Genomic DNA, 144179 nt, shown 5'->3' on the forward strand with positions numbered 1-144179 from the left:
TGCTAAGGATGAACTTGGATGGGACTGGAGGATAGAGGACAGGTGGCTCAAAGGGACACAGTTGAGACATAAGGAAAAGGAAATATAGAATGTAAGCTTTGTATCGTTGTTGAATCTATTGTACTTCTTAGCTGCGCTTAATGGGATTGCATAAAAGAATGTTCTTGTTCATGGGAAGTGTATACATGAATTATAGTGTATGCTCAAGGATGTGTGCAGCTAACTCTCATATGTTCAGAAGACAGAGCAATAGATGATGGATGATAGATAGGGAGGGAGGGAGGGAGAGAGGGAGGGAAAGAAACAGCGATGTGACAGCATGTTAAAGTTGGTGGATTGAGCTATTGGGGGAGGGGGGTCAGGGTATGATGGAATTCTGCGTATGGGGCTAGTATTGTTTTTGCAACTGTTCTTATAACTTTGAATTTATTTCAAAATAAAAAAATTCCATTGTATGTATATACCAAAAATCACCCTTCCATTCTTCAGTAGATGTACCCTTAGGCCACATCCATCCATTGCAAATCACGAATACAGTTACTATACATACCAGGGTGCAAATGTCCATTGGTGTCACTGTTTCAGTTCTTCCAATATATAACTAATAACAGGGTTGCAGGATCATATAGTAACCCTATACTTGGACTCCTGTGGAACTACCACACTGTCCTTACCAACAGTGAATAGGTACATCCTGCTCTCCACATTTCCTCCAGCAAAATGTCATTATTTTTGATGCAGTCTTGTGTGGGCAGGAACCTTATCAGTGTTGACTGTGTTGCAGACTTGTGATTGGATGTTTCTGTGGAGATGTTTCCTCAAGCACTTGTATCATCCTGTTTATTATTTAAACAGTTTTATTCACACACCATACAATCTGTCTTAAGTAAACGATCAATGGTTCCTGGTATAGTCACATGGTTATGCATTCACCACCACAATCTATAGAAGGGCATTTCCATTTCTTCCACAAAGAAAGAAAAGGAGGGAAAAATGAAGAATAAAAAATAAAAAATAAAGAGATAAAATTAAAAGGAGAAACAATAACACCAAGAATCCAATACCTATTCCTTATATCCCCCAAGTATTACATTTACCTTTTGTATATTGCCTTTGTTATATTTTATAGAAGTATGCTATGATTTTACTGTTAACTATAAAATATAATTTGCATTGATTGTATTTTTCCATATGCTATCTGTGATGGTTTGGATGCATTATGTCCCCCAAAATGCCATTATCTTTGATGCAGTCTTGTGTGGGCAGGAAACTTATTGGTGTTGATTGTGCTGCAGACTTGTGATTGGATGTTTCCACTCAACTGCAGGTGAGAACTTTCATTGGATAATTTCCATGGAGGTGTGGCCCTGCCCATTCAGCATGGTCCTTGTTTAGTTTACTGGAGCACTATATAAGCTCAGACAGAAGCGAGCAAGCTTGCTACAGCCAAGAGGGACACTTTGAAGAATGTACACAAGCTGAGACAGGAACCGCAGTTTACAGAGACATTTTGGAGACAGCCTTTGAAAGCAGATTCTTGCTCTGGAAAAGCTAAGAGAGGACAAACACCCCAAGAGCAACTGAGAGTGACATTGTGGAGAGAAGCTGCAGCCTAGAGAGGAACATCCTGGGAGAAAGCCATTTTGAAACCAGAACTCTGGGGCAGTCACCAGTCACATGCCTTTCCAGCTAAGCTAACAGAAGTTTTCCAGTTGCCATTGGCCATCCTCCAGTGAAGGTACCTGATTGTTGATGACTTACATTGGACACTTTATGGCCTGAAGACTGTAACTGTGTAACCAAATAAACCCCCTTTATAAAAGCTGATCCATTTCTGGTATTTTGCATAAGAGGCAGCATTAGCAAACTGGAACACCATCCCATTTTAACACCTTGCAATGCTGACATTCATTTGTTCCCCTTCATGTACAAACATTCTTATATTTGTACATTTAATCACCGTCATTGTCCACTCTAGGTTTTGCTAAGTTATACAGTCTAAGTCCTTATCTTTTATCATTCTTTCTGGTATCATACATCCCCCTTGGCCTTCCTCTTCCAACCCTACTCACACTGTGCTTTGTTCAGAGTACTTACAATATTGTGCTACCATCTACTATTTTTCTTATGAACTTTATGTCTTATTTTATTATTTTTTCTATCTCTTTTTACACTTACAGATACTCTTCATTTTTATACTCTTCTCCAAACCTCCCTCTCCTGTCTTTTCCTATCTGCTTGTAGTGCTCCCTTTAGTACTTCTTGTAGAGCATGTCTCTTGTTCACAAACTCTCTTGATGTCTGTCTGAAAATATTTTAAACTCCCCCTCATGTATGAAGTACCATTTTTATGGAAATAGAATTCTTGACTGGCTCTTGACTAGTGGTTTTTCTCTTTCAATATCTTAAATATACCATACCACTCCCTTCTCACCTCTATGGTTTCAGCTGAGAAATCAGCACAGTTTTATATTCCTTATTTTGATGAATTGCTTTTCGCTTGCTGCTTTCAGAATTGTTTCTTTGTCTTTGAAATTTGACAATCTCATTAGTAAGTGTCCTGCAGTAGATCTATTCAGGTCTATTCTGTTTGGGGTACACTGTGCTTCTTGGATCTGTAATTTCATGTCTTTCATAAGAGATGGGAAATTTTCAGTGATTGTATCCTCCATTATTCTTTCTGCTCCTTTTTCCGTTTCCTTCTGGAACACCCATGACACATATATTCATGCACTTCATGTTGTCATCCAATTCCCTGAGACCCTGCTCATATTTTTCAATTATTTTCCCTATCTGTTTTTTTTATTTTCTTGAGCTATGTTCACATACCATGCAATCATACAAAACAAAATGTACATTCAATTGTTCACAGTACCACCATATAGTTGTGCATTCATAACCAAAATCAATCCCTGACTCCTTCATTACCACACACAAAAATAACAAAAAGAAAAATTAAAGTGAAAAAGAGCAATTAAAGTAAAAAAGAACACAGGGAGGTCTTTTTGTTTGTTTTCTTCTTTCCCCCATTTTTCTACTCATCCATCCATAAACTAGACAAAGGGGAGTGTGGTACATATGGCTTTCTCAATCACATTGCCACCCCTCATAACCTACATTTTTATACAATCATCTTCAAGTTTCATGGGTTCTGGGTTGTAGTTTGATAGTTTCAGGTATTCACTGCTAGCTACTCCAATTCACTAGAATCTAAAAAGGATTATCTATAATGTGCATAACAGTGCCCACCAGAGTGACCTCTCAGCTCCTTTTGGAATCTCTCTGCCACTGAAGCTTATTTCATTTCCTTTCACATCCCCCTTCTGGTCAAGAAGATGTTCTCCATCCCATGATGCAAGGTCTAGATTCTTCCCCAGGAGTCATATTCCATGTTGCCAGGGAGATTCACTCCCCTGGGTGTCTGATCCCACATAGGGGAGAGGGCAGTGATTTCACCTGCCAAGTTGCCTTAGCGAGAGAGAGAGGGCCACATCTGAGCAACAAAGAGGCATTTGGGAGGAGGCTCTTAGGCACAATTATAGGGAGGCCTAGCCTCTCCTTTGTAGCAACAGTCTTCCCAAGGGCAAGTCCTGTGGCAGAGCGCTCAACCCATCAAACCACCAGTCCCCTATTTCTGTGAGCACATCAGCAACCATCAAGGTGGGGAAGCCCAATACCCCTGCATTCTCCAACAGCCCTTCAAGGGGGTTCTCGTATTTTTTTTCATTGTTTTTTTTAATTAACTCTTTTTTTAAATCAATTATATAAAAAAATTAAAAAACATACAATAAAAAAAAAAACATTTCAAACAAACCATAACAAGGGAGTAAGAAAAAGAAAACGAACCTAAATTAACTACTTTACTTCCAACATATTCCTAATCTACCCCAAGAAAATAACCTAATATAGCAACATTTCTGTGAACTTGTTCCTACCATACCCATCAGAAATTAACAGACCGTAGACATTCCTGGGCATTCCCAGAATGTTAAATTTACCCATAATAGCTTATCTGTTCTTATTGGTTTATCATTCCCCTTCCTTAATTGCACTCTACCACCAGTTCCCCTACATTCTACAGTATAAACAATTTGTTTTACATTTTTCAATGTTCATATTAGTGGTAGCATATAATATTTCTTTTTGTGCCTGGCTTATTTCCCTCAGAATTATGAGTTCAAGGTTCATCCATGTTGTCATATGTTTCACAACATCGTTCCTTCTTACAGCCACATAGTATTCCATCATGTGTATATACCACATTTTATTTATCCACTCATCTGTTGAAGGACATTTGAGTTGTTTCCATCTCTTGGCAATTGTGAATAATGCTGGTATGAACATTGACATGCAGATATCTGTTCGTGTCACTGCTTTCAGGTCTTCCGGGTATATACCGAGAAGTGCAATCGCTGGTTCAAAGGGTAACTCTGTATCTAGTTTAATATGGAAGTTCCAGACTGACTTCCAGAGTGGCTGAACCATTATACAGTCCCACAAACAATGAATAAGAGTTCCAATTTCTCCACATCTTCTCCAGCATTTGTAGTTTCCTGTTTGTTGAATGACAGCCATTAAAATTGGTGTGAGATGGTATCTCATTGTGGTCTTAATATGAATCTCTCTAATAGCTAGTGAAGCTGAACATTTTTTCAAGTGTTTTTTGGCCATTTGTATTTCCTCTTCAGAGAACTTTCTTTTCATAACTTTTGCTCATTTTATAATTGGGCTGCTTGTACTATTGTCATTGAGTTGTACGTTTTCTTTATATATGCAAGATATCAGTCTTTTGTCAGATACATGGTTTCCAAAAATTTTTCCCATTGAGTTGGCTGCCTCTTTACCTTTTTGACAAATTCCTTTGAGGTACAGAAACTTCTAAGCTTGAGGAGTTCCCATTTATTTATTTTTTCTTTTGTTGCTTGTGCTTTGGGTGTAAAGTCTAGGAAGTGGCTGCCTAATACAAGGTCTTGAAGATGTTTCCCTACATTATCTTCTAGGAGTTTTATGGTACTGTCTTTTATATTGAGGTCTTTGATCCACTTTCAGTTAATTTTTGTGTAGGGTGTGAGGTAGGGGTCCTCTTTCATTCTTTTGGATATGAATATCCAACTCTCCCAGCTCCATTTGTTGAAAAGACTGTTATGTCCCAGAGCACTAGCTTTCAGGATCTTATCAAAGTTCAGTTGGCCATAGATCTGGGGGTCTATCTCCAGACTCTCAATTCAATCCCATTGATCAATATGTCTATCTTTGAGCCAGTACTATGCCGTTTTGAAAACTGTGGCTTTATAATAAGTTTCAAAGTTGGGAAGTGTAAGTCCTCCCACTTCGTTTTTCTTTTTTAGTGTGTCTTTAGCAATTCGAGGCATCCTCCCTTTCCAAATAAATTTGATAACTAGCTTTTCCAAGTCTGCAAAGTAGTTTGTTGGAATTTGGATTAGGATTGCATTGAATCTGTATATGAGTTTGGATAGAACTGACATCTTAATGATATTTAGCCTTCCTATCCATGAACATGGAACATTTTTCCATCTTTTAAGGTCCCCTTCTATTTCTTTTAGTAGAGTTATGTAGTTTTCTTTGTATAGGTCTTTTACATCTTTGGTTAAGTTTATTCCTAGGTACTTGGTTTTTTTAGTTGATGTTGAAAGTGATATCTTTTTCTTGAGTGTCTCTTCAATTTGTTCATTTCTACCATATAGAAACATTATTGACTTATGTGCATTAATCTTGTATCCTGCTACTTTGCTAAATTTGTTTATTAGCTCTAGTAGCTGTATCATCAATTTCTCAGGGTATTCCAGATATAAGATCATATCATCTGCAAACAATGAGAGTTTTACTTCTTCCTTTCCAATTTGGATGCCTTTTATTTCTTTGTCTTGCTGGATTGCCCTGGCTAGCACTTCCAGCACAATGTTGAATAACAGTGGTGACAGGTGGCATCCTTGTCTTGTTCCTGATCTACAGGGAAGGCTATCAGTCTCTCAACATTGAGTACTATGCTGGCTGTGGGTTTCTCATATAAGCCCTTTATCATATTGAGGAAGTTTCCTTCAATTCCTATTTCTTGAAGTGTTTATCAAAAAGGGATGTTGGATTTTGTGAATGCTTTTCCAGCATCTATTGAGATAATCATTTGATTTTTCTCTTTTGATTTGTTAATGTGTTGTAATACTTTGAGTTTCTTATGTTGAACCATTCTTGCATGCCTGGAATGAACCCAACTTGGTCATGGTGTATGATTTTTTTAATGTGTCTTTGGATTCAATTTGCAAGTATTTTGTTGAGAATTTTTGCATCTCTATTCATTAGGGAGATGTGCCTGTAGTTTTCCTTTTTTGTAGCATCTTTGCCTGGTTTTGGTATTAGATTGATATTAGCTTCATAAAATGAGTTAGGTAGTATTACATTTTGTTCAATGTTTTGAAAGAGTTTAAGTAAGATTGGTGTCAGTTCTTTTTGGAAAGTTTGTTAGAATTCCCCTGTGAAGCCATCTGGCCCTGGGCATTTATTTGTGGGAAGCTTTTTGATGACTGATTGGATCTCTTTGCTTGTGATTGGTTGGTTGAGGTATTCTGTTTCTTTTCTAGTCAGTCTAGGTTGTTCATATGTTTCCAGGAAATTGTCCATTTCCTCTACATTATCCAGTTTGTTGCCATACAGTTCATAGTATCCCCTTATAATTTTTTTAATTTCTTCAGGATCTGCAGTAATGTCACCTTTCTCATTCATTATTTTGTTTACATGGGTCTTCTCTCTTTTTGATTTTGTCAGTCTAGCTAGTGGCTTGCCAATCTTGTTGATCTTCCCAAAGAACCAACTTTTGGTGTTATTTGTCCTCTCTATTGTTTTTTTTTTGTTGTTGTTGTTCTCTATGTCATTTATTTCTGCTTTAATCCTTGTAATTTCTTTTCTTCTACTTGGTTTAGGATTGGTTTGCTGTTCATTTTCTCACTTCTACAGTTGATCCATTATTCCTTTGGTTTTGGCTCTTTCTTCCTGTTTAATATATGCATTTAGTGCTGTAAATTTCCTCCTCAGTACCACTTTTGCTGCATCCCATAGGTTTTGGTATGTTGTGTTTTCATTTTCATTTGTCTCTATATATTTAGCAATTTCCTTGCTATTTCTTCTTTAACCACTGATTGTTTAGGAGTGTGTTGTTTAACCTCCAGGTATTTGTGAATTTTCTAAGTCTCTGATCGTTATTGATTTCTAATTGTATTCCACTGTGGTCAGAGAATGTGCTTTGAATAATTTTAATTTTTTTAAATTTATAGAAGCTTGTTTTATGTCCCAGCATATGATCTATCCTGGAGAAAGTTCCATGAACACTGGAGAAGAATGTGTATCCTGGTGAATTGGGGTGTAATATTCTATATATGTCTGTTAAATCAAATTCATTTATCAGATTGTTTAGGTTTTCAGTTTCCTTATTGGTCTTCTGTCTGATTTATCTATAGGAGACAGTGATGTGTTGAAGTCTCCCACAATTATTGTGGAAACATCAATTGCTTCCTTTAGTTTTGCCAGTGTTTCTCTCATGTATTTTGTGGCACCTTGATTGGGTGCATAAAGATTTATGATTATTTCTTCTTGTTGAATTGCCCCTTTTATTCATATGCAGTGGCCTTCTTTGTCTCTCATAACATTCTTGCATATAAAGTCTATTTTATCTGAGATTAATACTGCTACTCCTTTCTTTTGGCTGTAGCTTGCATGAAATATTTTTTTCCATCCCTTCACTTCCAGTTTCTTTGTGTCCGTGTGTCTAAGATGAGTCTCTTGTATGCAACATATTGATGGTTCATTTTTTTTTGATCTGTTCTGCCAATCTATATCTTTTAACTGGGGAGTTTAATCCACTTACATTCAATGTTATTACTGTGAAAGCATTTCCTGAATCAGCCATCTTATCCTTTGGTTTATGTTTGTCACATATGTATTTTTCCCTCTCTGTCTTAATGTTCTTTAATGTACCCATATTGAATCTCTTTAGTACTGAACCTTTCTCCATTTCTCTCTCCCTCCTTTCTTTGTTTCTCTGTCAGTAGGGCTCCTTTCAGTATCTCAAGTAGGGCAGGTCTCTTGTTAGCAAATTCTCTTAGCATTTGTCTGTGAAAAATTTAAGGTCTTCCTCAAATTTGAAGGAGAGATTTGCTGGATAAAGAATTCTTTGTTGGCAATATTTCTCTCTCAGAATTTGCAATATGTCATGCCACTCCCTTCTTGCCTCCATGGTGGCTGCTGAGTAGTCACTACTTAGTCTTATGCTGTTTCCTTTGTATGTGGTGAATTACTTTTCTCTTGCTGCTTTCAGAACTTGCTCCTTCTCTTCTGTATTTGACAGTGTGATCAGAATATATCTTGGAGTGGGTTTATTTGGATTTATTCTATTTGGAGTTCACTGGGCATTTATGATTTGTGTATTTATGGTGTTTAGAAGATTTGGGATGTTTTCCCAACAATTTCTTTGAATACTCTTCCTAGATCTTTACCCTTCTCTTCCCCTTCTGGAACACCAATGAGTCTTATATTTGGATGTTTTATATTATCTATCATATCCCTGATGTCCATTTTGATCTTCAATTTTTTCCCCATTCTTTCTTTTGTTCTTTCATTTTCCATTATGTCGTCCTCCAGGTCACTGACTCATGTTCAGCTTCCTCTAGTCTTGTACTATGAGTATCCGGAATCTTTTTTATCTGGTCAACAGTTTCTTTTATTTCCATATGATCATCTTTTTTTTTTTTATTTACTCTTGCAATTTCTTCTTTATGCTCTTCCAGGGTCTTCTTCATGTCCTTTATATCCTGTGCCATGGTCTTGTTATTCATCTTTAGTTCTTTGATTAATTGCTCCAAGTACCGTGTCTCCTCTGCTCTTTTGATTTGGGTGCTTGGGCTTGAGTTATCCATATCATCTGCTTTTTTCATATGTTTCAAAATTTTCTGTTGTTTTTGGCCTGTTGGCATTTGCTTAACTTTATAGGGTTCTTTTAGGATTTGTAGACTGATTAAAACCCTTATCTCTAATTTGTCAGATCTACAGCTTCATAGAGTACACTTTAATTAACCAGCAGGTGGCATCTGCAAGCCAACTATTCCCCTCAAGCCAGTTCTCCCTCACTTTGCCTTTGTGGTGAGTGGGGATGTGAGTCTTGTGGGGTCAAATTGGTGCACTAAGTGTGCATGTGTAGTTGGTGTTGCCTGCCCTGTATATGGGGCATGTGTCTGAGCAGTTAGGGAGGAGTTTGGCTTTAAAAATTGAATCTCCCTGGTGTTCCTGGAGACTTAAAGCTGTTGCAATAGTCCAATCCTTCAGTTCACTCTTGCCACAGTTTGTCTCTGCCACTGACCCACAAGTCCTTAGTATTGGCATATGGTCCCTGGGACTTGCGAGTGGGTCCCTCTTCGAAGCCATGCTCTCCTAGGTCCTCTGCTCCCTATCTGTTCTTTTGTGTGTAGGAATTCAGATGTTCTGTCCTCTGGTTCACTAATCCTTTCTCTTGCCTCTTCAAATCTGCTGTTGTAAGTCTCCATTGTGTTTTTCATCTTTTCTATTGTGCCTTTAATTCCCATATGTCCTGCCACTTGTTTTTTCAAACTTTTGTATTCTTCCTTATGTTCACCCAATGTCTTCTTTATATCCTTCATCACTTTTGCCATATCTTCTCTCAACTGATTGATTTGATTTTTGAATTGGCTTAGCATGTTTGTTTGAATATGTTTGATTACCTGTTTCACTCCTGTATCTGATTTGAAGTGTTAGTTTGTTCGTTTGACTGTGCCATGTCCTCACTTATCTTAGTGTGACTAGTAATTTTTTGGGGGGCTAGGCATCTGGTTTCCTTGATGATTTTATTCTGGAGGCTGTTTTCACTCTTTTGCCTAGAGTTTTCTTGTTGGTAGGTGTTGTTCTCTATCTGTTCTTTGGCATTCATTTCAACTTATTCTATACCTCTAGCATAGCTCCAGTTTAACTGATCATAATTTTTAGTTAATACTATTCTATTTCTTACCCTATCTATACAGAACCTTTGTTTTAGGAGGGTCTACCCAGATATGCTCTACCCCAACCAGATTTTCCCAAACCAGAGGTCCAGGACTCATGAGGAGGATGTAACCAGTATCAAGTATTCCCAAGGATGAGACCCAACAGCTCCTCAGACTTTCCTGTGAGACCTCTAGCCTCTGTGCTTTTCCTGTCCTGCCCAGAAGTTGGCACTCGTCAGCCCGCAGCTCCCCACTGGCATAAAGAGGTGTGTTGCCTTTAATCCTCTGGAGAACATGTCACTGCCAGAAGCTTGGTTGAGACAGAGGCTGAAGTAGAGTACAAGTTTAACCTGTTTCTGTTTTCCAGGAACTGGGATCTGAATTGTCTTAAGGAGGTCCACCATTTGAGCTGGGACCCACCCCTTTTTCTTGGGAAAGATATGCCCTTCAGGGAATTATCTCCTTCACTTGACTGCTTGCTTTCTCTCTCAGACCAATCATATCTCAACTGTCGCCTAGGCTAGTGCTTAAAATTGAAATGCTTGAGACTTTCTATAATGGACAAGTTTAAAAAAAAATCCCCATTTCAGAGCCAGTCCCTAGCCCCCAAGTTTAACCAGTCAAGAGCCAGAGTTGGTACCTGGCATTATGTGCTCCCTTTCTTGGGGCACAGCCCTTTTCCAGTATTCTGAGCTCAGCTATCTCCAAAAGCCTCTGTTTTCATTTATTTATTTTAGTATTTCTTCCATAAGCCCCACCTCCTCTCTGCTGCATTTCTTTCCTGTTTGCTCTGGGGTTATCTGTGCTCATAGCTTGTATTCAGTAGTCCAAATGTGTTAATTAAAACTGCAATTGGAGCTTGGTTGAGATACCATCCCTTGCTCCTAGTATAGACTGCTTCTTTTGTCCACAGGGAAGTCTTCCAACTCAGCCTGCCATTCCACTGGGGGACAGGCATCCACCTTCTTAGTTTGGGGACTTTTCTTACAGTCCTATGCTGTGATCTCAGCCCTTCTACCAATTCCAGACTGGTGAACAATGTGTGTCCAGTCACAGATGTCACTCAAATCATTGTTCCAGACAGTTCATGGCTATTTATTAGTTGCTTTAGAGGACTAACTAAATTCCATACCTCCCTACACCATCATCTTTCCTTGCCTCTGATTTTATATTTTTTATTAGTTCTTCCAATGTCTGTGTTTCCTATGAAATTTTATTTTTTCCCTGAATGAACCATCTCTTCCTGTTTCTGTGAATGGCTTTTGATATCTTTTGTTGATATCTGGACATTTGGCTATATTGATGTCCAACTCTGGAAGACATTTTCTCCCACTTGTCTAGGGTTTTAAAAATGTTTTTAAATTATTAATTCTAAAATAGGATTGCCTGAAAGTCTTTACATTGAGCATGTGTTTATTTTTTTTTCTGAACAGCTCAGTATTTGATTTTTTAACAATTTATTTTAGTTACATATACATCCTAAAATTTCCAGCTTTAACCAAATTCGGAGAAATAATTCAGTATTGTTAATTACATTCACAATGCTTTGCAGCTATCACCTCATCTATTACCTTTCCATCACCCCTAAAAGAAATTATGTACCAATTTACCTTTAACTCTTCATTCCCTAGTCCTCCCTAGCCCCTGGTAGCCTGTGTTCTGTTTACTGAATGTTTGAATTTGCTTATGCCAAGGGTTTCATTTCAGTGAGATGATATAATATTTGCTCTTTTGTGTACAGATTATTTCACTCAACATGAGGGCTTCAAGGTTAATCCATGTTTTCACATGTATGAGATCTCATTACTTTTCATAGATGTTTTTGATTTCTGTGTCAATTGAGATTACCGTGTGTTTTTTTTCCTTTGTTTTTTCTTAATGTGGCAAATTGCATTAATTTATTTTCTTATGCTGAATCATACTTGTGATAAACTCCACTTGATCATGGTAAATAATTCTTCAACTGTGCTGTTGGATTCAGTTTGCAAGTACTTTGTTAAGGATTTTTTCATCTACATGCATAAAATATATTGGTCTATAATTTTCTTTTCTAGTGGTATTTTTATCTGGGTTTGGTATGATGGTGATGTTGGCCTCATTGAAAGAGTTAGGCGGTGTTCCCTCCTCATCAATTTTTGGGAAGACTCTGAGGAGGATTGATGTTAATTATTCTTGCAATATTTGGTAGAACTCACCTGTGAAGGCATCTGGTCCTGGGCTTTTCTTTGTTGGAAGTTTGTGTTTTCTAATTCAATCTCTTTCCTTGACATTTGGTCTATTGAGATTTTCTATTTCTTTTAGTCACTGTAGGCTCTTCATGTGTTTCTAGGAATGTGTCCATTTCATCTAGGTCGTCTAGTTTGTTAGGCATATTGTTGTTCACAGTACCCACTTATGATCCTTTTTGTTTCTGTGGGGTCAGTAGTAATGTCCCTGCTCTCACTTATGATTTTATTTATTTGCAACTTCTCTCTTTTTTCTTTGTCAAACTAAAGTTCTGTCAATTTTATTGATAATTTCAAAAAACCAACTTTTGGTTTGGTTAATGCCCTTTATTGTTCTTTATTCTCTATTTCATTTATTTCTGCTCTAATCTTTGTTATTACTTTATTTCTTCTTGCTTTGAGTTTCATTTGTTGCTATTTTTCTATTTCCTCCAGGTGTACAATTTAGATATTTGATTTTAGCTTTTTCTTTTGTGTCAATGTAAGCATTTAAGGCTACAAATTTCTCTCTTAGCTCTGCATTCATGTATCCCATAAGTTTTGATATGTTGCATTCTTGTTTTCATTCATCTCAATATATTTTCTGACTCATTGATTGTTTAAGAGTGTGTTCTTTAACTTCAGTATATTTGTGGATTTTCCTGTTCTCCTGTTATTCATTTCCCACTTTGTTCCATTGTGGTCAGAGAAGATGCATTTTATAATATCAAGGCTTTTTTTAATTTTTGATACTTGTTTTGCAACCCAACATGTGGTCTATGCTGGAGAATGATCCATATGCATTTGAGAAGAATTTGTACTTTGCTTTTTGGGGGTACTGTGTTCTGTATATATCTGTATATATATTTTTATGAAATATATACGCAGAAAAGTGATAACATTCCAAGTGCAATTTAACAAGTAGTTGAAGAGCAAATTTCAAAGAATGCTAAGGGTTACCATTTCAAAACTTCAGTTATTTCCTGATTGTGAAGTATAACATAAATTTAAAAATGTGATGACTTTCCAAGTACAATTTAACAAGTAGCTATAGATCAAATTTTGAAGCATGTTATATGTTACAGTTCCACTATGTCAGTTATTTCCTTCTAGCTATTCTAGTATCCTAGAATCATATATATATATATATATATATATATATATATATATATATATATATGGAATCTAATATAGAATATATATATAGAATATAGATAGAATATAGATATAGAATATAAAATACAGATATACAATATATATAGAATATATATAGACTATATATAGAATATATAGAGAGAATATATATAGAATATAAATATATCTTTTTATATATAGAATATACATAGAATATATATAGACTATGTAGAATATATATAGAATCTAATATGGGATCTAATATATATGTGTGTGTGTGTGTGTATATATATATATATATTCAGCATTTGTAATCCTTTGTTAAATCCTGACTTATCAGTTGCTACCCCTCTCTCCAGTTTGATCACTTTCTCAGTCTTCTCAAATATGTGGCCACTGACAACCTTAACTTGTTCATATTGAAATGGGGTGCCAAAATTATAGGGAAGGGGGATGCATCTGGTTGATGTTCTTTGAGAGGCTGTTGCCTCTGGGTTTTGGGACTTATCTGGCATAGGACACTCTGGGGATTTAAGTTTCTGAAAAATAAACTTAATGGGGGAAACTTATAGAGTCTCAGGGACCTAAGTATTCTTTAGTATTTTGGGGACTACTGTTGATTAGGGCTTGGAATACTGTGGGCATCTGGAATATCTAGCTGGAGCTTGCATAAGAGTAACCTCCAGGTTAGACTATCAGTTCTCTTTGGAATCTTTTAGACACTGAAACCTCATTTTGTTACCTTTCTTTTCCCCCTTTGGTCAAAAAGGTATTCTCAATCCCTTGATGCCAGGGCCAGGCACATTCCTAGGAGTTGTGTTCCACATCACCAGGGATATTCACTCCCCTGGGAGTCATGTCCCATGTGGGGAGGAGAGTGGTGAATTTATTTGCAGAGTTGGGCTTAGGGAGAGAAAGGCCACATCTAACCAACAAAAGAGGTTCTCTGGAGGTGACTCCTAGGCAAAATTATGTTAGGCTTAGCCTCCCCTTTACAGCCGTACATTTCACTAAAGCAAGCCTCAAGATCAAGGGTTTGACTTATTAAGTAGCAGGTTCCTAATTTCATATGACATATATTCTGTCCAATGTATAGTGTCTCACATTATCTTCCCTTACTTGTGCAATCATCACTCTCAATTTTAAATGATCACAATCCAAAATGCTCCAAAGCTCTTATCAGCCCCTAGTTTTTCATCTCTAGTAGTATGGTACTGGTATTCCTATTAAATTTGGTTTATAATATGAAGTAGGTAGTTTTTCCCATATACCATTCTGTTGTTAACTCTTTGTATTACTGTCATACCTTAGAAATAGATCATGCAAGCACTTATTTATATTTGTAGTGCTAATCTGTGGGATACATAACTTTAAACAACCCATTTCAATCATGTTTGCCTTCAATGAGGCACTGATACTTATAATCCCATTAATGAACTATCATCAGCTCTGTCCATTCCCATACCTTTAAGTTCTAGGTGCAGTTCTTTTATCATCTTATCCAAGTTCTCTCTTTCCTTATTGATTTTCTATCTATTGATGTGTGTGGTATGTTGAAGTCTCCAACTATATTGTAGATGTGTTTTTCTCCCTTCAGTTTTACCAGTGTATGCCTCATGTATATTGGGGCACCTAAGTTAGGTGCATAAGTATTTATGATCATTATTTCTTCTTGGTGGACTGATCATTTTATTAATATTTAGTGCCTTTTTGTCTCTAACATTCAGTGTTAGTATTGTAAGTGCGGTAATTTTGTCCTTTGGTATTTATATGTCATAAATTTTTGTCTGTTTTTCCCTTTATTGCAGTCTCCTTTTTTGTGTAGTTGATATTTTGGTATGTATCTCACTGATCATTTTCTCATTTCCATTTCTGTACATTTTTAAAATCCTTTTATGTGGTGTCCCTGGGGTTGTATTACATGACCTAAGTCTGTATCCTATGAATTTGAAAAGATACCAACTTAACTTCTATAGCATACATGTTCTCTGATCCCATATCCCTCTGTTTCTCCTCTTTTTCTTGTTTTTGTCTCACTTTACATCTTTATATTTCATATCCATTATCAGGGAATATGACTTTTCTTATTCAACTGTATTCTAACTCTGATAGGTATTAAAGAGTAAAGTTGTATATTAAGGATACAGTGGTATTGGGTTTTGTATCACCCAGTTAGTTACCTTTACTGAAGATCTTCACTTCTTCACACTGCTCCAAGCCACTGTCTCCTGTCTTTTCCTTTTAACCTGAAGAGCACCCATTGCTAATTCTTGTATGGCAGATCTCTTAGTGAGGAACTCTCGCAGTTTATGTTTATCTGTGAATGTTTAAACTCTTCCTCATTTTTGCCAAATAAATACATTTTTGCCAAATAAAGACAGTTTTGCTAAACAAAGAATTTGGGGATGGCATTTTTTCTCTTTCAGTACTTTAAATACATCATACCATTGCCTTCACTTCTCCATGGTTTCTGATGAGAAATAGGAAATTAATCTTAATAAAGATCACCTGTATGTGACAAATTGCTTTTCTCTTGCTGCTTTTGGAATTCTCTTTTTATCTTTGGCATTTGACATTGTGATTATATGTGTTTCAGAGTAGGTATATTAGGGTTTTTCCTGTTTTGAGTATTTTCTGCTTCTTGGACATGTATATTTATGTCTTGCACAAGAGTTGGGAAATTGGGGGCATTATTTTTTCAAATATTCTTTCTGCACCTTTTGTTTGTCTTCTCCCTCTGAGACTCCGACAATGTATATGTTGATATGCTTCGTGCTATCACTCAAGTTCCTGAAACACTGCTCAATTTTTTCTATTCTTTTCTCTATCTGTTCATCTGACTGTATGATTTTGATTGTCCTGTCTTATAATGCACTGATCCCTTTTTCTGCCAGATCCAATCTTCTGTTGTATGCCTCTTGTGCATTTTTAATCTCCATTATTGTGCTTTACATCCCCATAATTTCTGTTATGTTTCTTTTTAAGCTTTCTTTAAGCTTGCTCACATATTGTGATTAATGTCCTTTAATACTCTATCCATATGTAGTTTATTTCTATCCATATTTTCCCTCATCTCCTTGAATTGATTTAAGAGAGTTATTTGAACTCCTTTGATTAGTTGTTCCAAAATCTGTGTCTCCTCTGAAGTTTTAATTTGCTCCTTGACTGAGCCCTATCTTTCTCTTTCTTAGTATGGCTTGTCATTGCTTGCTGATGTCTGGGCATCTGATTATTTTGATGTGCTGACTCTGATGGTCAGTTTCTCCCTCTTCCCTACTGTTTTAGTTTGGCTCTGTGTTAAAGCTGTTCTTTGACACTTGCTCCAGGTCATGATGAACTTTAGAGGTCAGATTTTCTCAGGATTTCTGCACCTGTTTCTTGCTCTGGACATGTGATGCAACTTTTAAGATTGCCTTTGTATGTGCAATTGTTTCACCTCTGGGAGAAATCTTCCTTTCCTCTGTTTTGATATGCTCTATTTGTGCAGAATTTTCTCCCTAGCTCCTCTGATTTGTTCAAATGCTTTCCCTCCTTCCTCCCTCTGTATGCACTTTTCATTATGTGTTTAAGTTCTTGGGCCTGTCATACCTTACAGCAGCTCACTTTTCCCTATATTCCATGATGTTTTTCTTTCTCTGGTAACTTCCCTGTTAAGGTATCCTACCCCAGGAAGCTACATGTTGCCAGTGTTCTAAAAGACTTTTTTATCATTTAGGTGCTTCAGCAATCAGAGATGGGTTGTGTGGGCACACCTCTTGCCATCATTGTGCCATGGTCTCTTTTATTTCCTGGGGGACTTTTTGTATGCATTCACTCACCAGCTACTTGGTTTCTGCCCAGGTCTCTGTGGTCTTGGGTCCCTGTGATTGGATATCAGTGGTGTTCTAACTCACTGCTGTGGGTAGTTCAGTGGTCTGCATTCATGGCAGGAAGTACTTAGGCTGTGCTGCCACTGTATGAAACATAAACTGTCCAAGACTGAATGAGGGAGAGGGATCCATAGTGGAAGGTTCAAGTCATAGTCCTCCTACATTCTCCTACATTATTTTTGGTGTTTTCTTTTTCTTTTTCTTTGATTCAGCAATTGTGAAGTCCTTCTCCAGTCTCTATAGTCCTCCAGAGTACCAAGCAAGGGCGATTTGTCCTTTTATTAGATATTATGATGGGAGAGTTTTCCAGGAGATACCTTACTTTGCCACACTGATGATGTCACTCATGTCAAATGTTTTATTGTAGATTGGTTGTGCTTTAAGGCTCTTGATGTCTTGTCCACCTCATATTAAACCTTTATAGCTGCTCCTGTTACTGGTTCAAATTTCCTCTTCTTTCTGCAGCTTTCTCTTGCCCTGGTCATGAGCAGCAACTTTTAAGATTACCCTAGTATGTGCAAAAGTTTCACCTTCAGGAGAGTGTTTTTTTCCTCTGTTCTTCCTCTGGGGATCCTGGGCTGGTTCCCTTTGTTTTTATGATAATTTTCCTCCCAAAAAACTAATATTATCTCAACTGCTCTCCCACACTCAAGGTCAATTGTTTACTACAGCTTTCAGTCCTTGGTCCACCCTGCCTTACAGAAGTTCAGTTGTCCTCCTTTTCATGTTGCTTTTCTGCCTCTGGCAACTTCCATTTTAGGGGGTCCTACTCCACAGAGCCAGATGTCAGTGTACAAAAAGTTCAGTTTTTCATTTTGGTGCACTGGCAATTTGGAATCTGCCTGGGAGTGTGTCCTGCTTGCCAAAAGTTCCACTGTGGGTCACTCTTGTTTCCTCTGGACTGCTTTATATGTACATGTTTTCTAACTGCCAAAGTCCTGCCTTAGGTCTATGTTGCCTTGTGTCCCTGTCCTTAAATGTGCATGGGATTCCATGCCACCGATGTGTGAGGCTTTGTGGTAGGTGACCACAGCAGGAGGTGCCTCACCTGGGGTAAGACCATTTTGCTACTCTTATTTTGCCTGGGACTGAACATTGGGGAGGGGTCCAGACTGGCATGTCTGAGCCACGGATTTCCTATATTTTTGTGGTGGATTTTTTCTTTGATTTAGCATTTTGATGCCTTTCTCCAGTCTCTTATCATTTTCCAGAGTTCCAAGCAAGTGAGATCTGCCATTTGTATAGCTGTCTCTAAGGGTAAACTTCTCCAGGGATGTCTTATATTGCCATCTTGATGATGTCAGTCTCTGATTCCTCCCTTTTTCCTTTAAAGGTTTTTGGTAGACTATTGTTTGCACCAATTATTTTTCACTGCTTCAGTCAGCTGAGAAGTTCAAACACCTGTAATTGTCATCCACCAACAACCTATGATTAAAAGCTTTTAGCACTGGGGGAACTCCTAGTCAAGTCAAATACACACTTGCAAATAGAATTTTCTAGGTAACAAGACAGGTGAAATAACGACAAGTGTTTGGATATGAGTCTTTGATAAAACCCGAGCTTTGTTCTGCTTCCTCCAGTGAATACCAGGCTGCAAAGGGAATATGGGTTATTGTTTTTCAAGACCAGTGCAGAGCTGGAGAGCAGAGGATGAGACTAGGGCAAGTCAAAATTCATCAAAACTATCTCTTCCTACTGAAATTCCACCATTTTTATTTAATAAATGTTTTCTGGGTTGCTGCAAACCTTGGGCTAATATCCTGAGTTCTGAAAATGATGATTCTGAAAACTTTTGCCAGTTTTCTGATTGCTTTCATGGAGAGAATTTCAAGAGGTTCTTTTTTTAATGCAATTTTATTGAGATATATTCACATACCATACAGTCATCCAAAGTTTACAATCCGTGGTTCACAGCATCATAATATAATTGCGCATTCATCAACAAAATCAATTTTTGAACATTTTCATTACATCAAAAAATAAAATTAAGAACAAAAACAAAACTAAAAAAGAATACCCAAAATATCCCTTATACCCATACCCCTATTATTTTTTTACTTTTTGCCCCATTTTCTACTCATTTCTCCATACACTGGATAAAGGAAGTATGAGCCACAATGTTTACACGATCACATGGTCACACCATATAAGCTATATAGTCATACAATTATCAAGAATCAGGTCTACTGGATTGCAATCCAACAGTTTCAAGTATTTCCTTCTAGTTATTCTAATGCAGTAAAAACAAAAAGGGATATCTATATAATGCATACGAATAACCTCCAGAATAACCTTGTGACACCATTTGAAATCTCTCAGACACTGGAACCTTATCTTGTTTCATTTGTCTTCCCTGTTTTGTTCAAGAAGTCTTTCTCAATCAAACAATGCCAGCTCCAGGTTCATCCCTGGGAGTCATGTCACATGTTGCCAGAGAGATTTACACCCCTGGGAGTCATGTCACATGTAGTAGGAAGTGCAGTGAGTCCACCTTCTGAGTTGGCTTAGAGAGGGAGGCCACATATGAGCAACAAAAGAGGATCTTTGTGGGTGACTTTTAGACACAATTATAAGTAGGCCTAGCCTCTCCTTTGCAGCAATAAGTTTCATAAGTACAAGCCCCAAGATTGCTAGCTCAGCCTTCTAAATTGGTAGCACATAATGCTTGCAAGAATATCAGTAATTCACCAAGTGGAGAAGCTTAATATTTCCCCACTATTCTCCAGTCCCTCAAGGGGGCTGTGTAAATAATTATTATTTGCTGCCTCTGTTACTCTGGGATTTATCAGGGTTTAAAACTAACCAGTATAATCCAACCAGATATCACTCCCTATTCAAAGTTCATGTAATTTTGGTGTTTGAATAAACTGACCATAAAAGTTAAACTATATAGTTTTGTAGAAAAAATATAGATTTTGCACCAAATAACCATCTATTCCTTTGGTCTCACACAGAAGTTGAAATTTTAAAACACAGTCAATATCATCCTTTACCTTTTAGTCTGATTTACTCAATTCCTAACACAGTCTAATTCATTCATATCTCTAATTGAAGTGTGATCTCTATTTCAGCTTCTTCAACAGTTGCTGTATGGGGTAAAGTTGACATTCATAGCTGCAGAGCTCTGGCTCTGAGTCTCAGGTGTCACACAGCTACCTGAAGTTCCAGGGCCTAACCATTTATGCACAAAGATCTTGGCATCTCAGAATTTAGAAATAACCATTACAACTCAAGAAGAGATGTGTCTGCTGTAAGAGCTTACAGTCTAAGATCCTTTACATTAAGCCTTCCCCTGATAAACTATCCTGTCAGGTTAAATTCTCAGAGTTTGCACATTATAGTTAGTCAACATTAGTGAGGCATTACAATGTCTGTCTTTTCTTTTCTGCCTTATTTCATGCAACATACTGTTCTCAAGGTCCATTCATCCAGTTGCATGCCTCACGACTTCTTTCTTGGAGCCACTCAGTATTGCATTGAATGCATACCTCACATTTCACCATTCCATTCACAGTTGATGTACCCTTAAGCCACCTCCATCCATTGCAAATCCTGAATACTGCTACCATAAACACCACTGTGCAAATGTCCATTCATTACCCTGATCTCATTTCTTCCAAGTATATACCCCATAATGGGGTTGCTAAATTTGCTTGTAATTGTGTGTAAGAGTCTCACCCTGAGTACCTCTTTGTTGCTCGGATGTGGCCCTCTCTATCTAGTTAAGCCAAATCAGCAGGTGAACTCACTGCCCTCCCCACTACATGGGACCTGACTCCCAATGGTGTAAATCATGGGATTGAGAACATCTTATTGACCAAAAGGGGGGTGCAAAATGAAACAAAATAAAGTTTCAGTGGCTGAGAGATTTCAAATGGAGTTGAGAGTTCACCCTAGTGGACATTCTTAAGCACTATATAGATTAACCCTTTTTAGGTTTTAATGTATTGGAATAGCTAGAAATAAATACCTGAAATTATCAAACTGCAACCCAGTAGCCTTGACTCTTGAAGATGATTGTATAACAATGTAGCTTACAAAGGGTGACAGTGTGATTGTGAAAACCTGTGGATCACACCCCCTTTATCCAGTGTATGGATGGATGAGTAGAAAAGTGGGGACAAAAACTAAATGAAAAATAGAGTGGGATGGGGAGATGATTTGGGTGTTCTTTTTTACTTTTATTTTTTATTATTTTTATTCTGTCTGGTGTGAGAAAAATGTCCAAAAAATAGATTGCAGTGATGAATGCACAACTATATGATGATACTGTGAACAGTTGATTGTACACCATAGATGATTGTATGGTATGTGAATATATGTCAAGAAAATTAAATTTAAAATTAAAAAAATGTAAAAAATACCATATGGCAACACCATATTTAGCTTCCTGTGGAACCAGCACACTGCTCTCCAGATACTTCTACTTTCCTACCAACAGTGAATAGGTACATTCCTCTCTCCACATTTCTCCAGCACTTGTATCCCTCTGTTTATTTTTAAACAGTTTCATCAACAAGCCATACAATCCATCCTAAACACTCAATGTTCCTGGTATAACCACATAGTTATGCATTCACTACCAAAATCGATATGAGGACATTTCCATGTTTTCTGCAAATCAAGAGGAAGGGGAAAAAATAAATGAAGTATAAAAAAAGATAAAATAAAATAAAACAAAATGCAATTAAAAGGTCAGGCAACAATGACAACACCAAGAATCCTGTACTCCTCCCTTATATCCCCCTAGTATTGACATGTGGCTTTGGTATATTGTCTTTGTTACAATTAATGGAAGTGTATTACAATGTTACTCTTAACTATAGACTCTAGTTTGCATTAACTGTATTTTCCAACACATTTTCAAAACCTTGCCATATTGACATTCATTTGTTCTCCCTCATGTAAAAACATTCTTATATTTTTACAATTACTCACCATCACTGACCACTCTGAGTTTTGTTGAGTTATACAGTCCCTGTGTTTATCTTCTGTCTTTCCTTCTGGTGTCATACACAACCCTAGCCTTTCTTGTTCAACTGTACTCACACTCATCTTTGTTCAGGGTACTGACAATATTGTGCTACCACCACATAGTACTGTGTTATCCATTTCTGGATTTATACAACCTTTTTGAACATTCTGTACTCCTTCAGCATCAAATGCCTGACCTCTACCCACTTTCCATCTCCTGATAACCTTGTTATTATCTTTAACTCTCAAAATTCATTCATTAATGTTAGTTCATATTAGTGAGACCATACAGTATTCATCTTTTGTTTCTGACTAATTTCATTGAACATAATGGCCTCAAGGCCATGTCTTCATTTTACCTTGTGTGAGCCATAATTTTTTGTTGTCTAGGCTTCTGGTTTCCTTGATTTTTACCCCAATCAGATTCTCCCAGACCAGATGGGCTCGGGTGTCAGGAGGAGGGTGAAATCAGTATCAAGTTTCCTGGAGGATGAGACCCAACAGGTTGTCAGACTTTCCTGTGATACCTCTAACACTCTATGCTTTGCCTATTCTGCCCAGCAGGTGCTGCTTGTCAGCCCACATTTGCCCACCAGCATAAAGAGCTGGGTGCCTTTAATTCTCAGCAGACCCTGTCCCTTCCAGGGGCATGGTTAAGGCAAGCTTAAGTTGTTTCTGTTTTTTTTTTTTTTTCCAGCCCCAGTTTCTGAATTCTCTGAAGTAAGGCCACCACTTCGGCTGGGCCCTCCCTCCTTTGCTTGGGAGATATGCCATTTAGGGAATTATCTCCTCTATTTGGCTCCTAACTTTGTCTCTCAGACCCATGTTAACTCCACCCTTGCCTGGGTCAGTGCTGACAATTGGAAATGCCTGAGGCTTTCTCTGATGAGCTACTTAGAATGGTTTAAAAAGAGAGAGAAAAAAATCCCCTTTTCATAGCCAGTCCCAGTCCCCCAGGTTTGCCAGTCAAGAGCTGGAGTTGGTACCCAGGTCTATGTGTCTCTTTTCTTTGGGCACAGCCCTTTCCCAGGGCTCAGCCAACTCTAAAAGCATCTGTTTTTATTTAGTTATCTTTTTTCCATCAGCCCCACCTCCTCTCTGCTGAGACATCAGGGTTACTTTTCAGCTTTCACTGGGTTTATCTGTGTGCATAGTTTGTATTCAGTAGTCCAAATTTGTTAATTAAAACTGCAGTTGGAGCTTTGTTGAGCTGCTTTCCCTCACTCCCACCAGAGACACCTTTTTTCCCCACAGGGGAATGTTCCAGCTCAGACTGCTTTGCCAGTGGGGGGAGGGGTGCCAACTCCACAGTTTGTGGGCTTTACTTACAGTTTATGCTGTGGTCTCAGCTCTTTCACCCATTCCAGACTGGCATGCAAAATGTGTCCAGTCACTGATGTCCCCCAAACACTTGCTCCAGACTATTCACTAGTTATTCCTGGCTGTTCACTAGCTGCTCTACAGGACTAACTAAATTTCACAACTCCCTATATAACCATCTTTCCCCACCTCCTCCACCACTGTGTTTTGATTATAGTTGCTTATTTTAGTTTTTTAATTCAATTTTATTGAGATATATTCACATACCATGCAGTCATACAAAGTGTGCATTCAATTGTTCGCAGTACCATTATATAGATGTGCATTCATCACCAAAATTAATTTTTGAACATTTTCATTACCACACACACATAAATAATAAGAATAAAAATTAAAGTGAAAAAGAACAATTAAAGTAAAAAACAACACTGGATGTCTTTTTTTTGCCCCCATTTTTCTACTCATCCATCCATAAACTAGACAAAGGGGAGTGTGGTCCACATGGCTTTCCCAATCACATTTTCACCCCTCATAAGCTACATTTTCATACACTCATAGTCAAGATTCAAGGGTTCTGGGTTGTAGTTTGATAGTTTCGGGAATTTACTGCTAGCTATTCCAATTCATTAGAATCTAAAAAGGGTTGTCTACATTGTGCATGACAGTGCCCACCAGAGTGACCTCTCAGCTCCCTTTGGAATCTCTCTGCCACTAAGCTTATTTCATTTCCTTTCACATCTCCCTTTGGGTCAAGAAGATGTTCTGAATCCAATGATGCTGGGTCTAGATTCCTCCTGGGAGTCATATTCCACGTTGTCAGGGAGATTTACTCCCCTGGGTGTCAGATCCCATGTAGGGGGGAGGGCAGTGATTTCACCTGCCAAATTGGCTTAGCTAGAGAGAGAAGGCCACATCTGAGCAACAAAGGCACTCAGGAGGAGGCTGTTAGGCACAATTATAGGCAGGCTTAGCCTCTCCTTTGCAGCAACAATCTTCCCAAGGGCAAGTCCCATGGTAGAGGGCTCAGCCCAACAAACCACCAGTCCCCTGTGTCTGTGAGTACATCAGCAACCGTCGAGGTGGGAAGCCCAACACCCCTGCATTCTCCACCAGCTCCTCAGGGGGGCTCTGCATATTTTTTGTTTTTTTAATTAACTCTTTTTTTAATTAACTATTAACTATATCAAAAATTTTTTTAAATACAGTAAAAAACATTTCAAACAAACCATAACAAGGGAGTAAGAAAAAGACAACTAACCTAAAATAACTACTTTACTTCAAACATGTTCCTACTCTACTCCAAGAAAATAACCTAATATGGCAACACTTCTGTGAACTTGTTCCTACTATACCCACCAGAACTTAACAAACCATAGTCATTCCTGGGCATTCCCAGAATGTTAAATTTACCCATGATAGCTTATCTGTTCTTATTGGGTTATCATTCCCCCTTCATTAATTGCTCTGTATTGCTAGTTCCCCTACATTCTACATTATAAACCATTTATTTTACATTTTTCAATGTTCACATTAGTGGTAACATATAATATTTCTCTTCTTTGCCTGGCTTATTTTGCTCAGCATTATGTCTTCAAGGTTCTTCCATGTTGTCATATGTTTCATGACATTGTTCCTTCTTACTGAGTGGTTTTTTTAAGACCAAGAATTGTGAGTCCTCCAACTTCATCCTTCTTTTTCAAAGTGGTGTTGGTTATATGAGGCCCCTTACACTTCCAAATACATGTGATGAATGATTTTTTTATTTCTTCAAAGAAAGCTGTTGGAATTTTTATTGGGATTGTGTTGAATCCATAAGTAGCTTTGGGTAGAATAGACATCTTGAAAATATTTTGTCTTCCAGTCCATGAACATGGAATATCCTTCTACTTATTCAGGTCTCCCTTGATTTCTTTTAGCAATATTTTGGAGTTTTTGTGTACAAGATCTGCACATCCTTGCTTAAATTTTGTATACATTCAATTATTTTAGTTGGCATTGTAAACAGAATTTTATTGTGCAGGATCTGCACATCCTTGATTAAATTTTGTATATATTCAATTATTTTAGTTGGTATTGTAAATGGAATTTTATTTTTTATTTCTTCTTTCAATTGTTCATTGCTTGTGTAGAGACACTGAGTTTTGGGTGTGGATCTTGTGCTCTGCAACTTTGTTGAATTCATTTGTTAACTCTAGGAGCTTTGTTGTGGATATTTCAGACTTTCTATACATAAGATCACACCATATGGCAAAAGGGAAAGTTTTACTTCTTCCTTTCCAAATCAGATGCTTTTAGTTTTCTTTTCTTGCCTAATTGCACTGGCAAGAACTTCCAATGCAATGTTGAATAACAGAGGTGACAGTAGGCATCTTTGTCATGTTTCTGATTTTAGAGTATTTGAGTATTCACCATTTTGTACAATGTCAGCTTTGGGTTTTCATATATGCCTTTTATCATGTTGAGGAATTTTCCTTCTATTCCCAGTGTTCTAAGTGTTTTAAGCAAGAAACATAGCTGTATTTTTTTCAGATGCCTTTTCTGCTTCAATTGAAATAACCATTTGGTTTGTTTTCCTTCATTCTGTTAACATGGTGTATTACATTAATTTTGTTATGTTGAACTACCCTTGCATACCAGCAATAAATCCCACTTGATCATAGTGTATAAATTCTCTTAGTGTGCTGTTGGATTAAGTGTACTAGTATTTTGTTGAAGATTCTTACATCTATATACATAAGAGATATTGCTCTGCAATTTTCTTTTCTTTTGGTATGTTTATCTGGCTTTGGTATGAGGGTGTTGGTGGCCTCCTAGAATGAATTAGGGAGTGTTCCATTCTCTTTCAATTTTTGAAATGTTTTGAGAATTGGTGTTAATTCTTCTTGGAATTTTTGGTGAAATTACCCTGCGAAGACATCTGGTCCTGGGTTTTTCTTGGTTGGGAGGTTTTTAATGATGGATTCAATCTGTTTACTAGTAATTGGTTTGTTGAGACCTTCAATTTTCTCTTGAGTTAATGCAGGTAGTTTGTGTGTTTCTAAGAATTTTTCCATTTCATCTAAGTTACATAATTTATTGGAAGAATCTTTTTTAAAACCAGCTTTTGGTTATGTTGATTCTATTTTTTTTGATCCCTACATCACTTATCTGAAACTGAATCTTTGTTATTTCCTTCTTTTGGCTTAGTTTGGGTTTAGTTTGATCTTTTTTTGGTCCTCCCAGTTTTGGCTAAGTCTCTGATTTGAAGTCTCCCTCCTTTAAAATGTAATCATTTAGAACTATAAATCTGCCTGTCAGAATTGCCTTTGCTGTATCTCATAAGATTTGCTATGTTGTATTATCATTTTCATTGGCCTCAAGATATTTTGTAATTCCCCCTGGGATTTCCATTTTACTCCATTGGTTGTTGAAGACTATGCTGTTTAAACTCCACATATTTGTGAATTTTCCATTTCTCCCTCTGTTATTGAATTCCAGCTTCATTCTGCTGTGGTTGGAGAAGATGCATTGTATGACTTCAATATTTGAAATTATTGAGACTTGTTTTTTGACCAAAGATATGGTGGATCCTGGATAATGATCACTTATATGCTTATTACAATGTTGTTGGTTGACCTGCTCTATATGTCTGTTAGGTCTAATTGGTTTAGAGTACCATTCAAGTCCTGTATTTCCTTATTTACCTTTGGCAAAAAAGTTCTATCCATTATTGAAAGTGGTGTATGAAAGTCTACTATTGATGTAAAACTGTCAATTTTTCCCCTTAAAATTTCTCAGCATTTGCTTCATATATTTTGGAGTTCTACTCTTAGGTGCATACATATTAAAATTGTTATATCTTCCTGTTGAATTGACTCTATCAGTATATAATGACTGTCTTTAATCTTTGTGACAGCCTGGGTTGTAAAGTTTATTTTATCTGATATTAGCATAGCCACCCCATCTCTCCTTTGGTTATTACTTACACGGTATTTTTTTCCCATCCATTCACTTAAAACCTACTCGTATCTTTGAATTTAAGGTGAGTCTCTTGCACATAGCATATAGTTGGGTCAAGCTTTCTTATCCATTCTGCCAAGCTCTGCTTTTTGAGTGGAGAGTTTGATTTATTTACATTTTTTTTTTTGTTTTCTAATGCAATTTTACTGAGATATATTCACATATATCTAAGAGTACATCCAAAGTATACAATCAGTGGCTCACAGTATCATCACGTAGTTCTGCATTCATCACCACAATCAAGTTTAGACCATTTTCATTACTCTAAAATAAAGAAAAAATGAAAATGAAAATGAAAAAGAACACCCAAAACACCCCATACCCCTTATCTCCCCCTATTATTTATATATATATTTGTCTTTATTTTATTACTTATCTGCCCATACACTGGATAAAGGGAGTGTCAGTCACAAGGTTTTCATGTTCACATGGTCACACAATAAAAGCTGTACAGTTATAAAATCAACAAGAATCAAGTCTATTGGATTACAATTCAACAGATTCAGGTTTCTCTTTCTAGCTCTTCTAGTAAACTAGAAACTAAAAAGGAATATCTATAAATACATATGAATAACATCCAGAATGACCTCTTGACACTACTTGAAATCTCTTAGACACTGAAGCTTTATTTTGTTTCATTTACTTTCCTCCTTTTGGACAAGAAAGCATTATCAACCCCACGAATCCAGGGCCAGACTCATCCCTTGGCATCATGTCCCACATTGCCAAGATGACTTACACCCCTCGGAGTCATGTCCCATGTAGAGGGGAGGGCAGTGAGTTTAACTGCAGTGTTGGCTTCTTGGAAAGAGATGCCACATCTGAGGCTGACTCTTAGGTATAATTATAAGTAGGCTTACCTTCTCATTTCAAGGAATAAGTTTCATAAGGACAAGCCCCAAGATCGAGGGTTTGACTTATTAAATTGGGAGTCCCTAATGCTTGCAAGAATATCAGGAATTCCACAGGTGGAGAAGTTTTAATAGTTCCACTTTAAAGGGGACTTTGAATATATTTTTTCATTTTCTACCCAAAACACTCTGGGATATACTGGGGTGTTACATTAAACAGTACAGATATGGCAATCCCATTACTAGGTATATAATTGGAGGAACTGAAGGCTAGGAAATGAATGGACATTTGTACACCAATGTTTAGAGTGGCATTCATGATTGCCAAGAGATGCAAACAGCCCAAATTTCCATCAACAGATGAGTGGATAAGCAAACTGTGCTATATACATACAATGGAATATTATGCAGCTGTAAGACAGAATAAAGTCATAACACATGCAACAATGTGGATGTAACTTGAGGACATTATGTTGAGTCAAATTAGCCAGAAACAAAAGGACAAATACAATATTGTCTCACTAATATGACTATAATAACTATAATAAGCAAGCTCTGAGAGTTCAAATTAAGAACACAGGTTATCAGGAGCTAAAAAGAGGGTAGAGATTGGGCCTTTGATGTTGAAGAGGTACAGAATGTTCAACAGGATTGACTGTAAAAATCCAGAAATGGATAACACAATAATATCTGGTGGTAGCACAATATTGTAAGTATAGTGAGCAAAGCTGAATGTGCATAAGGTTGAAAGAGGAAGGCTGGGGCATGTATGACACCAGAAGGAAAGAAGATAAAAACTGGGACTGTGCAATTTAGTAAACCTAGAGTGGTCAAGGACTGTGATTAAACGTAAAAAATTAAGAAGGTTTTTACATGCGGGAGAACAAGTGAATGTCAACATTGTGAAGTTTTGAAAATTGGCTGGTATATGGGAAAAAATACAATCAGTGCAAACTAGGGTCTACAGTTAACAGTAAGGTTGCAATATTCTTCCATTAATTGTAATAAAGGTAATATACCAAAGCTAAATGTCATCAGAGGGGGATATGTGGGAGGGATATGGGATTCTTCTTGTTTTTGATTCTCTTATTTTAAGGTTTTTTAAGTCTTTACTCTTTTTTTCCTCTTCTTTTTTGCAGAAGAAATGGAAATGTTATCTCACAGATTGTGTTGGAGAAAGCATAAGTATGTGATTACACTGGGAGTTATTGACTTCACTTTGGATAGATTGCATGGTGTGTGAATAAAACTGTTTAAAAAATAAACAGAAGGATACAAGTGCTGGAGAAGATGTGGAGAAAGAGAGATATATACCTATTGACAGTTGGTGGGGAGGCAGAACATTACAGCCACTCTGTAGGGTGGTGTGGTGGTTCCACAGGAATATAAGTATAGGTTTGCCATATGATATTGCAACCCCATTATATGGTATATACTTGGAAGAACTGAAAGCAAGGACACGAATGAGCATTTGCACACTGGTGTTTATGGTGGAAGTATTCACAATTTCCAATGAATTGAGGTGGCCTAATAGTACATCGATGGGTGAATGGAAGGGCAAATTGTGGTGTATACATACAATTGAATATTTGATTGTTACAAAAAGGAGTGAAGTTGTGGGGCATGCAACTAGGTGAATGAAACTTGATGTCATTATATTGAGTGAAATAAGCCAGAAATGAAATGACGAATATTTTAAGGCCTCACTAATATAAAATAACAATAATGAGACAATTCTGAGACTTGAATTCGACTGCGTAGGTTATCAGAGGATAGAACATGGGCAGAAATTGGGCAATCAATGATGCAGGAGTACAGAATGTTCAATAAGGCTTATTATAAAGTTTCCTAGATTGTAAGCTCTCACAGCAGTTACATCTAAACCTGAGTTTTAAGTGTTATTTAGGAGATGTTAATTTGCTACAAAATTTACATTATCTGTAGCATACTATCTAGTTTAACCTGTATGGTCAGTTTATTTAAACAACATAATTACATGGGACCTAGAATAGGGAATGAGATCTTGTTGTTCTGTACAGGTGAATGTAATACCCTGATACATATCACAGTATTTGGGGCAGGAAATAAAAAATATATATATGTGAAGCCCCTTGAGGGACTGTGGGAAAATGTGGAAAATATTAAACTTTCACCTGGGAAATTCCTAATATTTTCACAGGTGATGGGGACTCCCAGTTTGAAGAGTCAAGCCCTTGATCTTGGGGCTTGCCCTATGAACCTTATTGCTGCAAAGGAGAAGCGAAGCCTGCTTATAATTATGCCTAAGAATCACCCCCAAAGAACCTTTATTATTGCTCAGATGTGGCCTATTTCTCTCAGACAACTCTGCAAATAAACTCACTACCCACCCCACCCCCCTTCATGGAACATGACTTCTAGGGGTATAAGTCTCCCTGGCAGCATGGAACATGACTCCCAGAGATGATCCTGGCCTTGGCACCATGGGAATGAGAATGCCTTCTTAACCAAAGAGGGAAAAGAAATGAAACAAAGTCAAGTTTCAGTGGTTAAGAGATTTCAAATAGAGGTGAGAAGTCATTCTGGAGATTACACTTATTCATTATATAGATATTCTTTTTTAGTTTCTAGTCTATTAGAATAGCTAGAAGGTCATACCTGAATCTGTTGAACTATAATCCAGTAGACTTGATTCTTGATGATGATCATAAAACGATATATCTTGTACTGTATGACCATGTGATTGTGAAAACCTTGTGACTGACACTCAACCTTTATCCAGTGTATGGGCAAATAAGTAATAAACTAAAGACAAAATACATATAAATAATAAGGTGGATAAGGGTATGGGATGTTTTGGGTGCTCTTTTTTTGTCTTTATTTTTTTATTTTTTTGGAGTAATGAAAATGTCCTAAAATTGATTGTGGCGATGAATGCACAACTGTATGATGATACCCTGAGCCATTGATTGTATACTTTTGATGGATTATATGGTGTGTAAGTATATCTTACTAAAATTGCATTAAGAAAACCTAGAGTGGACAATGATGGTGATTAAATGTAAAAACATAAGAAAGTTTTTACATGAGGGAGAACAAGTGAATGTCAACATTGCAAGTTGTTGAAAATGGGATGGTATATAGGAAGAAATATTGTCAATGCAAACTATGGTCTATGGTTATCAGTAAATTGCAATATTCTTCCAAAAACTGTAACAAATGCAATATAACAAAATTAAATGTCATTAGAGTGGGATATAAGGGAGGAGTATGGGATTCTTGCTGTTGGTCATGGCATTTCTCCTTTTTTTTATTCTTTATTTTTTTTCCTCTTCTTCTTTCTTTGCAGAAGAAATGGAAATGTTCCCATATAGATTGTGGTGGTGAATGTGTAACTATGTGATTATACTAGGAGCTATGATTGTTCAATTAGGATGGATTGTATGGTGTGTGAACAAAACTGTTTAAAAAATAGACAGAAAGATACAATTGCTGGAGAAGATGTGGAGAGAAATACATATCTATTAACTCTTGGTAGTGAAGTAGAATGGTTATGCCTCTCTGGAGGGAAGAGTAGTGGTTCCACAAGAAGCTAAGGATAGAGTTGCCATATGATCCTGCAACCTGGTTATTTGGCATATATTTGGAAAAACTGAAACCTGGGATATGAATAACCTTTTGCACACTTGTGTTTAGGGTGGTAATATTGACAACTTGCAATTAACGGAAGTGGTTTAAGGGTACACCAATGGGTGAAAAGAAGGGTGAACTGTGGTGTTCACATACAATGGAATACTGAATGGCTGCAAGAAGGAATGAAGTAATAAGGCATGCAACTAGGTGAATGAACCTTGAGGACATTATATTGAGTGAAATAAGCCAGAAACAAAAGGACAAATATTGTGAGGCCTAACTAATATAAACTATAATGAGCAAATGCTGAGAATTGACTTTGAGCGCATACTAATCAGAGGATACAACATGGGCAGAAATTGGGCAATCAATAATGTAGGAGTACAAAATGTTCAATAAGGCTTATTGTAAAGGTTCCTAGATTGTAAGCTCTTACAGCAGTCACCTCTATACCTGAGTTTTAAGTGTTATTTAAGAGATGTTTATTTGGTACAAAATTTGTATTCTCTGTAGCATACCATCCAATTTAACATGTATGGTCAGTTTATTTAAACAACATAATCACATGGAACCTAGAATAGAGAATGAGATCTTGCTATTCTGTACAGTTTAATGTAATACCCTGATACATTCCAGAGAATTTGGGGCAGAAAGTAAAAATGTATTTGCAAAACTCCTTGAGGGACTGGGGGAAAATGTGGAAATATTAAATTTCCTCAGCTGGGGAATTCCTGATAATCTCTCTAGCCTTAGAAACTCCCAATTTAATAACTCAATCCCTCCATCTTGTGGCTTGCCCTTATGAAACCTATTCCTGCAAAGGAGAAACTGAACCTATTTATAATTATGCCTAAGTCAACCCCAGAGAACCTGTTTTGTTGCTCAGATGTGGCCTCTTTCTCCCAGCCAACTCTGCAAATAAACTCACTTCCCCCCGCCCCCCGCCACCCATGAGCGACCTGACTCTCTGGGGTGTATGTCTCCCTGGCAACATGGGACATGATTCCCAGAGATGAAACTGGCCCTCTCATCATGGGACAGAGCATGCTAAAAAAGGGAAAAGGAATGAAACAAAATAAAGCTTCAGTGCCTAAGAGATTTCAAACAGAGTCAAGAGGTCATTCTGGAAGTTATCCTTATGCATGCATAGAAATTCCTTTTTAGTTTCTAGTGTATTAGAATAGCTAGAAGGTAATAACTTAATCTGTTGAACTATAATCAAGTAGACATGATTCTTGATGATGATGGTATAACTATATACCTTTTATCCTCTGACCATGTGATTGTGAAAACCTTGTGACTGACACTCCCTTTATACAATATATATATATGGGCAGATGAGTAATAAGCTAAAGACAGAAATATATATATATATATATATATATATATATATATATATGATAGGGGAGATAGTATGGGATGTTTAGGGTGTTTTCATTTTTATTTTTATTTTTTTATTTTGGAGTAATAAAAATATTCTAAAATTGATTGTGGTGATGAATGCCCACCTATACGATGATACTGTGATGGATTACAGTATACTTGTGATGGATTATATGGTTTGTGAGTATATATCAATATAAATGCATTAGAAAACAAAAACAAAAAAACAACTAACAGATTCAGGTAGATGCATCACACACACATTTATGAATCTCTCTCTTTGTGTGTATGCATACACAATCATATTTTTTACCCCTCCAACCAAAGAAATTATTGGAAAATGTCTATGATGGTCAACTTTGGAGACTTTCACTTTTCATTTGGTATGTTTCTGATAGATTCATTTTTTCTATCTTTATACTATTTAACTCCTGTAATTATTTATTCATTTGAATGTTGATAGAGATTATCTAAGCAGAGAGATATGGGTATTTCTGCATTCTTAATTTTTCATATTATTCTGAAAACATCATAATGAAATATTACATTAAAAAACAAAAATAGGAGCCTGTTCAAATCACGATGGTAAAGTGAGCCACTCCAGGGTTCTGCCCCTGACATAAGCTTTAAGCAACCAACATGACCTGGCAGAAACATCTTTCTCAAACTTTGAAAACAGTTAAATGGTTGCAGTAGCAAGGCAAGTGCTGTATCAAGAGAAAGGAAACTTAGAAATGAAAGGAAATACATAAAATGGAATATTATTCAGCCTTTGAAAAGAATGAAGTTCTGACACATGTTACTAAATGAAAGAACCTTGAAGAAAATATGTTGAGTGAAATAAATCAGATACAATGATGCAGATAGTTTCTGGTTTGACATGGGAAATATGTAGAATATGCAAATTCATAGAGACTGAAAGCAGACTAACAGGTACCAGTGTGGGGGAAGAGAGAACAGAAAGACAATGCATAATGGGTACAAGGTTTCTGTTTGGGTTGATGGGAAATCTCTTTAATGGATGGTTGTGAGGGTAGCACAACATTTTGAATTTCATTAGTCTCACTCAATTGTACGCTAGGGAATAGTTTAGAAAGGAAAGTTCTTTTTATATACCTGTTTCCACAATTTAAAAAAGAAGAGAGATTAAAGAGAAAATAACAACTAAATTCAAGACATGATCCTAGAGTGGTTGCAATAATTGAGGAGAAAATACTCCAGAGAACATTATAAGGACATACAAAAAAATTGCAATACAAACTGTATGCTTTATATCAATGTTACATTTCTTGAACTTGATAACTGTACTAGAGGTGGTTATAGAAGTTGTCTTAGTAAATGTACATGGAAGTATTAAGTGTTCATGGAGCATGATGTATATAACCTACTCTCAGATGCTTAGAATATAGATGAATAGATAGATAGGTAGATAGACAGACAGGTAGAGAGTTATAGCAAATTTGGCAAAATACTAAAAGTTGTTGGATCTGAGTACCTGAGTGGGAAAGTATGTTGCCACTCTCTATATGGGTTTTGTATTATTTTGCAACTGTCCTGAAAGTTTGGGATTGTTTCAAAATGAAAATTTATGGCTAAAAATGATCTTGTGGTTTCTTTGCTGGCCCCTTTCCCCTTGCCACACTGGCTAAGCATGGAGCTGGCCAATACTCCCAGTGGAGGTCACTGGTCCCAGTTCTGGAAGGAGTAGAGTAACATTTGTGCATATGCTAGGGTGCGTGTATTTCAATGCCAATCTGACTGATGGTGGCCTGAAAGATTGAACAATGATACTCTGCAGCCTTGCCATCCTAGAACTTTCCCTGCACATAAAGGTGGCTCACAGCTGTCCCACAAAATGCTATAGGAGAACAGTCAAATTGCAACTTCCTGGGGCAAAGGACTACAGGCTGGGGGACATACAAGGTAGCATTCAGATAGTGAGGAAACACTGATTCCACATAAATGGAGGATTTCCTAGGATCAGGTGTGCAGGACCAGGACAAGATGCCCTCACAAGACATACCAGGTAGAACACTATGCTTTTCTCAGGCTGTTCTCTAAAATCATTATTAGGATGGCTAATATTTGAAAGAAATCACTCACACAAGGTTCTGCAAACACTAGGATAGATGTTTTGTTGTTGTTGCTGTTAGCTCCTGGCATTCAAGGAAATGTCTGCCATAACACTAGCTGGATAAAAGCTTAAGGAACAGACAATTCACTGTCTAAATTCAGAGATGACATGTTAAATTATAAAAATGTCCAGATTGTAACAAAGATTACAAAACATACACAAAACTGAAATGAAAGCCCATGCAAAGTAGCAGGATAAAGCATTAGAAACCATCAAAAAGGAGGAAACAGACCTGGGACATACCAGACAAAAACTTTTTTAAAATGGTTCTAAATATGATCAAAGAGCCATAGGAAGACTTGGACAAACACTAAAGGAAATCTGGGAAATGATATATGAACACCAAAGAATATCAATAAAAAGACAGAAATCACAAAAAGAAACCAACAGAGCTGAAGACCACAATAACAGAAATAAAAATAATTCCCTAGACAGGTTCAACTACAGATTACAGCTGGCAGAAGAAAGAATCAGCAAACCTGATGATGATGAGATCATTGAAACCAACCATGCTGAGGAGCAGAAAAAAAAAAAGAATGAAGCAAAGTGAATAGAGCCTGAAAGCTTAGTGGAACACCATGAGGCATACTAATATACACATTGGGGGAGTCCAAGGAGGAGAAAGAGAGAAAGGGGAAGAGAGAATATTTCAAGAAATAATGGCTGAAAACATCCCAAATTTAATGAAAGATATGAATACACATCCAAGACAATCAACAAACTCCAAATAAAATAAACCAAAATAGACACATTGCAACATATCTTAATCAAACTGTCAAATGACAAAGATAAAGAGAGACTTCTGAAAGCGGCAAGAGAGAAACAATATGCCATACATAAGGGAGCTTCACTAAGAGTAAGTACCAATTTCTCATCAGAAACCATAGAGGAAAGAGGGCAGTGGGATGACATATTTAATAGTGCTGAGAGGAAAATTTACCAATGGAGAATTCTATATCCTACAGAACTGTCTTTCAAAAATGAGAGATATTAAGACATTCTCAGATGAACAAAAGCTGAAGGAGTATGCTGCCACCAGACCAGCCCTACAAGAAAGGCTAAAGGGAGCTTTTCAGTTAAAGGAAAGGATATTAGACAACAGATCAAAGCAGCATGGAGAAATAAAAATCTCTGGTAAAAATAGTGACAAGGGTAAATATATACCGCCTACAGGATTTAAAATGCAAATGCATGGAAACAATGATAAATCAGTTGGACTGTAATTTTGTAATTTGTGACAAGAACTGCATAAACATGGGCTAGAAGGATATAAACAAATTTTGGGTATGCTATTGAAGTTAGGTTGGTATCAAATGAAATGATATTATTATAGATTTATGATGTTAAATTTAAGCACCATGGTAACCTTAAAAAATATATCAGAAAAATACACACAGAAGGAAATAAGAAAGGATTCTAAAGATTTCACCAGAAAAATCAACTAAAAATAGGCAGTAATGGAAGAATTGAGGGAGAAGACAGGTCTAAGACAAGGAGTAAAATGGCAGGTGTAAGTCCTGCATTACTAATAGCTACTTTAATTGTAAGTGGGTTATACTCTCCAATCAAAAGGCAGAATGGATGAAAAGCATGGCCAAACTATATGCTGTTTACAAGAGACTCATCTTAAATTCAGACATTAGTAAATTGAAAGTGAAAGGATAGAAAAATATTTCATGCAAATAGAAATCAAAAAATTGCCAAGGAGGCCATAATAATATCAGACAAAATAAACTTTAAGTCAAAATTTATTAAAGGTGACAAAGATGGGCAGTATATATTGATAAAAGGGTCAATTTATCAAGAAGATACAATGATTATAAACATAGATGCACCTAATAACAGAAACCCAAAATATATAAAGCAAACACTGACAGAATTGAAGGGACAAATGAAGTTCTGATACATGCTACTACTTGGATGAAACTACAGGATATCATGCTACGTGAAATATCAGATGCAAAACGACAGATATTGTATGATTCCACTTTTATGAAATATCTAGGATATGCAAATTTATAGAGACAGAAAGTAGAATACAGGTTAACAGGGGCAGAGTTGGGGAGAAGGAAAATGTAGGGTTCCTGCTTGGGGTGATGGGAAAATTCTGGTAATGAATGGTAGTGATGATGGTAGGGTAACATTGTGAATGTGATTAATCCCACTGAATAGTTTGCTTGGGAGTAGCTGAGATTTGAAAATTTATGTTGTGTATATGTTTCCACAATTTAAAAAAAGAGTGATGAAAAAGACAATGACAATTAAATGAAATACATAATCCTGTGCTAGAGCTAAAAATGGAAGGGAAAAGATCCCAAAGGACATTATTGGGACATATGAAAAAGTTGGAATATTGAGTGTAAGCTTTATATCAATGTTAAATTTCTTGAATTTGATAACTGTACTTTAGGTGATTATACAAGTGAATATCCTTGTACTTAGGAAATTTCTATGGAAGTGTTAAGTGTTCAAGAAGCATGATGTACACAACCTACTCTCAAATGTTTAGAAAATTGATAAAGAGATAAACATAGCCAGATAGATTAAATAGATAGATAGATAGATAGATGTGGATATTGCAAATGGGAAAAATGTTGTAAGTTGGTGGATCTGGGTATCTGGATGGGGAGTATGTTGTAGTTCTTTGTGTGGTTTTCATATTATTTTTGCAACTCTCCTGTAAGTTTGAAATTACTTCAAAATAATAAGCTAAAAAAACAAAAATTAAACAAAGAAAAAAAAATATGTATAGTCTACCTCCAAGTCATTCTTATTTTTTATGTCATAGGAATCTTATGGGAACTCCTTGGTTCTTGTATTCAGATTTGGACAATTAACAGAGGCATCCTTTATATTTTTGTATATGTAAGAGAAATATGTTCTAGAGTTGAAAAGCTAATTTCCAAAATAAACCACATGAATCACCACACTTCTCAAGAGAAAAAAAGTCTAAATGAAAACAGGTTACCCAGAGGTGGGTTTAGTTTTGCTCTTTGTTGTCATCCATTGAGCACTTTAAATTATAGAAGAAATTTGGATCTATAGAGGTTTTCTTCTGGCTCAACAGTCATTTAATCTAATAGTGCCCTCTTCCAGTTCCATCATTCACATTCAGATAGTTCACAGTGGAAAAAAAAGCTTAACTTGGAGATGATGGGAAAATATCCCTTTGAAAACTGGAAGAAAAGCATTTTAATTTTCCTTTCTAGCATATAAAAACTAAAATAAACAAACAAAAATCCACTTGTGGTATAAATAGTCCAGGTTGATGGCAGCAGTTCTAAGTTGGGACTGTTTTCACCTCAAGTCAAATGTCTACCATGAATTGAATCCACCTGGATTTGACATAATTTTTATTTACATAAATAGGCTTGCATTTCTCTTAATTTACTAAGACTATTGCTATAAAGCAACTTAATTTCAACTTTTACTTTGTAGATTTTAGTCTCACACATTTAGAGACCCATGTAAAAAGGATGTAAAAATGTTACTTCATTTACTTTGAGAAGTAATAAAATATTCCTCAGTTTCAAAACAAAGAATGACTCCAAGATTTGACTTATACAACTGTGTAGACAGCATGCTATTCAATAAGATGAAGACAACTAGGAGAGGAGCAAGTTTGGAGTATCAGGGATAGACCAGTGGTTCTCAACAGGTACATCCCAGGTACATTTAGCAATATTTAAAGATATTTTTGGTTGTCACAACTCGTGGGGTTGGGAGTTGTCACTACCTTATAATGGGTAAAAGCCTGGCCTGAGATACTGCTAAAATCCTACAATGCACTGAACAGAAATGTCAGTAGTGCCAAGGGTGAGAAACCCTGGATTAGAGTCATCTCTGACTTTGGCTTCTATTTCTCAGTCTCTGCAGCAGGCTTCTTTTCTTCTACCTGTCCATAAATTAGGCATTTCTCAAGATTCTGCCTTTAACCCACTTCTCTTTTCTGTATATTTTCTCTTAGGGATATCATCTATGCCCATTACTTCAACTATCATCTCTATATTGTTGACTTCCAGGTCAGTATGTCTAGTCCCAACTGCTCCTCTAGCTCTAAAGCATTTTCTCTATTGATATTTACTCATATCTTTTCATTAACCTCCTCCTACACCAGAACAATCTATTTTTAATCATTTTTATTATGAAATTTAACATATATACAGAACAGAGATTATTTTCAAAGTACAATTTAACAAGTAGTTAGAGAGCAAATTTCAAAGAATGTTATGGGTTACAGTTCCATTATGTCAGTTATTTCCTTACTGTGATATAAAACATATATTCAGAAAGGTGATAACTTTCAAAGTACAATTTAACAATTACATAGTTAATTTCAAAGAATGTTATGGGTAACAGTCCCACAGTTTCAGTTATTACCTTATTGTGAAATACAAGATATATACATAAAGGTAATAACTTTCAAAGTACATTACAGTTATTTTGGAATTTATGTTTACCTTTATTACTGGTCTTTATTTCATTATGCTGCTTTGAACCACTGTCTAGTGTCTTTTCCTTTCAGTCTTAAGAATCCCCTTTAGCATTCATTGTAGTCTAGTTTTGATGAACTCCTTCAGCCTCTTTTTATATGCTAATGTCTTAAACTGTCCCTCATTTTTAAACAGTTTTATTAACACACCATGCAATCCCACATAAAGTGTACAATCAATGTCTCTTGGTATAATCAGAGTTGTGCATTCATAACCACAATCAATTTGCAAACATTCTCCTGGCTCCTAAAAGAAAAATACTGCTTATACCCCTTGTTATTGACACTTAGCATTAGTATAGTACCTTTTTTACATTTATGAGAGAATGTTACAATATTACTGTTAACTCTAGTTCATAGTTTGCATTAGATGTATTTTTCCCATATACCACCTGATTATTAACGTCTTATAATATTGATGTACATTTTTTCTACTTCATGAAAAAAACATTCTTGTACATGTACTATTAAGCACAGTCATCGTCCACAACAGTGTTCACTGGGTTATACAGTCCTGTTTTATCCTCTTTCCTTCTAGTAACATACACAACCCAAATTTTCCCCTTTCAACCATAAAAACACCCATAAATCATGCTGTTAATTACAATCACAGCAATGTGCTACAATCACCTCTATCCAATTCCAAACATTTACAGTCAACCTTATTAAAAATTCTCTACAAATTAAGCATTAGCTCCTGATGCCTTACTCTCATTCTACCTCCTGCTAACCTATTCTCTAGATTAACTCCAAGAGTTTGCTCATTGTAATAGTTCATATTTGTGAGTTCATACAATATCTGTCCTTTTTTAATTCTTTTTGTTGTGGAATGCAACTTATATACATAAAAGCGATAACTTTCAAAGTAGGATTAAACAAGTAGCTAGAGAGCAAATTTCAAAGAATATTATGGGTTACAGTTCCATAATTTCAGTTATTTTCTTATTGTGATATAAAACATATATTCAGAAAGGTGATAACTTTCAAAGTACAATTTAACAAGTAATTACATAGTTAATTTCAAAGAATGTTATGGGTAACAGTTCCACAGTTTCAGTTATTTCCTTATTGTGAAATATAAGCTATATACAGAAAGGTGATAACTTTCAAAGAACAATTTAATAAGTAGCTATAAAGCAAATTTCAAAGAACGTTATGGGTTACAGTTCCACCATTTCAGTTATTTCCTTCCAGCTATCTAATACCCTAGCATCTAAAATATATACATTTATATAAAGATTCAGTATTCATAATCCTTTGTTAAATCCTACCTTGTCTGTTGCTGCCCCTTCTTGTTTAATCACTTTCTTGAACTTTAGGGGTGTTTGGCAAGGGTATCATCAAGTTCCAAAGCCTGGCATAGTTTGTACAAAGCCAAAGGGAGATGAAAGTGCAGACCATTTGAATGAGGAGAGTCTGAGAAATTTCAGAAGCCTTTTCTTGTAATCCACATCACACCCTGCTGTGATTACTTACCATATATCATAGAATATAACACACCAGGAACATAGTAAGTTGAGTCGTTATTTTATGTACCTTTAAGAAAGAAAACAAAACAAAACCGTTGTCAAAGTACAGCATACCATCAATTATTACGTTTTAAAGATTTCTCAGTGTTGAAATGTGAAAAAAAAATAATGTTCAGACTTTTCAAATTTGTTAAAATATGAAGGAAAAAAGTGATCTTAGATTCTGTGACATACAATGAATTTATTTTTCACATTGAATTTCTATGCTCAAGTGCTCTTCTGCACTCTAGTCAGTCGACTTCATTGTATATTGCTGCTTTTTAAAATTGTCGTGGATTGTTTTCATGGCTCTGTGATGTGGCAGCTGCAGCTGGATTGTAAAACCTTTGGCTTCTCAATAATTTATTCGGTTTCCCCACCGCCACCCTCCATCCCTTTCGAACACATATTCAAAAGTTATGCGGAGGTTACCATTCAGGGGTAAATTTCTTCCCATCTTAAAATTGCATCGATTGTATAAAACTTTCCATAGACATAGTTACGTTTACTCAGAGAGGCTCGTGATGGGGAATCATTATATTAAAATACGCATATTTTTTAGATTCATCCCTGTAGAAACGCTAAAATGGGGTGGGATAGGGAGCAGAGCGGGGGCGGAGAGGGGACATACGTCTCAGGATACAGGAAATACGGTAAGAACGAAACCCGGAGGAAGTCAGCTCTGTGCCTGGAGGGGACCCGCCGCCATCTCAGGTCTCTTGGCCTTGCGAGGGCTCACCGGGTTCTATAATCCTTATGGGGGACCAACCTTGTGCCTCCGGGAGATCTACGCTCCCACCTGGAAACACGCGGGAAACCAAGCCTCCAAAAAAGCGCTGCCTTCTCGCTCCGCGGTGGAATTATCCAGAAGGAACTCCCAACGGAGGTAGTACCCCTCTCCCCTCCGCGCCTCCTCCCGCATCACCCGGCCTGAAGTCGCACCCTCCTCCGGAGAAGTAGTAGAATATTCTTCTCCCACCCCAAACCAGGTCAGAGTCTTTCTTTCAAATCTGGGATATCCAGCTCTTTGAAACTTCATTATGCGTTTTCCCAGATCTCCTCCCTTTCCCTGTTCTTCGCCATGATTTCAAAACAGAAAAAAGAACATGCAGGCACTAATCAGCACTTTCACAAAATATTCTTGGATAAAATGATGGATATTTAATGATATTAAGGAATTATTTTTAATAATTTAGATGTGATAAATGCATTGTGGGTATAAATTTTAAGAAATAGACTATCTCATAAATACATTCAGAATTACTTAAGAACAAAATGATATGCTGTCTTTTGATTTGCTTCAAAGTAATTCGGTGGGGCTGAAGAGAGGTGGGGTGGGCGTAAAAACAAAATGGCCATGAATTGATAATTGTTTAAGCTTGGTAGTGTATACCTAGAGATTCATTATATTATTCTCTGTACCTCTGAGTATGTTTGAAAATTTTCCATTTAAAAAATATCTAGTTCAAAGTCAATGGCAACAATGTATTTAAGACCTAATGCCTGGCCCCAGCACTGTGCTAAAGTAAGGGGTTGTAAGGTGAGCCTTCAGGAGTGTGTTTGCCTTCCTCTGTGTAAGGCGGGAGAGTTTAATAAGCCAAAAATATTACAATATTGTGTGCCAAACCCAAGTACCATGTTTGCTTGTTTAAGGTATTCAGGAAGCAAGGAGGATGGACCAAGTCACTCTGCCTGTTAGTAATCATGAGCCATCAAAGAGGAAGGGGGATCTTTGGGTGGGCCTTAAAGGGTGAGTGACATTTGCCATGTGGAGAGGAGGGAAGGCTTTCCAGGCCTGGGGTTTCCAGAACAAAGGTCTCAAGGCAGGCCTGTTCAAGGCAGGCCTGTTCTGAACATTGTGGTTATAAATGAATCTTTGAGAAGGACTAGGAGGTGAGGCTAGAAGACCTTGAATGTCATGCTAAGGAATATGCAGTTTTTCATACAAGTGATGTTATTTGTTTAGGAGTCCAGTTTTTACTATCAGAGAAGCAATCTTCTATTTAGATGGGCTTATAGAATGCAAAAGATAAACCGAATCTGACCCAAGCCTCATAGATGCTTGCAATACAAAGGAGAGACGGCACCCCTTTTTTTCATTCATGCAATATGCCGTTACAATGCCCTTGTGGCTAGGCATTGTGTTGGGAGCCTTAGGGGATGAAAAAATAAATGAATGAATGAATAAAATAAATGAATGAATGATGGATGATTGGATAACTCTGGCAACTGGGCTTGGGGCTTGGGGAGTAGAGCTTAGAATAAGAATGAGCTCTATTTGACTTGAAAGCACCTATATATGGTTTGACTTGCACCTCCATGTCTTTCCACACAGTTTTAATCCCCTTTTATCTCTGCCCAAAGGGGTAGAGGGGTTGGGGTAGGTGTAGGCATAGCAATGCTCAGATAGAAGACAAAGGGGGGCAAGAAATGCAGGAGCTGTATAATTTCCCCCCAGTGACCCAAATAATTGAAAATTGTAATATAGCCAATACGTACTGAACAATTTTATGTGCCAAACACTCTTCTAAAGGGCTTTACATGTATTAATTTATTTAATCATTACAATAACTCTACCAAGTAGGCTTGTATTAGCCCAGGGAAGATACTAAGAAACTAAGACCAAGGGAAGTTGTATAGCTTGCCTAAAGTTAGATGGCAGTAAGTGGCTGAGCTGGGTTTTGAATACAGAAAGTCTGGATCCAGCGCTTATGCCATACAACCCCTATGCGTACAACTGCTTTACAAGAATATGTCATTGAAATGGGGGCAGGGCAGAGCATAAGAACTTAAGGAGACCAGAGAAAGAGACGGATAGTAACAAAAGAAATGATTTCACCTTATTTTACTATTTTTCAGTCTTTGAGAGATTGCAGTATGACTCCATTTCCTTGGTGCATTTGTGAAAAGATTCACCCAGTGAAGACGATGAATATTATTGACAATGCCACCCTGCTTTTTCTGATTTCCTGCACCCAGAAGTTGTGATTTTTAAGGTAATTTCTTTTCCAAAAATTAATTAAAGAGGAGGAGGAGGTATAAGAGTTGATTACAACACATTAAGAAATAACTATCCCCCCCAAAACACTACACACACACACACACAAACTAGCAGTAAATGATAAAATTGAAGTCATTTTCTAAATTATATGAAACTATATATAATATATATATAATCCACAAGATGTTTTGTTAGATTCACTCTTAATTACCTTATAGTTTCTGTTGTGACTGTGAAATGTATCTTTTTAATTACAGTGCCTAATTCTTGTTGGGGACATGATTGATATTTTATATACTTCATATTCATTGATGATTTTGTATTTTAAATTCTGTAGCCTTTCTCAGCTCTATTTGTTCTAATAATTTGTAGATTCTCTTGGATTATCTGTGCTATTAATTATATCTGTGAATAATGGCAGTTTCCTCCTTCCGAATACATATAGCTGTTTTTTTTTAACCTTGTCTTACTGTGCTATCTAGGATTTTCAGTGCAAGGAGAAATAGTAGCAGTGGTAGAGGGCTTCATTATCTTGCTCCTGAATTTACAAGGGATTCTATAAAAGTTTCACCATTTTTAGTAGATATTATTCTTCAGGTTAAGGAAGTTCCTTTCTATTTCTTGTTTGCTTAGTTTTATTATGAGTGAGTATGGAGCATTTACCTCGAATGCTTTCTTTGTATCTATGATCATATGTTCTTTCTCTCCATTATTATGACAGTGCAGCAGTGTAGTAAATTGAAATAACTAATTTTCCAATACATTCCAGGGTTAAATCCTATTTGTTGATGGTGATTATATGTGTGTGAGTGTGTGTGTGTGTGTGTGTGTGTGCATTTTCCTGCTTCTGGTTTCATCAAGCCTCTCCATTGGAATACTTTTTTCTATTTGAATACTTTTTTGCTTTTATCTTTTCTTTTATCCTTTCTTTTGGTTTGCTCTTTTTCTAATTCAACAAGTTGGACCTTTAAGTGCAATAATTCTCAATCTTTTCTAAAATAAGAATTCAGGACTAAATTTTCTTAGAAGAAATCCACAAGTTTTCCTATGTTTTATTATTATTAAATTTTTATTAATTTCTAACTTTTTATTTTGATTGCTTCTTTGACCCATTAGTTATATTTTTAATTTCAAACATTTTAAAATCATATTGTGAAATCATTATTCATCTTATTTTCAATAAGAAACTTCATCTTATCTTCTGTTTTAAAATGTCTAATGCTTTTGTACCTTCTTGTAATATGAAGTAAAAGTATATGCAAACTGCTCATCCCAATAGATTTTGGCAATATATAGGTTTTTCTTTTGTTAAATACATAGGGAAAGTGTGATTTTGACAATGATAGCTTATTGTTTATTTTATACTTCTACTCTTTAGAGTTTTTATTTTGATTTAATTCCACACACAGAAAAATTTTGAGAATATTTCAAAGAACTGCCATATAATATTGTTGATGGTAACACAATATTGTGAATGTAACTAATAGATCTGAATTGTACACTTGAAAGCAGTTAAATTGGGACATTTTGATTTATACATATGTTACTACAATAAAAATTGTAAAAAAAGGATGCACGGGATAATCTTAGGCTGAATCAGTGGGGCAGAGTATATACTGTATGATTCCATTACTAAAATGCCCTAGAACAGGCAAAACTTATCCTTGGTGGGTAAAGTCATAAGTTGTGAACAATAGAGGTAGGAATTGACTGGGAACTGGCAGGAAGAAACTTTATGGATTGAAGTTCTACAATGATCTATTAGTGTTCTACAACTTGATAGTGGTTTGGATTATATAGATGCCTGCATTTGTTAGAACTCATCACTTAAATTATGTGCATTGTTGTATATAAATTTAAACTAAAAATTAATAAGTTGTAAAAATACCAAACTCTAGTTAGTTATATGCATTCTGAATAATTTATGGAAAAGTACTGATATCTGTAATGTTCATTGAAATGGATAAAACGTAAGATGGGCGTCTCTGGATAGGGGTATGTATACATAATAATGTACTTGTGATAAAGCAAGTGGAAATGACAAATGGTAATGACAGAATCAATGACATGGGAAAAAAAAAGAATTCCAGTATACACTTTACTCAGATTCACCAATTAACATTTTACTACATTTGCTTTATTATTCTCTTTTACTTTCTCCCTCTGCCCTCTCTCCACTTCTGAACTATTTGAGATTTAATTTGCAGACACCATGCCCTTTTATCCGTAAATACTTCAGTGTGTGTTTCTTCAGAATAACTTTCTATTACATAATCTCAATACATGTGTCAAAACCAAGAAATTTAACATTGATCCAATATTTTTATCTAAGCCATATTCCAATTTCACCAATTGTCCCAACAATGTCTTTTATAGCTATTTTCTTTTCCTAGTCAGAGATGCAATCCAAAAATACATAACGTATTTAGTTGTCCTGTCTCTTTAGTTTTCTTTAATCTGGAAGAGTTGCTCAGCCTTTTTTGTTGTTCATGACTGTCAATTTTAAAGAATGCAGGACAGTTATTTTGTAGACTGTCCCTTATCTCAGATTTGTGTGCCTTTTCCTCATGATTTTATTTAGCTTATGCATTTTGGCAGGAAAACCTCAGAAGTAATGTTGTGTGGGTCTCAGGGTTTAATCTCAGGGGCACATGATGCAGGTTTGACCCCTTAGAGCTGATGTTAACTTTGACTAGTTGGTTAAAACTGTGTTTGCTAGATTAATCCGCTGTAAATTGCCATTTTGCTCTTTGTAGTCAGTAAACAGTTTTGCGGGGGAATACTTTGAGTCTTTGTAAATATCCTGTCCCTCATCAAGCTATCTATCATCCACTATTTTTAGCATCCATTGATGATTCTTGAATGAATGAGTTATCCCTATGATGACTGCAAAATGGTAATTTTCAAACTCCATTATTTTTCCTACATTTATCAGTTTGTATTCCACTTTAAGGAAGAGATTTCCTTCAATTATTTATTTATTTGTATTAGTATGGACATGTAGATTTTTATTTTATTTAATGAATATCCAGTTGCTATCATTATTTATTTCAATGCTCAAATTGTCCCAGATTTAACCAGTAGCAGCCCATTCAGGCTGGCTCTTGTGTCCTTTTCACACGTCCACATTAATCTTTAATACTTGGACACTTACTTTGATACTCTTGTACTTCCTTACTTTTCCTGCCCCAATGACCATTTCTCCTGTGGAGCCCTAGTATCTTTTAGTGGAAAATGGTATTCAGAAACCAAGACGTAGGTATGTGGATCCTTTTTACCCGAACATTTTGTTATTGTTTACCATTTAATTGTACTGCGGTCAGAGAATAAAGTTTATATGATATTAGTTAGTAAGTATTTGCTGAAGCTTGCTTTATGTCCTAGAGATCATAACAAATTTTACTGTGTTTCATTAAAAGATTTTGTATTCTCTAATTGTTGCATGCAGAGTTCCATATGTGTCCATTAAACTTGTTAATCTTGTTTAAATCTTCTATGTCCCTCTTATTTTTCTGTTTAACTAGATCTATCAATTACTAAGAGAAATAGATCAAACATTTCCTGCTGTGATTGTGGATTTATCAAATTCTTTTGGTTCTGTCACATTTTGCTTTATTTATTTGGAGCCTTGCTATTATGTGCAACAAAGAACCGATGTATCTTTTATCATTTTTAGCGAACCTTTTTGTCTTTTTGCATTTAAAATCTGTTTTGTTTTTTTTTTATATTCATATAGCTATACCAGCTTTCCCTTGTTTGGATAGTATTTCTTTCTCCATCCTTTTACTTACTTTCTTTTTCTCTTTTTTTCCCAAGAAACCTTCTTCCAAAAGAAGTGAATGTGTTGATTTGTTTCTCAATTTACCACTAGAATTTACAATTAGCAGTAAGGATAAACTCTATGTCTCTATGTTTCTTCACCAACTTTTTTATTTTATAAATTTTCAAACTTGCCGAAAAGTTAAGGGATATCCTTCACATAGATTCATCAGTTGTTTACTTTAACATTGACATTTCTGATGAGTCTAGACAATTGTCCTGTAGGTGTCCAACAGTTTGAACTTTTCTGAGTGTTTCCCCATGATTAGGTTAGACGTTTTTAGAAAGAAGACTTCTTAAGTGATGCTGTGTCCTTCCTATTGCATCACATTAGGAGGCACATGATGTCAGTTTGTCCCAATCATTACTGCTAAATGCCATCTTTTAAAGATGGCACCATCCTCTTACTTTCAACTTTTCCAGGTCTTTATATTGTAAACAACATATAGCTGAATTTTTAAAAAGCAGTTTGGCAAAGTCTTTTTTTAAATGTAAAGTTCAGTGCATTTTATCTCCTTAATGCCCTGCTGTTTACCAAAACAAAGAAATCACATTTGTCATGCATAATTCAATGGCTGTTTAAGTCCTTAAGAATTCCTGGCTGTAGAAATAGGGAAGCAAGTATCAGAAGAAACAGTTAGGAGAATTAAAAATTGTTGTCCTTGGGGAGTTGGATTCTGTGGTGGTAGAGTGGATGGTACTGGAGGTTGCTGTCTTTTATTATAAGCTGTTCTGGTCTGCTAAAGCTGCTGTTATGCAAAATACCAGAAATGGATTGACTTTTATAAAGGGGATTTATTAGGTCACAAATTTACAGTTCTAAGGCCATAAAAGTGTCCAAACTAAGGCATCAACACAAGGATGCCTTCATTGAAGAAAGGCCGATGGCGTCCAGAACACTTCTGTCAGCTGGGATGGCATGTGGCTGGCTGCTGCTGCTCCTTTGCTCCCAGGTTGCATTTCAAAATGACTTTCTCCAAAATGTCTCGGGGCTTCTGTCTCTCTTAACTTCTCTCAGCTCTCTGCTTGGTTTTCCTGGGGTGTTTCTTTCTAAGCATCTGGGAGTCCTCTTTTAGCTTCTTCTGGGACAAACTCTGGGTTCAACTCTTAGCTTAGCATCTCCGCATGTCCTTCTGTTGGCATCTCCCAGCATCTCCAAACATCTGGTGTCAGCTCTTAGCTTCTCCCGGGGCAAACTCTGGATTCCATATCTTAGCTTCTCTCTAAAATGCCTCCCCCAGCTTCTCTGAGCTACTTCTCTTTCAGATTTTAGCATACTTTCAGATGTACAGAAAATTTCAAGAATTATAAAATGAATTCCCATATACTCTTCATCTAGATTTGTTAATATTTTACCACAGTTTCTTTATAATCTCTCCCTTTCTCTCTCTCACTCTGTAGATAGATTAGATACATAGCTAGATATACATACATGTACATACATATACATACACATACATACACATACATATGTATCTGTCTGAACCATTTGAAAATCAGTTGCCTCATGACCCCGAAATACTTCCGGGTTACAATCATAGACATCCAGCTCCCTCAAGAGTTCATAAACTAATTTGATAAATTCTGTAGGTAGAGACTGGCGCAGAATACTATAAGGGAATATAAGAGGGCACACAACCTAGACTAGGAAGGCAAGAGATGGCTTCCTGTGTGAATCAGTGTTTGAGCCAAGTCTTAAAAAAGGAGTGGATGTATTAAGTAAGAATGAGTAGAAGGGCAAATAGAGGGAAGAACTGCAGGCAGTGAGAATAGAATGACCAAAGGCACAGAAGCTTAAGATAGCCTATTCTTTTGGGGGGATAGAGAGGGATGGTAGGTAGAACTACAAGTTATATGGCTTTCCTGGAGTGGAGAGATGAAGCTAGATCAGCAAGCTGAAGCATGAACGTGAAGACCTTGTGAGACATGCTAAGAAAGTTCAGGATAAATCTGTTGGAAATGGAAAGTCATTGGAGATTTTAAAGGTGAATGATATGTTGACATCTGTATTTTATATAGTTCATACTAGTGGCCATGTGGAGGATGGTGTAGTATAAAAGATTGGGGTAAGAAGACCATTTAAGATGCTTTTTTTAATAATTCAGGGCAAGAACAGATGGCCTGAACTCAGCCAGTGGTTGTTGAGATGGAACACAGAGGAATGGATTTGAGAAAGGTTTGTGAAGTAAAAATAGCTGGACTTGTTAATTGATGGGATGGTGTGTCAGTCAGTGTTCAACCAGAGAAACACAACCAATAAGAGGTGTATATTAAAAAATTTATTATAAGAAATTAGCTTAAGCAATTGTGGGTACTGGCTAGAGAAGTTCAAAATCTGTAGGACAGAGCATCAGTAAGGAGAAGTTGCAACCATCAGTAAGGAGAAGTTGGAACTCCTGGACATAGGCCAAAGCTGCAGTCCACAGGTGGAATTTCTTTCTTTTTTTTTTTTTTAATCTTCATTTTATTGAGATATATTCACATACCACGCAGTCATACAAAACAAATCGTACTTTCGATTGTTTACAGTACCATTACATAGTGGTACATTCATCACCCAAATCAATCCCTGACACCTTCATTAGCACACACACAAAAATAACAAGAATAATAATTAGAGTGAAAAAGAGCAATTGAAGTAAAAAAGAACACTGGGTGCCTTTGTCTGTTTGTTTCCTTCCCCTATTTTTCTACTCATCCATCCATAAACTAGACAAAGTGGAGTGTGGTCCTTATGGCTTTCCCAATCCCATTGTCACCCCTCATAAGCTACATTTTTATACAACTGTCTTCGAGATTCATGGGTTCTGGGTTGTAGTTTGATAGTTTCAGGTATCCACCACCAGCTACCCCAATTCTTTAGAACCTAAAAAGGGTTGTCTAAAGTGTGCATAAGAGTGCCCAACAGAGTGACCTCTCAGCTCCTTTTGGAATCTCTCTGCCATTGAAGCATATTTCATTTCCTTTCACATCCCCCTTTTGGTCAAGATGTTCTCCGTCCCACGATGCCAGGTCTACATTCCTCCCCGGGAGTCATATTCCACGTTGCCAGGGAGATTCACTCCCCTGGGTGTCTGATCCCACGTAGGGGGGAGGGCAGTGATTTCACCTTTCAAGTTGGCTTAGCTAGAGAGACAGGGCCACATCTGAGCAACAAAGAGGCATTCCGGAGGAGGCTCTTAGGCACAACCATAGGGAGGCCTAGCCTCTCCTTTGCAGCAACCGTCTTCCCAAGGGTAAAACCTGTGGTAGAGGGCTCAACCCATCAAACCACCAGTCCCCTATATCTGTGGTCATGTTAGCAACCATGGAGGTGGGGTAGGCGAATACCCCTGCATTCTCCACAGGCTCCTCAAGGGGGCACTACATCTTTTTTTTTTCCTTGTTTTTCTTTTTTTTTTTTTTTTTAACTTTCCCTTCTTTTTTAAATCAACGGTATGAAAAAAAAGTTAAAAAGAAAACAAACATACAATAAAAGAACATTTCAAAGAGACCATAACAAGGGAGTAAGAAAAAGACAACTAACCTAAGATAACTGCTTAACTTCCAACATGTTCCTACTTTACCCCAAGAAAGTTACCTAATATAGCAACATTTCTGTGAACTTGCTCCTACTATATCCATCAGAAATTAACAGACCATAGTCATTCCTGGGCATCCCCAGAACGTTAAATAGCTTATCTGTTCTTCTTGGATTATTGTTCCCCCTTCCTTAATTGCTCTCTATTGCTAGTTCCCCTACATTCTACATTATAAACCATTTGTTTTACATTTTTCAAAGTTCACATTAGTGGTAGCATATAATATTTCTCTTTTTGTGCCTGGCTTATTTCGCTCAGCATTATGTCTTCAAGGTTCATCCATGTTGTCATATGTTTCACGAGATCGTTCCTTCTTACTGCCGCGTAGTATTCCATCGTGTGTATATACCACATTTTATTTATCCACTCATCTGTTGAAGGACATTTGGGTTGTTTCCATCTCTTGGCAATTGTGAATAATGCTGCTATGAACATTGGCGTGCAGATATCTGTTCGTGTCACTGCTTTCCGATCTTCCGGGTATATCCCGAGAAGTGCAATCGCCAGATCGAATGGTAGCTCTATATCTAGTTTTCTAAGGAACTGCCAGACTGACTTCCAGAGTGGCTGAACCATTATACAGTCCCACCAACAATGAATAAGAGTTCCAATTTCTCCACATCCCCTCCAGCATTTGTAGTTTCCTGTTTGTTTAATGGCAGCCATTCTAACCGGTGTTAGATGGTATCTCATTGTGGTCTTAATTTGCATCTCTCTAATAGCTAGTGAAGCTGAACATTTTTTCATGTGTTTCTTGGCCATTTGTATTTCCTCTTCAGAGAACTGTCTTTTCATATCTTTTGCCCATTTTATAATTGGGCTGTCTGTACTATTGTCATTGAGTTGTAGGATTTCTTTATATATGCAAGATATCAGTCTTTTGTCAGATACATGGTTTCCAAAAATTTTTTCCCATTGAGTTGGCTGCCTCTTCACCTTTTTGAGAAATTCCTTTGAGGTGCAGAAACTTCTAAGCTTGAGGAGTTCCCATATATCTATTTTCTCTTTTGTTGCTTGTGCTTTGGGTGTAAAGTCTAGGAAGTGGCCGCCTAATACAAGGTCTTGAAGATGTTTTCCTACATTATCTTCTAGAAGTTTTATGGTACTTTCTTTTATATTGAGATCTTTGGTCCATTTTGAGTTAGTTTTTGTGTAGGGGGTGAGGTAGGGGTCCTCTTTCATTCTTTTGGATATGCATATCCAACTCTCCCAGCCCCATTTGTTGAAAAGACCATTATGACTCAGTTCAGTGACTTTGGGGGCCTTATCAAAGATCAGTCGGCCATAGATCTGAGGGTCTATCTCCGAATTCTCAATTCGATTCCATTGATCTATATGTCTATCTTTGTGCCAGTACCATGCTGTTTTGGCAACTGTGCCTTTATAATAAGCTTCAAAGTCAGGGAGTGTAACTCCTCCCACTTCGTTTTTCTTTTTTAGAGTGTCTTTAGCAATTCGAGGCATCTTCCCTTTCCAAATAAATTTGATAACTAGCTTTTCCAAGTCTGCAAAGTAGGTTGTTGGAATTTTGATTGGGATTGCATTGAATCTGTAGATGAGTTTGGGTAGAATTGACATCTTAATGACATTTAGCCTTCGTATCCATGAACATGGAATATTTTTCCATCTTTTAAGGTCCCCTTCTATTTCTTTTAGTAGAGTTATGTAGTTTTCTTTGTATAGGTCTTTTACATCTTTGGTTAAGTTGATTCCTAGGTACTTGATTTTTTTAGTTGCTATTGAAAATGGTATCTTTTTCTTGAGTGTCTCTTCAGTTTGTTCATTTCTAGCATATAGAAACATTACTGACTTATGTGCATTAACTTTGTATCCCGCTACTTTGCTAAATTTGTTTATTACCTCTAGTAGCTGTATCGTCGATTTCTCAGGGTTTTCTAGATATAAGATCATATCATCTGCAAACAATGACAGTTTTACTTCTTCTTTTCCAATTTGGATGCCTTTTTTTTCTTTGTCTTGTCGGATTGCCCTGGCTAGCACTTCAGCACAATGTTGAATAACAGTGGTGACAGCGGGCATCCTTGTCTTGTTCCTGATCTTAGAGGGAAGGCTTTCAGTCTCTCACCATTGAGTACTATGCTGGCTGTGGGTTTTTCATATATGCTCTTTATCATGTTGAGGAAGTTTCCTTCAATTCCTACCTTTTGAAGTGTTTTTATAAAAAACGGATGTTGGATTTTGTCAAATGCTTTTTCAGCATCTATTGAGATGATCAATTGATTTTTCCCTTTTGACTTGTTAATGTGTTCTAATACATTGATTGATTTTCTTATGTTGAACCATCCTTGCATGCCTAGAATAAACCCCACTTGGTCATGGTGTATGATTTTTTTAATGTGTCTTTGGATTCGATTTGCAAGTATTTTGTTGAGGATTTTTGCATCTATATTCATTAGGGAGATTGGCCGGTAGTTTTCCTTTTTTGTAGCATCTTTGCCTGGTTTTGGTATTAGATTGATGTTAGCTTCATAAAATGAGTTAGGTAGTGTTCCATTTTCTTCAATGTTTTGAAAGAGTTTGAGTAAGATTGGTGTCAGTTCTTTCTGGAAAGTTTGGTAGAATTCCCCTGTGAAGCCATCTGGCCCTGGGCATTTATTTGTGGGAAGATTTTTGATGACTGATTGGATCTCTTTGCTTGTGATGGGTTGGTTGAGGTCTTCTATTTCTTCTCTGGTCAGTCTAGGTTGTTCATATGTTTCCAGGAAATTATCCATTTCCTCTACATTATCCAGTTTGTTGCCATACAGTTGTTCATAGTATCCTCTTATAATTTTTTTAATTTCTTCAGGATCTGCAGTTATGTCACCTTTTTCATTCATTATTTTGTTTATATGGGTCTTCTCTCTTTTTGATTTTGTCAGTCTAGCTAGGGGCTTGTCAATCTTGTTGATCTTCTCAAAGAACCAACTTTTGGTGATATTTATCCTCTCTATTGTTTTTTTGTTCTCTATGTCATTTATTTCTGCTTTAATCCTTGTTATTTCTTTTCTTCTACTTGGTTTAGGATTGGTTTGCTGTTCATTTTCTAGCTTCTTCAGTTGATCCATTAGTTCTTTGATTTTGGCTCTCTCTTCCTTTTTAATATATGCGTTTAGTGCTATAAATTTCCCCCTCAGCACTGCTTTTGCTGCATCCCATAGGTTTTGGTATGTTGTGTTCTCATTTTCATTCGTCTCTATATATTTAGCAATTTCTCTTGCTATTTCTTCTTTAACCCACTGATTGTTTAGGAGTGTGTTGTTTAACCTCCAGGTATTTGTGAATTTTCTAAGTCTCTGATGGTTATTGACTTCTAATTGTATTCCACTGTGGTCAGAGAATGTGCTTTGAATAATTTCAATCTTTTTAAATTTATTGAGGCTTGTTTTATGTCCCAGCATATGATCTATTCTGGAGAAAGTTCCATGAGCACTAGAAAAGTATGTGTATCCTGGTGATTTGGGATGTAATGTCCTGTATATGTCTGTTAAATCTAATTCATTTATCCGATTGTTTAGGTTTTCAATTTCCTTATTGGTCTTCTGTCTGGTTGATCTATCTATAGGAGAGAGTGATGTGTTGAAGTCTCCCACAATTATTGTGGAAACATCAATTGCTTCCTTTAGTTTTGCCAGTGTTCCTCTAATGTATTTTGTGGCACCTTGATTGGGTGCATAGACATTTACGATTGTTATTTCTTCTTGCTGAATTGCCCCTTTTATTAGTATGTAGTGGCCTTCTTTGTCTCTCAAAACATCCCTGCATTTGAAGTCTATTTTATCTGAGATTAATATTGCTACACCTGCTTTCTTTTGGCTGTAGCTTGCATGAAATATTTTTTTCCATCCTTTCATTTTCAGTTTCTTTGTGTCCCTGTGTCTAAGATGAGTCTCTTGTATGCAACATATTGATGGTTCATTTTTTTTGACCCATTCTGCGAATCTATATCTTTTAATTGGGGAGTTTAATCCATTTACATTCAATGTTATAACCATGAAGGCATTTCTTGAATCAGCCATCTTATCCTTTGGTTTATGTTTGTCATATTTTTCCCCTCTGTCTATTAATATCCTTTTTTGTACCCATACCAAATCTCTTTAGTACTGAACCTTTCTCCAAGTCTCTCCGTCCTTTCTTTGTTTCTCTGTCTGTAGGGCTCCCTTTAGTATCTCAAGTAGGGCAGGTCTCTTGTTAGCAAATTCTCTCAGCATTTGTTTGTCTGTGAAAAATTTAAGCTCTCCCTCAAATTTGAAGGAGAGCTTTGCTGGATAAAGTATTCTTGGCTGGAAATTTTTCTCACTCAGAATTTTAAATATATCGTGCCACTGCCTTCTTGCCTCCATGGTGGCTGCTGAGTAGTCACTACTTAGTCTTATGCTGTTTCCTTTGTATGTGGTGAATTGCTTTTCTCTTGCTGCTTTCAGAACTTGCTCCTTCTCTTCTGTGTTTGACAGTGTGATCAGTATATGTCTCAGAGTGGGTTTATTTGGATTTATTCTATTTGGGGTTCGCTGAGCATTTATGATTTGTGTATTTATGTTGTTTAGAAGATTTGGGAAGTTTTCCCCAACAATTTCTTTGAATACTCTTCCTAGACCTTTACCCTTTTCTTCCCCTTCTGGGACACCAATGAGTCTTATATTTGGACGTTTCATATTATCTATCATATCCCTGAGGTCCATTTCGATTTTTTCAATTTTTTTCCCCATTCTTTCTTTTATGCTTTCATTTTCCATTCTGTCATCTTCGAGGTCACTGATTCGTTGTTCAACTTCCTCTAGTCTTGTACTATGAGTGTCCAGAATCTTTTTAATTTGGTCAACAGTTTCTTTAATTTCCATAAGATCATCCATTTTTTATTTAGTCTTGCAATGTCTTCTTTTTTTTTTTTTTTTTTTTTTTAAATCATCATTTTATTGAGATATATTCACATACCACGCAGTCATACAAAAAAAATTGTACTTTCGATTGTTTACAGTACCATTACATAGTTGTACATTCATCACCTAAATCAATCCCTGACACCTTCATTAGCACACACACAAAAATAACAAGAATAATAATTAGAGTGAAAAAGAGCAATTGAAGTAAAAAAGAACACTGGGTACCTTTGTCTGTTTGTTTCCTTCCCCTACTTTTCTACACATCCATCCATAAACTAGACAAAGTGGTGTTTGGTCCTTATGGCTTTCCCAATCCCATTGTCACCCCTCATAAGCTACATTTTTATACAACTGTCTTCGAGATTCATGGGTTCTGGGTTGTAGTTTGATAGTTTCAGGTATCCACCACCAGCTACCCCAATTCTTTAGAACCTAAAAAGGGTTGTCTAAAGTGTGCATAAGAGTGCCCACCAGAGTGACCTCTCGGCTCCTTTTGGAATCTCTCTGCCACTGAAGCTTATTTCATTTCCTTTCACATCCCCCTTTTGGTCAAGAAGATGTTCTCCGTCCCACGGTGCCAGGTCTACATTCCTCCCTGGGAGTCATATTCCACGTTGCCAGGGAGATTCACTTCCCTGGGTGTCTGATCCCACGTAGGGGGGAGGGCAGTGATTTCACCTTTCAAGTTGGCTTAGCCAGAGAGAGAGGGCCACATCTGAGCAACAAAGAGGCATTCAGGAGGAGACTCTTAGGCACAAATACAGGGAGGCCTAGCCTCTCCTTTGCAGCAACCGTCTTCCCAAGGGTAAAACTTATGGTGGAGGGCTCAACCCATCAAACCACCAGTCCCCTATGTCTGTGGTCATGTTAGCAACCATGGAGGTGGGGTAGGCGAGTACCCCTGCATTCTCCACAGGCTCCTCAAGGGGGCACTACATCCTTTTTTTTTTTTTTTTTCCCCTTGTTTGTCTTTTTTCTTTTTCTTTTTCTTTTTTTTTTTAACTTTCCCTTCTTTTTTCAAATCACCTGTATGAAAAGAAAAGTTAAAAAGAAAACAAACATACAATAAAAGAGCATTTCAAAGAGACCATAGCAAGGGAGTAAGAAAAAGACAACTAACCTAAGATAACTGCTTAACTTCCAACATGTTCCTACTTTACCCCAAGAAAGTTACATAATATAGCAACATTTCAGTGAACTTGTTCCTACTACAACCATCAGAAATTAACAGACCATAGTCATTTCTGGGCATCCCCAGAACGTTAAATAGCTTATCTGTTCTTCCTGGATTATTGTTCCCCCTTCCTTAATTGCTCTCTACTGCTAGTTCCCCTACATTCTACATTATAAACCATTTGTTTTACATTTTTCAAAGTTCACATTAGTGGTAGCATATAATATTTCTCTTTTTGTGACTGGCTTATTTCGCTCAGCATTATGTCTTCAAGGTTCATCCATGTTGTCATATGTTTCACCAGATCGTTCCTTCTTACTGCCGCGTAGTATTCCATCGTGTGTATATACCACATTTTATTTATCCACTCATCTGTTGAGGGACATTTGGGTTGTTTCCATCTCTTGGCAATTGTGAATAATGCTGCTATGAACATTGGCGTGCAGATATCTGTTCGTGTCACTGCTTTCCGATCTTCCGGGTATATACCGAGGAGTGCAATCGCTGGATCGAATGGTAGCTCTATATCTAGTTTTCTAAGGAACTGCCAGACTGACTTCCAGAGTGGCTGAACCATTATACAGTCCCACCAACAATGAATAAGAGTTCCAATTTCTCCACATCCCCTCCAGCATTTGTAGTTTCCTGTTTGTTTAATGGCAGCCATTCTAACCGGTGTTAGATGGTATCTCATTGTGGTCTTAATTTGCATCTCTCTAATAGCTAGTGAAGCTGAACATTTTTTCATGTGTTTCTTGGTCATTTGTATTTCCTCTTCAGAGAACTGTCTTTTCATATCTTTTGCCCATTTTATAATTGGGCTGTCTGTACTATTGTCATTGAGTTGTAGGATTTCTTTGTATATGCAAGATATCAGTCTTTTGTCAGATACATGGTTTCCAAAAATTTTTTCCCATTGAGTTGGCTGCCTCTTTACCTTTTTGAGAAATTCCTTTGAGGTGCAGAAACTTCTAAGCTTGAGGAGTTCCCATTTATCTATTTTCTCTTTTGTTGCTTGTGCTTTGGGTGTAAAGTCTAGGAAGTGGCCTCCTAATACAAGGTCTTGAAGATGTTTTCCTACATTATCTTCTAGGAGTTTTATGGTACTTTCTTTTATATTGAGATCTTTGGTCCATTTTGAGTTAATTTTTGTGTAGGGGGTGAGGTAGGGGTCCTCTTTCATTCTTTTGGATATGGATATCCAACTCTCCCAGCCCCATTTGTTGAAAAGACCATTATGGCTCAGTTCGGTGACTTTGGGGGGCCTTATCAAAGATCAGTCGGCCATAGATCTGAGGGTCTATCTCTGAATTCTCAATTCGATTCCATTGATCTATATGTCTATCTTTGTGCCAGTACCATGCTGTCTTGGCAACTGTGGCTTTATAATAAGCTTCAAAGTCAGGGAGTGTAAGTCCTCCCACTTCGTTTTTCTTTTTTAGAGTGTCTTTAGCAATTCGAGGCATCTTCCCTTTCCAAATAAATTTGATAACTAGCTTTTCCAAGTCTGCAAAGTAGGTTGTTGGAATTTTGATTGGGATTGCATTGAATCTGTAGATGAGTTTGGGTAGAATTGACATCTTAATGACATTTAGCCTTCCTATCCATGAACATGGAATATTTTTCCATCTTTTAAGGTCCCCTTCTATTTCTTTTAGTAGAGTTATGTAGTTTTCTTTGTATAGGTCTTTTACATCTTTGGTTAAGTTGATTCCTAGGTACTTGATTTTTTTAGTTGCTATTGAAAATGGTATCTTTTTCTTGAGTGTCTCTTCAGTTTGTTCATTTCTAGCATATAGAAACATTACTGACTTATGTGCATTAATCTTGTATCCCGCTACTTTGCTAAATTTGTTTATTAGCTCTAGTAGGTGTATCGTTGATTTCTCAGGGTTTTCTAGATATAAGATCATATCATCTGCAAACAATGACAGTTTTACTTCTTCTTTTCCAATTTGGATGCCTTTTATTTCTTTGTCTTGCCGGATTGCCCTGGCTAGCACTTCCAGCACAATGTTGAATAACAGTGGTGACAGCGGGCATCCTTGTCTTGTTCCTGATCTTAGAGGGAAGGCTTTCAGTCTCTCACCATTGAGTACTATGCTGGCTGTGGGTTTTTCATATATGCTCTTTATCATGTTGAGGAAGTTTCCTTCAATTCCTACCTTTTGAAGTGTTTTTATCAAAAAGGGATGTTGGATTTTGTCAAATGCTTTTTCAGCATCTATTGAGATGATCAATTGATTTTTCCCTTTCGAGTTTTTAATGTGTTGTAATACATTGATTGTTTTTCTGATGTTGAACCATCCTTGCATGCCTGGAATGAACCCCACTTGGTCATGGTGTATGATTTTTTTAATGTGTCTTTGGATTCGATTTGCAAGTATTTTGTTGAGGATTTTTGCATCTATATTCATTAGGGAGATTGGCCGGTAGTTTTCCTTTTTTGTAGCATCTTTGCCTGGTTTTGGTATTAGATTGATGTTAGCTTCATAAAATGAGTTAGGTAGTGTTCCATTTTTTTCAATGTTTTGAAAGAGTTTGAGTAAGATTGGTGTCAGTTCTTTCTGGAAAGTTTGGTAGAATTCCCCTGTGAAGCCATCTGGCCCTTGCAATGTCTTCTTTATGCTCTTCTAGGGTCTTCTTGATTTCCTTTCTCTCCCGTACTATGGTCTCATTGTTCATCTTTAGTTCTTTGAGTAGCTGCTCTAGGTGCTGTGTCTCTTCTGGTCTTTTGATTTGGGTGTTTGGGCTTGGGTTATCCATATCGTCTGGTTTTTTCATATGCTTTATAATTTTCTGTTGTTTTTGGCCTCGTGGCATTTGCTGAACTTGATAGGGTTCTTTTAGGATTTGTAGACCAATTGAAGTCCTTATCTCTAATTTATCAGATCTACAGCTTCGTGGAGTACACTTTCTCTAACTAACCAGCAGGTGGCGTCCACGAGCCACCTGTTCTCCACAAGCCAGTTCTCCCCTGCTTAGCCTTTTTGGTGAGTGGGGGAGTGAGTCTTGTGGGGTCCAATTGGTGTACCAAGCTTGCATGTGTAGTTGGTGTTGCCTGCCCTGTATATGGGGCGTGTTTCTGGGCAGTCAGGGAGGGGGGGGTGGCTCTAACAATCAAATCTCCCTGGTGATCCTAGAGTTTTAAAGCTGCTGCAATAGTCTAATCCTTCAGTTCAGTCCTGCCACGGTTTGTCTCTGCCACTGACCCACAAGTCCTTGGTATTGGCGTATGGCTCCTGAGACTTGCAAGTGGGCCCCTCTTCCAGGCCGTGCACCCCGGGTCCTCTGTTGAGGGATGACTGTGCTATGTCACAGGTGAGTGCCGTCCCCCCAGGGCAGTTCTGGGCTGCTGGGCTGTGTAGGGAGGCTCCCAGTCTGCTCAAATGATGGCTGAGTGGGGCTTTGTTAATTCACACTGCTCTACCTTCCCAACTCTGGGACAATCAGCTGAGGTTGCAGGGAAGGCTAATGTCCACGCCCAGTTTTGTGGTGTGTGCCTGTTATTTGAAGCACTTCCGTCACACTGGGTTGTCTGGGGCAGTTCTGGGCTATGGGGCTGGCGATGGGCAGGAGTGTTTCCTGTCCACCAGGATGATGGCTGAGTGGACACCCCCCTTTTCTTGGGAAGTTGTGGTGTTTAGTGAATTTTCTCAGCCACTGGATTATTGCGTTTTGTCTCAGAGCTCTCCTAGTTCTGCTCTTGACTTGACCTGCCCAAATTGCAAGTCTTTGAAGCTTTCTGTATTGGGCTTCTTAGAGTAATTGTTTTAGAAAAAGAAAAAAGGATTAAAAAAAAAAAAGGGCCCTCCTCAGAGATCTAATGGGTTATTGAAATGCTAAGAGACAAAGCAACCAGGGCCATTAAGGAAAGGTCCGCAGGGCAGAGAGATCAGCTTTTCTTCGGGATTTGCATATGCGCCTCAAGGCCTGAGCTCGGGCCTGAGCTCTGCCCTTCCCCTTTCTATGTTCACCAGAACTCCAAAAATCCTCCGCTTTTATTTTGGAGTTTTTCGTGTTGTTTTTTTTCTATGCCTGTCTCCTCTCTGCTGGTCTGGCTGCTCTCAGATTCTCTGGTGTCTGTCTGGTCTCCGTCTATCTATGGTTGGAGTTTGGATCAGCAGAATGAGTTTCCGATAAGGGCTGCCACTGCAGTTCTCCCTTCTCCTTCCCGGAGCTGACAGCCCCTCCTCCCCCGGGACTGAGCCTGGCAGGGAGGGGCGCGGGTCCCCTGGCCGCAAAAACTTACAGATTTCGCTGATCTCAGCAGTTCCACGTTTTCATGAGTGTTGTATGAAGTATGCCCAATGTCAGATTGCTCTGTGGTGTCCAGTCCACGCAGTTCCTGGCTTTCTACCTACTTTCCTGGAGGAGTAACTAAAACATACAGCTCACCAGTCTGCCATCTTGCCCCGCCTCCTGGAATTTCTTCTTCAGAAAACCTCACCTCTGCTCTTATAGCCTTTCAACTAATTGAATCAGACCCATCCAGATTATTTCAAATAATCTTCTTTACTTAAAGTCCACTGATTATAGATATTAATCATGTTTACAAAAGACCTTCATAGCAAGACCTAGCTCAGTATTTGATTGAATAACTGGAGACTACAGTTTAACCAAGTTGACACATCAAAAGATCATCACAGATGGGATGGAGGCCAAGGGAGACAGAATAATAGGGGATGATTCTCAAGTTTCTGGCTTGAGTACTAGGTGAAATCACTAACTGAGATAAAGAGTAAAAGAGAAGGAACATGGATTGAACATTTTGAGAAGATAGGTAGATGGAGATTCCTGGCAGGCAGTTGAATCTGAGGTTGTAAGAGAGGTTTTCACCACATAAATATATATGGATATTATCAACATAAAGGTGATAGTTGAAAACAGGGGAGTAAATCAGATCATATAGATAGATAGAAATAGAAAAGTGATAGGCTGAAGGAGGAAATTCTGGGGCCCACCAACATTTAAGGACTTTCTGGAGAAAGATGAACAGATAAAGGAGAAATAAAATGAGAGAATCTGGAAAGGTCTGCTGCCCCACCCCTGTTTTAAGAAATATGGTATGAGCAGCAGTGTCATGTTTAGTAGATGGTTCAGTAAGTTAAGTACTAGAAAATATCCATTAATTTGTTAATGAAGTTTATTGATGAATTTAACACTAATGGTTCCAGTATTATTGTGATAGCAGAAGCCAGATTTCAGTGATGTTGAAGAGTGACCAAATTGAGGCTAGCCTGGTATAGACTGCTCTTAGGAGATATTTAGAGAAGAAGAGGAGGATAAAAATTTTATGGAATAAAAAATTGGATGATAACTATAAGGGGACTAAGCACCAAATGAAGATTAAAAAATGGTAGAAAGGCGAGCAAGTTTATTGTCTAACAGAAAGTAACAAGAAAAGAGGGTGAGACTGGAGATAGAGGAAAGAAGAGAATTAATAATAACTGAGAAAGAAAAGCCCTAGTTCTTGTGGGGGGAGAGGTGGGGGGCATGGAGCCAAAAGAGGGGCTTATTTTCTTCTTTCGATGGGATTAGAGTAGTAGTTCTCAGTGGAGTTAGTATAATCTCTAAGGGGTAGTTTGAAATTTTCTGAAAAGTGTTTTTGATCATTATAATGATTGGAGGGCTTCCTGGCATATTGTGAGCAAAGTCCGAGTTGCTAGATGTCCTGCAATGTGCAGGTTAGTCCTGCACAGTGAAGAATTTTTCTACATCCCATACAATTTTTGATGTTCATATAGGTGAAAAACGTATTTATGTTGAGGTGTGCCTTGAATCAAACTCCATTTTATATACCAAAAAAGCAAACAAGCGTTTTTTGCATAGTTTTAATGTACACTGATGTTTCCGGGAGTGCAACTACCAGTAAAGTAAGCTTTCTTTTGTTCAGAATTTTACCAAGAATGTTTATCATTTTGGAAAATCATATCATCTACTAAAATGCTGCTCTTGATGTTTGAGATACCATTAACATCACACCTGTATCAATTAGTATTTGTAGTTGCCATGTTTACAGGCATTTTCTGTATACTTCTCTGCAGATTTCATTGTCTTCTAGTGTTGCCATGTCCCAGCAGTTACATATTGAAATATATTTTATTTCAGTGTAAATTACTTCCTTTATTTCTCTTTCATATTACAGATACCAATTTTTTGAAGTTTCATGACTTTTCTTTCAGGATAGTAAAATGGGTATTAATATATTAAACAAAAGGGGCCTGATAAGATTAAGAAACATTGCCCCAGAGCAAAAAAGATACTGGGTGAGAATGTTGATAACTTTTAGGTAGAGAGGCAGGGATTTGTTGGGAATGAATTATATTTTGTAGTAGAGGTTACCATAGCCCTGACTGCCAAATCAAGTGAACGGTTTCAGTCCTTATCTTGACCCTTCTCTGTTCTAGTTTGCTAATGCTGGAGAATGCAAAACACCAGAGATGGATAGGCTTTTATAAAACGGGGGTTTATTTCACTACGCAGTTACAGTCTTAAGGCCACAAAGCGTCCAAGACAACACATCAGCAATCAGGCACCTTCACCGGAGGATGGCCAATGACGTCCAGAAAACCTCTGCTAGCTAGGAAGGCAGCCGGCGTCTGCTCCAAAGCTCCGGCCTCAAAACAGCTTTCTCCCAGGACGTTCCTCTCTAGCAAGCTTGCTTCTCTTCAAAACATCACTCCCAGCTGCACTCTCTCTCTTTGAGTCAGCTCATTTATATAGCTCCACCGATCAAGGCCCACCCCGAATGGGTGGGGCCACACCTCCATGGGAACATCTCATCAGAATCATCTCCCACAGCTGAGTGGGGCACATTCCAAGCAAATCTAACCAGCACCAAAATTTCTGCCCCACACAAGACCACAAAGATAATGGCATTTGGGGGACACAATACACTCAAACTGGCACATTCTCTAAAACTTAAAATTCTCTCTTCCCTTCCTTTTTATGATGTCCTTCTCTACTAGTTCTCCTCTTACATATCTGACCATTCTTTCTGACTCTCCAAATATTCCTTCTCTGCCTGGATCCTGTCTCAGTTCTCACTTCTGTTTGGCAGTCTCATGCACTGCTTTGAGTTTCATTAACACATATGTGCTGATGATTCCCAAATCTGTATCTCCAACATAGGCTTCTATCCCAGGCTTTAAACTCATATATAACCAACTGGTTATTTCCATCTGGATGCCTCATTGTCACCTCACACTGAACGTGGTTAAAATTGAACTCTCACCCCAATCCCAGCAGCACAAACATCTTCCTTTTTCTTGTTGGTATTCCCAAGGCAAAAATTAAGGCATCATGTCATATTTCTCCTTTCTTTCACTTCTACTGTTCAGTAACCAAGTCATAATGTTTCTTGTTTCAAAATAGCTCAAGAATATGTCCTTTCTTCTCCATTCCCAAAACTCCATTCCCACACCCTGCTTTTGATCATCACTATTTTTCTTCTAAATGGCAATAATAGTTTTGTAACTGATCTCTTGCCTCACTACTGCCTACCAACTTCTGACACATCCTTCAGAATAACCTCTCTAAAACAAGTATCTAATCATATAGTTTTCTTACTTAAAATCCTTTAATGACTTCCTGCTATCTATGATGAAGTCTACAGTCTCAGAAAATTCTAAAAGATTCTCTGTGTCCAGTCTCCTATGCAAGTCTTATCTACCACTACTAATTCCTACACTCCATCCCAGTCTTACACAACACTTTCCTTGCATTTTATGTTTTAGTAGGGTTTCTCTGAACCTTCTGTGTTACTTCATGCCCTATGTCTTTGTATAGTTGGCTCCCTCTAACATCTTTACACCCCTTTCTATATAATGAACTTCATTCTTCAAAGCCCTGCTCAGGTGTCATGATCTCAGGAAATTCTTCCCTATTCCCTGTCCCCTGCCCCATAAAAGTAATTACTTCCTATTTGCTATTTCTGTACCTGGTATTCATATACTATCACACATATCAAATAGACTCAGTAGATAGATGTTAACTGGAATTGAATTCTGAGTACAGCAATCTCACCAAATCTTGTTGGTTAGGAATGTAAAAGAGAAATAAAAGAAAAAACAGACATTCATTGGTTTGTATCTTTGTTCTGCTTTTTTATTGAGATATAATGCATAGTAAAGTACATAAATGTTAAATATACAGCTTGATGAATTTGTATATATATTTATATGCCAGTATAACCAACACATTTTTCAAAATATGGGACATGTCCAGTAACCCCAGGAAGCTCATTTGGGTCCCCTGGCAGTCAGTATCCTCCAAAGGTAAACAACAATGTGAATTCTATCGCCATTGATTAGTTTTCTCTCTTCTTGAACTTTATATAAATGGAATCTCAGAATATGTACTCTTTTGTCAGACAGGTTTTTATATGAAGCTATATAAAAATCTTAGAATTCTGGTGCACTGTAGTGGAAACTATGAGGAAAATAATGCTGAAACCAATGAGGGGTTGCTCCAAGAAGAGCAAGACTTCAGCAAATCCTCAGTCACAAAAATCAGAAAGTCTATGAGCATGTGGCTGGGTGTCCTCACAGAGAAATAAAATGTTGAATCATATATATTATCTACCAACAGGCAAATGAAATAGTCAACATTTTGAAGAAACTATAGAGGAAAAACAATCCTAAAAAGTTTCTGAGAAAGAAGAGATGTTTATTTGAAATTAACTCAATTGTATTCAGTCAACATTCACTGTGTGTCAGGCACTAATCTAGACAAAGGGGACAAAGAGATTATTAAACCATGCACCTGGGCTTGAAGACCATACAGTCTAGTGATGGAGACAAAATACCCTATAAGGGAGAAGATAAAGGCAAGCACAGTGCTAGAGAACACAAAGGAAGGATAGTTAGCCCAGACAGAGAAGGCTTCTTGGAAGGGATAATGTCAAAATTAAACTTAACATGATAAGTGGGAGACAAGCAGGGAAAGAAAGTAGACAAGGCATTTGTTTTTCAGTCATGGAGAATATTAGGTACCTCTGAAGATATACATTAGATTGTCATAATATAGGCAAAGAACACAGACTCTTGGATGTCATCACATACAGATAGGAGTTGCCAGCATGTATATGGGAGTTGAAGCTGTGGAAGAGTGTATATTGTGAGAAGATAAGGTAGCCAAGAATGGAATTCTAAGGAATACCAATAATGAAACAACAGGCAGAGGAAGAGAAGCCTACAAAGGAAACTGAAAATCCAAAGAAGTAAGGAAAGAAACCAGAGTATAAGATGTCCTGGAATCTTAAGAGAAGAGAACACCTCAAGAAAGAGGGGGTGATGGGATGGTCAACAGTATCAAAATAGTTTTGTAAGAAAAGGAAGTAAGAGTGTTCATTGGTGTCAGAGGCTGACAGAAAAGAAGAACCATTAAATCTGAAAAGAGATGGTTGGTGACTTTGGTAAGAGCAGATACATGTTATAGAGAGGATTGAAACAAGATTGAAGTGGGTTGAGTGTGGGGAAAGTGAGCAAAAAGAGGTCTGAAAATGTTTTCAAGAAGTTGAGGTGTGATGAGGATGAGGAGGGAGAGGGCACTATAACTGGAGGAGGGAAATAAGAGTTAAGGGAGGTTTATTATTACTTTTTGGATGAAAAAGGCTTAATCATGTTTAACTGTTGATGTGAACGAGCAAATACAGAGGGAGAGTTTGAAGACACAAGAGAAAGTGGGTATAATAAATAGATTATGTGAGAGTAGATAGGCTCTAGAGCACACATGGAAGGCTATACCTTAGGAGAGAAGCAGAATTCAAGGGAAAAATAGAAGGTATACAATAGTTGAGAACTCCAATATCCAACTTTCAATATGGGTAGAACATATAGAAAGAATAACATTAAAGAAATAGAGGATTTGAAGCACCCTATATTCACCAACCAGAACTTACATGAAAGAAGTTACACTGAACAACATTATATAACACATTACACACAAAAAACAGTGGAATACCCATTCTTTTTCATTTACACTTCAAAAATTCTCCAGGATAGACCATATACTTAGTCAAAAAAAGACCATAAATTTAAACAGGCTGAAATCATAGGAATCATTTTCTTTTTCTTTTTTTTTAATTCATTTTATTGAGATATATTCACATACCATGCAGTCATACAAAACAAAGCGTACATTCAATTGTTCACAGTGCCATTACATAGTTGTGCATTCATCACCAAAATCAATCCCTGCGTAGGAACCGTTTTCAAGACACAAAAGAATGAAATGAGAAAATAATGAAAAAAGGAAAATATAAATATTTCTAAATAAGTGAAAATTAAATAACATATTCTTAAATTCCAGAAGGGTAAAAGAAGAAATCACAAGGAAATTTGGACAATATTTTGAGATGAATGAAAATAAAAACAACATGCTAAAACTTATAAGATGCACAGAAAACAGTGTGTAAAAGGAACCACATACACACCTAACCTACACCTGTAATCTTTAGGCCTTCATCCATCACTTCCTTTTCCTTCCATAGCTGGCCTCATTGGCCCTTTTGAATTTGCCAATTATGCACTCAGGGAGTTGCTCAGTCTGCCTTTTTATCTTCTTCATGTCCTGCATGCCTCCTGTTGGATCAGACCCCTGTGCTCCTTCTCTGGTGTGATTCCTGTGATAAGAGGCAACATGGTGGCATATTCTTTCATCCAAAGGAAAAGAGGTGTCTCTTTGTGAATACTAGTGGTTGTTACCACCCATGCATACACCATGGTGCAATATCCTTCTGATTGTTTCTTTTCCTTTCACTTTCTTTTCCAAGCTGGCATAGTGTTCCGTGGACACACTTCTGAGCATACACACTCACTAACAATGACCCACGCATACACAGACATAAACACACACGTACATACTGACACACAGGCATGCGCCCTCAGACCTGGACACCCCACCATCCATGTTCCAGGAATCAGGTTGTCACGCACTTCATGCGGGCAATCCAGGACCCTGCTTGACAATCTGGCAGGCGACTGTTCATAGGCAGGCCCAAGCAGCAGGTGTGACTTGGAGTGTCCTAGGTATTTGGGACATATGCGGACCTTAGGCCCCAGAAACATCTTGGTGAGACTTCAGCATGAGGCCCTGTGATTCTGGACTGCTCTGTGGCCTTCCCCAGGCCCATGTGTGAAAGACAGCAGCCCCTGGCCATCCTGCTCTATTTGCGGTTTGGGGGAGCATTTGGGCGCCCGTTTTAGGGGGCCTGGAAACTGGCCGTCTGGTGGCAGTGTGGGCAGACCCATTTCTAACTGCTTTGCTTGGCCCACCCGGGTCTGCCATGACCCCATCCTGAAGCTTGAGGCCTTGGGAGGTCGCTCAGGACACATTAAACCACCATGTTCTGGAGCAGTCATGTGATTTAGAAAATCATTTGGACTCCTGGTGTCAGGAGTATATGTTATTTACCTTTCCCTTCCTGGAAGAGCAGAAACCCAGACAGATCAAGATGGCAGAGAGAAGGGGAAAGGTTCAACTGCCTGGCTGGGATACCTACATGGTCTCCTGCCTGGTCCCTGGTCATTGCTTCCTGGGAGTTTGCTTCCAGAGGTCTTGGTTTGGGTAAGGATTAGGCAGCCTCTTTGATGATTTTTTTTTTCTCATCCATGCAGGGCAGGGCTGAGGACCAGGGCTCAGAGGGCAGGGAGAGCAGTGTGTTGGCTTTTATGGAGCCACACTGCCACCAAGCAGAAGTTGTTTCCGCCATCGGGAGGCAGGCTCCGACAAGTACTGGGGAAAGGGAAGGAGAGGGAAGGAGGTGTAGACCCTGGTCCTGAGCATGCACCCAGGAAGTGAACTCCTGGCTCATCCCTGTGCTCATCCCTGGGCTTGACAGCCTGTCTCCCTAGCAGGGGAGCAGACTTGTCAACCAAAAACCCCAGAGGCAGTGCCCTTAGGCTGCCCCTGATGGCTGCCAGGTACAGTTGCCCAGGACTGGCCCGGGTGTCAAACAGCCTAGCTACCAGGTTCCCCCCTCTCCCCACTGAGGCTATTTTTGTGGCCAGGAGGGAAGAGGGGTTCTCCTGACAGCAGGGTGGCCCAGGACAGGCTGCCCAGGTCCCTCCTAGACAAGGGAGACCAGAGGAAATGCCCTCTCCACCATCTGTCCAGTCAGTGGTGAGTCCCTTCCTCTAGACCCACCCCAAAATGGCTGACAGGGCTGCTGTGCCTCCAGGACTCAAGGTCCCTGGGGCTGTCTGCTTGTTCCCAGGGCTCTCTGCATCCTGCCTTCCTGCAGGGTTCCCCAGACAGGCACCCTCACCTCTGTGCCTCTGACTAGTGATTGGCACAGCAGTGGCTTAAACAGAGTCCATCAGCCTAGCAGGTCCTTGCTGTCCCGCCTCCCTCCACCTTGGCCCTGCCCTAGGCCTAGCCAGGGCTGCCTGGACTTTCCAGAGGCAGATTCCACTGGATGGCAGTGTGGGTCCAGAAAGGCCAGTTGCCCCCACTGCCCTTACGCTCCCTCCTCTTGCTGCCTGAAAAAACTTACCCAGAGATCCAGTCCAGCACCCAGGTCACACTGAAACATGGCCTCTTCCCAACTAAGCCACTTTGGGACAAAACTGCTTGGGAAGCTGTGCTGTTCCTGTTCAGTCCTGCTGCTCTGGATGCACATCTGGGTATAGTCTTTGGTGAAGGGAGACCACCCCCACTGAATTCTACCCCTGAGTGTGCAAATGCTCATTTGGATCGTCAGATTCCTCCAGGACACTATGGACTGCATCCAGGGATCCTGGCTCAGTGCTGGCCTGAACTTCACTTTCCCTAAGGAGCAACCTCCCAGAGAGCTGCAGCTGCCTGCTTCAGAGCGGAGGCAGGCCCAGGCGTCCAGGTCCCGCAGGAGAGGAGAAATTGTAGACCCAACGGCTGACTGCGCACAGAGCCAGGACCTCAGGTGACCATGCCCCATCTTCCTCAAAGGAAACCCAGCCCTGGCCTGTGATCTGTGGTGAGCATGTAGGAATAGGTCTCACACCTGGGTCTCTGGGAAGGCCACTGTCATTTCATATGGAATGTGTGTACATGCTAGAATATATACTTCTTCCCACAGACAGTGGAATCTGGTACCTCCTGCCCACAGTCATCGCCAGCCAGGCTTGCATGCTTCAGTCGCACACCCAGAAGGCATCCCTTTCTCATCCTCACCTTTGTAAGGTCCTCCTGGGAGTTTTCCCCTTGGGGAGTGCTTGAAGTTTGGAGAGGGGAGGGTGGATGCAACCTTATGCCTGGACAGAGATGCAGATCCGGTAGGGCAAGTTATGGACCCTTCTCCATCAGCTCTCCTGTGGAACCACTGTCTGCTCATGCAGCATTGCCCTGCGGACAACCCAACGTGTGCGTCCAGGCCGGAAGGTCTAGCAGACTTGGAGGCAAGACTGTGGCCACATTGGGGAGGATTGGAAAAACCCCTGCCCCTTCCTTGCACTATCTCCAGAGCCCAGTGGTAAAGAAGTCTAAGGCTTTCCTGGAGCCTCAGAATGTTGCATCTCTTCCCTCTTTGATAGTGTGTCTAGCTTAGTCTTTCATTCACTTGCAAACCCATAATGTGTCCATTTTTCATCAAAATCATTTTAGAATCTTCTTAAAGCTTTTGGCTTTTGCAGGCCATGGCTTTCTTAAAGGGCAAAGTTGATGGATTCTTTGCCCTGTCAGAGCCAGAGATCATGTAGGCCAAGTTATGGACCCTTCTTCCCCAACACTGCCAAGTAACTTCTGTTGGATTCTGCAGTATATCCCTTCATAGAACCCAAACTTTATGTCTGGGTGGATAGGTACAGAAAGCTGGTATGGGAGTCTGTGGCCATACTGCGCGGAATTTGTAAAGTCCGGCCCATTTTTTGCAGGAACTTGTGTTCTGTGTGGTAAATAATTTCCAGTTTCTATATGAGTCTTAGAATGTTTTGTCTTCTTTTTTTAAGAAAATCTTCCTAGGTCTTTCTATTATCTTTGTAAGGTCCTCAGCTCATATTATGGGAAAATAACATTACACATCACTGCCATCATCTCTTGTCTGTCTGTTTATTTTGTAATCTTTTGTTGAACACTGTACGTTTTAATACTTTAATCTGTTCATTCTGGGATGCAGTCTCTGAATTCTCTGTTAGTTAAGTTTATAGGTTTCTTGAGTACCAGGAGCTAGCAGAAAAATCAAACCAAGTTAAAAAATGTCTTTTATATCTTTGCAAATAGTTTCTTGTTTAGTAGTGTTCTCCTTCATTGTTTATGCTATGGTGAATGTTAAGTGTTGTTTGCAACCCACTTCTGCCTGCAGAGCAAGTTCTGGAAGCCATTGATGTGTTTCCTGGTTCAGTCTTTCAGGCTACCTATCACTGGATCCTGTGGCACTGACCTACAGACAACATATTATGTGTTTAAAGGTTACTCTGCGACTTCTGGAACAGGGCCAGGGACCACAGTGGGTCCAGAGATGGACTGAGGAAAGGGCCTGGAACTGCAACGCAAGCTTCTCCTGTTTTAAAACCTATGTTATCTTGACTCAGCATTTGCCCAGTTACTGCAACTCTTTAACTATTTTCTGGGATTCAGAGGGTGATGGCTCTGCCAGTTTGGGCTGGTTGTTCAGATTCTTTGAGGGAAACAGAACTGTGGAGTGTTTTATACAACCATCTTGGTTGACTGGAAGCCTACAAATTATTCTTTTATTGTTCATTTTTCATATTTAAAACACATTTATGTCTAAATGTAAAAGGTATATTATCAATGCAGGTTTTATCTTCTTCAGAAATCAAGATAAACTAAAAGCTTAATATTGACTCTCTTATTTTATTGATAGGGTAGAAAATAGCATATTAGTTCAAATTAAATTAAATCTGGAGACAAACTTGCCACCTATATGGTGAAGATTAATGTTATATACAGTGACTCCCTACAAAGGATCATTTCAAAGACAAAACTGTTTTTCAACGAAGTTATGATATTAGCAGGCCATCACAAAATGGTAATTACAGATAACCAATTTCTAATATAATATTGTTCAACGACTCTTAATTAGGTTAATGCATTAATAAAGCAAAATATACCATGTTTGACCAATCAAATAAGAAATTTAAAGAATTTCAGCATTTTCTTTTTGATATTGTTGATCTCTATTATGCTGAGAATAACAGAGTGATATACTGTAACCCTTTAGAGAGTAATCTGGAAAATGTTTATTAATTCTTTTAATGAAAATGCCTCCTTTTTGAACATGATTAAGACTTATTAGGATATTTGCAAAACAATAGGAAGCAAGCTCAATTGTCTTCATTTGCAGAATTGTTGAGTACATTGTAATGGAGTCATAATATAGAATATTATACAGCTATCTTTAAAATGTGTTAGTTATATCTGGCTACTATGAGATAAGATTCAATGGGTAAAACCAGTTTTTTAGAATAATGTGTATAGTTATAGCCCATTTTTGTCATAGCCTACAAAAAGCCTTGTATATGTGTAAATGTGTATGTGTGATTATCGAAAAAAATTGTAAAATCTTACACATCAGATTTTAACATTTGTTAATGTCAGAAAAATATGAATGGAGGAGGTTATTGATAACATAACTTTTTAAAAATGAAATTTTATTGAGATATTTTCACATAACATACAGTCCTTCAAAGTGTAAAATCAGTTTTTCATAGTGTCATCATATACTTGTGCATTTATCACCACAATCAATCTTTTTTTTTTAATATGGAACACTTCACAGATTTGTGTGTCATCCTTGCGCAGGGGCCATGCTAATCTTCCCTGTATCGCTCCAATTTTAGTAAATGTGCTGCCGAAGCAAGCACCACAATCAATCTTTGAACATTTTCATTACTCCAAAAAATAAAATGAAAATTAAAATAAAAAAGAACATCCAAAACATTCCATTCCCCTCCTCCCCCCATTGTTCATTTGCTTTTTTTAACACTCATTTATTGTTTTTTAACTTTATTGAAAAATTAAAAAAAAATAAAAAAAATTTCAAACAAAACCAAAACAAGGAATAAGAAAAAACAAATAACCTAAAATAACTACATTGTTTCCAACATGTTCCTATCATACCCCAAGAAAATTAACAAACCATAACCAAACAAAGGAATAAGAAAAACAAATAACCTAAAATAACTACATTGCTTCCAACATTTTTCTACCCTACCCCAAGAAAATAAATAAACTGTAACCCAACAAAGGAATAAGAAAAACAAATAACCTACATTTCTGCAAACTTGTTCCTACCATACCCCCTAGAAATTAACAAACCATAGTCGTTTCTGAGCATTAACATAACATTAAGTTTACCCTCCATTACTTATCTGTTCTTATTAGATTATCATCCCCCCTCCACTATTTGTGGTCTATCGCTAGGTCACCTACATTCTACAATATAAACCATTTATTTTACATTTTTCATAGAGTACACTTTAGTGGTAACACGCAATCTCTCTCTTTTTGTGCCTGGCTTCTTTCTCTCAGCATTATGTCTTCAAGGTTCATCCATGTTGCCATATGCTTCACAACAACATTCCTTCTTACTGACAGATAGTATTCTATCATGTGTATATACCACATTTTGTTTATCCATTCATCTGTTGAAGGACATTTGGATTGTTTCCATCTCTTGGCAATTGTGAATAATGCTGCTATGAACATTGCTGTGCAAATATCTGTTCCTGTCACTGCTTTCAGATCTTCTGGATATATACTGAGAAGTGAAATTGCTGGATTGAAGGGTAACTCTATATCTAGTTGTCTAAGTAACAGTCAGTCTGTCTTCCAGAGTGGCTGTACCATTATACAGTCCCACCAACGATGAATATGAGTTCCAATTTCTCCACATCCTCTCCAGCATTTGTATTTACCTGTCTATTTAATGGCAGCCATGTAATTGGTATGAGATGATCTCATTGTGGTCTTAATTTGCATCTCTCTAATAGCTAGTCAAGATGAACATTTTTTCATGTGTTTTTTAGCCATTTGTATTTCTTCTTCAGTAAAATGTCTTTTCATATCTTTTGCCCATTTTATAATTGGGCTGTTTGTACTATTGTCACTGAGTTGTAGGATTTCTTTATATATGCAAGATATCAGTCTTTTGTCAGATACATGGTTTCCAAATATTTTTTTCCCATTGAATTGGCTGTCTCTTCACCTTTTTGACAAATTTCTTTGAGGTGCAGAAGCTTTTAAGTTTGAGGAGTTCCCATTTATCTATTTTTTTCTTTTGTTGCTTGTGCTTTGGATGTAAGGTCTAAGAAGTGACCTCCTAATACAAGTCTTGAAGATGTTTCCTTACATTATCTTCTAGGAGTTTTGTGGTGCTGTCTCTCATACTGAGGTCTTTAATCCATTTTGAGTTAATTTTTGTGTAGGGTGTGAGGTAGTGGTGTTCTTTCATTGTTTTTGATATGGATATCCAGTTCTCCCTGCCCCATTTATTGAATAGATTGTTATGTCCTAGTTCAGTGGTTTTGGAGGCCTTATCAAAGATTAGCCGACCATAGATTAGGGGGTCTATCTCCAAATTTTCAATTCGATTCCATTGATCAATATGTCTGTCTTTGTGCCAGTACCATGCTGTTTTGACTACTGTGGCGTTATAATAAGCTTCAGTGTCTGGGAGTACAAGTTCTGCCGCTTTGTTTTTCTTTGGTAGAATGGTTTTTTTTGTTTTTTTTGTTTTTTTTTTAATTTTATTTTGAAATAAATTCAAAGTTTTAGGAACAGTTGAAAAAACAATGCAAACCCCATACACAGAACTCCAGCATTCCCTGACCACCCTCCCCCGATACCCCGATCCACTAACTTTAACATGTTGTCACACCGCTATTTCTTTCCCTCACTCCCTCCCTCTCTCCCTCTCTTCCTATCTATCATCCATCATCTATTGCTCTGTCTTCTGAACGTATGAGAGCTAGCTGCACACATCCTTGAACAAACACTATACTATAGTTCACATATACAATTCCCATGAACAAGAACATTCTTTTATGCAATCCCATTAAGCGCAGCTAAGAAGTAAAAGAGATTCGACAATGATACAAAGCTTACATTCTGTATTTCCTTTTCCTTATGTCTCAACTGTGTCCCTTTGAGCCTCCTGTCCTCCATTCTCAGATCCCATCCAGGGTCATCCTTGGCATTCAATTGTCATCTATTTAGACTTTTTTTCCCCCTCAATTGTGGAAACATGTATACAGCCTAAATCTTCCCATTCCACCCCCTCCCTAGCCTTCCATTAGTGGGATTAATCACATTTAGAATGTTGTGATGCTGTCACCTTCCCACCATCCATTACTAGAAATTTCCCTTCACCTCAAACAGCAACCCTACACTCATATCTTAACTCCCCATTGCCCCTTCCCCCATTTCTCTTAACCCATACCCTACTTTTCATCTCTATGGTCATATTCTGTGATAATTTCTTTGTGTTTACTGTGGGGCTTAAATTTAACCTCTTAAATCCATAACAATCTTGGTTTTCTTTGATACCAACTTAATTTCAATAGGACACATAAACTATGTACCTATACTCCTCCATTCCCCCACCTTTATATAGTTCTTGTCAAAAGTTACATATTTTACATTGAGTTCAAAACTGTTGATTTGTCATTAGAGTTTGTGTATTTTGTATCATGTAGGAATAGTGGAGTTACAATTCAAAAATTATTGACTTCTATTTGTATTCCACTGTGGTCAGAGATTGTGCCTTGAATATGTTCAATTGTTTTTTTGTTGCTGTTGTTTGTTTTTAATTTATTGAAGCTTGTTTTATGTCCCAGCATATGTTCCATTCTGGAGAAAGATCGTGATCACTAGAGAAAAATGAGTGTCCTGGTGATTTGGGATGTAAGGTTCTATATATGTCTGTTAAAATACTCTATATCTCTTTCTCCTTTCTTTATTTCTCTGTCGGTAGGGCTCCCTTTAGTATCTGAAGTAGGGCAGGTCTTTTATTGGCAAACTCTCAGCATTTGTTTGTCTGTGAAAAATTTAAGCTCTCAAATTTGAAGGAGAGTTTTGCTGGATAAAGTATTCTTAGTTGGAAATTTTTCTCTCTCAGAATTTTAAATATGTCATGTCACTGCCTTCTCACCTCCATGGTGGCCACTGAGTAGTCACTACTTAGTCTTATGTTGTTTCCTTTGTATATGGTGAATTGCTTTTCTCTTGCTGCTTTCAGAACTTGCTCCTTCTCTTCAGTATTTGACAGTCTGATCAGAATATGTCTTGGAGTGGGTTTATTTGGATTTATTCTATTTGGAGTTCGCTGGGCATTTATGCTTTGTGTATTTATATTGTGTAGAAGGTTGGGGATGTTTTCCCCAACAATTTCTTTGAATACTCTTTCTAGACCTTTACCCTTCTCTTCCCCTTCTGGGACACCAATGAGTCTTAAATTTGGACATTTTATTTTATCTGTCATATCCCTGAGATCCTTTTCAATTTTTTAGATTTTTTTCTCCATTCTTTCTTTTGTTATTTCATTTTCTGTTCTGTGGACCTCTAGGACACTGAGTCATTGTTCAACTTCCTCTAATCTTGTATTATGACTATCCAGAGTCTTTTTAATTTGGCCAACAATTTCTTTTATTTCCATAAGATCTTCTATTTTTTTATTTAATATTGTAATTTCTTCTTTATGCTCTTCTAGGGTCTTCTTTATGTCCCTTTTATCCTGCTCCATGGTCTTCTTCATGTCTTTTATATCCAGTGCCATGTTTTTCATTCCTCGATTGTGATTGCTTGATTAATTGTGCCAAGTACTGTGTCTCTTCTGATATTTTTATTTGGGTGTTTGGGATCTGGTTCTCCATATCGTCTGGTTTTATCATATGCATTAAGATTTTCTGTTGCTTTTGGCCTCTTGGCATTTGCTTTGCTTGATAGGGTTCTTTCAAGTTGTAAAAAAAAAATACCAATCTAATTTTTCAGAAATACAAGTTGGTGGCATACACTTTCTCCAACTAACCAGCAGATGGCATCTGCGAGTCACCTATACCCCTCAAGTCAGTTCTCCCCAACTCTGTCTTTGTGGTGTGTGGGGAAATGATTTTTGTGGGGTTCAGTTGGTGAACTCAGTTTGGGTTTGTTGTTGGAGCTGTCCACCCTGAACGTGGTGCATGTGTCAGGTAGGCAGGGCCGTTTTAATATTCAAACCTCCCAGGTGTTCCCAGAGATTCAAGGCTGTTGCAAGAGTCTAAGCCTTCATTTCAGTTTTGCCCCAGATTTTCTGTCGCTGACCCACAAACCACTGGCATTGACATAGCATCCCTGGGTTTTCCAAGCGAGCCCCCCTTCTCAGCTGTGGTCTTCCAGGACCTCTGCTGAGGGAAGGCTGCACTACATCACTAGTGCATGTCGTCCCTCAAGGGAAGTCCCGGGCCGCCGGGACGTGCAGGGGTGCTCTCTGCCTCATGCAAAGATTAGCTTATAATTCTTGAGTGGTGTAAGTTCTGAATGAAAGGCAGGTAGTAGAGCTGGGCCCCACCCCTTTCCTCTTAGAGAAGATAGACTCCCTAGGGGGAGGTCATTATCATTTCAGTGGTGTCTCTCTGCCTTGTCTGGGTCACAGAACTGGGAACTGAAAATGGCCGAGGCTTTCTCCACTGAGTCGAAAAAGGAACAGAGCTAGTCCGAGGCGATCGTCCGGCTTTCCAAGGTTAGTCGTCATTCAAAGCCTGTGTCTACTTGTTGGGGATTCGTACCTCATAGTGAGCAGTTCACACTCGCTAATTAAAACCCCAGTTGGAGCTCAGCTGAGCTATATTTGCTTGCTGGGAGAAAGCTTCTCTCTGGCACCACGAGGCTTTGTAGCTCAGGCTGTGGTGGAGAGGTCTCCCAATTTGGATCTACAGTTCTTACTTACAGATTTTATGCTGTGATCTCATGCATTCCTCCCAATTCAGGTTGGTGTATGATGAGTGGACGGTCACGTCTGTCTCCCTGCAGTTATTGCAGATTATTTACTAGTTGTTTCTGGTTTTTTTTAGTTGTTCCAGGGGGACTACTTAGCTTCCACTCCTCTCTATGCTGCCATCTTAGATCCTCTAGAATGTTTTTAACAACTCAAGGCATCTTTCCTTTCGAAATAAATTTGATAACTAGCTTTTCCAAGTCTGCAAAGCAGGTTGTTGGAATATTGATAGGAATTGCATTGAATCTGTAGATGAGTTTGGATAGAATTGACATCTTAATGACTTTTAGCCTTCTTATCCATGAACATGGGATATTTTTTTTCATCTTTTTAGGGCCCCTTCTGCTTCTTTTAGTAAAGTTATGTAGTTTTCTATGTATAGGTCTTTTACGTTCTTGGTTAAGTTTATTCCTAGGTACTTGATTTTTTTTTAGTTGCTATTGAGAATGGAATCTTTTTCTTGAGTGTCTCTTCAGTTAGGTCATTTCTAGTGTATAGAGACATTACTGACTTATGTGCATTAATATTGTATCCTGCTGCTTTGCTAAATTTATTAGCTCAAGTAACTGTGTAGTCAATTTCTTAGGGTTTTCCAGATATAAGATCATATCATCTGCAAATAATGGCAGTTTTACTTCTTCCTTTCCAATTTGGATGCCTTTTATTTCTTTGTCTTACCGGATTGCTCTGGGTAGCACTTCTAGCACAATGTTGAATAGCAGTGGTGACAGTGAGCATCCTCATCTTGTACCTGATATTAGAGGCTTTCAGTCTCTCGCCGTTGAGTACTATGCTGGCTGTGGGTTTTTCATATATGCCCTTTATCATATTGAGGAAGTTTCCTTCAATTCCTACCTTTTGAAGTGTTTTTATCAAAAAAGGATGCTGGATTTGTCAAATGCTTTTTCAGCATATATTGAGATGATCATTTGATTTTTCCCTTTCAATTTGTTAACGTGTTGAATTACACTGATTGATGAACCCCACTAAGTCATGATGTATGATTTTTTTAACGTGTCTTTGGATTCGATTTGCAAATATTTTGTTGAGAATTTTTCTGTCTATATTCATGATGGAGATTGGCCTGTAGTTATCCTTTCTTGTAGCATATTTACCTGGTTGGTTCCATTTTCTTCAATGTTTTGAAAGAGTTGAATTAAGATTGGTGTCAGTTCTTTATGGAAAGTTTGGTAGAATTCCCCTGTGAAGCCCTCTGGCCCTGGGCATTTGTTTATGGGTCACTTTTTTGATGACTGATTGGATCTCTTTGCTTCTGATTGGTTTGTTGAGGTCTTCTATTTCTTCTCTGGTCAGTCTAGGTTGTTCATGTGTTTCCAGGAAATTGTACATTTCCTCTACATTATCTAGTTTGTTGGTATACAGTTGTTCATAATATCTTCTTATAATTTTTTAAATTTCTTTGGGATCCTCAGTAATGTCGCCTCTCATTTATTAATTTCTTTATTTGGATCTTCTCTCTTTTTGATTTTGTCAGTCTAACTAGGGGTTTGTCAATCTTGTTGATCTCAAAGAACCAACTTTTGGTTTTATTTATTCTCTCTATTGGTTTTTTGTTCTCTATGTCATTTATTTCTGTTTTAATCTTTGTTTTTTCTTTTTTTCTACTTGGTTTAAGATTAGTTCACTCTTCATTTTCTATCTTCTTCAGTTGTTCCATTAGTTCTTTGATTTTAACTCTTCCTTCCATTTTAATTATGCATTTAGAGCTGTAAATTTCCCCCTCAATACCACCCCCAGTGCATCCTGTAAGTTTTGATATGTTGTGCTCTCGTTTTCATTCATCTCTATATATTCAGAAATTTCTCTTGCTACTTCTTTAACCCACTGTTTGTTTAGGACTGTGCTGTTTAACCTTCAGATATTTGTGTATGTTCTAAATCTCTGATGGTTATTGACTTCTAATTGTATTCCATTGTGATCTGAGAATGTGCTTTGAATAATTTCAATCTTTTTAAATTTATTGAGGCTTGTTTTATGGCCTAGCATATGATCTATTCTAGATAAAGTTCCATGAGCACTAGAGAAGAATGTGTATCTTGGTGATTTGGGATGTAATGTTGTATATACGTCTGTTAAATTCATTTATCATATTGTTTAGGTTTTCAGTTTCCTTACTGGTCCTCTGTCTGGTTGATCTATCCATAGGAGATAGTGATGTATTGAAGTCTCCCACAATTATTGTGGATACATCTATTGCTTCCTTCAGTTTTGCCAATGTTTGATATACTTTGCTGCACCTTGATTGGGTGCACAAACATTTATGATTGTTATTTCTTCTTGTTGAAATGTCCCTTTTGTTAGTATATAGTGACCTTTTGTTAGTGTATAGTGACCTTCTTCAAAGAAGGTGGTGAATTGTTTCTCTCTTGTTGCTTTCAGAACTTGCTCCTTGTCTTCAGCACTTGACAATCTGATCAGATTGCATTCATAGTCTATTTTATCTGAGATTAATATTGCTACTCCTGCTTTCTTTTGGCTGTAGCTGGCATGGAATATTTTTTCCATCCTTTCACTTTCAATTTCTTTGTATCTCTGGGTCTAAGATGAGTCTCTTGTAAGCACTACATTGATGGTTTGTATTTTTAAATCCATTCTGCCAATCTATATCTTTTAATTGGGGGATTTTAATCCATTCACATTCAATGTTATAACTGTGAAGGCATTTCTTGAATCAGCCATCCTATCCTTTGGTTTTTATTTGTCAGATACATTTTTTCCCTCCCTCTATTTCCTTTACTGTGCCCTTCCTAAAACTCTTTATTTCTGGACCCTTCTCCATACCTCTCTCTCCTTTTTTTCTCTGCCTGTAGAGCTCCCTGTGGTATCTCCTGTAGAGCAGGTCTCTTGTTAGCAAATTCTCTCAGCATTTGTTTGGCTGTGAATATTTTAAGCTCTCCCTCAAATGTATCCAGCTTTTATGGGTAAAGAATACTTGGTTGGCAATTTTTCATTTTCATAATTTTAAATATGCCATATCACTGCCTTCTTGCCTCCATGGTGGCCGCTGTGTGGTCACTACTTAGTCTTATGTTGTTTCCCTTGTATGTGGTGAATTGCTTCTCTCTTGTTGCTTTCAGAACTTGCTCCTTGTTTTCAGCATTTGACAATCTGATCAGAATATATCTCGGAGTGGGTTTATTTGGATTTATTCTGTTTGGAGTTTGTTGGGCATCTATGATTTGCATATTTGTGTCATTTAGAAGATTTGGGAAGTTTTCCCCAACAATGTCTTTGAATATTCTTCCTAGCCCTTTACCCTTCTCTTCTCCTTCTGGAACACCAATGATTCTTATATTTGTGCACTTCCTGTTGTCCATCATAATCCTGAGGTTTATTTCAAATTTTCTGATTTTTTTCCCATTAGTTCTTTTGTACTTTCACTCTCCAGAATGTTTTCTTCAAGTTTGCCAACTCATTCTTCAAGTTCATCTAATCTGTTGCTGTGTGTTTTTAAGATCTTTTTCATTTGATCAACAGATTCTTTTATTTCCATAAGCTCATCTATTTCTTTATTTGCTCTGACAAATTATTCTTTATGCTCTTCCAGGGTTTTCTTCATATCCTTTATATTCTGAGCCATGATCTTGTTGTTTGCGATTACTTCTTTGATTAATTGTTCCATGTACTGTGTATCCTCTCATTTTTTGATTTAGATGTTTGGGTTGTCCATATCTTCTGGTTTCTTCATATGCTTCAAATTTTTCTGTTGTTTTTGGCCTTGGCATTTGCTTATCTTGATAGGGTTCTTTTAGGTTATGCAGGCTTGTTTGAACAATTATGTGTAATTTCTCAGAGCTACAGCTTGGTGGAGTGCACTTCCTCTGATTTACCAGCAGCTGGTGCCCCTGAGCCACCTGTTACTCTCAAGTCAGTTCTCCCCATCATTGTCTATGTGGCAAGTGGGGGTCCAAACTTTGTGGAGGTCCAATCAGTGCACCAACTTTCTGTGTGCATTTGGGACCACCAGCCCTGAGGATGCGGGGTGTGCCCTGTGCAGTTAGGCAGGGGAGATGCTTTAAGACCAGAACTCCAAGCCATTCCTACAGTCTTAAAGCTGTTGCTTGAGTCCAACCCTTCAGCTCAGTTTCTCCAGTCTCTCTCTCCCGCAGGCGCACAATTCCCTGGGATTGGTGTAAGGCCCTTGGGCTTTCAACGCTGGACCCTGCCACTAAGCTGTATACTCCACAGGCATCTGTGGAGGAAGACTGCAACATCACAGGCGAGTGGAATCCCCAAGGGAAGCTCTCTGCAGTGGCACTGTGAAGGGGCGTCTTCCAACCTGCTGAAAATATGGCTGCACAGGATGTGGAAACTTCCCATTTCCATCGACCTCCCCCTGCTGCCGTGGGCTGTTCCTAGCTCCAAGACAATTAGCTTCAGGTGTGTGAAAGGCTATCATTCACGCCAGATACTGAGGCTGGTACCCAGGGCCTGGAAGGCACTCCCCATCATGCTCGACTACACAGCCCTTGCTGCCTGATCCACAGCCGCTTTTGTGATTTTTAAAGTAACCCACTTCCAAATGCCAACCCCAGGTTTCTCTCCACCATGGCACAGCTGCCATTTCCCCAGCAGCCTCAAACACTCACTCGATTCCAAATGCAGACTCTCGGTTTCACCAAGTGCACACTATGGATGTAGTGGACCTTGTCCAGCCAGTACAGCCCTGGAACTGGTACTCTAGAGCACTTTCTGTCTTTTATCTAGTGTTTTCACAGGGAACTCTTTTATTCTATCACTCCTAATCCGCCATCTTGGATCCTCCCTCAGTTATTGATTATTAAGCTTCTCTTTATACGTTTTACATCTTACATGCCTGTTGCTTTGCAAATAATATCTATTTTTTGTAAAATACTTAAAAATCTTTATGAAAAAAGACATAAATTTAGAAGTCAATTGATATGCAGTGTGAAAACATTTAAAATGTATGTAATCAATAAGTCATTAATTTCTATTAATTAAAAACACAAATAAAAAACTATACACAACCCAATAAATATTGACCAAAGAAAAGATATTTCACTTTGGTACTATTAGGATGGATATAGTGAAACATATACTATCTATGGGAATGTAAATTTTTATATCCTTTTTAGCAGTATCAGATTTTTTTTTTTTCACAGTATGATAACATAGTTATGCGTTCATCACCACAATCTATCTCTGAACATTTTCCTTACGTCAGAAAGAACCAGAACAAGAATAAAAAATAAAAGTGAAAAAAGAACACCCAAATCATCCCCCCATCCCACCCCATTTGTCCTTTAGTTTTTATCCCCATTCCTCCACTTATCCATACACTAGATAAAGGGGGTGTGATCCACAAGGTCTTCACAATCACACTGTCACCCCTTGTAATCTACATTATTATATAATTGTCTTCAGGAGTCCAGACTGCTGGGTTGGAGTTTGGTAGTTTCAGGTATTTACTTCTAGCTATTCCAATACATTAAAGCCTAAGAGGTGTTATCTATATAGTGCATAAGAATGTCCACCAGAGTGACCTCTCGACTCCATTTGGAATCTCTCAGCTACTGAAACCATCTCGTCTCATTTTGCATCCCCCTTTTGGTCAAGAAGATACTCTCAGTCCCACGATGCCGGGTCCACATTCATCTCCGGGAGTCATACTCTGCGTTGCCAGGGAGATTTACACCCCTGGGAGTCGGGTCCCACGTAGGGGGGAGGGCAGTGAGTTCACCTGTCGAGATGGCTCAGTTAGAGAGAGAGAGGGCCACATCTGAGCAACAAAGAGGTACTCAGGGGGAGACTCTTAGGCACCATTACATACAAGTTTAGACTCTCCTTTGTGGTAATGAGCTTCATAAGGGCAAGTCCCATGCTCGAGGGCTCAGCACATCAAACCGCCAGTCCCAATGTTTGTGACAACATCAACACCAGTCCAGGTGAGGATGTCCAACACATCCACACCTTCCCCCAGATCCTCGGGGCTGGGGAGGGGGAGGCTGTAAATATATTTTTTATTATCTGCCCAAATTACTCTGGGTCGTGTCACTATTTCACTCCAGCCTATACTAACCTACCGTATCTCACTTCCTATTCAAAGTTCCATGCAATTGTGGTGTTTGAACAAATCGACTGTAAAGTTGTACTGTTTAGAAAATTTAGATCCTGTACCAAATAGATATCTATTCCCTTGGTCTCATATGAAAGTTGAAGTTTTAAAACACAATCAGTTTCAACCTTTATCCTTTGGCCTGGCTTGCCCTGGTCTTAACCAGACCTGCTTCATTCATATCACTAATTGAAGTCTGGGCTCTTTTTCAGCTTTTTTTTTTTTTTTGACAGCAGCTGTATGCACTAATAGCAGTATCAGATTTTTAATGTACATACTCTTTGATTCATTCTATTTGTGGAACCTATGGATATACTTCTACATACGAACAAATAGTCTTTTTTTGCACTAAATATGTTGCACAATTCTAACTAGATTGACCTAAAGAATAAATGCAATACCAATCAAAATTCAAACATACTACTTTGCAGAAATAGAAAAGCTAATTATCAATTTTTTTTGGAAGGGTAAGGGGCCTCAAATAGCCAAAAACTTCTTGGAAAAGAAGAATGAAATGGGAGGTTTAAGCCACAGTGGTTAAAACATCGTGGGACTGGCATAAAGATAGACATATTTATCAATGGAACTGAATTGAGAGTCCAGAAATAGACCCTCAGATATATGGTCAATTGATTTTTGACGAGGTGCCCAAGTCCACTCAATTGGGATAGAACAGTCTCTTCAATAAATAGTGTTGGGAGAACCGGCTATACATAACCAAAAGAATGAAAGAGGACCCCTATCTCACACCCTATACAAAAATTAGCACAAAATCGATCAAAGACCTAATTATAAATAAGGACCAGTACCATAGAACTCCTAGAAGAAAATGTAGGAAAACATCTCCAAGATCTAGTGATAGGCGGTATTTTCTTATACTTTACACAAAGCACAAGCAATGAAAGAAAAAATAGACAAATGGGCACACTTCAACATGGAATACTTCAGCACTTAAAAGGACTTCTTCAAAAGGGTGAAAAGGCAACTGACTCAATGGGAGAAAATATTTGGAAACCACATATCTGATAATGGTTTGATATGCAGAATATATAATGAAGTCCTGCAACTCAACAATAAAAAAACAAACAACCTGAAGATGGCAGAGAGGTGAGGTGTACATTTTAGTTACTCCTCCAGGGCAGTAGGTAGAAAGCCAAGAACTGTGTGGACCAGACACCAGAGAGCAATTTAACTTTGGGCATACTTCATACAACACTCATGAACATGTGGAACAGCTGAGATCAGCGAAATCTGTAAGTTTTCATGGCCATGGGACCCATGCCCCTCTCTGCCAGGCTCAGTCCCATGGGAGGAAGGGCCATCAGCACTGGGAACCAGGAGGGAGAACTGCAGTTGTGGCCCTTATCAGAAACTCGTTCTACTGATCCAAACTCCAAGCATAGATAGACTGAGACCAGACACCAGAGAATCTGGGAGCAGCCAGACCAGCAGAGAGGAGATAGGGATAACAAAAACACAAAAAAAAAAAAAAAAAAAAAAAGCCAAAAATAAAAGCAGAGGCTTTTTGGAGTTCTGCTGAACATAGAATAGGGAAGGGCAGAGCTCAGGCAGACTCAGGCTCATATGCAAGTCCAGAAGACAAGTTTCTTTGTCTGAAAAACCTGTTTCTCTGCTCCCTGTACCATTCCTTAATGGCCCAAATTGCCTTGTCTTTTAGCATTTCAATAACCCATTAGATCTGCAAGGAGGGCCTTTCCCTTTTATTTTTTTTTATCATTTTCTCTTTTCTAAAACAATGACTCTAAGAATCCCAATACCTAAAGCCTCAAAGACTTGCTATTTGGACAAGTCAAGACAAGAGCAGAACTAAGAGCTCTAAGACAAAAGGCAATAAGTCCAGTGGCTGAGAAAATTCACTAAACACAACTTCCCAAGAAAAGGGGGGCATCCCCTCACAGCCATCTTCCCGGCAGGCAGGGAACACTCCTGCCTGTTGTGGGCTCCACAGCCCAGAACTGCCTCAGACAACCCAGTATGATGGGAAGTGAGTCCAGTAACACACGCACACACCACAAAGTCACGCATGGATATTAGCTTTCCCTGCACCCCCAGCTGGTTGTCCCAGAGTTGGGAAGGCAGAGCAGTGTGAATTAACACACCTCATTCAGCCATCCTTTCAGCAGACTGGGAGCATCCCTACACAGCCCTGCATCCCAGAACTGCCCTGGGGGACGGTGCTCACCTGTGACATGGCACAGTCATCCCTCAACAGAGGACCTGGGGGTGCACAGCCTGGAAGAGGGACCCACTCACAAGTCTCAGGGGCCATTCACCAATACCAAGGACTTGTAGGTTAGCAGCACAGACAAACCGTGGCAGGACTGAACTGAAGGATTAGACTATTGCAACAGCTTTAAATCTCCAGGAACACCTGGGAGATTTGATTGTTAGAGCTGCCCCCCTCCGTGACTGCCCAGACACATGCCCCATATACAGAGTGGGCAACACCAACTACACATGCAAGCTTGGTACACCAATTGGACCCCACAAGACTCACACCCCCACTCACCACAAAGACAAAGTGGGGGAGAACTGGCTTGAGGGGAATAGGTGGCTCACGGACACCACCTGCTGGTTAGTTAGAGAAAGTGTACTCCACGAAGCTGTAGATCTGACAAATTAGCGATAAGCATTTTAATCAGTCTACAAATCCTAAAAGAACCCCATCAAGTTAAGCAAATGCCAAGAGGCCAAAAACAACAGAAAATTTTAAAGCATATGAGAAAACCAGATGATATGGATAACCCAAGACCAAGCACGCAAATCAAAAGATCAGAGGAGACACAGTACTTGGAGCAATTAATCAAAAAACTAAAGACAGATTATGGCACAGGACATAAAGGACATCAAGAAGATCCTAGAAGAGCATAAAGAAGAAATTGCAAGAGTAAATAAAAAAATAGATGACCTTATGGAAATTAAAGAAACTGTTGACCAAATTAGAAAGATTCTGGATACTCATAGTACAAGACTAAAAGTTGAACAACGAATCAGTGACCTGGAAGATGACAGAATGGAAAATGAAAGAACAAAAGAAAGAATGGGGAAAAAAATAAAAAAAATCAAAATGGACCTCACGGATATGATTGATAATGTAAAATGTCCAAATATAAGACTCATTGGTGTTCCAGAAGGGGAAGACAAGGGTAAAGGTCTAGGAAGAGCATTCAAAGAAAGTGTTAGGGAAAACTTCCCAAATCTTCTAAACAACATAAATACACAAATCATAAATGTCCAGTGAACTTCAATTAGAATAAATCCAAATAAACCCACTTGGAGACATACTCTGATCACACCATCAAATACGGAAGAGAAGGAGCAAGCTCTGAAAGCAGCAAGAGAAAAGCAATTCACCACGTACAAAGGAAACAGCATAAGACTAAGTAGCGACTACTCAGCAGCCACCATGGAGGCGAAAAGGCAATGGAATGACGTATCTAAAATTCTGAGAGAGAAAAATTGCCAACTAAGAATTCTTTATCCAGCAAAGCTCTCCTTCAAATGTGAGGGAGAGCTTAAATTTTTCAAAGACAAATAAATGCTGAGAGAATTTGCTATCAAGAGACCTGCCCTACTTGAGATGCTAAAGGGAACCCTACTGACAGAGAAACAAAGAGAGGAGAGAGAGAGATGGAGAAAGGTTCAGTACTAAAGAGATTCAGTATGAGTACATTAGAGGGAAAAATATGTATATGATAAACATAAACCAAAGGATAGGATGGCTGATTCAAGAAATGCCTTCATGGTAATAACGTTGAATGTAAATGGATTAAACTCACCAATTAAAAGATACAGATCCACAGAATGGATCAAAAAAAATGAACCATCAATATCTGGCAAACAAAAGACTCATCTTAGACACAGGGACACAAAGAAATTGGAAGTGAAAGGATGGAAAAATATTTCATGCAAGCTACAGCCAAAAGAAAGCAGGAGTAGCAGTATTAATCTCAGATAAAATAAACTTTAAATGCAAGGATATTGTGAGAGACGAAGAAGGCCACTTCATACTAACAAAAGGGGCAATTCAGCAAGAAGAAATAACAATCATAAATCTTTATGCACCCAATCCGGGTGCCACAAAATACGTGGGAGAAACACTGGCAAAACTAAAGGAAGGAATTGATGTTTCCACAATAATTGTGGGAGACTTCAACACATCACTCTCTCCTATAGATAGATCAACCAGACAGAAGACCAATAAGGAAATTGAAAACCTAAACAATCTGATAAATGAATTAGATTTAACAGACATATACAGGACATTACATCCCAAATCACCAGGATACACATACTTTTCTAGTGCTCATGGAACTTTCTCCAGAATAGATCATATTCTGGGACATAAAACAAGCCTCAATAAATTTAAAAAGATTGAAATTATTCAAAGCACTTTCTCTGACCACAATGTAATACAATTGGAAGTCAATAACCATCAAAGACTTAGAAAATTCACAAATACCTGGTGGTTAAACAACACACTCCTAAACAATCAGTGGGTTAAAGGAGAAACAGGAAGAGAAATTGCTAAATATATAGAGATGAATAAAAATGAGGATACAACATACCAAAACATGTGGGATGCAGCAAAAGCGGTACTGAGGGGAAAATTTATAGCACTAAACTCATATATTTAAAAGGAAGAAAGAGCCAAAGTCAAAGAACTAATGAATCAACTGAAGAAGCTAGAAAATGAACAGCAAACCAATCCTAAACCAAGTAGAAGAAAAGAAATTACAAGGATTAAAGCAGAAATAAATGACATAGAGAGCAAAAAAAATGATAGAGAGGATAAATAACACCAAAAGGTGGTTCTTTGAGAAGATCAACAAGATTGAGAAGCCCCAGCTAGACTGACAAATTCACAAAGAGAGAAGAACCATATAAACAAAATAATGAGAAAGGTGACATTACTGCGGAACCGGAAGAAATTAAAAAATTATAAGAGGATACTATGAACAACTGTATGGCAACAAAGTGGATAATGTAGAGGAAATGGACAATTTCGTGGAAACATATGAACAACCTAGACTGACTAGAGAAGAAGCAGAATACCTCAACCAACCAATCACAAGCAAAGAGATCCAATCAGTCATCAAATAGCTTCCCACAAATAAATGCCCAGGGCCAGATAGCTTCACAGGGGAATTCTACGAAACTTTCCAAAAAGAACTGACACCAATCTTACTTAAACTCTTTCAAAACATCGAACAAAATGGTACACTACCTAACTCATATTATGAAGCTAACATCAATCTAATACCAAAACCAGGCAAAGATGCTACAAAAAACGAAAACTACAGGCTTATCTCCCTAATGAATGTAGATGTAAAAATTCTCAACAAAATACTTGCAAATTGAATCCAAAGACAAATTAAAAAAATTATGCACCATGACCAAGTGGGGTTCATTCGAGGCATGCAAGGATGGTTCAACATAAGAAAATCAATCAATGTATTAGAACACATTAACAGATCAAAAGAGAAAAATCAAATGATCATCTCAATAGATGCTGAAAAAGCATTCGACAAAATCCAACATCCCTTTTTGATAAAAACACTTCAAAAGTAGGAATTGAGGGAAACTTTCTCACTATCATAAACAGCATACATGAAAAACCCACAGCCAGCATAGTACTCAATGGTGAGAGACTGAAAGCCTTCCCTCTAAGATCAGGAACAAGACAAGGATGCCCTCTATCACCACTGTTATTCAACATTGTGCTGGAAGTGCTAGCCAGGGCAATCCAGCAAGACAAAGAAATAAAAGGCATCCAAATTGTAAAGGAAGAAGTAAAACTACCATTGTTTTCAGATGAGATGATCTTATATCTGGAAAACCCTGAGAAATCGACGATACAGCTACTAGAGCTAATAAACTAATTTAGCAAAGTAGCAGGACACAAGATTAACGCACATAAGTCAGTAGTGGTTCTACATGCTAGAAATGAACAAAATGAAGAGACACTCAAGAAAATGATACCATTTTCAATAACAACTAAAAAAATCAAGTACCTGGGAATAACTTAACCAAAGATGTAAAAGACTTATACTAAGAAAACTACATAACTCTACTAAAAGAAATAGAAGGGGACCATAAAAGACAGAAAAATATTCCATGTTCGTGGATAGGAAGGCTAAATGTCATTAAGATGTCAATACTACCCAAACTTATCTATACATTCAATGCAATCCCAATCAGTATTCCACCAACCTACTTTGCAGACTTGGAAAGCTATTAATCAATTTTATTTGGAAAGGGAAGATGCCTCGAATTGCTAAAGACACTCTGGAAAAGAAAAACGAAGTGGGAGGACTTACACTACGTGACTTTGAAGCTTATTATAAAGCCACAGTTGTCAAAACAGCATGGCACTGGCATGAAGATAGCCATATTGATCAATGGAATCAAATTGAGAATTCAGAGATAGACCCTCAGATCTATGGCTGACTGATCTTTGATAAGGCCCCCAAAGTCACTGAACTGGGACATAACAGTCTTTTCAACAAATGGGGCTGGGAGAGTTGGGCATCCATATCCAAAAGAATGAAAGAGGACCCCTACCTCACACCCTACACAAAAATTAACTCACAAGGGATCAAAGATCTCAATATAAAAGAAAGTACCATAAAATTCCTGGAAGATAATGTAGGGAAACATCTTCAAGACCTTGTATTAAGCAGCCACTTCCTATTACACCCAAAGCACAAGCAACAAAAGAAAAAATAGATAAATGGAAACTCCTCAAGCTTAGAAGTTTCTGTACCTCAAAGGAATATCTCAAAAAGGTAAAGAGGCAGCCAACTCAATGGGGAAAAATTTTTGGAAAGCATGTATCTGACAAAAAACTGATATCTTGCATATATAAAGAAATCTTACAACTCAATGACAATAGTACAGGCAGCCCAATTATAAAATGCTCAAAAGATATGAAAAGACAGTTCTCTGAAGAGGAAATACAAATGGCCAAGAAATGTGAAAAAATGTTCAGCTTCACTAGCTATTAGAGAGAATCGAATTAAGACCACAATGAGATACTATCTCACACCAATTAGAATGGCTGCCATTAAACAAACAGGAAACTACAAATGCTGGAGAAGATGTGGAGAAACTGGACCTCTTAATCATTGTTGGTGGGACTGTATAATAGCTCAGCCACTCTGGAATTCAGTCTGGCAGTTCCTTAGAAAACTAGATTTAGAGTTACCCTTCGATCCAGCAATTGCACTTTTCGGTATGTACCCGGAAGATCTGAAGCCAGTGACACGAAAGATATCTGCACACCAATGTTCATAGCAGCATTATTCACAATTGCCAAGAGATGGAAACAACCCAAGTGTCCTTCAACAGATGAGTGAATATATAAATTGTGGTATATACACACAATGGACTACTATGCAGCAGTAAGAAGGAACGATGTCGTGAAACCAATGACAACATGGATGAACCTTGAAGACATAATGCTGAGAGAAGTAAGCCATGCACAAAAACAGAAATATTATATGCTACCACTAATGTGAACATTGAAAAATGTAAAACAAATGGTTTATAATGTAGAATGTAGGGGAACTAGTGATAGAAAGTAATTAAGGAAAGGGGAATGATAATCCAATAAGAACAGATAAGATATCATGGGTAAATTTAATGTTCTGGATATGCCCAGGAATGACTATGGTCTGTTAATTTCTGATGGGTATATTAGGAACAAGTTCACAGAAATGTTGCTATATTAGATTACTTTCTTGTGGTAGAATAGGAACATGTTGGAACTAAAGTAGTTATCTTAGGTTAGCTGTCTTTTTCTTAGTCTCTTGTTATGGTCTGTTTGAAATGCTTTTTTTAATTGTATTTTTTTTATTTTTTTTCATTTTTTATATAGTTGATTTAAGAAAAAGTTAATTAAAAAAAAAAGCAAGGAAAAAATATGCAGAGCCCCCTTGAGGAGCGGTAGAGAGTGCGGGGGTATTGGGGTTCCCCACCTGGATGGTTGCTGATGTGCTCACAGATAGGGGACTGGTGGTTTGATGGGTTGAGCCCTCTACCACAGGACTTGTCCTTGGGAAGACGGTTGCTGCAAAGGAGAGGCTAGGCCTCCCTATAATTGTGCCTGAGAGCCTCCTCCTGATTACCTCTTTGTTGCTCAGATGTGGCTCTCTCTCTCTAGCTAAGCCAACTTGGCAGGTGAAATCACTGCCCTCCCCGCTACATGGGATCAGACACCCAGGGGAGTGAATCTCCCTGGCAACGTGGAATATGACTCCCGGGGAGGAATGTAGGCCTGGCATCGTGGGATGGAGAACATCTTCTTGACCAAAAAGGTGATGTGAAAGGAAATGAAATAAGCTACAGTGGCAGAGAGAGTCCAAAAGGAGCCAAGAGGTCACTCTGGTAGGCACTCTTATGCACAATATAGGCAAACCTTTTTAGGTTCCAGTGAATTGGAGTAACTAGCAGTAAATACCTGAAACTATCAAACTGCAACCCAGAACCCATGAATCTTGAAGATGATTGTATGAAAATGTAGCTTATGAGGGGTGACAATGTGATTGGGAAAGCCATATGGACCACACTCCCCTTTGTCTAGTTTAAGGATGGATGAGTAGAGAAAGGGGGGAAGGAAAACAAACAAACAAAGGTACCCAGTGTTCTTTTTTACTTCAGTTGCTCTTTTTCACTTTAATTATTATTCTTGTTATTTTTGTGTGTGTGGTAATGAAGGTGTCAGGGATTGATTTTGTTGATGAATGCACAACTATGTAATGGTCCTGTGAACAATCGAATGTACGCTTTGTTTTGTATGACTGCATGGTATGTGAATATATCTCAATAAAATGAATTTTAAAAAAAAGACAACCCAGTTAAAAATGGGCAAAAGAAATGAATAGACATTTTTCCAAAGAAGAAATACTGATGGCTAAAACGCGCATGAAAAGATGCTTAGTGTCACTGGCTAATAGGGAAATGCAAATCAAAACCCCAATGAGACATCACCTCACACATGTTAGAATGGCCACTATTAAAACAAACAGGAAATTACAAGTGTTGGAGGGGATGTAGAGAAACAGGAACACTTATTCACTGCTGGTGGGAATGTAAAATGGTACAGCCGTGTGGAGGATGGTTTGGCAGTTCCTCTGGAAGCTATAAAGTTGCCTTACTACCTGGCAAACCCACTGCTTGGGATATACCCAGAAGATCTGAAAGCAAGGATGTTGTGCCGGTTTGTATATTTATGTCCGCCAGAAAAAGCCATATTCTTTAATGCATTCTTGTGGGGGCAGACATATTAGTGTGGATTGGGTTGGAACCTGTTGATTCAGTGTCCATGGAGATGTGACCCAGAATCTTCCCCTTATCCATTTAAAAAGCCATTCCAACATGTTTGGTATTTGCAAACTCAGCAGTACCCAACTTCTCTGGTACCAAAATCTGTTCTAGTTTGCTAAAGCTGCCAGAATGCAAAACATCAAAAATGGATTGGCTTTTATAAAAGAGGGTTTATTTGGTTATAAGGCTACAGTATCCATCAACAAAGGGCACCTTCACTGGTGAAAGGCCATTGGCATCCAGAAAACCTCTGTTAGCTGGGAAGGCACATGGCTGGCGTCTGCTTGCTCCTAGGTTGCATTTCAAAATGGCATCCTCCAAAATATCTGCATCAGCTTCCAAAGGCCATTTTCAAAATATCTGTCTCAGGCCCAGCTCAGCTCTGAGCCCCTTCTCGCTGAGCTTATATAGTGCTCCAGTAAACTAAACAAGGCCCATGCTGAATGGGCAGGGCCATGCCTCCATGGAAATTATCCAGAGCTTGATAGAAAAGGCCTAAGTTGCTTTGAAGAGATTGTTGGTAGTAATATGGACTCTAAAGATATTTCTGATGATGCCTTGAATAGAAATGTTGAATGTGTCTGCAAACTGGAAGAAAGGTGATCCTTCTTTTAAAGTTGCAGAGAATTTGGCAAAATTGAGTCCTGGTGTCAGATGGAAGGAAGAATTTGTGAGCAATGAGCTGGGATACTTGGCTGATGAGATTTCAAAACTAAAAGTTGTGGATATAACATGGCTTCCGCTTGCAGCTTATAGTAAAATGTGAACAGAGATAAAAATTTAGAACTGAACTCTTGAGTTCAAAGAAACCAGAAACTGATGGTTTGGAAAATTCCAGGCTTCCAGGGGGTAGAACCTCAGAAACTATAGCCCAATGTAAGGATTTAACCATAGAACCCAGCCACCATTTCAGTACAAGACAGGTTTGGAGATGCAATTATCCAGAAAGGATTTGTGGAAAGTCCTATCGTCTGATGGCTTTGACCCCTGTGTGCTTCATGCAAAGCCAACAGAATTTTTGAGAAATCTTTATAGATGGAGCTGCTGCTGGTCTGGACTGGAGAAGACAAGAAACAAATTGAAGGAAATATTTCTTCAAAGACAGAGCCATGGAGGTTAAGGTCTGGAGTCAAGAGATCTCAGGCTGGGAGGGCAGAGGGGTCCACACACATGGAAAGGGTGAGTTTGCCCTGGAGGTCGAGGGTTGGCCTTCTGCCTTGATGCTCAGGAAGCATTTTGCCACCCCAGGCCCCAAAGAGGTTGGAGCACATTCCCAGGGAATTGGGGAGAGCCTGGCCACCACCCCACTGTTCAGAGAGGATAGAGCCTTTGGCCTGGAAAGGCAGAGTCCGGGTGGCACCCGGATGTTTGAGGAGGGTGGGGCCGAAAAGGTGATCTCCCCAATGTGTGGATATGTTGGAGTACTCACCCCAGCACTTGGAGAGAAAAGGGCTTCCATGAAAGCCTTTGGAAAGGGTTGGACTCCCACTCTCTCAAGCCCCAAGGATGCAGCATAGTTCTGTAAATGACTCTCAGAGTTTGAAATCTAATGGAGTTTGCCCTGTGGGTTTTAAGAATTGTTTTGGTCCTTTAAACCCTGTTTTCCTTTCAGTTTTCTCCTTATGGCAATGGGAATATTTATCCTATGATTGTCCCTCCTTTGTATATTGGAAGCAGATAACTTGTTCTGAGTTTCATATGTCCACAGCCAGAGGGGAATTTTTGCTTTTGGACAGACCATGCTTGTAACTGATTTTGATGGGATCTTGTACTTATCTACTGTTACTGAAATGATTTAAGTTTTTGTGATATTGTGATGGAATAAATGTATTTTGTATTTGGAAAGAATATGTTTTTCTGGTGTCCAGGGGCTGGAATGTGCCAGTTTGTATATTTATGTCCACCAGAAAAAGCCATATTCTTTAATGCATTCTTGGGGCAGACTTATTAGTGTGGATTGGGTTGGAACCTGTTGGTTCAATATCTATGGAGATGTGACCCACCCAACTGTAGGTGATAACTCTGGATAATTTCCATGGAGATGTGGCCCCACCCATTCAACATGGGCCTTGTTTAGTTTACTGGAACACTATATAAGCTCAGAGAGAAGGGGCTTAGTGCTGAGCTGGACCTGAGACAGACATTTTGAAAATGGCTGTTGGAAGCTGATGCAGACCTTTTGGAGAATGCTATTTTGAAATGCAACCTAGGAGCAAGCAGATGCCAGCTACGTGCCTTCCCAGCTAGCAGGTTTTCTGGATGCCAATGGCCTTTCTCTAGTGAAGGTGCCCTTTGTTGATGGACACTTTATGGCCTTAAGACTAAACTTGTAACCAAATAAACCCCCTTTTATAAAAGCCAATCCATTTCTGGTGTTTGGCATTCTGACAGCATTAGCATACTAGAACAGATGTGAACAGACATTTGCACACCGATGTTCATAGTGACATTATTCACAATTGTCAAAAGATGGAAACAACCCAAGTGTCCATCAACAGATGAATGGATAAACAAAATGTGGTATATACATATGGTGAATATTATTCAGCAGTAAGAAGGAATGAAGTCTTGAAGCACGTGACAACATGAATGAACCTTGAGGACATTATGTTAAGTGAAATAAGTCAGACACAAAAGGGCAGATATTGTATGATTGATATTAAATAATAATATGTAAACTCATAGACTTAAAATGTAGAACATAAGTTACCAGGATATAAAATGAGTCTAAAGAATGGGGAGCAGTTGCTTAATATGTGCAGAATGTTTAACGAGGTTGAACTTAAACATTTGGAAATGGATAGAGGTGACAGTAGCACATTATTTTGAGTATAATTAATAGTAATGAATTGTGAGAATAATTAACAGTACTGAATGGTGTGTGAATGTGGTGGAAAGGGGACATTTAAAGTCATGTATGTCACCAGAAAGAAAATTGGATTTTAAAACCTGGAAATGTATAACACAGTGAATCTTGTGGTAGGCAATGTCTATGATTAACTGTACAAATATAAAAAAAGTTCTTTCATGAACTAGAACAAATATATGGCCTTATTACAAGGAGATAACAGTAGAGGGGTATATGGGAAAAAATGTACCTTTTGCAAACTAAGGACTATAGTTAACAGTAATTTAATATTTTAATATTTTTTCATCAACAGTAACAAATGTACCACACCAATACAATAGGGGGGATAAAGGGTTTGGGAGGATTTGGGTCCTTCTTTCTTTTTCTTCTTTTATTGTTATTTCTTTAATGGAGTAATGAAAATGTTTTAAAATTGATCATGGGGATGTATCTACAACTGTGATGATACTGGGAGCCAACGATTGTATACTTTGGATGGCTTCTATGGTGTTTAAATATATCTCAATAAAATTGCATTAAAAAGTTACAGAGTGAATGTATTTCAATAGAGGAATGATTACACAAATTATGCTTTCACAGCATGCAACCTTCAAAATATTGTGATAGATCTATTTTGCTAACATAGAGAAATCTTCATTACATATTATTTATTAAGTGGAGGAAATTAAATTGCAGTATAGTATGTATAGTATGATTATATTTATATTAAAAACTCCCAAACCTAAAATTTTATATTACCATAAACACCATCCATATGTACACTTAAATACACAGAAAAAGTTCCAGAAGAGCTCACACTTGTGTTTTCCCCTGAAGATAGGAGCAGGACTGAGGAAAGGCAGAAGTGTGATAGAGTATACTTTTATCTACATTGTTTGAATTGTATACAGTTTGATTATATTTATGTATTTGTGTAAATAAATAAATATAAATTTTCTAATGAATGTAAGCATGTGTTGGGGGGAATGAGGGCAGAAATGTAGCAGATTGATCAATCATTGAACTGTAGAAAAAGAAGAATCACAGAGGCACAAAATGATGGAAACATCTGGTCCACCTGACAGATATATCTTCATTGTGAAGTGAAATACATCAGGTACAAAATCAAGCTGCCAGTAATCATTTGACACATATTTCTAATGTCTGTGATCTTAATTTCATGTTTATCAAGAAACAATAATTTTGCTTCCCCTTGTGATATGCCTAGAAGAGGAACTGAGGGGTTATCTGCTTAATGGACATATCTGACCTGTATGATAATTATACATATTATCATTTTTGTACATAATTTTGTATTGTAAATTACAAAATTTTAAATTATAATACTTCATTGTATTATAATTTTGCATTATAAATTACCAAATTGGCCTTCTCTTTTTATATCTTTCAGTCTTATGATGTAGTCAACATAATTCCACTTAATGAAGTTGGATGAATTCTAAGACATTGGCAAGATCAAATTGTAGAACTGTATGATTGAAGACCATAACCTGGGTCAAGGTGAATTCACCAGAGCAAATAATGCCTGTGAGGTGATCCTGCAGCAGCCAACTGATGGTCTTTTGGTGACACCCATTCTTTACTAATATCTTTGAATTCCTAAAAATCCATTAAGGTCCCAATAAATTTTATCTTTCATTAGTGTGTTAGATCTATATGACTACTATTTAGTAAATTATGAATTTTTAGTAAATGTTACATAACCCCAAATATGAAATATTACTAAATTTGGTGTCAAAATATGACCTTCTTCCTACAAATAGCCACCCACTCATTAATTACACTGTGAAAATATCAAGAAAGGGAAGAAGGGGTTAAAATCAGGAAAAGAGTTAAGTTTTAAACATAATTTCTTCATTACTGTCAATTTTTCTATGGTATCTGAATCCTAATTTACTAATCCTCATCCCATATTTTTCTACATTTTAACTCTTTTCCTGGTCAAGATGGTTGCTCTTATTATTTGCAATTTTCTACTTTCCTTCTGAAATACTCTGTATTAATTAAATAGGATACCTTAAATATTTATAAATATCATGTGGAAGAAATGCAATGAGGTTGGGAAAACTTCATAAGCAGTTTTCAATATTTCACATAGTTCAATGAAGTGTTCACAAATTAAAGGTTTATATGAAAATTGTTTGTGGCCTATACTTGTCTGCCAGAGATGTAGAAAAATACTTTTATCTTCTGAATTACAATAACAAATATATTTTCTAAGTACATAGTGTATCTGAAAATGTGAGATAAACATGGCTTATCTACTAAAACATGAAATAATCATAAACTTTGTTCAAATAAATAATTAAAGCTGATATTATAAAATAAATAATTAGAGAGGTGGTGAAATTTGTGTATGTAGCTTAATAAAATTAGTCCCTGGCCTCAGAATTAGAGGATCTGGGAAAAAAAATCACAAATGGAGGTATGATATTCATGTATCTTCCAGGGTTAGGTTATGCATACTTAAAACATTCTAAAATAATTGTTTAAAAGATAGTGTAATATCTTTAGTTGCACTTTAGGGTTTTAAAATTTCCAAGACAACCCAAACATCACAAACAGTAAGTATACACTTCTTGTTCAAAATGACATCTGGTGAAAGACATTTCTTTTTCATGGCTCAAAAGACACAATATTGTAAAGATAGCAATAATCCCCCAAGTGTTCTAAAACTATAATTAATCCCTATCAAAATCCAAACTTCTTTCCAGAAATTGACAAATTGATCCTCACATTCATATGGAAATGCAATGGACCCAGAATAGCCAAAACAGTCTTGAAATAGAAGGACAAAGTTGCAGGACTCACAACTCCCAATTTTAATATTAGATACTAAAAGGTGCTAGAAAGTGACAGTAATTGAGACTGTGTGGCAAAAGGAGAGAGACATAGATCAATGAAAAAGAATTGAGATTCCAGGAATAAACCCTCACATATACAGTCAATTCATTTTCAGCAAGGGTGCCAAGACAATTAAGTGGGTAAGGAAAAGGGTTTTCAACAAATGGTGCTAGGATAACTGGATAGCCACATGCAAAAGAATGAAGTACCTCTTCCTCACATCACACAGAAATATTAAAATACATCAAAACACCTAAATGTAAGAGCTAAATCTACAAAATTCTTAAAATATAGGTGTAAATCTTCATGACCTTGGGTTAAGCAATGGTTTCTTATGTATAACCGCAAAAGCACAAGCAACAAAAGAAAAACCAGACAAATTGGGCATTATCAAAATTATTTTTTTTGCTTCAAAGGTAACCATCAGGAAAGTGAAAAGACAACTCAGAGAATAGGAGAAAAGTTTAACAAATATGATAAAAGTCTGGTATCCAGAATATTTATATATGTATGTAGAAAGTAAACAACCTAGTTAAAAAATTGATGAAACACTTGTATCAACATTTCACCAAAGAAGATATGCAAATGGTCAACAAGCGTATGAAAAGATGCTCAAAATCATGTCATTAAAGAAATGCAAATAAAACCACAATGAGATACCACTTCACACCAACCAGGATGGCTATTAAAATAAGTGTTGGTGTAGATGTGTACAAATTGGAAGCCCTCATATATTGTTGGCAGGAATATAAAATGATTTCACCACTGTGAAAAGCAGGTTTTCAGTCTCGCAGTAAGTTTAACATAGCATTAACGTAGGTCCCTACAATTCCACTCCTAGGTATATACCCAAAAGAATTGAAAACAAATTCAAACAAATAATTATACACAAATATTCTTAGCAGCACTAGCCATAATATATAAGAAATAACCCAAATAACCATCAGCTGATGAATGCATAAACAAAATGTGGTATATCCATACAATGAAATATTATTTTTCCATAAAAATAAATGAAATATTCATAGATACTACAACACAGATGAATATTGAAAGCTTTATACTGTGAAAAAAAGCCAGTCACAAAGGATTAGATGCATGATTTCATTTATATGACATGTTCAAAATAGACAAATATTGGAGACAGATTAGCAGCTGCATCAGAATGGGGTGGGTGGAGGGACTGGGGACTGACATCTAAGGAGTGTGGAATTCCTTTTGGGGGGATGAAAATGTTCTAAAATTGATTGTGGTGATAGATGCACAATTCTGTGACTATACTAAAAGCCATAAAATTCTACACTTTAAATGGTGCATGAGCTCAAAACTTTAAAAAATGACATCTGGTTAGCAAGTCCAAAGGCAGTTTCTCCCAACCTCTCATTTAATTTCTATGAACACATGGAGAAATGAAAAATACTCAAGACAGTAAAAACTAAAACTGGCAGACAACACTACCCCCAGAATTGAAGTTGATGGAGCTGGATAGAGAACAACTTAAACAAGGTTGGCTTAAGGTAACAAACTGCCTACAAAAAGATGGGAAGATATTTTGGGTCCCTGCCCCAGATATAAGTGTTCCAGGGCCTGTACTAACCAGAGAAGTGAGAAGTCAAAAGTAACAACCTTCCTCCAACAACACATGGCTCATCTCAGTTCATGCAGAGAAGACACTTCACTTGATACATTCCTGATTTTTTAAATTCTTTAAAAAACAAGAATAGAATATTTCCTTATCATGTAACAAATATTTTCAACACCCACCCCCAAATCATCATGCTAAACAATGTAATATGAAGTGCATTCCTATTAAATTTGCAAATAAACCAAATTTAACTGCAGTGATCTCTAGTTCTCCAGCTTTTAGTGGGGTCATCTTTTTCAATAGGATCCAAATGAAATAATGATCTCCCATCTCACTAAACCTCAATATTTCAGCTTTTTCTCCAAATTCATTCTCTCAGCTTTTCTTTATTCACATCTGGCCATTTAACCATGACTTTTTTTGGCTGCTGTTCTTTTTCCACTCTGCTTTTCCTCAAGTCATGATGTCACTATTTCTCCTTCATTCACAAAGATTCCACTGATACAAAGCTATGTTTTGTAATGAAATTTTACTCAAGGTTTGGTAAAGTGAATAATTTATAGCACATTTGAAGAAAGAACTTAAAAGTGGGTGTCAGATATCACTATAAATATATTGACCAAGAGCTGCGCCCATTTTAGGGCTTAATGAGCTGCCATGTGCCAGGGGCAAGTATCCATAGAAACTTTTCATTTCCTTTCTTATACTCCCAACCCCTTCTCTCTCCAGGGACCACAGACAAGTCGCAAAATATCAGTTAATATGAGAACATTTCCACTGCATAGAGGGGACCTATTTAGTTTAATACAGAGAATGGTTTACCTCCTTCATTGTGGATTAGGCCTGGGATCTTGCCCTTTAGATCTAAGATTCTTTAAAATGCTTTTCTAAATAAAAGTTCTTTCCCTCAGAAAGATCCTGTCATCCTCTGTAACTATGGAATGAATATTAAATAGTGTTAACATAGAAAATGTAGAGTACAGTTTAAAATGTGCAGGATTCAAAAAAAAAAAAAAACCTGAAGATTATACATGAAAGAAGTCTACCTGGAGAGACTTGCAAAGTTTTTGCTTTGGAAGAACTAATACTAATGTTAATTCTACTGAAGTTTATTATTAAAAATGCAGTGTTAATCATCAAAACTGTAGGACTTGTTTGGAATTTGGCAAAGTCACTATAAATTTCACCTGGAAAAATAAGCATGCTAAAATAGTCAAGAAAAAAAGTATAGTAAAGCACAGTAAATTGCTTTCTCTGCACAACAGCTAACAGCACTCATCCCCCACCCTCAGGGAAGGCTTCCATGTGCCCTGACTGTGTCTAGCATTCTGATTACAGAAAGAGACACAAAAATCCTTTACCCCAAGACCAGGAGTGGGCACAGCAAATCACTGATCATGGCTTTGGATCACTGGGGAAACAGATCTATGGGCAGCCATTGTTTCAACCCACCCTGGACAAAGATCAGGGTGGAAGAGAATTGGGGATGCTGTGTTTCCTCAAGGCTGTGGGGGACAGTTGGTTGGAGGGGTGAAATTTCTTGGCTTTGGGCAGCTGAGGGGGGGGCTCTTGGCATCCCTCCAAGGCCCCTCCACAAGGAAATTTGGAGCTGATCTCTGCCTCCTGTGTGGCTCCTTGTCCCTATTTTGGCTGGAAAAGACTGACTTAGGAAAGTCCTCTCTAGCATGCCTCCTTCCCCAGAATCCACCTTCCAGGCAAAAGCAGCTTGAGACAATGAAAGGTGTTTAACAAACAATAGAGTCAGACAATCTGGGGCAAAATGTCAGCTTAAAACACCTGGAAGAGGGAGGTCTGTATCCTGGGAAACAGAGGGGACAAGCTCCTGTAAACAGGGGAACTCCAAAACAGTGAACAAAAGACCAGTTTGAGACACAATCCCAGAAAGATAGGGAAAACTTTTCACACTGTATTCACGTTGGGCAGACCTCCCTCATAGGAGGAATGACGCTCAAGAAAATTTGTCTTATCACCAGCTGGTTATGAAATTAAGAAGCAGACATCTGAGGAAAATAAATCCCAGAGTTGGCATTCTAAAATATTAAAAAGAGCAGCATGCAACAAAAATATGAGCCAAAGAAACAGGAAATGTTGGCCCACCCAAAGGAAGAGGATAAAAATTCAGTAAACATTAACAAAGAAGACAAGAATGTGGACATAGTAAAAAAGAAAGCCATTAAAAATGACCTTAAAAATGTTCAAGGAGATGATCAAAATGCAGAGAAAGAATTAAAGGATATCAGGAAAACAATGAATGCGCAATATGAGAATCTTAGTAAAGAGAAATTTTTAAAAGGAACAAAAGAGAGCTACTGGAGTTGAAGACCACAATATCTGAAATGAAAAATTCCCAAGAGCAGATTGAAGCTGGAAGATGAAAGAATCAGTGATCATGATGACGAGGTATTTGAAATGAGACAGGCTAAGAAGCAGAAAGGAAAAGAATTTTAAGAAGCAAAAATAGCCTAAGACACCTCTGGAACACCATCGAGAGTACCAATATATGCATTATGGGAATCCCTGAAGGAGAGGAAAATGTAAAAGTGGCAGAGGGATATTCAAAAGATGTAAATGTGCACATCCAAGAAGCCCATAGAATGCCAGAAGGGATAAGCATGAAGAAAAATGCACCCCATCATATATTGGTCATAGTATCAAATGCAGTTACAAGGAGAGGATTCTGAGAGATGTAAGAGAAAAGCAGCATGTTATTTACAAGGGAGCCCCAATTGGATAGAGTGATGATTTCTCATCAGAAACCATGGAAGCAGGAAGTGGGCTGAAATAGTTAAAATGCTGAAAGAAAACAACTTCTAACCATGAATTTTATATCTGATGAGACTTTCTTTCAAAAATGGGGGAGAGATTAAGTTTTCCCAGATAAAGAAAAGCTGAGGGAGTTCATCACCACTAGACCTGCCCTACAAGCAATGCAAAAGTGAGTTCTTCAGCCTGAAAGGAGATGACACTAGGCAATGGTTCAAAGCTGCATAGTACAATTAGGAAAATATGCTATCATAAATTGTAATATATGTTCCACATTAAAGAAAAGTGTTGGTGGTGGGGTGCTATACGGAGTCCTGTATTTTATTCATAATTGTTCTGTAAACACACAACTTCTCTAATTAAATAAAAATAAAGGCCTCTGGTAAAGTCAACCATTTGGGTAATTATAAATGCCAATATTTTATTGCATTGTTTGGTATGTAACTCCACTTCTTAATCCCTACAGGAGCTAAAATGCAAATGCATAACAATTAATGATAAATCTATGGTTTTGTAAATAAAATGTACCAAGTTATAAGTGGTACAAGTACAAAATAGGTGAAGGAAAGAAGGAGTATATGAAAAGTATATGTGTATGCTGCTGAAGTCAAGTTGGTGTCAAACCAAATATGATTGGAATATATTTATAGGATGTGAAATTTTAACCCCTTGGTAACCACAAAAATTGAAAAATATCTCCAGATAGAAAAGAGAAGATACTCAATGTAGTACAACACACTAAAAATTAAATAAATATAAAAGTAGATATTAACAGAATAGCAGGACAAAAAAGGTATGACTTACAACAGCTAAATAGAAAAATGACAGGAGAGAGTCCTGCATCATCAGTAGTGACTTTAAATGTGAATGGATTTAACTCACTAATCTATTGATTGGCATAATGTATTTAAAAAAAAGCATGACCCAGGTGAGGCACCCACAAAATGACATAAGACATCCCCTGAAAAAAAAAACCTCCCCAGAGATTCAGTGAATAAAAAGACAAATCCCAGTTGCTTAGAACTCTGGATGATGGTAGAGACTGGAGAAGGACTTCATAAAATCTGAATGGAAGAAAAAGGAAAATAGGTAAGAAACTTCTGTCTCAGAATCAGTCCACTCCCTCTCCCTCTCTCAGTCCCACACAGCTTGGGAGTTGTCTATAGGAAGTGGCCTGTATCCCTCTAACCTCCCACTGTGGAGATCAGTGATAGAACCCCACACATATCCAGGCACAGGAACCCAAGTCCACAGAAACCTGTGGAGGATCACAAGCCTCTGAGGAATGCTGCATACAAAAGGTCCCCAAGGGGGAATTAAGAAGGACATGAGAGAGAGAGAGAGAGAGAGAGAATGATAAGACTGCAGCTGGAAAGTACTGTGCTCACTCAATACAGATTCTGTTGACAGGACCACCTAAATGCAAAAAGGACTTTTCTGGAGTGACCCACATTTCTGGATTGACCTCATCTGGCTCCTGGGACAGGTTACCTTAATGGGGTTCTTTTCTGCAGGCAGAAAAGCCTGCAGAGAAAGTAAAGGGGACAGGGGTTAACTGAACGTCTGTAAGACAGTAGGGTCCCAGACTGAAGAGTTTCCTGGGGTTTATATTACACCACCTATAACTATAACCTACTAATTAACCCACTAATTTGGAAGGATACCAACCTAGCTTCAAAATCGTACATGTTCTCTGCTCTATATCCCTTAGTTTCCCCTCTTTATGTCATTTTCATTCCACATTACCTCTTTATATTTTACATGTCCATTATCAGGAAAAATGTTTCCTACAGTCACACACACACACACACACAGAGAGAGAGAGAGAGAGAGAGAGAGGTGGAGTTGCTATAGTAATATTGGACAAAATAGACTTTAAATGCAAAACTGTCATAAGAGAAAAGAAGGACCTTATATATTAATAAAGGGGGCAATTCACCAAGGAGAAATAAGACTCATAAATATTTAGGCATCTAACAAGGGTGCCCTAAAATACGTGATGCAAACACTGGCAAAACTGAAGGGTGAAATAGACATCTATTTCTAGGTGGAAACTTCAATGCACCACCCTCATTGATAGAAGATCTAGACAAAGGAGCAATGAGAAAAGAGAGAACTTGAACAATATAATAAATGAACTAGACCTAATGGACACATACAGAACATTGCAACCCACAAATAGCAGGATATACACTCTTCTCAAGTGCTTATGGGTCATTATCCAGGATAAACCAAATGTTTGATCACAAAACAAGTCTCAGCAAAGTTGAAAAGACTGAAATTATACACAGCACTTTCTCTGACAATAATGGAATGAAGCTGGAAATCAATAATAGAGAACTAGAAAATTCACAAATATGTGGTAATTAAACACACTCAAACAATCAGTGTGTCAGAGAAGAAATTGCAAGAGAAATCAGTAACTAGCTTGAGATGAAAGAAAACAAGACCATGACATATCAAGCTTATGGGATGCAGCAAAGGTGATGCTGAGAGGGAAATTAATAGCCCTAAACACATACATAAAAAAGAAGAAAGAGCTAAAATTGAAGACCTAACTGCACACCTGGTGGAAACAGAAAAAGAAGAGATTAACCACAAAACATGCAGAAGAAAATAAATGTTTAATAAATATTAGAACAGAAATTAATGAAATGGAGAATAAAAAACAATAGAGAGAATAAAAAAACAAAAGTTGGTTCATTGAGAAGATCAATGAACTTGATGCACCCTTAGCTAGCCTGACAAAGACAAAAATAGAGATGCTGCATATAAATAAAATCAGAAATGAGAAAGGAAACATTACCATGGACCCCAAAGAAATATAAAAGATCACAAGTGGTTACTATGAACAACTGTATGCCAACAAACTAAACAATATAGATGAAATGGACAACTTCCTAGAAACACACAAACAACCTACACTGACTCAAGAAGAAATAGAAGACCTCAACAAACCAATCACAACTAAAGAGACTGAATCAGTCATCAAAAACCTACTAACAAAGGAAAGCTCAGGACTGATGGCTCCACAGGAGAATTTCATGAAGCTTTCCAAGAAAAATTAATACCATTTCTGCTCAAACTCTTCCAAAAAAAGGAGGGACATTACCTAATTCATTCATGAATCCAATATCACCATAATACCAAAGCCTGATAAAGATACTACAAGAAAAGAAAACTTCAGAACAATCGTTCTAATGAATATAGATGCAAAAACCCTCAACAGAATATTGGCAAATAGAACCCAAAGGCATATTAAAAGAACTATACACCATGAACAAGTGGGTTTTATTCCAGGTATGCAAGGGTGGTTCATCATAAGAAAATCAATTAACATAATACATCACATTAACAAATTAAAAGGGAAAAAACACAAATATCATCTCAATTGATGCAGAAAAGGCATTTGACAGAATTCAGCATCCTTTTTTCAAGACACTTCAAGAAGTAGGAATTGAAGGAAACTTCCTCAACATGATAAAGGGCATATATGAAAAACCCACAACTAACATCATATTCAATGGTGAGAGAATGAAAGCTTTGCCTGTAAGATCAGGAACAAGACAAGGATGCCCACTGTCACCACTGTTATTCAACTTTGTGGTAGAAATTCTAGCTATAGCATATTGACATGAAAAAAATTTTAAAAAGCATCCAAATTGGAAAGAAGGAAGTAAAACTCTTACTATTTTCAGATGACATGATCCTATACTTAGAAAATCCAGCAAAAATGACAGCAAAGCTACTGGAGCTAACAAATGAGTTCAGCAAAGTGACAGGATACAAGATTAACATGCAAAAATCAATGGTGTTTCTATACATTAGCAATGAGCTATCCAAGGAAATAATCAAGAAAAAAATTCTATTTACAATAGCAGCCAAAAGAATCAAGTAACTAGGAATAAACTTAACCAAGGATGTAAAGGACTTGTACACAGAAAACTACAAAACATTGCTAAAATAAATCAAAGAAGACTTGAATAAATGGAAAGACATTCCATGTTCATGGATTAAAAGGCTAAATGTAATTAAGATGTCAATTCTACCCAAATTGATCTACAAATTCAATGCGATACCAATCAAAATTTCAAAAGACTACTGTTCTAGTTTGCTAGTGCTGCCAGAATGCAAAACACCAGAAATGGATTGCCTTTTATAAAAGGGGGTTTATTTGGTTATGCAGTTACAGTCTTAAGGCCATAAAGTGTTCATGGAAACACATCAACAATTGGGTACCTTCACTGGAAGATGGCCAATGGCGTCCAGAAAACCTCTGTTAGCTGGGAAGGCATGTGGCCAGCGTCTGCTCCAGGTTCTGATTTCAAAATGGCTTTCTCCCAGGATGTTCCTCTCTAGGCTTCAGCTCCTCAGAAATATCACTCTTAGTTGGTCTTGGGGTGTTTGTCCTCTCTTAGCTTCTCTGGAGCAAAAGTCTGCTTTCAAAGCCCATCTCCAAAATGTCTCTGTAAGCTGAAGCTCTTTTCTCAGTTCCAGTGCCTTCTTCAAAATGTTCCTTTTGGCTGTAGCTCCTCTTCAAAATGTCACTCTCAGCTGCACTTCAAAATGTCACTCACAGCTGCACTTCAAAAATGTCACAGCTGCATGTCAAAATGTCACTCACAGCTGCACTTCAAAATGTCACTAACATCTGCACTGAGTTCCTTATGTTTGTCAGCTCATTTATATGGCTCCAGTGATTTAATTTAGACCCACCCTGAATGGGTGGAGTAAAACCTCCATGGAAATTATCCAATTAGAGTCATCAGGCACAGTTGGGTGGGGCACATCTCCATGGAAACACTCAAAGAATTACAATCTAATCAACACTGATACATCTGTCCACACAAGATTACATCAAAGATAATGGCATTTTGGGGAACATAATACATTCAAACTGGCACAACTACTTTGCAGAAATGGAAAAGCAAAATATCAATTTTATTTGGAGTGTAAGAGGCCTTGAATACCCAAAAACATCTTGAAAAAGAAGTAGGAGGTATCCCACTTCCTGACTTTAATGCCTACTATAAAGCCACAGTGGTCAAAACATCATGGTACTGGCATAAAGGTAGATTTATTGATTAATGGAAATGGATTGAGAGTTCTGAAACAGACACTCAGATCTATGATCAATTGATTTCTGAAAAGGCTGCTAAGTCCACTCAACAGGAGTCTCTTTAATAAATAGTAATGGGAGAACTGGATGTCCATAACCAAAAGAATGAAAGAGGACCTCTATCTCACATCCTATACAAAAATTAACAAAAACAGATCAAAGACCTAAATATAAGAACCATTACCATAAAATTTCTATATGAAAATGTAGAGAAATATCTTCAAGATCTAGTGATATGTGGTAGCTTCTTGGACTTTATACCCAAAGCACAAGCAACAAAAGAAAAAATAGATATATGGGAACTCCTCAAAATTGAATACTTCTGTGCTTCAAAGGACTTTGTCAAAAGGGTGTGAAGGTGACTGTCTCAATGGGAGAAAATATCTGGAAACCACATACCTGATATGGGTTTGATAGGCAGAATATATAAAGAAATCCTACAACTCAACAATAAGACAAACAGCCCCATGAAAAATGGACAAAAGATATGCATAGACATTTTTCCAATGAGGAAATATAGATGGCTAAAAATCACATAAAAAGATGCTCAGCTTCACTAGCTATTAGGGAAATGCAAATCAAAACCACAGTGAGATATCACCTCACACCTACTAGAATGGCCACTATTAAACAAACAGGGAACTGCAAGTGTTGGAGAGGATATGGAGAAATAGGAACACTTATTCACTGCTGGTGGTAATGTAAAAATGGTGCAGCTGCTGTGGAGGATGTTTGGCAGTTCCTCAGGAAGATAAGCATAGAGTTGCCTAATGACCCAGCAATCCCACTACTTGGGATATACCCAGAAGATCAACAGGTGAATGGATAAACAAAATGTGATATGTATATGTATATCACATTTTGTATATTATTCAGTAAGAAGGAATGAAGTCCTGAAGCATGTGACATCATGGATGAACCTTGAGGACACTATGTTAAATGAAATAAGTCAGATACAAAAGGATACATATTTTATGATTTCACTAATATGACCTAATCATTATATGTATACTCACAGGCATAAAATATAGAATATAGGTTGACGGGATATAAAAGGAGGCTAAAAATGGAGAGTGGTTGCTTATTATGTGCAGAATGTTTAATGAGGTTGAACTTAAAATTTGGGAATGGACAGAGGTGGTGGTAGCACGTTATTTTGAGAATAATTAACAGTGCTGAGTGGTGTGTGAATGTTGTGGAAAGGGGAAATTTAGAGTCATGTATGTCACCAGAAGGAAAGTTAGGGGTTAAAACATGGGGAATCTTTAACACAGTGAATCTTGTGGTGGACCATATTTGAGATTAACTGTACAAATGCTGAAAACTTCTTTCATGTACAACAAATGTACAGCAAATGTACAACACTATTACAAGGAGTTAATAATAGAGGGGTACATGGGGAAATATACTTTTGCCAACTATGGACTATAGTTAACAGTAATATATTAATAATCTCAACAATAGTAACAAATGCACCCCACTGATACTGTGGGACAATAATAGTGGGGAGAAGGGGTATCAGGAGATTTGGGTTTTCATTTTTATTTTTATTTCTTTTCTGGAGTAATGAACATGTTCTAAATTTGATCATGAGGATGTGTGCACAACTATGTGATGTTATGATGAGCTGGTGACTGTATACTTTGGATGGGCTGTATGGTGTGTGAATATATATCATAAAATGCATTTTAAAATGCTAGTTCTTTGAAAAGATCAATAAAATTGACAAAACATTAGGTAGACTAAAAAAGAAAAAATGGATAAGATATATATAAATAAAATAAAAAATAGGATGGGGGACATTATTACTGACCCACAGAAATAAGAAAGATCTTAACAGGATACTATGAACAACCATATGCCAACAAATTAGACAACTTAGATGAAATGGACAATTTCCTAGAAATATACAAGCAACCTGCACTGACTCTTGAAGAAATAGAAGACCTCAACAAAATAATCACAAGAGATTGAATCAGTCATTAAAAACCTCCCAACAAAGTAAGCCAAGTACCAGATAGCTTCACATGTGAATTCTACTAATCATTCAAAAACTAATTAATATCAATCCTGCTGAAACCCTTCCAAAAAATTAAAAAGGAGGGAACACTACCTAACTCATTCTATGAAGCCACCATCACCCTAATATGAAGGCTAGATAAACATGCTACAAGAAAAGAAAATTGCAGTTCAATTACTCTAAAGAATTTAGATGCAAAAACCATGCACAATATACCTACAAACGGAACCAACAGCACATTAAAAAATTATTCACCATGATAAAGTGGGTTTTAACCCAGGTATGCAAGGGGAGTTCAACACAAGAAAATTAATTAATGTAATACACCATATTAACAATTCAAAGGGGGAAAACCACATGATCATCTCAATTGACACAGAAAAGGCATTTGAGAAATGTCAGCATCTGTTCTTTATAAAATCCCTTTGAAAGACAAGAACAGAGGGAAACTTCCTGAACATGATAAAAGGCATATATGAAAAACCCACAGCTAACACCATGTTGATGTTGAAAGATGGAAATCTTTCCTTCTAAGATCAGGAACAAGACATTGTGGTTCACTGTCACCACTGCTATTCAACATTGTGCTAGAAGTTCTAGCTAGAGCAGTTAGGCAAGAAAAAGAAATAAAAGATATTCAATCATAAATGAAGAAGTGATACTTTCACTATTTGCATATGACATGATCCTAGATTTAGAAAGTTCTGAAAAAATCTACAGCAAAGATACTAGAGCTAATAAACTAGCTCAGCAATGTGGCAGGATGCAAGTTCAATACATAAAAATCAGTGGTGTTTCTATACACCTGTACTGAGCACACAGAGGAGGAAATCAATAAAAAAATCCATTTACAATTAGCAACTAAAAGAATCAAATATCTAGGAATAAATTTAACCTGGGATGTAAAAGATATGTATCTGGAAAACTACAAAATTTCTAAAGAAATCAAGGAAGACCTAACAAATGGAAGAACACTCCATGATCATGGATTGGAAGACTAAATATCATTAAGATATATATTCTACCTAAACTGATTTACATTTTCAATACAATCACAATAAAAATCCCAGCAGCCTTCTTTGTAGAAATGGAAAAGCCAACTATCAAATTTATTTGGAATACTAAGGTGCCCCAAATAGCCAAGCACATCTTGAAAAGAACAAAGTTGGAGGACTTCCACTTCCTGACTTTAAAGAATATTGCAAACCACAGGGTTCAAAACAGCATGAAACAGGCATGAAGACAGATATATTGACCAACAGAAACAAATTGAGAGGTCAGAAATATACCCTCACATGTATGCTCAATTGATTTTTGACAACTGGACAGAACAGTCTCTTGAACAAATGGTGCTGTGAGAACTAGATAGCCATATCCAAAATAATGACAGAGGACCCCAATCTAATGTCTTATAAAAGAATTAACTCAAAATGGATCAAAGGCCTAAATTTAAGAGACAGGTTCATAAAACTCCTTGAAGAAAATGTAGGGAAGCATCTTTAAGATCTTGTGGCAGGCAGTGTTTTCTTAAACTTTCCACCCAATGCACAAACAATGAAAAAAAAATAGATAAATGGGACCTCCTCATAATTAAATACTTTTGTTCTTCAAAGGACTTTGTCAAAATGTGAAAAGGCAGCCTATACAATGGAAGAAAACATTTGGAAGCTATATATCTGATAAAGGTTTAATATCCAGAATATATAAAGTAATCCTACAATTCAATAATAAAAAAGCAACCTGATTTAAAAATGGGCAAAAGTCTTGAATAAACTTTTTTCCAAGGGGAAATGCAAATGTCTAAAAAGCACATGAGAAAATGCTCAACATCACTAGCTACCAGGGAAATGCAAATCCAAACCACAATGAAATATCATTTCCCACCTACTAGAATGAAACAAAACAAAACAAAACAAAACAGAAAACTACAAGTTTAGGAGAGGCTGTGGAGAAATAAGCACACTTTTTCACTGCTGTTGGGACTGTAGAATGGTACAGCTGCTGTAGAAGTCAGTTTGTCAGTTCCTCAGGAAGCTAACTATAGAACTACCACATGACACAGAAATTCTGTCATTAGGAATATACTCAGAACTAAAATCAGGGACTTGAATAGATATTTGAACAGTGATGTTCATAGCAGCATTTTTCACAACTGCCAAAGCTTGGAAGCAACCCTGGTGTTCATCAATAGATGAATGGATAAACATAATGTGGTATATTCATATAATGGAATGCTACTCAGCCATAAAAACTAATGAAGTACTGATGCATGTGACAACATGGATGAATCTTGAGGTCATTTTGCTGCATGAAATAAGCTAGAAACAAAATGAAAAACACTGTATGATCTCCCTGATATAAACTAATTATTCTAAGCAAACTCATAGATTTAGAATCTAGAACAGAGGTTACCAGGGGGTAAGTTGGGATTAGAGAATGGTGAGTTGCTGCTTAATTTGTACACTATGGCTATTGGGTTGATTCTAAAGGTTAGGAAGTGGATGGTGGTAATGGTTGCACATTATTGTGAGTGTGATTAACATCATTGAATTATAAAGGTTAATGTGTTTAAAAGAGCTAGCTTTAGGTCATACATGTTAGTAGATTAAAAAATAAAATATAAAGCATAGTACTGTATGACGCAGTGAACCCTAATGTACATTATGGACTATATCTTATAGTACAAGAATAAGAATGCTCTTTCATAAATTATGACAAATGTATGACACTAATACAAGGTGTTAATAAAAGGTTGGTATATGGGGAAAATACACCTAGTGTAAACTATGGGTGATAGGTAACAGTACTATTTTAATACTTTTTAATCAGTTGTAACAAAGGTAACTATTGTTCACAAAATTTAATACAATTACAAAATGTGCTATCATCAACTGTTAACAAATGTTCCACACCAATGCAAGGTGTTGGTGGTGGGGTAGTTTATGGGAATCCTGTATTTTATGCATGATTGATCTGTAAACCCAGATTGGTTAGGGTTAGGGTTACAGATCAATCTGTAAACAGATTGATCTGTAAACCCTTAATTTCTCTATTAAAAAATTAAGGATAAAAGCATGGCCCTACAACATGCTGTCTGCATAAGATGCACCTTAAATTTAAAGTTACAATTAGATTGAAAGTGAAAGGATGTAAACATATGTATATCATCCACAAAGTAACCAAAGGAGATCTGGGGTAGGTATACTAATATCATATAAAATATACTTTAAGTCAAAAACTCTTGTGAGGGACAAAGATAGTCATTATATACCAATATAGGGGTCAATTAAACAAGAAGATATAACAATTTTAAGTATATATGCACCTAATAGCAGAGCCCCAAAATGCATGAAGCAAATATTGACAGATTTGAGGGGAGAAACAGTTCTACGTTATAGTAGGAGACTTTAAAGCACCAGTTTCATTAATGGATAGAACATCTAGTTAGAAGATCAATAAGGAAACACAAGACATAAATGATGCCCTAAATCAACTTGATTTAACAGACAATATAGAACACTTCACCCAACAGTAGCAAAATGCACATTCTACTTGAGGGCACATGGATCATACTCCAAGACAGACCACATGCTAGGTCACTAAACATGTCTCAATAAATTGAAAAATATCAAAATCATGCAAAGTATTTTCTCTGACCAAAATGGAATGAAACCATGAATCACTAACAGAGGGGAAATTAGAAAATTCACAAATAAATGGAAATTAAACAACATGCTCTTAAACCACCAATTGGTTAAAGAGGAAATCACAAGAGAAATTAGGAAATACCTTGAGGTAAAGGAAAATGAAAATACAATCTACAAAAATTATGGGATGCAGCAAAGGAAGTGCTGAGAGGCAAATTATGTTTACTTTAAAAAGAAGACAGACTTCAAATTAGAGAGCTAACCTCTAAACTGGAAGAACTAGAAAAAGAAGAGCAAACTAAACAAAAAGCTAGTATAATGTAGGAAATAACAAAGATTAGAACAGAAATAAATTAAAAGGAAGACAGAAAAACAGTAGACAGAATCAACCAAACACAAAGATCATTCTTTAAAAAGATCAGTAATACTGACAAACTTTTAGATAGACTGACAAAGAAGAAAAGAGAAAGCATACAAATAATGAAAATCAAAAGTGAAAAGAGGACATTAATATTGACTGCTGAAACAATAAAGAACCCTAAGAGGATACTATGAACAGCTGTACCCTAATAAATTAGATAACCTAGATGAAGTGGACAAGTTACTAGAAACACAAAAACTACCTACACTGACTAAAGAAGAAATAGAATAGCTCAGCAATTCAATTACTGTTCAAGATATTGCATCAGTAATCAAAAACATCCCAACAGGACACGGGAGGGAGAGATTGACGGAGGGGAAGGAATGGGGCGGGGAGATGGGGAGGGGAGGGGAAGGGCGAGTGCAGCGCAGCCACCGCGGCAACTTTGTGAGCAAGTTGAGTGCGTGCATGAGCGAGTGAGCAAAAAAGTCATTGTGGCGCCGAGTCCCCAGTGGAGGGTCCTCGGGAAGGGCCAGGGAGAGCGCGCGGGGGACGCGCCCCGAACGCGCGGTGGCACCGGGAGGCCAGGCCGAGTGGTACCTGTTTTGAATAGTTGGAACTTGTCCCAGAAAGTCGTAGAAGTTTAACTACAAAAAGTTGGTTTACAGGTTATACATTATTAACATGGATGCTGTTGTCTAGTTTCTGTGGCCATAGCACAAGAACATAAAAGAAACATGGGATTATAGCATTCGCAGAATCACAGGAATACAAGTTTCATTCTATTTTTTCTGAAAGAAAGTCATCTATTAAAGTGAAGGAAAGGAATATTGTGGATTATAATATTTTGAAGGTCTGGATTTTCAGCAGTTTGAAAAATAAGGCATCACAACCTTTTAAATGAAAAAGATTAAGATCTCATGCAACTGTTGTATTTTCTGGAAGCTGTTCTCCAAAAGGGAAGTGCACATTTAAAACACAGATATGATGGACCTTTCTGTAGGAGTTTAAGTCTGATTGCTTTTACATCATGACCAGCTTGAAAAGGTCAGATGGACAGGCCTGTTTCCACCGAGAGGGCCTCCATTGTCGGAACAGGTGGCACTCCCAAAGTCCATCCAGATGACTTCTACATGCGGGGCTTCAGGTCCCAAAATGGCAGCTTAGGATCCTCGGTCATGGCTCTTTAGGGCCCCCTCGAAGTGAAGGTTTTCACCATGTAACCTCAACCCCCAGAGCCCCAAAGATGGGGGTTAGGGCAAGGATTGCAGACTGGCCCCCAAGGAAGGAAAATGTCAAAGAATCTAGCCGTTCAAGCCAGGAAATAGAAACCTCAAGTTGCCTTGAGAGCATGTCCTCCAAAAGCAGCCCTGTGAGTCAGGGAAGTTCTGTTAGCCTCAACTCCGCTGACTCAGCCATGTTGAAAATCATACAGAACATGCTGAAGAGCCAGACGAGACCTTCGGAGACCATGGACTCCAGATTTCTCATGCCTGAAGCCTATCCCACCTCTCCCAGGAAAGCTCTTCGCAGAATACGGCAGCGGAGCAACAGCGATATTACCATAAGTGAACTGGCCATGGATAGCTTTGATGAATGTATCTCACCCACATATAAGACTGGACCATTGCTGCACAGGGAGTATGGTAGCACATCTTCAATTGATAAGCAGGGAACTTCCGGAGAAAGCTTTTTTGATTTATTAAAGGGCTACAAAGATGACAAATCTGATTGAGTTCCAACCCCAACCAAGCTCAGTGACTTTCTCATTGCTGGTGGAAGCAAGGGTCCTGGTATCTCCTTGGATGTTATGGATGGACCCATCTCACAGAGGGAGAACATCAGGCTCTTTAAGGAAAGGGAAAAACTACTCAAGTGCTGTTCCAAGTCTGAAACTGGAGACTCATCCATTTTTCATAAATTATGCAATGCCAAAGGTGATGAACTTGGGAAATCATCAGATCTTGAAGATAACCGATCAGAAGACTCTGTCCAGCTGTGGACATGTCCAAAGTGCTTTGCCCATTATGATGTCCAGAGTATATTATTTGATTTGAATGAGGCAATTATGAACAGGCACAATGTTATTAAGAGGAGAAACATCACCACGGGAGCTTCAGCAGCTGCTGTGGCATCCTTGGTCTCTGGACCTTTGTCCCATTCAGCCAGCTTTAACTCCCCCATGGGCAGCACCGAGGACCTGAATTCCAAAGGACACCTCATCATCACCTGGGGAGATGATAAAAGCAATGAGCTTGTAATGAGCTGTCCGTATTTTTGGAATGAGATAGATGGAGAAGGTGAAAGGAAAATAAGCCTGCCAAAATCAAATTCTGGTTCCTTTAGTGGATGTGAAAGTGCCTCCTTTGAGTCTACCCTTAGCTCTCATTGCACAAATGCAGGAGTGGCAGTACTTGAAGTGTCCAAGGAAAATTTGGTATTGCATCTAGATAGAGTGAAAAGATACATTGTGGAACATGTGAATCTTGGTGCATACTATTATAGGAAGTTTTTCTATCAGAAAGAACACTGGAACTATTTTGGGGCTGATGAGAATCTTGGTCCAGTGGCTGTAAGCATTCAAAGGGAAAAACCAGAAGAAATGAAAGAAAATGGAACACCATACAACTACCGAATAATTTTTCAAACTGGTGAGCTCATGACACTGAGGGGTGCAGTCCTGGAGGATGCCATTCCCTCAACGGCAAAGCACTCGACAGCCAGAGGGCTTCCCCTGAAAGAAGTGCTGGAGCACGTGATTCCTGAGGTCAGCATCCAGTGCCTGCGGCTGGCCTTCAACACTCCCAAAGTCACAGAGCAGCTCATGAAACTGGATGAACAAGGGCTGAACTATGAGCAGAAAGTAGGCATCATGTACTGTAAAGCTGGGCAGAGCACCAAAGAGGAGATGTACAACAATGAATCAGCCAGCCCAGCCTTTGAGGAATTCCTTCAGCTGTTAGGAGAACTTGCTCAGCTCAAAGGATTTGAGAAGTATCATGCACAGCTTGACACCAAAACTAACTCCACTGGAACCCATTCTCTGTACACAACATACAAAGATAATGAAATTATGTCCCATGTTTCTACTATGCTTCCATACACACCTAACAAGCAACAGCTCCTACGCAAGCGACACATTGGAAATGATATTGTAACAATAGTTTTCCAAGAACCAGCAGCAGAGCCATTCAGCCTGAAAACCATCTGTTCCCACTTTCAGCATGTTTTCGTCATTGTCAGGGTTCACAATCCCCGCACTGACAGTGTCATTACAGTGTTGCCATCACCAGGTCTAGAGATGTGCCTTCCTTTGGGCATCCCATCCCCAAAGGGATCACCTTCCCTAAGTCTAATGTGTTCAGGGGCTTCCTTTTGGCCAAAGCAGTTAATGCAGAAAATGCTGCTCACAAATCAGAAAAGTTCCAGGCCATGGCAACTCAGACCTGCCAGGAATACCTGGTAGACCTGGCAGAAAAGAATGTCACCAACACCCCTATTGATCCTTCTGGCAAGTTCCCGTTCATCTCTCTGGCCTCCAAGAAGAAGTCCAAACCACATCCAGGAGCTGAGCTCAGTAGCATGGGGCCATTGTGTGGGCAATTTGGGCCAAAGACTACAAGGCCATGGAAATTGACTGCCTTTTGGGAGTCTCCAATGAGTTCATCATTCTCATTGAACAAGAAACAAAGAGCATAGTTTTTAATCATTCCTGCAGAGATGTGATTGGGTGGGCTTCAACTGACAACAGCCTCAAAATCTTCTATAAGTGAGGAGAATATAATTCTGTGGAGAGTTTCATTAATGAGGATATCAAAGAGATTGTCAAAAGGTTGCAGTTTGTCTTAAAAGGTTGTGAATTGGTGGAGATGACTCTGCAGAGGAATGGACTAGGACAGCTTGGCTTCCATGTCAACTACGAGGGCATTGTGGCTGACATGGAACCCTATGGCTACACCTGGCAGGCAGGGCTGCAGCATGGCAGCAGACTGGTGGAGATCTGCAGGGTAGCAGTGGCCACTCTGAGCCATGAGCAGATGATCGACCTCCTGAGAACATCTGTCACAGTGAAGGTGGTCCTCATTCCTCCCCATGATGACTGCACCCCATGAAGGAGGTGCTCTGAAACCTACCGCATGCCAGTGATGGAGTACAAAATGAATGAAGGAGTTTCCTACAAACTCAAGTTTCCCTTCCGAAATAATAGCAAGTGGCAGAGGAATGCCAATAAGGGGACTCATTCCCCGCAGGTTCCAGCCCAGGTGCAGAGTCCCATGACCTCGTGGCTGAATGCTGGGAAAGGAGACTGGAAGATGCCTCCTCCAGAAAGAGCTGCCAACATTCCTTGAAGCATCTCCAGTGATGGGTGCCCACTAGAGAGGTGGCTTTCTCCTGTTTCAGACATCTATAAGATGGTCTCATCCATTGCTTTAGCAAGATCCCAGCAGTGCCGTAAATTCCCTAGCAACCAGTCTTCATCCAGGGAGACTGGCTCTGCTGGGGGCACTTACAGACAAAAGTCCATGCCAGAAGGGTTTGGAGTGAGCTGCAGATCTCCAGCCTCCATTGACAGGCATAACACCCAGTCGGACATTGGTGGCAGTGGAAATTCCACACCCAGCTGGCAAAGAAGTGAGGACAGCATTGCTGACCAGATGGAGCCAACATGCCATCTCCCAGCAGTATCAAAGGTACTGCCAGCTTTCTGAGAGAGTCCCAGTGGGAGATTAATGTGGCAGGATCCAGTGTTTCATTTGTCTCCAAACAAACAAGGACATTCTGATAGCCACTACTTGAGCCACTCCAGTAGCAATACCCTCTCCAGCAATGCATCGAGTGCCCACAGTGACTAGAAGTGGTGTGATGGAGACCACACTGAATCCAAGCTCAACAGCTATACCTATCTGCAAGGCACCTCTGCTGACAAAGGCATCGACATCACTTCCTATGGGCCCAGCCATGGCAGCACAGCCTCCCTGGGAGCAGCTACGTCATTGCCTCACTCGGGGCCAGCCAAGGAGAAAGTGACTCCCCTGTGGCACAGCTCCAGTGAAGTGATCTCATTAGCAGATCAGACTTTAGAGACAGAGAGCCACTGCTTGGACCAGAAAATAGTCTTCCCTGAGCTTAGATATCCACAGCAAGAGCCAAGCAGGCATGAACCCTCTGACAAGGGAGAACAGCACTTTCAGTATAAATGATGCTGCTTCCCACACAAGTACCATGAGCTCCCAACACTCTGCCAGCCAAGTAGTTTTCACCAGTGCCAGAAGTTCACCCAAAGAGGAGCTTCATCCTGCCACTTCTGCACAACTCGCCCCCTCCTTCTCCTCCTCCTCCTCATCCTCATCTGGGCCCAGAATGTTCTAACCGCACCAGGGCACTACTAGCAAGTACCTGATCGGATGGAAGAAGCCTGAAGAAACCATAAACTCTGTGGGATTTATGGACACAAGAAAGCACCATCAGAGTGATGGCAATGAAATATCCCACACCAGGCTGTGTGCCTCAACCAGGGACCTTGGGGCATCCCCTAAGCCAACCTCCAAGTCCACCATTGAAGAGGATCTAAAGAAACTGATTGACCTTGAAAGCCCAACTCCTGAATCGCAGAAGAATTTTAAGTTCCATGCACTCTCCTCTCCTCAGTCTCCCTTCCCTACCACCCCCACCTCAAGGCGGACCTTGCACAGAACCCTGTTAGATGAGAGTATTTACAGCAGCCAGAGGGAGCACTTCTTCCCCTCGAGGGCATCACTTCTGGACCAAGCCTTGCCCAATGACATCTTCTTCAGTAGCACGTACCCTTCTCTCCCCAAGTCTCTTCCCTTGTGGAGGCCTTCTTACACCTTAGGAATGAAGTCGTTGCACAGAGAGTTCTCAGCCTCGGGCAGCTCCCTTACTGACATCCAAGAGACCAGAAGGCAGCCCATACCCGACCCTGGCCTGACGACCCTGCCTGATGCTGCTGCAGATCTGGATTGGTCCAACTTGGTGGATGCTGCCAAGGCCTATGAGGTCCAGAGAGCCTCATTTTTTGCTGCTAGTGATGAAAACCATCATCCCTTGAGTGCTGCATCCAACAGCGATCAGCTCGAGGACCAGACTATGGCCCAGATGAAGTCTTCCAGCAGTAAAGATTCCTCTCCCACCCTGGCTTCTAAAGTGGACCAATTGGAAAATATGCTGAAGATGCTTCAGGAAGATTTGAAGAAGGAAAAAGAAGACAAAGCCCACCTTCAGGCTGAAGTTCAGCACTTGTGGGAGGACAAGTTGAGGTTGCAGGAGGAGTCCCAGAATGCCTCAGACAAGCTGAAGAAGTTCACGGAATGGGTCTTCAATACAAGACATGAGCTAGGGAAGGCTGCAGTGGAAAGAAAAGGGGGACCCTGGGGTGTGCTCTCCAGTGAGTGCTTTGAAGCCCCTTGTTCATGCCAGTGAAAGCATTCACAGAGCACCTTCCCCAGCTTCCCAGTTTGCCCCCTTTCAGGGAGTGCACAACACATCAACTGCAGATCAACAATCATTATCTGCCTTTTGTAGAAAAGAAAAATGAAAAAGTGAATAAAAATTTTAAAAAGCAAAATAAAAGTTTAACTGCTAAAAAAAATATCCCAACAAAGAAAAGGCCAGGGCAAGATGGCTTCACCTGGGAATTCTACCAAACATTCCAAGAAGACAACTAAATTTCTGGTCTGGTCAAACTGTTTGGAAAATTTAAAAGAAGAGAACACAAACTAATTAATTCTACAAGGCCAAAATCACCGTCACACCAAAGTCAGATAAAGATACTATATTAAAAAAACACAACCAAAATATCTTATGAATTAGAATGCAAAAATCCTCAATAAAATACCAGCAAACTGAGTCCATCATTACGTTAAAGGAATCATACTCCATGATCAAGTTAGATTTACTCCTGGTATGCAGGGGTGGCTCAACATAAGAAAATCAATTAATGTAATGTAATACACTAACAGAAGGAAGAATAAAAGCCACATGGATCATCTCGATACAGGAGAGGCATTTGAAAAAATACAGCATGCCTTCTTTTTTAATGGAATTTTACTGAGATATATTCACACACCATATAATCCATTCAAAGTATACAATCAATGGCTTACAGTATCATCATATGATTGCACATTCATCACCACAATCAATTTTAGAACATTTTCATTACTCCAAAAACATTAAAACATAAAAGAAAACTCCAAACATCCCTTACCCTTTAACCTCCCCATTATTTTTTTGGCTTCATTTCATTACTCATCTACCCACACATTGGATAAATGGAGGGTCTCTTACAAGGTTCTGTAATCACATGGTCACATGATACAAGCTATATAGTTATACAACCATTATCAAAGATTAAGACTACTGGATTACAGTTCAACAATTTCTGGTATTTTCTTCTGGCTATTCTTATACACTAGAAACTAAAAAAATCTATACAATGAGTCAGTAGTCAAAATTATTTCTTAAATCCTAATTTTGCAGTTACACCTCCTCCCTGTCATTTGATCATTCTCTTAATCTGCAGAGAAATCAGGGCAATGACCATTTTAACTTCATGGTGGAAGAAATATGGTGGGGTGTATGAGAATCCTATATTTTATGCATGATTGCTTAGTAAACTCACATCAATAATAAATAAATAAATATATATATATATATATATATGTATGTATGTATGTATACCAGTCCATATATTGTACAGTCTAATGGGGAGGGAATATAATTAAACAGTTTATAAGGCATGGCTGAATCTGGATGCTTAAGTATGTCCTCAGAGATCTCAGCTCACCTCTCAGCTCTACTTTCCTCTGTTCACTTCATTTTCTACCAAACTCTCTCTGTAGTGAGAAAATTGCCCCCCTCCAACAACTTCAGGGTTACATTACATTAACCTCACACTGTCAGGAGAGTCTCTTTCCCAAATTCCCATATCAATCTCAAGAAGTATTCTGGGGCAGGGCAAGATGGTGGCATAGGGAAGTGTGGAATTAATTAGTCCTCCAGACCAACTAGTAAATAGCCAGGAACAACTAGTGAATAGTCTGGAACAACTGGGGACATCCATGAATGGACACATATCATACACCAGTCTGGAATGGGTGGAATGGCTGAGATCACAGCATATAACTATATGTAAAGCTCCCCAAACTGAGGATCTGGTGCCCCTACCCAATGGCATATCACGCTGAGTTGGAACACTACCTGTAGGAAAAGGAAGTGATCTCTGCTGGGAGCAAGGAAAGGTAGTTCAACCTAGCTCCAAATGTGTATTAGTTAGGATTTTCTAGGGAAGCAGAATCAATGAGAGGTATCTATGACTATAAAATTTATAAAAGTGACTCACACAACTGTGGGTATGCACGAGTCCAAATTCTGTAGGGCAGTCAGCAAACTGTCAACTCCAAGGAAGATGTCTGATGAACTCCTCAGGAAAGGAACCAGCAACTTTGACGAACTCCTCAGGAAATGAACTGTGGTCTTCGATGAACGTGTTTGACGAACTCCTCAGGAAACGAACCGGCAACTTCGACAAACTCCTCAGGAAACTCTTCACTGGGCAGCCAAAGAAGTGAAGGTCCTCTATCTGTTTCCCTTATAAGTCTTCAACTGATTAATTGGATTAAATCCAGCCAATTGCATTCTCTCATTGTGGAAGACACACCCTTAGGTGAGTCATCAGTCACAGCTGCAGTCAATTGACTGAGGATTTAATAAACCAGCCTGTTGGTTTATTTACCAGCCACAAACATCCTCGCAGCAATTGTTAGGCCAGTGCTTGCTTGACCAGACAACTGGGTGTTATCAGCTGGCCAAGTTGACTCATGAACCTAACCATCACGGTCCACCCCTTGTCAACTTGGCAGTTATACACATCACCTAAAACCATACTTTATCTCTAAGTAGATAACAATAACAGACATATATTTTGCCTAACAATACTCCGCTGTGCAACATACAACTGGAAATGCACTAAATCTCTCCAGAATAGGGTGCAAGTCCTTGGGTGACATTAGCTCTTAAAATTGATTTCCTTTAGCTTAAATACAGCAAAATGAACAGTACAGGTTATGCCATATGATAAGGGGATAAGACAGAGAAGAAGGCAAAAATATTTGCTTTACACACAAATACAATCATAATCATAACAAAACAAGGAAGAAATATTCATGCCACCATAGTCCTCATTTCTGTAACTGGTCACATGGCCATAGTTCATATTTATCACGACCTTCTTCCACTATCCATTCCATATTCCCTTTGCCCTCAGCATGCACTTCAGCTGGCTGTGGTTCTTTGCCTGGTGGGGTGACCCAAACCCTCATTCCTGAAGTTTCTTGGCCATTGGTAGTCCTTCCTGGATTGGGTTGTTGCAGTTTTTCATTGACTTTAATCATAGGGCATGATAGTACTAAGAAATGCCCTAGGGGATCTCCTGTATTCCAGGAAAACTCTTCTTTACTTCCATTGTGTAGTTGCAGTGCTATTTCCCCTTGATAGTCAGGATCAATCACCCCAGCCAGTACAGTAATCCCCTTCCTTGCCTGTTGATTCAGAGGCATAAAACCAAAGTGGCCAGGTGGCAGTCTTAACTTCCAGTTCAATGGGATTATTGTAGTGTTTCCTGGTGGAAGCAATCCTCCTTTTGGAACCAACACCTGTAGACCAGCAGAGCTTAAGCTTGCAGGGACAGGAAGCAAAACTTTACCTAGTGGATCACTAGGAGTAATAGTGAGTGGTGCCACTCCTGTTTCCACCCCTTGATTCCTGGACCCATGAATCCTGGCTATGGGAGAAACAGCACCATAGCATGGATGCTGATTCAGAGCATACACAGCCTCCTGGAGAACACTGCCCCAGCCCTGCAAGGTATTGCCACCTAGTTGGTGCTGTAATTGAGTCTTCAACAGGCCATTCTACCATTCTATCAACCCAGCTGCCTCTGGATGATGGGGAACATGGTAAGACCACAGAATTCCATGAGCATGTGGCCATTCCCTCACTTCATTTGCTGTGAAGTGGGTTCCTTGGTCTGAAGCAATGCTGTGTGGAATACCATGATGGTGGATAAGGCATTCTCTAAGTCCATGGATGGTAGTTTTGGCAGAAGCATTGTGTGCAGGGAAGGCAAACCCATATCTGGAGTATGTGTCTATTCCAGTAAGAACAAATCGCTGCCCCTTCCATTATGGAAGTGGTCCAATGTAATGAACCTGCCACCAGGTAGCAGGCTGATCACTCAGGGAATGGTGCCATATCAGGTACTGACTGTGGGTCTCTGCTGCTGGCAGATTGGACACTCAGCAGTGGCTGTGGCCAGGTCAGCCTTGGTGAATGGAAGTCCATGTTGCTGAGTCCATGCATAACCTCCACCCCTACCACCATGACCACTCTGTTCATGAGCCCATTGGGCAATGACAGGAGTTGCTGGGGAAAGAGGCTGATTGGTATCCACCAAATGGGTCATTTTATCCACTTGGTTATTAAAATCTTCTGCTGAAGTCACCCTCTGGTGAGTATTCATGTGGGACACAAATTTCTTCATGATTTTTGCCCACTCAGAAAGGTCTATCCACATACCCCTTCCCCAGACTACTTTGTCACCAATCTTCCAATCATGTTCCTTCCAAGTCCCTGACCATCCAGCCAAACCATTAGCAATAGCCCAGGAATCAGTACACAAATGCACCTCTGGCCAGTTCTCCTTCCAAGCAAAGTGAACAACCAGGTGCACTGCTCGAAGTTCTGCACGCTGGGAGGATTTCCCCTCACCACTGTCCTTCAGGGACATCCCAGAAAGGGGCTGCAGTGCTGCAGTTGTCCACTTTCAGGTGATGCCTGCATATCATGCAGAACCATCTGTAAACCAGGCCCGAGTTTTCTCTTCCTCAGGCAACTGATTGTAAGGAACTCCCCAAGATGCCATAGCTGTGGGCTGGGAAAGAGAAGGTAAGGTGGAAGAAGTGGGGGCCATGAGCATGTGGGCCACTTCCTCAGGTAACTCGTACCTTCAGGACCTGCTCAAGCTCTATCTCGTACATACCATTTCCATTTTATGATGGAGTGCTGCTGTGCATGCCCAACTTTATGGCTTGGTGGGTCAGACAACACCCAGCTCATGATAGGTAACTCAGGTCCCATGGTAACTTGGTGGACCATGGTTAAGTGTTCTGTCTCTACTAAGGCCTAATAGCAGGCCGACAGCTGTTTCTCAAATGGACAGTAGTTATCTGCAGAGGATGGTAAAGCTTTACTCCAAAATCCTAAGGGCCTGCATTGTGATTCTCCTATAGGAGCCTGCCAAAGGCTCCAAACAGCATCTCTATTTGCCACTGACACTTCCAGCACCATTGGGTCAGCTGGATCATATGGTCCAAGTGGCAGAGCATCATCTTGTTCCAGTCCCCACTCAAAACTAGAAGCTTTTCTGGTCACTTGGTAAATGGGCCAGAGTAGCACACCTAAATGAGGAAAATATTGTCTCCAAAATCCAAAGAGGCCAACTAAGCATTGTGCTTCTTTTTTGGTTGTAGGAGGGGCCAGATGGAACAGCTTATCCTTCACCTTAGAAGGAATATCTCGACAGGCCCCACACCACTGGACACCTAGAAATTTTACTGAGGTGGAAGGCCCCTGTATTTTTGTGGGAATTACCTCCCATCCTCTGCCATGCAGATAACTTACCAAAAAATCTAGAGTGGTTGCAACTTATTGCTCACTAGGTCCAATCAACATATCATCAATATAATGGACCAGTGTGATGTCTTGTGGGAGGGAGAAAGGATCAAGATCCCTGTGGACAATATTATGACATAGGGCTGGAGAGTTGATATACCCCTGAGGCAGCACAGTGAATGTAAACTGCTGGCCTTGCCAGCTGAATTGAAACTGTGTCTGGTGGTCCTTACAGCAATTGAGAAAAAAGCATTTGCCAGATCAATAGCTGCATACCAGGTACCAGGGGATGTGTTGATTTGCTCAAGCAATGATACCACATCTGGAACAGCAGCTGCAATTGGAGTCACCACCTGGTTAAGCTTACAATAATCCACTGTCATCCTCCAAGACCCATCTGTTTTCTGCACAGGCCAAATAGGAGAGTTGAATGGAGATGTGGTGGGAATCACCACCCCTGCATCCTTCAAGTCCTTAAGAGTGGCATTAATCTCTGCAATCCCTCCAGGAATTCAGTATTGCTTCTGGTTTACTATTTTGCTAGGCAGGGGCAGTTCTAGTGGCTTCCACTTAGCCTTTCCCACCATGATAGCCCTCATTCCACGAGTCAGGGAACCAATATGAGGATTCTGCCTGTTGCTGAGTATGTCTATTCCAATTATGCATTCTGGCACTGGAGAAATAACCACCGAATCATTCTGTGGAACCACTGGACCCACTGTGAGATGTACTTCAGCTAAAACTCCATCAATCACCTGACATCCATAAGCCCCAACTCTGACTGGTGGACCAGAGTGATGTTTTGGGTCTCCAGGAATTAATGTCACTTCTAAGCCGGTGTCTAATAATCCATGAAATATCTGATCATTTCCTTTTCCTCAATGCACAGTTACCATGGTAAAAGGCCATAGGTCCCCCCTAGGGAAGGCTAGGAGGAAGATTAACAGCATAAGTTTTGGGCAGTGCAACAGGGTCCTTCCCCAAGGGTACCCGGCCTTCCTTTATTCAGGGGGCTCTGGATCTGCAAACTGTCTCAAGTTTGGGAATTGATTAAGGGGCCATGACTCTCTGGTTTTGTAATTCAAGGGAGACTTTTGTTCACATGACCCAGAATTCTTCTGCCTGTATGTTTCAAACAAGAATTTAGTCAATTGCCACTAGCCAATGTCATAAGTCTCTGCGAGTCATATTATTTTGATTGCTGCTTTGAGCCTGTTTTCCATTATGGTAGCCATGCCCACCTTGTCTGTGGTGATTAACTGCAGCCACTTGGCTTCTGCTGACTCGGGACCCGATTATCCCCATTGTGTTTAAGGATTCCAGTTCAGTGACAGCAGTTCCTACAGTAATATCTGACCTACAGAGAAGGGTGACTACAGAGCTCTTCAGGGATGATGGAGCTAGTCTCACAAATTTATTCCTCACAGTCCTGGTAAAAGGTGTGTCCTCTGGACATTCCAGGAGTGTGTGAGCAGGTCTTCCACGATAAATCCACTCTAACATTCCAATCTCTCTAAGCCTTTGAATCCCCTCTTCCACATTGTAACAGGGTAGTTCTGGCATTTCAACCTCTGGCAATGCTGGCCACCTTTGATCCATGTTTCAGCCAACCACCCAGACTGTTAACACCCTTTCTAACCCCTCGAGCTACAACATTGAATGCAGAATCTCTGCTTAATGGGTCCATATCAGTAAATTCAGCCTGATCCAACCTTATATTCCTTCCACCATTATCCCACACCCTTAATATCCATTCCCACACATATTCCCCTGGTTTCTGTCTGTATTAGTTGGAAAACTCATGCAGTTTTTTTGGAGTATAGCATACTTCTTCATGAGTCACATTTTGTACCTCACCCTTCGGGGCCTGTTGGGACTTCAGTCTAGTTATAGGTCTTGAAGCAAAGACTGGTGGTGGGGGTGGATTATGAAGAGTTAGAATTATCCCTCAAGCCATTTACCTCAGGACATTCTGTTGCATTTTTATCTCCTAAAACAGGGTTAATCTCTCCAGACAGAGGATTGAGGGCTTCTTCCTCAGGGGAGGTGATTACAGGATTAGCAGGCACTGAAGGGTTAATCTCTTTAGGTGGGGGTTGGATGGCAGGCCCCTTAGGGCAGACTGGAAGTGGGGAAGCTGTCTCCTCAGGACAGCCCTCTACAGGTAAATTTAACAATTACTCAGCAGAATCCAGGTTTCCAATGTCCTCACTGCCATTATTATCAATCCATATGTCCCCATCCCAAGTTTCCAGATCCCATTCTTTTCCAATCAATGCGTTTATTTTCAGACACACTGAGAGACTGAGATTTTAGTTTACATTGTAAATCTGCTACTCACACAATGAGAGTCTGCATCTGGTTTTCAGAAACCTCAAGTCTGTAGGCACAGGAAATAAGATTTTCTTTCAGGCACACATAGAAACCTTTATATCTGTCATACGGCATTTAAGTTTTGAATTTGAAGCCTTTAACTCATCCCTTTCTCTTACAACTTTATCCAATGTATCTAAGAGCAGCCAGCCAACATCATTATACCTCTTAATTCTGCAAAACTCTGTGAAGGTGTCAAAAACACTGTCACCCAGAGCCTTGCTTTGTACAAGAGTATGATTAGGAGAATCAAACGGTGCTATTTTGCATATCTCCTTTGCCAACTCATGCCATGGACTGTCAGTGCCCTCTTGATTATTGGAAATAGAGTCATTAGTGCCTTTGAATCTAATGAGAGTAGAAAACAATTGTAAAAATCCCATTTTAAGATTCTGTTTCTCAAGAACCACTCCTGGTACCAAGTTGTATTAGTTAGGGTTCTCTAGGGAAACAGAACCAATGAGAGGTATCTACGACTATAAAATTTATAAAACTGACTCATGCAACTGTGGGTATGCATGAGTCCAAATTCTGTAGGGCTGTCAGCAAACTGTCAACTCCAAGGAAGATGTCTGATGAACTCCTCAGGAAACAAACTGGCAACTTTGATGAACTCCTCGGGAAACGCTTCACTGGGCAGTTGAAGAAGAAGTGAAGGTCCTCTATCTGTCTCACTTTTAAGTCTTCAATTGATTAATTGGATTAAATCCAGCCAATTGCATTCTCTCATTGTGGAAGACACACCCTTAGGTGAGTCATCAGTCACAGATGCAGTCAATTGACTGATGATTTAATAAACCAGCCTGTTGGTTTATTAACCAGCCATAAACATCCTTGCAGCAATTGTTAGGCCAGTGCTTGCTTGAGCAGACAGCTGGGTGCTATCACCTGGCCAAGTTGACACATGAACCTAATGATTACAAAGTGATTAAAGTTTAAATTGAATTTCTATTGAGATATACTCACATAACATACAATCCTTCAAAGTGTACAGTCAATTGTTCATAGCTGTACATTGATCACCACAATCTTTGATCATTTTCATTACTCCAAAAAATAAAATAAAAATTAGAATAAAAAAAGAACATCCAAAACATTCCATTCCCCTCCTCCCCCCATTGTTCATTTACTCTTTTCACACTCATTTATTGTTTTTCAACTTTATCAAAAACTTTAAAAAACAATTAAAAACAGTTCAAACAACACCAAAACAAAGGAATAAGAAAAAACAAATAACCTAAAGTAACTACATTGCTTCCAATATGTTCCTACCCTACCCCAAGAAAATAAACAGACTATAGCACAACAAAGGAATAAGAAAAACAAATAACCTAAAATAACTATATTTCTGTGAACTTGTTCCTACCATACCCACCAGAAATTAGCAAACCATAGTCGTTCCTGAGCATACATGTAACATAAAGTTTATACTCCAGTACTTATCTGTTCTTATTAGATTATTATTCGCCCTTCACTATTTACTGTCTATCACTAGGTCCCCTACATTCTACAATATAAGTCATTTATTTTACATTTTTTACAGTGTTCACATTAGTGGTAACATACAATATTTCTCTTTTTGTGCCTGGTTTATTTTGCTCAGCATTATGTCTTCAAGGTTCATGTATGTTGTCATATGTTTCATAACGTCATTGCTTCTTACTGCCATGTAGAATTCCATCGCGAGTATGTACCACATTTTATTTATCCACTCATCTTTTGAAGGGCACTTGGGTTGTTTCCATCTCTTGAAAATTATGAATACTGCTGGTATGAACATTGGCATACAGATATCTGTTTGTGTCACTGCTTTCAGACCTTCTAGGTATATAGCCAGAAGTGATATTGCTGGATCAAAGGGTAATTCTATATCTAGTTTCCTAGGGAACTGCCAGACTATCTTCCAGAATTCCTGTACCATTATACAGTTCCACCAACAATGAATAAGAGTTCCAACTTCTCCACAATGTCTCCAGCATTTGTAGTTTCCTGTTTGTTTAATGGCAGCCAAATTGGTGTGAGATGATATCTCATTGTGGTCTTAATTTGCGTCTCCCTAATAGTGAAGATGAACATTTTTTCATGTTTTTTGGCCATTCATATTTCCTAATCAGAGAACTGTCTTTTGATATCTTTTGCCCATTTTATAATTGGGCTCTCTGTTCTATTGTCATTGAGTTGTAGGATTTCTTTATATATGCAAGATATCAGTCTTTTGTCAGATACATGGTTTCCAAATATTTTTTCCCATTAAGTTGGCTGCCTCTTCACCTTTTTGACAAATTCCTTTGAGGTACAGAAGCTTTTAAGTTTGAGGAGTTCCCATTTATCTATTTTTTATTTTGTTGCTTGTGCTTTGGGTGTAAGGTCTAGGAAGTGACCTCCTAATACAAGGTCTTTAAGATGTTTCCCTGCATTATCTTCTAGGAGTTTTATGATACTGTCTCTTATATCGAGGTCTTTAATCCATTTTGAGTTAATTTTTGTGTAGAGTGTGAGGTAGGGGTCCTCTTTCATTCTTTTGGATATGGATATCCAGCACTCCCAGCCCCATTTTTTTTTCATGTCATGGAATATTCATTTATTATGTCTGCTATTTCAGCATGTTGAAATACCATATTGGTTTTTTTATTCAGTTTTATTGAGATATATTCACATACCATGCAATCATCCATGGTGTACAATTAACTCTTCACAGTACCATCATAGAGTTGTGCATTCATAACCCCAATCTATTTTTTTTCAGTTTTATTGAAATACATTCACACACCATACAATCATCCATGGTATACAATCCACTGTCCACAGTATGATAACATAGTTATGCGTTCATCACCACAATCTATCTCTGAACATTTTCCTTAAATCAGAAAGAACCAGAACAAGACTAAAAAATAAAAATGAAAAAAGAACACCCAAATCATTCCCCATCCCACCCCATTTGTCCTTTAGTTTTTATCCCCATTTTTCTACTCATCCATACACTAGATAAAGGGGGTGTGATCCACAAGGTCTTCACAACCACACGGTCACCCCTTGTAATCTACATTATTATATAATTGTCTTCAGGAGTCCAGACTGCTGGGTTGGAGTTTGGTAGTTTCAGGTATTTACTTCTAGCTATTCCAATACATTAAAACCTAAGAGGTGTTATCTATATAGTGCATAAGAATGTCCACCAGAGTCACCTCTCAACTCCATTTGAAATCTCTCAGCCACTGAAACTATTTTGTCTCATTTTGCATCCCCCTTTTGGTCAAGAAGATACTCTCAGTCCCACGATGCTGGGTCCACATTCATCCCTGGGAGTCATATTCTGCATTGCCAGGGAGATTTACACCCCTGGGATTCAGGTCCCACGTAGGGGGGAGGGCAGGGAGTTCACCTGTCAAGATGGCTCAGTTAGAGAGAGAGAGGGCCACATCTGAGCAACAAAGAGGTACTCAGGGGAGACTCTTAGGCACCATTACATACAACTTTAGATTCTCCTTTGTGGTAATGAGCTTCATAAGGGCAAGTCCCATGCTCGAGGGCTCAGCACATCAAACCGCCAGTCCCAATGTTTGTGACAACATCAACACCAGTCCAGGTGAGGATGTCCAACACATCCACACCTTCCCCCAGATCCTCGGGGCTGGGGAAGGGGAGGCTATAAATATATTTTTTATTATCTGCCCAAATTACTCTGGGACGTGTCACTATTTCACTCCAGCCTATATGAACCTACCATATCTCACTTCCTATTCAAAGTTCCATGCAATTGTGGTGTTTGAACAAATCGACTGTAGAGTTGTACTATTTAGAAAATTTAGATCCTGTACCAAATAGGTATCTATTCCCTTGGTCTCATATGGAAGTTGAAGTTTTAAAACACAGTTTCGGGCGGGGCAAGATGGCAGCATAGAGAGGAGTGGAAGCTAAGTAGTCCCCCTGGAACAACTACAAAAAACCAGAAACAACTAGTAAATAATCCAGAATAACTGCGGGGGGGACAAACGAGACCATCCACTCATCATACACCAACCTGAATTGGGAGGAATGCCCGAGAACACAGCATAAAATCTGTAAGTAAAACCTGTGCATCCAAGTCATGAGACCCCCTCCCCCATAGCCTGAGCTGCAAAGCCTCATGGTGCCAGAGAGAAGCTCTCTCCCAGCAAGCGAATATAGCTCAGCTGAGCTCCAACTGGGGTTTTAAGTAGCGAGTGTGAACTGCTCACTACAGGTACACATCCCCAAAAAACAGACAGAGGCTTTGGGTGACGACTGACCTTGGAGAGCCGGAGGGTCGCCTTGGACTGGGTCTGAAGGGGACTATCTGTTTCTCTTTCGGCTCAGTGGAGAAAGCCCCAGTCATATTCAGTTTCCAGGGCTGTGACTCGGGGAAGGGTGGAGACAGCACAAGCAGAGAGGGAGACCATTGAAATGCTAATGACCTCCACCTGGGGGCTCTGTCTTCTCTAGGAGGAAAGGGGTGGGGCCCTTTCCATTCAGAACCAGAACCCAGAGCCTGGGGGAACACGGCCATACCTCCTCACACCAGTCAAGAATTACAGGCTAACAGGCATCACCTGCTGGGCAGAAAAGCACAGTGACCTGAGGCATCACAGGGTGGAGCAATTTTCTAAGACACACCCACAAGGAAACCAGATACTGAATATTTCTTCCCTCTGGGATCTGAGCCTCTTCTGGTCTGGGAGAACCTGATTTGGATAACCAAGGAAACCATGCCTAGACAACAGAAAATTACAACCTACACTAAGAAAAACAAAGTTATGGCCCAGTCAACGGAACAAACGTACACTTCAACTGAGATACAGGAATTTAAACAACTAATGCTAAATCAATTCAAAAAATTTAGAGAAGATGTCGCAAAAGAGATAGAGGCTGTAAAGGAATCACTGGGCATATATATGGCAGAAATCAAAAGTTCAAAAAAACAACTAGTAGAATCTATGGAAATGAAAGGCACAGCACAAGAGATGAAAGACACAATGGAAATATACAACAGCATATCTCAAGAGGCAGAAGAAAACACTCAGGAACTGGAGAACAAAACACCTGAAAGCCTACATGCAAAGGAGCAGATGGAGAAAAGAATGAAAAAATATGAGCAACGTCTCCGGGAACTCAAGGATGAAACAAAGTACAATAATGTACGTATCATTGGTGTCCCAGGAGGAGAAGAGAAGGGAAAGGGAGCAGAAGCAATAATAGAGGAAATAATTAATGAAAATTTCCCATCTCTTATGAAAGACATAAAATTACAGATCCAAGAAGCGCAGCGTACTCCAAACAGAAGAGATATGAATAGGCCTACGCCAAGACACTTAATAATCAGATTATCAAATGTCAAAGACAAAGAGAGAATCCTGAAAGCAGCAAGAGAAAAGCGATCCATTACGTACAAAGGAAGCTTAATAAGACTATGTGTGGATCTCTCAGCAGAAACCATGGAGGCAAGAAGGAAGTAGTGTGATATATTTAAGATACTGAAAGAGAAAAACCGCCAGCCAAGAATCCTATATCCAGCAAAGTTCTCCTTCAAATATGAGGGAGAGCTCAAAATATTTTCTGACAAACAGACAATGAGAGACTTTGTGAACAAGACACCTGTCCTACAGGAAATACTAAAGGGAGCACTACCGGGTGATAGAAGACAGGAGTGCGTGATTTGGAACACAATTTTGGGAGATGGTAGCACAACAATGTAAGTACACTGAACAAAGGTAACTATGAATACGGTTGAGAGAGGAAGGTGGGGAGCATGTGAGACACCACAAGAAAGGAGGAAAGATAAAGGCTGGGACTGTGTAAATTGGTGAAATCTAGAGTATTCAACAATTGTGATAAAATGTACAAATATGTTCTTTTATGAGGGAGAACAAGCAAATGTCAACCTTGCAAGGTGTTAAAAATGGGGAGGCATTGGGGGAGGGATGCAATCAGCATAAACTAGAGACTGTAACTAATAGAATCGTTGTATTATGCTTCCTTTAATGTAACAAAGGTGATATACCAAGGTAAATGCAGATAAGGGGGGGGGGGATAGGGGAGGCATGTTAGACACTTGACATTGGTGGTATTGTCTGATTCTTTATTCTACTTTGATTTAAGGTTATTTTTCCTTTTGCTGCTTCCTAGCTGTCATTTTTTTCCTCTTTCTTTTGCCTCTCTACCTTCTTTGACTCTCCCTCCTGCTTTGTGGAAGAAATGTAGATGCCCTTATATAGATAGTGGTGAAGGTGGTGAACACATAAATGTATGACCATGCAGAGAACCATCGATTATTTACTTGGGATGGAATGTATGGTGAGTGAACAAAACCATATTAAAAAAAAATGGGTTGATGACAAAACCTTGAGGGCAATATACTGAGTGAAATAAGCCAGACACATAAGGACAATTATTGCAGGGTCTCACTGATAGGAATTGATTATAATATGTAAACTCATAGACATGAAATATAAGGTACCAAGATATAGGAAAAGGCTTAAGAATGGGGAGTGGTTGCTTAGTATGAGCAGAATGTTCAATTAGGATGAACTTAAATATTTGGAAATGAACAGGGGTGTTGGTAGCAAGATGTGAGAATAACTAGCAGCGCCAAATGGTGTGTGAATGAGGTGGAAAGGGGAAGCTCAGAGTCATATATGTCACCAGAAGGAAAGTTGGAGGTCAAAAGATGGGAATGTATAAAACTGAATCCTATGGTGGGCAATGTCCATGTTCAACTGTACAAATACTAGAAATCGCTTCCATGAACCAGAACAAATGTATGACAATACAATTAGAAGTTAATAATAGAGGGGCATATAGGGAAGATCTATATACCTATTGCAAACTATATACTACAGTTAGTAGTATTTCAACATTTTTTTCATAAACAGTAACAAATGTACTATATCAATACTACGAGTCAACAATTGAGGGGGGTTGGTTAGGGACAGGGGAGGATTAGAGTTTCCTTTTCTTTTTTTCTTTTTTCATCTTTCACTTTTATTGTCTGGAGTAATGAAAAGTTTTTAAAAATTGAACAAAAATTAATTGTGATGGATGCACAGCTGTATGAGGGTACCCAGGGGCAAGTGATTGTACACTTTGGATCTTTGGATAATTGTATGGTATCTGAACAATCTCAATAAAAATGAAAAAAAAAAACAAAACACAATCAGTTTCAACCTTTACCCTTTGTCCTGGCTTGCCCTGGTCTTAAACAGACCTGCTTCATTCATATCACTAATTGAAGTCTGGGCTCTTTTTCAGCTTTTTTTTTTTTTTTTTTTTTTTTTGACAGTGGCTGTATGCACTAATACTGACATTCATATCTGCCGAGCTCTAGCTCTGAGTTTCAGTTGTCTCAGAGATATGCATTGTTCCAGAGACCAATCAGGTTATACACTAGGGGATCAGCATCTCAAAGTTTAGAGATAGGCATTACAATTCAGGGATAGAGTTAACTGCTGTAAGAGCTTACAATCTAGGGACTATTACAATTATTATGTCCACGTTAGGCTATGTTCTAAGATTCAATTCTGAGTTTACACATTGTAGTTAGTCCATATTGGTGAGGCATCATCCCTCTCACCATGTTTTCTCCAACACTTTTACTCCTATATATATTTTTTCCTACAATTTTATAGAGTTATATTCACATACCATACATTTATCCACAGTGTACAATCGGTTGTTCATGGTATCATCATAAAGTTGTACATTTATCACCACAATCAGCACTTGAACATACTGATTACTACAAGAAAAATTGTTTTTTTTAGCAGTAAGAAAAAAATGATAAAAAGAAAAATAACATGTCATACAATACAATATACTAGTAAGGACAGCAAATAACACCGCTACCAAGAATCCCATATTCCTCCCCTATATCCCCCTCTCATATACATTTAGCATTGGCATATTGCCTTTGTTACATTTAATGGAGGTATATTACAATGTTACTGTTGACCGTAGACTCCAGTTTGCTTTGATTATGTTTTTTCCTGAATACCATCCCCTTTTCAAATTTCTACATGGTTGACATTCATTTGCTTTCCCACATGCAAAAACATTTTTATATTTGTATATTTAGTAACAGTCATTGGCCACTCCAGTTTTTGCCACATTATACAGTCCCAGTCTTTATCATCTATCTTTACCTCTGGTGTCATACATTCTCCTATCCCACCTCTTTCAGCTTTACTCACAGACATCTTTGTTCAGTGTACTTACAATACTGTGCTACCATCACACAGTATTATGCTATCTATTTCTAGATCTATGCAATCAATCCTAAACATTCTGTAGTCCTTCAGCATCAAATGGCTGGTCTCTGCCCTCTTTCTATCTCCTGGTCGCCTGTGTTGTCAGCTTTTAACTCCCAAAGTTTGTTCATTAATGTCTGTTCATATTAGTGAGACCATACAGAATCTGTCCTTTTGTTTCTGGCTAACTTCACTCAACATAATGTCCTCAAGGTTCATCCACATTATTACATGATCCATGTCTTTGTTCTGTCTTACAGCTGCATAATATTACATCATGTGTATATACCACAGTTTGTTTATCCACTCGTCCTTTGATGGACATTTGGGCGGTTTCCATCTCTTGGCAATTGTGAGTAATTCTGCAATAAACATCGGTTTACAAATGTCTGTTTGTGTCTTAAGTTTCAGTTCCTCTGAGTATATACCTAGCAATGGAATAGCTGGGTCATATGGCAAATCTATATTTAGCTTCCTGAGGAACCTCCATACTGTCTTCCAGAGTGGTTGCACCATTCTACATTCCCACCAACAATGAATAAGTGTGCCTCTTCCTCCACATCCTCTCCAGCACTTGTCATTGTCTGTTTTTTGGATAATGGCCATTCTGGTAGGTGTGAGATGATATCTCATTGTGGTTTTGATTTGCATTTCCTTAATAGCCAGTGAAGTTGAGCATTTTTTCATATGCTTTTGAGCCATTTGTATTTCCTCTTCAGAAAAATGTCTGTTCATGTCTTTTGCCCATTTTTTAATTGGATTGTTTGTCTTTCTGTTATTGAGATGCAGGATTCCTTTATATATTAGGGATATTAAACCCTTATCTGATATGTGGTTCCCAAATATCATCTCCCGTTGTGTAGGTTGCCTTTTTACTTTTCTGACAAAGTCCTTTGATGTGCAAAAGTGTTTAATTTTGAGGAGATCCCATTTGTCTATTTGTTCTTTGGTTGCTTGTGCCTTGGGTGTGAGGTCTAAGAAACCACCTCCTTTCACAAGATCTTTAAGATATTGCCCTACATTTTCTTCTAAGAGTTTTATGGTCTTGGTGCTAATGTTTAGGTCTTTGATCCACTTTGAGTTAATTTTGGTATAAGGTGTGAGATGGACATCCTCTTTCATTCTTTTGGAAATGGATATCCAGTTCTCCAAACACCATTTATTGAACAGGCTGCTCTTTCCCAGTTGCTTCGGCTTCACCGCCTTATCAAAGATCAGTTGTCTGTAGATGTGAGGGTCTACTTCTGAACACTCAATTCGATTCCCTTGATCAGTATATCTGTCCTTATGCCAGTACCATGCTGTTTTGAGCACTGTAGCTTTGTAATATGCTTCAAAGTCAGGTTGTGTGAGACCTCCCACTTCATTCCTCTTTCTCAAGATATTTTTGGCTATTCGGGGCACCTTACCCTTCCAAATAAATTTAGTTATTGGTTTTTCTATTTCTGTAAAGTAAGTTGTTGGGATTTGAATTGGTATTGCATTGAATCTGTAAATCAGTTTAGGTAAAATTGCCATCTTAACTATATTTAGTCTTCCAATCCATGAACATGGTATGTTCTTCCATTTTTTCAGGTCTTGTTCAATTTCTTTTAGCAGTTTCTTATAGGTTTCTATGTAAAGGTCTTTTGTGTCCTTGGTTAAGTTTATTCCTAAATACTTGATTCTTTTGGTTGCTATTGTAAATGGGATTTTTTCCTTGATTTCCTCCTCTTGTTGCACATTACTTGTGTATAGGAACACTACAGATTTTTGCGTGTTGATCTTGTAGCCTGTTACTTTGCTGTATTCATTGACTAGTTCTAGTAGCTTTGCTGTAGATTTTTCTGGATTTCCTACATATAGAATCATGTCATCTGCAAATAGTGAAAGTTTTACTTCTTCCTCTCCAATTTGGATGCCTTTTATTTCTTTTTCTTGCCTAATTGCTCTAGCTAGAACTTCCAGCACAATCCCAATCTATTTTGAACATTTTCTTACACCAGAATGAATCAGAATCAGGATAAAAAATAAAAGTTAAAAAGAACACCCAAATCATCCCCCCATCCCACCCTATTTTTTTTTCCCCCCACAGGTGAAATTAATTTAATAATATACTTTTTTCAACTCACTATATCCAAAATGTTAGCATTTCAACATGTAATAAATATTAAAAATTTAATGAGAATTACATTGTTTTTTGTACTGAGTCCAAAATTCAGTGTGTATTTTTTTTTTTTTTTTTAGGGTTAGAATACTTTAATTAGAGGAAACTTGAAATCTGCGTTTAAAAAGATTTTACCTTTTTTATTGCTGCAGAAATATCCTATGTACTCTTTGCAAAAAGCACACAAATGTCAGATATTAATTTTGCAAATCAGATCTATGTAATCTTTTTAAATGTTTTTTTAACTTACTCTTCTTGTACAGATATATCAAATCACATATAATATTCAAAGTTTGAAAATTGTAATTTTATATAAAACTGTGAAGAATTACAAGTATATATGATTTGAAAAAAACATTTTCACGTATCTAAGATTTTTATATTTACACAAAAGATCACTAAACAAAGGATTGCTAAATGTTATTTGTTAAATTACATAAAAATTGATAAAGTAACATTATGGTTTAATTTATCAGAGAATGAAATCATATTTAAATTTCATGTAGAGAGAGACACATCTATTCATCTATATGATTTTTTTAATCATCATTTTATTGAGATATATTCACATACCACGCAGTCATACAAAACAAATCGTACTTTCGATTGTTTACAGTACCATTACATAGTTGTACATTCATCACCTAAATCAATCCCTGACACCTTCATTAGCACACACACAAAAATAACAAGAATAATAATTAGAGTGAAAAAGAGCAATTGAAGTAAAAAAGAACACTGGGTACCTTTGTCTGTTTGTTTCCTTCCCCTATTTTTCTCCTCATCCATCCATAAACTAGACAAAGTGGAGTGTGGTCCTTATGGCTTTCCCAATCCCATTGTCACCCCTCATAAGCTACATTTTTATACAACTGTCTTCGAGATTCATGGGTTCTGGGTTGTAGTTTGATAGTTTCAGGCATCCACCACAAGCTAGCCCAATTCTTCAGAACCTAAAAAGGGTTGTCTAAAGTGTGCGTAAGAGTGCCCTCCAGAGTGACCTCTCGGCTCGTTTTGGAATCTCTCTGCCACTGAAGCTTATTTCATTTCCTTTCACATCCCCCTTTTGGTCAAGAAGATGTTCTCCATCCCACGATGCCGGGTCTACATTCCTCCCCGGGAGTCATATTCTACGTTGCCAGGGAGATTCACTCCCCTGGGTGTCTGATCCCACGTAGAGGGGAGGGCAGTGATTTCACCTTTCAAGTTGGCTTAGCCAGAGAGAGAGGGCCACATCTGAGCAACAAAGAGGCATTCAGGAGGAGACTCTTAGGCACAAATATAGGGAGGCCTAGCCTCTCCTTTGCAGCAACCGTCTTCCCAAGGGTAAAACTTATGGTAGAGGGCTCAACCCATCAAACCACCAGTCCCCTATGTCTGTGGTCATGTTAGCAACCATGGAGGTGGGTTAGGCGAATACCCCTGCACTCTCCACAGGCTCCTCAAGGGGGCACTACATCTTTTTTTTTTCCTTGTTTTTCTTTCTTTTTTTTTTTTAACATTCCCTTCTTTTTTAAATCAACTGTATGAAAAAAAAGTTAAAAAGAAAACAAACATACAATAAAAGAACATTTCAAAGAGACCATAACAAGGGAGTAAGAAAAAGACAACTAACCTAAGATAACTGCTTAACTTCCAACATGTTCCTACTTTACCCCAAGAAAGTTACATAATATAGCAGCATTTCTGTGAACTTGTTCCTACTATATCCATCAGAATTTAACAGACCATAGTCATTTCTGGGCATCCCCAGAACGTTAAATAGCTTATCTGTTCTTCTTGGATTATTGTTTCCCCTTCCTTAATTGCTCTCTACTGCTAGTTCCCCTGCATTCTACATTATAAACCATTTGTTTTACATTTTTCAAAGTTCACATTAGTGGTAGCATATAATATTTCTCTTTTTGTGCCTGGCTTATTTCGCTCAGCATTATGTCTTCAAGGTTCATCCATGTTGTCATATGTTTCACGAGATCGTTCCTTCTTACTGCCGCGTAGTATTCCATCGTGTGTATATACCACATTTTATTTATCCACTCATCTGTTGAAGGACATTTGGGTTGTTTCCTTCTCTTGGCAATTGTGAGTAATACTGCTATGAACATTGGCGTGCAGATATCTGTTCGTGTCACTGCTTTCCGATCTTCCGGGTATATACCGAGAAGTGCAATCGCTGGATCGAATGGTAGCTCTATATCTAGTTTTCTAAGGAACTGCCAGACTGACTTCCAGAGTGGCTGAACCATTATACAGTCCCACCAACAATGAATAAGAGTTCCAATTTCTCCACATCCCCTCCAGCATTTGTAGTTTCCTGTTTGTTTAATGGCAGCCATTCTAACTGCTGTTAGATGGTATCTCATTGTGGTTTTAATTTGCATCTCTCTAATAGCTAGTGAAGCTGAACATTTTTTCATGTGTTTCTTGGCCATTTGTATTTCCTCTTCAGAGAACTGTCTTTTCATATCTTTTGCCCATTTTATAATTGGGCTGTCTGTACTATTGTCATTGAGCTGTAGGATTTCTTTGTATATGCAAGATATCAGTCTTTTGTCAGATACATGGTTTCCAAAAATTTTTTCCCATTGAGTTGGCTGCCTCTTTACCTTTTTGAGAAATTCCTTTGAGGTGCAGAAACTTCTAAGCTTGAGGAGTTCCCATTTATCTATTTTCTCTTTTGTTGCTTGTGCTTTGGGTGTAAAGTCTAGGAAGTGGCCGCCTAATACAAGGTCTTGAAGATGTTTTCCTACATTATCTTCTAGGAGTTTTATGGTACTTCCTTTATATTGAGATCTTTGGTCCATTTTGAGTTAATTTTTGTGTAGGGGGTGAGGTAGGGGTCCTCTTTCATTCTTTTGGATATTGATATCCAACTCTCCCAGCCCCATTTGTTGAAAAGACCATTATGACTCAGTTCAGTGACTTTTGGGGCCTTATCAAAGATCAGTCGGCCATAGATCTGAGGGTCTATCTCTGAATTCTCAATTCGATTCCATTGATCTATATGTCTATCTTTGTGCCAGTACCATGCTGTTTTGGCAACTGTGGCTATATAATAAGCTTCAAAGTCAGGGAGTGTAAGTCCTCCCACTTCGTTTTTCTTTTTTAGAGTGTCTTTAGCAATTCGAGGCATCTTCCCTTTCCAAATAAATTTGATAACTAGCTTTTCCAAGTCTGCAAAGTAGGTTGTTGGAATTTTGATTGGGATTGCATTGAATCTGTAGATGAGTTTGGGTAGAATTGACATCTTAATGACATTTAGCCTTCCTATCCATGAACATGGAATATTTTTCCATCTTTTAAGGTCCCCTTCTATTTCTTTTAGTAGAGTTATGTAGTTTTCTTTGTATAGGTCTTTTACATCTTTGGTTAAGTTTATTCCTAGGTACTTGATTTCTTTAGTTGCTATTGAAAATGGTATCTTTTTCTTGAGTGTCTCTTCAGTTTGTTCATTTCTAGCATATAGAAACATTACTGACTTATGTGCATTAATCTTGTATCCCGCTACTTTGCTAAATTTGTTTATTAGCTCTAGTAGCTGTATCGTCGATTTCTCAGGGTTTTCTAGATATAAGATCATATCGTCTGCAAACAATGACAGTTTTACTTCTTCTTTTCCAATTTGGATGCCTTTTATTTCTTTGTCTTGCCGGATTGCCCTGGCTAGCACTTCCAGCACAATGTTCAATAACAGTGGTGACAGCGGGCATCCTTGTCTTGTTCCTGATCTTAGAGGGAAGGCTTTCAGTCTCTCACCATTGAGTACTATGCTGGCTGTGGGTTTTTCATATATGCTTTTTATCATGTTGAGGAAGTTTCCTTCAATTCCTACCTTTTGAAGTGTTTTTATCAAAAAGGGATGTTGGATTTTGTCAAATGCTTTTTCAGCATCTATTGAGATGATCAATTGATTTTTCCCTTTCGAGTTTTTAATGTGTTGTAATACATTGATTGTTTTTCTTATGTTGAACCATCCTTGCATGCCTGGAATGAACCCCACTTGGTCATGGTGTATGATTTTTTTAATGTGTCTTTGGATTCGATTTGCAAATATTTTGTTGAGGATTTTTGCATCTATATTCATTAGGGAGATTTGCCGGTAGTTTTCCTTTTTTGTAGCATCTTTGCCTGGTTTTGGTATTAGATTGATGTTAGCTTCATAAAATGAGTTAGGTAGTGTTCCC

The 144179-nt window shown here is 38.3% G+C and overlaps 2 protein-coding genes and 1 non-coding gene across 6 annotated transcripts; 2 read left to right on the forward strand and 1 right to left on the reverse strand.

Moving 5' to 3' along the window:
• Positions 1-42152: 42152 nt before the first annotated feature.
• LOC119523526 lies at positions 42153-99497 on the forward strand. 4 transcript variants are annotated; one of them, XM_037822330.1, is made up of 4 exons: positions 42232-42367; positions 44341-44477; positions 70646-70843; positions 82981-83908. In XM_037822330.1, exons 3-4 carry the CDS (start codon positions 70662-70664, stop codon positions 83132-83134), a joined length of 336 nt encoding a protein of 111 aa, XP_037678258.1. In that variant the 5' UTR covers positions 42232-42367; positions 44341-44477; positions 70646-70661; the 3' UTR covers positions 83135-83908. The 4 variants fall into 4 exon arrangements, 1 of the variants encoding a protein (XP_037678258.1); XR_005214639.1 differs by lacking the exons at positions 70646-70843; positions 82981-83908 and adding an exon at positions 98555-99497 and having other exon boundaries at positions 42153-42470; XR_005214638.1 differs by lacking the exon at positions 70646-70843 and having other exon boundaries at positions 42153-42470; positions 82965-83904.
• LOC119523924 lies at positions 73636-73742 on the reverse strand. Its single transcript, XR_005214725.1, has one exon. It is a non-coding gene; the product is annotated as a U6 spliceosomal RNA (small nuclear RNA).
• Positions 99498-116576: 17079 nt separating the features above from the next.
• LOC119522174 (signal-induced proliferation-associated 1-like protein 1) lies at positions 116577-121965 on the forward strand. The gene is given in 5 exon segments (XM_037820817.1): positions 116577-116706; positions 116709-118793; positions 118796-119110; positions 119113-120637; positions 120639-121965. Coding segments are annotated over 5 exon segments (5382 nt in total).
• Positions 121966-144179: the final 22214 nt, after the last annotated feature.

This window comes from Choloepus didactylus, chromosome X (assembly GCF_015220235.1).
Source record: "Choloepus didactylus isolate mChoDid1 chromosome X, mChoDid1.pri, whole genome shotgun sequence".
Lineage (NCBI taxonomy): Eukaryota > Metazoa > Chordata > Mammalia > Pilosa > Megalonychidae > Choloepus > Choloepus didactylus.

Bases quoted from the DNA above. Each gene is read 5' to 3' on its own strand.
- LOC119523526 (XM_037822330.1), top strand. From the start codon at position 70,662: ATGGACTGCATCCAGGGATCCTGGCTCAGTGCTGGCCTGAACTTCACT. The intron at 70,844-82,980 runs GTGACCATGCCC...TCTCTCCCGCAG, and splicing joins GCACAGAGCCAGGACCTCAG to GCGCACAATTCCCTGGGATT.